The sequence below is a fragment of the Cimex lectularius genome, unplaced genomic scaffold, assembly GCF_000648675.2.
Source record: "Cimex lectularius strain Harlan isolate CLEC.00 unplaced genomic scaffold, Clec_2.1 scaffold115, whole genome shotgun sequence".
Lineage (NCBI taxonomy): Eukaryota > Metazoa > Arthropoda > Insecta > Hemiptera > Cimicidae > Cimex > Cimex lectularius.
This window is the reverse complement of record NW_019392707.1, coordinates 7,234-129,129: the sequence shown is the minus strand read 5'-3', so window position 1 is coordinate 129,129 and position 121,896 is coordinate 7,234. Positions and strand designations below refer to the sequence as shown.

The 121,896-nt window shown below is 35.2% G+C and overlaps 3 protein-coding genes, 1 long non-coding RNA gene and 1 other non-coding gene across 12 annotated transcripts; 1 reads left to right on the top strand and 4 right to left on the bottom strand.

Moving 5' to 3' along the window:
• Positions 1–627: 627 nt before the first annotated feature.
• Positions 628–42,529, bottom strand: LOC106666937 (cholinesterase 2). Of its 3 annotated transcripts, none has more exons than XM_014394490.2 (4): positions 41,950–42,529; positions 4,363–4,596; positions 4,059–4,171; positions 628–2,960 (listed from the first exon to the last, which is right to left on the bottom strand). In XM_014394490.2, exons 1-4 carry the CDS (start codon positions 42,104–42,106, stop codon positions 1,629–1,631), a joined length of 1,836 nt encoding a protein of 611 aa, XP_014249976.1. In that variant the 5' UTR covers positions 42,107–42,529; the 3' UTR covers positions 628–1,628. The 3 variants fall into 3 exon arrangements, with proteins under 3 accessions (XP_014249976.1, XP_024082046.1, XP_024082047.1); XM_024226278.1 differs by lacking the exon at positions 41,950–42,529 and adding an exon at positions 10,708–11,335; XM_024226279.1 differs by lacking the exon at positions 41,950–42,529 and adding an exon at positions 5,275–5,343.
• Trnae-uuc lies at positions 8,072–8,144 on the bottom strand. Its single transcript has one exon. It is a non-coding gene; the product is annotated as a tRNA-Glu (tRNA).
• Positions 42,530–43,914: 1,385 nt separating the features above from the next.
• Positions 43,915–62,041, top strand: LOC106666871. Of its 4 annotated transcripts, XR_002910154.1 has the most exons (5): positions 43,915–44,221; positions 44,291–44,496; positions 44,682–45,753; positions 61,393–61,647; positions 61,782–62,041. It is a non-coding gene; the product is annotated as an uncharacterized LOC106666871 (long non-coding RNA). The 4 variants fall into 4 exon arrangements; XR_002910155.1 differs by lacking the exon at positions 61,782–62,041 and having other exon boundaries at positions 45,495–45,753; positions 61,393–61,718; XR_002910153.1 differs by lacking the exon at positions 61,782–62,041 and having other exon boundaries at positions 61,393–61,718.
• LOC106666870 (myotubularin-related protein 14) lies at positions 57,966–91,356 on the bottom strand. 3 transcript variants are annotated; one of them, XM_014394365.2, is made up of 11 exons: positions 91,119–91,354; positions 82,104–82,160; positions 72,577–72,839; positions 72,128–72,367; positions 68,104–68,326; positions 67,637–67,962; positions 64,462–64,653; positions 64,049–64,393; positions 62,279–62,374; positions 62,022–62,111; positions 57,966–60,041 (listed from the first exon to the last, which is right to left on the bottom strand). In XM_014394365.2, the coding sequence occupies exons 1-11, from the start codon at positions 91,203–91,205 to the stop codon at positions 59,876–59,878; spliced, it is 2,085 nt and encodes a 694-aa protein (XP_014249851.1). In that variant the 5' UTR covers positions 91,206–91,354; the 3' UTR covers positions 57,966–59,875. The 3 variants fall into 3 exon arrangements, with proteins under 3 accessions (XP_014249851.1, XP_014249850.1, XP_014249852.1); XM_014394364.2 differs by having other exon boundaries at positions 64,462–64,656; positions 91,119–91,352; XM_014394366.2 differs by lacking the exon at positions 62,022–62,111 and having other exon boundaries at positions 64,462–64,656; positions 91,119–91,356.
• Positions 91,357–97,267: 5,911 nt separating this feature from the next.
• On the bottom strand, positions 97,268–107,763 carry LOC106666936 (mitotic checkpoint protein BUB3). The gene is made up of 8 exons (XM_014394489.2): positions 107,555–107,763; positions 103,499–103,797; positions 101,966–102,035; positions 99,355–99,506; positions 98,088–98,246; positions 97,879–98,024; positions 97,646–97,785; positions 97,268–97,566 (listed from the first exon to the last, which is right to left on the bottom strand). Exons 2-8 carry the CDS (start codon positions 103,706–103,708, stop codon positions 97,451–97,453), a joined length of 993 nt encoding a protein of 330 aa, XP_014249975.1. The 5' UTR covers positions 103,709–103,797; positions 107,555–107,763; the 3' UTR covers positions 97,268–97,450.
• Positions 107,764–121,896: the final 14,133 nt, after the last annotated feature.

Here is a 121,896-nt window from a genome sequence, read left to right as displayed (position 1 = left end):
GTTAATCACTGATGATGGCATAAGATGAAACTTATTTGAATGATGCCTAAACCCGTAAGAGAGTAGACAGATCCTGCAGAGTGATCAAGTGTTAACAGTTTAGCACTTACAAATGAGTAATAAAAGATTAGAGCAATAAAGGTTAAAGTTAAGAGAAGCATAAAGGCAATGAGGTGGTGAAATTGAACAATGCATCTGACCAAAATATTGGGAAAAAATGTAAAGTAACTTTTTATCAATTTTTCAAGTTGAATTTGATACACATATTCCCAAATTACTGTAATTAACAAAAAACAGTCATAAGTAATAAATACAATTTAAACATTGATATTACGTTTATACTTTCATCATAGTAACTTTATAATAGGAAAAAAAATTACATACATCTGTTTTGGATTTTTTTAAAACCATTTTCACTATTTTTTTTTTTTTGCTGATCATGAGACGAAGATGAAATTATTGATAAAATTTTAGCCCATTTCAATCATTTCACTGTGGGATTGTTTGTATGTAATATTAATTTAATTATTATTATTTTAAGTTTAATGAAATTATATAAGATGAAATAAGACAGTACAGTAAAACAAATAAGTTTATTTATTATATGATAAAATACAAAGTTCATTTTGATCAATAGAATTATTATTATACTATGTAAATTTATCGCTCTATAATGCAATAGACCAATTGAAAATATATTAGAAGTATTTAATTCCAATGTATTTCATTCATTTAATATAGGTACAGATTATCCTGAAACCCGACACTTCCACGACAAGAAAGAAAAAAATGTACAGCGTAAATAAGTTGACAGTTATGATTCACCTAAATCTGAAATCCCTGAAATGTTCGTGTTTAAATAGGAAATAAGTACAAATAGTTTAATAGGGTAGAAACGAGAATGTTTACAAAATATAGTATTAATCTCTAAACAAATTCTATATTTTGTTATTTAATTAATCAAAAAATGAAAGTGTACAGTGTATTTACCATTCTTTAATGCTTGTGACTTTGTTTTTACTTAGCTGTCAAAAGTTTTAAATTGTGTAAAAAATTTATTCAATGGGTCTAATGACAAGTGTAAAAAAGCATGTTTGCTTATTTAAATTTGTATTTATTTTAAACCAATTAAAGTTATGTTACTATTTTTTCTCCAAATTGACATTTTTTCAAACATTATTAAAAACAAATTTTTTCTTGTCGTGAGTGTGTATTGTATAGGATAGTTTGTACTAAGAAAATATATCAGAAATGAAATTTTAATACAATAATAGTAAAAGTGAGAATTGAGGACATTTGTCTTTATTTTAATACAGTTATAAAACATAAAATTTATCACTTTATTTTGAAGACCCTCTTTGAAGATGTTCTTTGGCAATTCCTCCCGTGGGTTCTGCATTAACTTTAACTGTACAAAAATTAATGCTAGCGGCAGTTAAAAACATTTTTGCTCCTATATACAACTTTTTTTTACATTTGTAGTAACGAAAATAGTTATTTTATATTTTATGTAACTTTGCCTTAATATTTATTCCTTAAGTATAAACAGGGACTTTTTTGTAATTTCTAGTTTTCAGATATATACAATACGCACAGTAACCATTTTACAAACAAAATTTAATTGCCATCTAAAACAGATGTAATACAATAAATATATTTCTATAATCAATCCTGTATAAATAAAAATTGAAAATGAAAAATGATATCACTGTTAATGGAAATGGCTCTAAACAATTTGCAGATGCGGTCATGTTACAGCAGTTATTAGCTGCTAGAACTATTTTAGGATAATACTCATTCCAAAATTTGAGAGATTTATAATCGAAACTGGAGGAATCACTCATGCTAAAATTCTTATCAATTAAAAAAATGCGAGGATTTTCTTTAGTGAAAGGATCCCATTGAATTGTTTTTTTACTTTGAACAGGAATAGAATATTTGGTAAAGTTGCCAAAGAGACCCATAACAATGTCTGATGTCTTTTTGTCGACAGTGTTCCAAATGACTTGAGGGGAAAGAGATGTCCAGTAGGGCATACCCCAAACAATAGGCAAATCATACTGATGCGGAACTGTAACCCAGTCTCTTACATCGGCTATTGGAGATGTTTTTAGCTTATAATCAAACCTGTATAAATATGTCGGACTGTATTTACTTACAAACATTCCAAATTCAAATGTGCTTGAGCCATATTTTTTATCTGTCGTAAAATCTATGTATTTCCTTCTGTAAATTGTTGGGTCTTCGGGGATCGAGGTAGGTGTATAATAAAATAAAATTGAATCTACTAGTAATTCTTCATTGAGCGTGCATGTTTCGTTATCAGTTACAGGTAGAGCATCGTCTATGACAGTTTGTCTAATTGTGTCATCAAACAGAGATTTTGATATATCTGCATTTATTGAATTCACATCTTCCATGTCTGTGTAACCGGCCATAAGGGGCACTCTATTGATGCGGCCGTCTTCGAGTAACTGTTTCGGATCTTCCTTTAAAAAAGGTTTTGTCACGTTTTTAAATAAGCCATCCACAATCGGGCCCCAATCATCAAATGCTAATGTCTTAGCAAAAAGAGTGGCCACTGGTGCATTTCTCAAACATGCCAGTAATTCAGCAGGCTCCTCTGAGCAATAGAACTCTTCCTTTAGGGAAAGAATCGCATTGGGATTGGGATTCTTTATCGCATTATGAATCATAAAGTTGCCGCTCATTGTTATCGCCCTGTGAAATTTTCCAGCGGATAGTTCGGATATGAGGTGAAGAGAAGTGCTTATGCTACCGGCGCTATGGCCCCAAAGTACTACATCAGTGGCAGAACCGTTGAAATGCTGTATGTGCTCTTGCACCCATTCCATCGCAGCGAGCTGGTCGAGAAGGCCGACATTTCCTGGAGCAGAATCATCCATCATTGAGAGAAAACCAAGAGCACCAAGCCTATAAGCTGGTGTGACAACAATCACCTATGAACAAATAAAATTATAAAAACACCTTGAAATTGTGAACATAAAATAGAGGCAAGTTTATTTTGTATGTAAGAAGATTGTTTTTGAAATAAATTGAGCTTTGACCATTTAAATTTCCAGTTTTCACACTTTTTTATTTTAAAAACAGAGAAGTTATCTTGTACATTAAAAAAATATCTTTATTTAAAACACTGAATGAAAATTTACATATAATTCACTAATTTCGTGGTCCGCTTCACCAATTAATATATTATAATTAATTAAGGTTTTTAGTTGAGATAAAAAGTCAATGGCACAAGCGGAAATTGAAAAATGGCAAAAAGGAGGGAAAATTCAAAAAAAGTGAGGTTGAGATGGGAAGTTGGTGTCCGAGTGGATCGAGGTCACGAAAGCTCAAGTGGTAGAGCAGCGGCGTATCAAGCCGAAGATCGTGGGTTCGAATCCCGCTCGTGCCATTGATTTTTTTATCTCAACTAAAAACCTTAATTAATTTACATATAATTGTTTGCTTTTTAATATACTTTTAATGTTTAGTGTTTTATTGTGTTGTTATATTTTAAAGTATAACATCTTTAAGTATGATTGTATAGACAATTTGTTAAAGGTGTTCGAAGGTTATTAATTATGAGATTGAACAAGCACCTAGTCTAAGCCTGACGATTTGTGTTATGTCCAAGTAAAACCGTCTATCTATCTACATTTTGAAATAAAAAAATTAACCCTATACTTAGTTTGATCTAACTATGGCTAGATTTATAAATTGCAGTGCAGCCTATGAGCAGATCAATCTGTAGTGTGATCATCTCTGATCACATCTCTACTAGTCTGCCTATTTTCACCGATTCCCTCCCCCCGTAATGTTTCAATATTTCACCATCTCAGCAGTACGTGTGTACATTACAGACAAAACCAACAAGAAGTGCTTTTTAAGATTTTGCCTTTTGTATGGGAATACTAGAAAGAAATCTTTGAAATCCCATGACCTACTGGAAAGAAATTAACTGCATTAAAACCTGTTACACCATTGAGACCCCAACAATTTTTGACACCTTAACAACTAGATTTCACATAGGTGGTCCTAGAATGACTAGATACCTTTTGCTTTATGGCAAGTGCTGTTGCATCCCAAAGATTAGGCGAGCCAACCATGAAATCTCCAGGGTGAAGCCAAATAGCAACTGGCCATCCAAACCCACGAGGCGTCTTACCTACAAATAATATCACGGTAAAGTACATAATAGTTAATATGCATATAATTTATTTACAATATGACATTAGCATTGAATACGAATATCAGGTTTCGTTGGAGAACATGCATATTAATTAAATTTATTTTAGTTGTATGTATAACAAAAAAAAATGCTTGTATGTTATTAATGAAATAATGAAAATACATTACCATCTGGAACATAGACATTAAGATAGAGGCAGTCTTCATTGAATTCCAGTGCTTTGCCTGGAAAAAGCCTTGTTGCTAGCTTGAGGACATCGTTGTTTTCAAAACTTTTTTTGTCTTGGAGGCAGGAAGGCATGTATTCTGTGGCATTTCTCACACCAGTCCATGATGGCCATGGATCTGTCTTGGGTGGTGCAAACCTTAGATCAACTAGAGGAGGATGGGCATATGGTATACCTATATTGAACAAAATGTTTAAAAAAACAATTAGTGTGAGCTTTTTTATAACTTACAGGATCATCTTCAATCATTTTGGTCTACCAAATGTGCTGGACAATCAAACTACAGGACATAATTTATGTAGAACATAAATATAGAATGTTTGTATTTTAACAATATTTGCATAATATTTTGTTGGTTTGTCTACTGTTTGATTTCCCATTATTCTTGGAATGTTTCTGTCACACCCTGTTTGGGCATTTTTTCATCTTCAGTGGATGTCTGTCTGTTGTCTGTTTCTCTCAAACTTTAAACAACAATTTCATCAAATGCATTACATTGCATTCTACAAACAAACTTTTCCACGACTTTTGAACTCAAATGTAATATTTTTAAGATTATTTAAAGTTGAACCAATTAATTAAACAAACATTTTTTTAAAATTAAATTATGTTTATTATGAAGAAATGTGTCTGTTTAAACTTATAATGTATATTTATATATCATTTCAAATATTATGGACTAAAATTTATATATCTGTTAATTTGCAGAAGTGTAAATGTGTTAATTAATAGGAAACAATTGGAATCCTCAATGTAAAGATTTATTGTAGTATTATTTGATTCAAAACACTGCGTTTGCATGTCTTTCTGGTTGGTTATGGTTGTAAATTTTGTATTAGTCAACATCACTCACCATAAAGAGTAAACTGTTCCAATGACTAACAGCATTATAAAATGTACAAAACCAAATAAAGCAAAATTGATAACTGACAAAAGTTAAGTTTGTTAAGTTAAGTGAAATGGAAAATATTTATGAGTTGATTTATGAAACATGCAAGGTCTGCTGTTTTAAATATTGTTTTGTTTTACTATTTGTACAAACATATGCATTATGTAATGAGATACAATATTTTTCATTTGCATATATCCTGAGGCAACCATTGTTGCTCGCCCTGCTTTCTGAATAGTTATTTTTGAACTATTCATAAGGAGGTCCCGGGGCCGACTCCGCTTCAATTGCCTTACTGGGTTGTAGTGATGGGTACTGTTGGACAGGGATGTGAGGATAGTTTTTCATGGAATGTGTAAAATTTTATTTACAAAGCGTATTTTAAGGTTGTTGTGGAGGGTGGTATTGAAAACTTAGTAGGGAGTGTTGACCATGATTCTGGGAACTTTGCGTTGGACAGACTGAATTTGTTGGATATTGATAGGTTTAACAGTGCCCAACAGTTCTAGAACATATGTCTAAATTGGTTTCAGCAATGTTTTGTAGTGTCAGTTTGTTTTTTGACAATATGTTAGATATCAATGAAGTAGTTTATAGGGAAGTCTGAAGCATCAGTTCAGTCTGTCTTTTTATTCATATCTGTTCTATGTCAAGCGTCCAAGATAGAATCCAAGGTAGAGTACACAGTCGGTTTTATGGATAGGAATGTTGTTGAGGAATATTGTGTGAGGAGTTTTGCTTCTGAGGGTAAACGTGACATGAGTGCATTTGTTTACATTAATTTTTATCCTCCAAAGTTTGCTCCATAAGGCTATTCGTTGGACATGTGCCTGGAGCTCCTCTGAGGCGACTGCAGGATCGAGATCAGAGGAAAGCACGGTTGTGTAGTCTGCAAAGGATGCAAGGAGGGTAGAGGCTGAAGTTGGGATGACTGAGGTGTAAAGGAGGTACAGGAGTGATCCTAGCACACTGCCCTGTAGCACGCCCGCTCCCAAAGGACAGTAGTCAAAAGTTAAGTTTAAAAAATTAAGTATTAAAATTTAAAAAATAAATGACGATATTTCTTGGGTTTCTTTTCGATAAGTAGACAACCATCAACCTCATTTTCTTTTTATCGGTAGCGATTTCGGAGGACATCGCCTCCCCTCATCAGTCTCGTTTTCTTGTGTTTCCAAAAAGAAAATGAAACTGATGAGGGGAGGCTGATGCCCCCGAAATCGATATCAATGAAAAGAAAATATGGTTGATGGTTGGCTAGTTCCTGAAAAGAAACGCAAGAAATATAAAATGTCAACAACTGGAAAAGAAGAGTAAAAAATATATCAATGACAAGTTGACTTTTTTTTAGTATATAGTCAATACTACATATTAAAACATAACCATGATTGCGTATTATAATATTTTTATAGCGCAAAGACATTAAAAAAACGTACACACGCACGAACGCACGCAGACCACCACCAGTAGCATTAAGCACGTACTCTAGTTATAAATTAAATAATAATTTCACGACACTATTTGATTAGTCATACAAAATTGCGCCATATTACCAAAGTGGTGTTACAAAGCAGTCGTTTTTAAATATTAAAGGGACTGTGCCTTTTATGCTACAATTGGTAGCAGATTTTTTTCTGAATTGTCGCGGCAAACTATTATGTGTGAAGAAATTATGGAACAGATCATAAGATCAGATCATTTTCTCGGTTCTTTTCCTCGCAGAACAATTAATTCCCTTTTAAATGTAAAACTGGCAGACGAGTAGTACCGCGTCCCGCCGAGTGCAATAACGGATCACGCGAACCGTTAAATGGAAATAGGGAAAGGGCGGATATAATCTCGAGAAAATTGCTTTTCCGCAAGGTCAGGTTTGGGAAGACCGTCTCTCCTGCTGATCGGTATACAATAAATTGAAAATTGCTATTTACGAGACTGCAACGGAGGTTGTTTCGTGAAGACCGCCTTCCATTACGTTAAAGTCTAAGTCACGCCAGATTTCACATTCTGACTTCAGAAAATGGCCGAATGAAACAACTGAGAACACCACAGACTTAACATTATTCATGATATTTACCATTCTCATATACTCTACTGCATGTTCAGTTTCAGAGGGATTAAATAACATTATTTTAACCAAACTTTATTGTAAATTGTATAATGGTCACATTCGACGCAAGATGAACAGTATTAACTTTAAACTAATTAATTAGGCATAAGCATAATGTTAACAAGGGAGACAGGATTGTTTTGGATAAGCGATGTGGAGTGAAAATGAACCCCCACTAGCTATGTACGTCATCAGTTTGCCTGTTGCTAATCGCTCTTGGGTTTGCCTATTCACTTTTGTTTTGTTTGTTTTTTGTCAACCGTTTTTCTTCTCATGCGTGGTAGCTATCTCTGTGTGAAGCACATTCTACTCACAATAATAAAGATGTAGCTACTGTGACATAAAACATGCCTAAACACAATTCTCAGATCATATAGTTAAACTTACGCTGGGGGGAAAAATCAAACTCAGGCATCATTCGGCCAGATTTAACTGACAATGAGATTCTGTTGTTTTTTGTTATTTATTTATACTTCCGCCAATTGCTGCGCTTAAGCAAATTGGATAATACCTCAGAGGACAAAACAAAATGAGTACAACAAAATATAAAAGATATAACATAAATAACAGAAAAGAGGAACTACTCAGTAGTGGTCACTACTACATATTATCATTAATAAAATTAATTAAGGTTTTTAGTTGAGATAAAAAAGTCAGTGTCACAAGCGGGATTCGAACCCACGATCTTCGGCTAGAAACGCCGCTGCTCTACCACTTGAGCTATCGTGACCTCGATCCACTCGGACATCAACTTCCTATCTCAACCCCACCTTATGAGTTTTCCCTCCTTTTTGCCATTTTTCAAATGTCGTGTAATCGGTTTGGATTCTCGACGACAATTGAAATGGCCACGGAGAGCTTTAGTGAAGTGTACTTCATATTAATTCTTTAAATTCACTAATTTCGTGGTCCGCTTGACCAATTAAATCATTACAATTAATTAAGGTTTTTAGTTGAGATGAAAAAAAGTTAATGGCACGAGCGGGATTCGAACCCACGATCTTCGGCTAGATATGCCGCTGCTCTACCACATGAGCTATCGTGACCTCGATCCACTCGGACACCAACTTCTCATCTCAACCCCACCTTTTGAATTTTCCCTTCTTTTTGCCATTTTTCAAAAGGTGGGGTTGAGATGAGAAGTTGGTGTCCGAGTGGATCGAGGTCACGATAGCTCAAGTGGTAGAGCAGCGGCGTATCTAGCCGAAGATCGTGGGTTCGAATCCCGCTCGTGCCATTAACTTTTTTTCATCTCAACTAAAAACCTTAATTAATTGTAATGATTTGATTGGTCAAGCGGACCACGAAATTAGTGAATTTAAGGAATTATCATTAATCACTTTCATTGTTACTCAGGAGGTCGCAAGGCCAGTGACTTGATAATTGTTTCTGAAACTTCTTGTAGCAGTTTTTTGCTACTTCAAGGACATGTTGGATATTAAGGTCATTGTGAATGTTAAGATTGGATACGTAGAAAGGAGCATTGACAATGATTCGAAGGATTTTAGATTGTAGGGATTGGATACGTTGGGGGTTGGAACATTAGTTGACTGAAATACTGTTATTAGAGGACAGGTTTTTACCTTTGAAATGCTAACCAACATCCAAAATTCTTTTGAATCTCTAGCCGAACCGATTTTATAAGCTACAAACTTATAATCTTCCTCTTTCTTTTCAGCACACTCTTTTATACCTATCTATTTTGGCAGGACACTGTCCGAGCAAAGGTTTTCCTCTCCATTGGAGGGACTTGTCATTTCAGTCCACTGTTATTCTTCTCCAGAGAGGACTTTAAAATTTATTTAAAAGGAAAGGTGTCGGTCCCGAAAACTAACGGACCAAATAATATATGTAGTAATAATCAATAAAATGTTTATCATTTAGGTATTAATCTGTAAAATTGTCCATTTAGCTTCAACCTTTTTAGGAATAGTTGGGTGGAGTCATCGCTTTGTCCCTCTCTCCTTATGGCCTAAGGTCAATCAATCAGTCAATCAGTGAACAACAATGCAGAATTACTAAAAATTGCAAACCAGGATTTTAATCATTCTACCTGCCGACTAAAGAAAAAATCAGACAAACCTACCACTGAAGACGGCCATACGCAGAAACGCGTCTGACATAGTAAATTAGCGACAATAGATATTCCAGGTTGTCGGAAACGACCGAATACAGGTTCATGCAACGTTCATTCAGCCAATGCAACTCCGACGATGATCTGCCAAACAGGACTTTAAGGGTAAATTCAGTAAAAATTTTACTTGTTACTTCACAAGTCCGTTTGCTTCAGTGAGCTGCCTTTTATTCTCTGTAGAAGGTGAAACATTCCAAAACTAGATAAAAAAGAGGGAAAGTTAAATTGCCGTCTTGAAAATCGAATGGCAATTTTATCTTTTAATTGTACGAGTTCAGGGGGTGAAATTTCTGCGTGAGGAAAATAGATTTGGGCAGCCGATGTGTGGGGGTTGCGGGATGTAATTTAAAGGCGGGAATCGTGATCGAAGCCACCCCTTCTGATCGTTAAGAGATTCTTTTTAGAACTTTCCTTGTTTCAACGAATATCGCGTGTAGCTTTAACGATCGGCCAAGTTTTTATCCCGCATTTTAAACAAAGAGGGAGGACTGGAGCGTGTCAATATTTCCAGCACCGCACTGCTCTGTCCCATGTCGCACACTTCTCTTAGTTAAAAAAAGAACACGTCTTGATGTATCATGTAAATAAAACCCGGCTGAAATTTACAGTTCAACTGTTTCAATATTTTGTCTCATGTTTTAACAAAATAAAGAAAGAACTAGTTGAAACAAAAGTTTGTGCAAAGTTTACTCAAGCAATTAATTGAACGAAATGGGATGAAGTGAATGATTCAACAAAAATTCCTCCTTTTCAGGGTAAATGAGAACTTGTCGTTAGTACTCTCTACTTTATCATTAATAGTTTAATTCTGAGATTAGCCCGTCCATTTTGCTTGTTTATTATCGGTTTCAGCTTCTCGCATTATTTTGTAACAACATAATGGGCGTGCATCTCTCTTTCAGTGTTCTTTAACTCTGTTGACATTTCTTCTTGGTTTGTTATGTTTATTAATTTTGTCTAATCTTCGGAGTTAAAGCGTTTTAATGAGCAAATGCTTTAACGAAACATTTATCGGTTTCAATCTCGACCACGGTTGCTTACTAGTTATATAACAAAAAAACATATGTTAATGATTTTCATGTTAACCGTTAAGTGATTCGCTTCGGTTAAAAATGTGCTTTTCCACATTGTTGAATATATTTACACTGATTGTACTCACAAATGTCACTTCACAATCACGCTGTTCACAACAGTTCAGGCGGATCTTCTGGGAAGGGCGAAGGCTCAACAAAACACGCGGTTGTCCTCAGGTCAAAAAGAACGATCCCGGTCAGAATGGTCACAACGGAACTCGAAGTTATGGAGTAACCAGTTGTCCCTCAGACCGACACGTGGCGTCCAGACGCCTGCCCACATCTTAATCAGCATTTCTTTAAAATAGTGTAAAACCTCTCATCTGCAAATATCTATGCGATAGTGTCCCCGTCACTCTGTTGGACTTAAACATTGTACAGTTTTGACAATAAAGTCTCTTCTTTTTTTGAGTCCTCTTCGAGCGATTAATGGCTCCCGGAATAGGGAGTAGCTTAAGTTTTGAAGTCGGGTCCATTTGTCCCGCAGTTGCGTCCATTTGACTCGGAACTTTCAGCGTGCACATCAGAGCTTTGATCGCAGTTCGAAGAAAACTCGTTAAAACGAGTCCGAAGAATTTCCTGCTGCGATCATTCGTCTCATCCCGGAGGAAACGTCCTGAAAATCGCTCAAGACAAAAGATAGAAGAACCAGCAATCTGGTGAAGAAGAACACTACCGTAGGAGTAAGTAGCCATCTTTCGCTTAAGCCTTCCAAATTAATCCTTCCTTCTAACAAGTCTCAAAAAATTCATTATAAAATAACAAATCAAGACTATGATCACATTCATTTCTTTGATAGAAACCCTTCGGAACTAGCCTTCTTTTGTAAAATTTTGAAACTGCATACAACCGTATTGTGTACAGAAACTATTATCGAAAGATATTACAACCAGAATGTTTTATTCATAAAAAACAAAAAGCATTTATAGCATTTCGCATGATATAAATCATTTACTTACTTTAATTAAACATTTGAAACAAAATTTCGCTGATTCAAGGTCATATGAAATTCTTAAAGAAGAGATAATGCAAACTAGACTCGATCCAAAAGAATCCCCGATAGAATTTGTTAACATAATTCCAGAATTACGAAATTTAGTTTACATTGGACCAACACCAGACGGACTAAATACAAACGTCTTGAAACAATTAATGACTAGGATAGATAAAGAAATTATATTTCACATTTTTAAATATTTACCTTCCCCATTAAGTAACCACATTATGATATGTAATCCAGAAACAATATATGAAGTTAGAAGCATAATATAAAACAAATGTTCTTTTGTATTATCAAACATCAACTACAATAAACAATAGTCTCACGTCCAACAGACATCATTTAACAAATTCCAATATCATAAACGACAACAACATCACTTTAACATTAACATTTAACGTTTAACCAGCGGGTTGATGCATTGGCAAAGGCGGCTGCTCTATCGGGAAACGACATCAAAGAGATCTCAGCCTGGGACATTGTATCGCATAATAGAGTCTTATTACGCAAGAAATGGCAAAGCGAGTACGTACAATCATCCAAAAGCAAAGGCATCTGGTACTCTGCCTCCCAACCAAACATCCAGCCTAAACCGTGGTTTTCAAACGTCAAAAGAAATAGAAAATTCTTTAGCCCTATATGTAGACTGAGGTTCAACCACAATAGACTCCCATCACACCTGCATAAGATAGGAATTACACAAACAAGCAAATGCTCGTGCGACGATACCGCAACGGCGGACGCAAACCATATCATACTGGGATGCCCACTGAAGACTACCGGAAGAGAACATATTTATAAAGCGCTCAAGAAATATAAAATCCCGCTCCCCACCTCAGTAATCTTAATTCTAAACTATACAAACTTTATTGAAGTACTAGATACCATATACAAATCCATCACCGATAACGACATAGATATTTAAGATATATAACGATCCTTGAGGCATGTTGGCGTCCGGGGGGGGGGACGATTCGGCTGGGGACCGTTGGGGGGACATCTCTGCGCTCTCAGGGCGCGTTATGCTCCGGACTGGGTGATGGTGTTGGACTTTTCCAAGGGTAGCTTTACCATGTAAGGTTTTTATCCACCACCATCGGGAGCAGTCTGTTATGTTGAGAATCTACCCGTTACAAATGGAGAGCCCAGGCCGGTCTCGGGCTGTAGATGGCTAGATGTACACTAGTTCAAGGCAAAAAAAAAAATCATTCGAAATTAACATTTGAAGATCAACCTAACTGCCAATAAAATAACAGACAATACTATAGAAAACCGAGTGATCCCAACGACCCAAATCATCCATTTAATAAAAACCGATCAGCGCATAAACATGATAGGCAAAACACAGTTTCTATGCGTTCCATAGGTATATCGCGAATGTCTGATTATTATCTCCCTACGAAGTGACTCATTGTGAGGAAACAAAACCGAATCATGCTGTTAAAGATAGACTGACTACATAAGAAAACACCATCGAAGTACTAACAGAAAAATTCGATCATTTTTTAGGACTAGGAAAAGAATCGAAAGGAAGCCCCTCCCCGAATATTAATTAAATTCTGTGAACCAATTATTACCAAATTTCACTGACGAACACGGACTGAAATGGTTAATAGGGGATCTTCTGAAAACTATATTATACCTACAGCAATACCCAAAGATACAATTTTATCAAATGACCCCTGCATAATTTCAACCCTCCCTGACAAAAAGAACGTTGAAATATCTCGCAATCTAAATTTGTACGAAATCTTTCAAACAGATGTAAAAGCAAAATTTTACCTCTTTCCTCTTTCGGACAAATATGACGTTTTGCTTGGGTATAGAACTATGCCAGATCTTATTTATAATTATTAATATTATTATAATAATATTATATTTATTAATTATACCAGTGAAACTTACATTCGAGCAACCCGAATTGAATAATAAATCAATTTATAAGTTAAATAAAAAATATATAAATAATAATAATAATATAAAAAACGAGGGAGCTTGCGATGTCAAATCCAGACATGTAATGGCCAGATGCCCCGAAATCTCAATACGCTCAGACTCGAGTGAAGTAAAGGAAGATATAGACTATTCTCACGATACAAAACTACAAAACAATGTAAAATACACCCCATTCTCTTAAAGAGACCTCGGATATTTTCCGAAAACCTTGTATCTGTTCAGATGAGGATGTTACTCGCACTGCTTCTCCTCACTCTAGCGACACGGGCGATCAGTAGAAATGTCTTGACGAATGGACCTGGGATTGTTGCTATTCAACTACGGCAAGCAAACATAATGCAGATATGTACTCCGACGATAAAGATAAACGCCATCCAAAGCAATTCTTTTCGTTTACAGCATAATGTTGAAAATCAAATGGCCATTAGCAAAAAATTAATTGACCAATTTAATCGTGACATTCAGACTGTAGAAAACAATAACCCTGGAGTAGTCATCTAGATATAAACAAGTGGGGGAGACAAATGCTGATGGGATTTGGGATGTGTAAACCCGGTCAATTTTACTTTTGTGAATAGAAAATATTTCAGGTACGGTGTCTACAAATGCTGAGACAATTGGTAGGGCTTTTTTGTGGAGCCAGTAGTTAGTGGTTAGAACTAACTCGGCCAGTGAGGCCAGTATCTTTGGAAGAATTACGCTTTCTGTTCTATGTAAAGTAATTATCCTATTAATGGCGAGATTCTTAATACGAATCTTTAGGGGAGGCTCGGCCGCGTCGGCGTATAGTGATATGCGAGAAAAGCTTTGAAGACAACCCAATATTCGTCTCAAACATTTATTAATGAAAATTTGGATCTTATTTATGTGGGTGTCTGCTGCTTGCCCGAAAAACACTGCTCCAAAATCTATCATTGATCTGATAGACGATCTAAAAAATAGAAGACCTGTGAAAAGATCTGCCCCTATTGTGAGCTTGTGAAACAACGGAGTATATTGAACAGCTTTTCTCCCTTTGCCAGAATTGAATGAATTTGGCCTGACCAGTTTAATTTGAGTCAAAGTTAAGACCAAGGAACTTAGCTTACGACTTAACTGGAAAACTATATCCGTCTATTTGAACTGTGTCAGAAGCCCATGCTTTCGCGTGAGTGGACATACGTACGATTTTTCCTGTGAGATGTCCAGGCCTTTTATATCTAGCCATTTCTTAAATTCGGGAATGAACTCGGCTAACTTATCTTTGCATTCCAGAATGTTTTCCCCTCTTGAATATAGACAAATGTCGTCTGCATACTGAACTATCCGGATGCTGGGTGGAACAATACCTGGTAAGTCCGCAACGTATACTCCGTACAAAAGGGAGCTGAGGATACCTCCCTGTGGGAGACCTTTGAAGGATTTGAATGAACCTTTCAGTGCCACATTCATGTTTATGGTGATTGATCTGTCCGAAATCACGGCCATTATATTTTGTACAAAGTCTTCTGGGAGGACTATCTCTTTAAGCCTTCTGCCTATCTCGAACAAATCCACGTTATCATATGCTCCGCCTACGTCCAAGAAGAAAGCTAGGACGCTTTCATTCACTGACAAGCTCATGTAAACGTCACTAATAAAGTATAATTGCGCGTCTGAAACCGACCTGTTCCTTCTGAAACCAAACTGCGTCTCTGGGAGCAGAAAATTTTTTTCCAAACACCATTCAAGACGAGCTTTGATCATTCTTTCGTAGGACTTTAACATACACGACAACAAAGAAATTTTTTAGGATTTATAATTGTCTTGAGGCTTACCCTGTTTTTTAATCAAAATGACCATTGTGTCTTTCCACGCATTAGGTACGGCTTTCTTTAACCACGATTCATTGAATATGCCTAGAAAGACTATCTTGGCAGATTTGTCTAATCTATAAATCATGGAATATTGAATTAGATCGAATCCTGGAGCTGTATTTTTCCTGTTTTTTAACGCTGCTTCCAACTCATTTATTGTGAATTGCGCCATCATAGTCGTGTTCCGACCCGGGTGTTTACGTTCATATGGGAGACGAGAGAGATGGGTCCAGGAGGACATAAACTATCTAGATGTAGATGTAGATGTAGATGTAATATTTCAGGGTATGGTATACTGCGCCCTTTGAGAGCTATTGTATCCCCCGTTCTCTGCCTAAAGCACATCGGTGAGTCCTATTTCATCAAGAAACTTGATTAATAGGCGCGGTTTTAATGGTTGAAGCTCTTCTATGGTCACATTGTACATCCCAAAACATTTCCTCCTGCGGGCTAATGTAGCTCCGCAGTTTGTTAGTAAGTGTGTTGGTGTCTCTTCTGCTTCCTTGCAGAATCTACATGTGCCATCTTGGATTGTTCCAATTTTCTTTAGGTGTCCATTTAATCTACAGTGTCCTGTTAGGAATGCTGTTAGGATTCGCAGTCTGTTCCTGCTTCCTTTGACACATTCTGTGATTTCTTTCTTGCCAAAATTGGTTAGAAGATTCTTGGATTGTCTAGTCCAATGAGTGAATTCCATTGTTCCTTCATTTTCATTTTGTCCTTCTGTCTGAGATATTCGTTAATAGTGCGGATTCCTATGCCCCAGAAGGGTTCGGGTCCTATCACCGGTGTGGCAGCCCCTTTCCTTGCAAGGGTATCCGCTTTCTCATTGCCTTCTACTCCCATGTGTCCTGGGACCCAGCAGAGGCTGACTTTATTCTGCATACCTAGTGTGTTTAATTTGTTTTTGCAGTTCAGCACCATCCTTGAACTAATGATACTTGAGCTTAGTGCTTTGATGACTGCTTGACTATCTGACATGATAGCTATATTCTTGTTTTTGTTAAAGTATCTATAAGTTCAGTCGTCCATTGACCGCAAACTACAGGTAGATTCTTTATAGCTTTAAGCTTATTCCAGATTGTCTTAATTGGAGTGTTTTTGTTTAAGGATGAGCAGAATTTTTTCCATGAAGCGAATTTGGCGTTTCTAATGACGCTGTTAGACTCTTTCTGGATATCCTTTAAGGCTTCATAGTTGTCGAAGGAGTGATTTGACTTATAGTCTTTATATGCTTTTTTTCCTTCTTTTTATTATAGCGTCGCAATCCGAGTTCCACCAGGTCTTGCATGAACTTTTTGAGTGTTTGTACCCTGGTTTTTTTAAAAGGTATGGTTTTCATACTGATTTTCGACATAATGTCTACGAATTGTTCGTAATTCAAGAGTGTGCCTTTGTTGAGCTTAATTTCTTTCTCCCACAAGTCACCATATTCTGCCCAGTTTGCCTTGTTCGTGTTCGATTTACCATGAGACTTAATGGGACAGCATCGGATTTTGTCTCGAAAAAAGGAGAAATAGATTGGTAGGTGATCAGAACCCATAGGGTCTTCAAGCACCATCCTACGACAGGAGAAATATCGGGTGACACCAAAGTTATATCAACGGCTCAATTCTTTTTTGACCTTGGAGACCCAATCCTTGTCATCCGTCATTGGCAAATATCACGCCATTATGTTCGATCGCTTCTAGAAAGTTTTCACCTTTTTTGTCAATCCAGTCCGACCCAAATGCAATACGATGTAAATTGAAATCACCAGCGACCAAGAAAGGTTTGGGGAGACTTTTGAAAAATTTGTTCCACTCACTCAACTGTTTGTTTTCCGAAGGGGGCACATAAACACAGACAACTGTGAGGGGAGTCAAATTGCTATGTATGATTCGGATACTGATTGCGAACTGATGAAGCTTGTTGCCTGTGAGATTGAAGTCCAGCTGAATTTCCTTTTTTATCAAGATACTGACACCACCATAGCCATCGCTTCTATCTTTTCTAAAAGTGATATCCTTCGAATTTACAAAATGAGGAAGGGGATAGCCATGACAAAAAGGCCAAATTAACCTGCTTTGCACGCATTAATACATCTAGGCTTCCTTTTTTGGTCTTGATCGAGCGTGAATTCCATTGCAAACGTTTTAAATTAATGGTGTCGGAATTGATCATAAAAGGTGTGAAGTATGAAAGGGTACAAAATCGAGTCTGTAAGTCCGTCAGACAAAAATTTAATTTTATTGACCTTCGTTATTTTACAATTGGGAAACCTGTAATTGTACATATATATACATATATCTACAAACAAACATATACGCATAATTACGAACATGTACATACATAGATACAAATACATATACATACTCATTTGTTACTTCTTTTTTTAAATTTATTTACTTAATTATTGATTCGTCCCTTTTGGAAAACGGGTAGGCTCATTACGCTACTTTGTATTATACTCTTTAAGTTTGTGGACGAAAAAATATCCCCTTTTTGCGAGTCTTTAATTAAGTTAATTACTCGTAAGACAAATGAGAGCAAAGTTTGAACTTCTCTCATCATCATTCTCTTTTGGACGACATGGGTTATGGGGAATTAGTCCTCCTGGGATATCTATAGTGCTGGAGTTAGAGGGCTGTACAGCCTTTTTTGTACATGAGCCATGTCTTCTCCAGGAGGAGAGGTCATTCTTCTCTTACGAGAAATATTATTTTTAATTCCCTAATTTCGTGGTCCGCTTGACTAATTAATATATTACAATTAATTAAGGTTTTTAGTTGAGATAAAAAAGTCAATGGCTCGAGCGGGATTCGAACCCACGTTCTTCGGCTTGATACGCCGCTGCACTACCACTTGAGCTATCGTGACCTCGATCCAATCGGACACCAACTTCCCATCTCAACCCCACCTTTTGAATTTTGAGATGGGAAGTTAGTGTCCGAGTGGATCATGATAGCTCAAGTGGTAGAGCAGCGGCGTATCAAGCCGAAGATCGTGGGTTCGACTCCCGCTCGTGCCATTGACTTTTTTATCTCGACTAAAAACCTTAATTAATATTAAAAATAAAACAGAACACGTAAATTAAATCAAACCCGAGACAACATAGAAATTTCCAAAGGAGAAATTCTTTACGAGACACACAGTTTGGAAAAGCAAAACCTAAATATAAAAAGGGAACTATTCTCACGATAGAAAACTAGACACAATTCAAAGAAAACAATGTAAAATACACCCCAGTCTCTTAAAGAGACCTCGGATATTTTCAGAAAACCCTTTATCTGTTTAGATGAGGATGTTACTCGCACTGCTTCTTCTCACTCTAGCGAAACGGGCCAGACCAGTACAATAACTGTCTTGACGAACGGACTTGGGATTGTTACTATTCAACTACCGCAAGCAAACATAGTAGCTTTATATATATATTATCTATAAGCATTATCTTTATATATAAACTATACATTTATACATGTATTGACTTGGACGTAATAAAAAACGAATTAGAATATACACGAGACCTAATAAATTACAAACTGAACAAATCAGACTCACTTTTGGCATTATATCAATACACAAAGAAGATATTCGACCATTAACAGTGAAACCAAAACAACTGGTCAAAACGAGGGCTTATTAATGGTTTAGGAAAAGCATTATCTTGGATTACCGGAAATATGGACTCCGACGGTAAAGTTATCCGCCATCCAAAGTATTTCTTTTCGTTTACAGCATAATGTTGAAAATCAGATGGCCATTAGCAAAAAATTAATTGACCAATTTAATCGTGTCATTCAGACTATAGGAAACAATAAAAGAACATAAAACTCATTAGCAAATCCTTTATTAAACCATTTAGAAATAAGCAAAATGTATAATGCTATATTTGTAAATCTTGTATTGTTAGAAACCAAAATTTTATTACATTTATTTTTTATTATTTATTAATTACATTTATACGTCCAGTCTTAGTACGGCCTGGCAATTAACCAAAGTACATTGCTCTCTTATGAAGAACGAACTTTATTATTTTATTTAGAAATCGTGAGATGCGGTCTGGTGTGAATGTAGGTTTCAGAAAAACATTTTCTTTATCGTGCCAACGTTTCGATCTTTATTGTTTATCTTTATTATCTCAAAGAAGCCGACGCCTTATACAAAAATGTCTTTTCTATACCGACATCCTTCCCCACCCCTTCAAAATCCAACGTATATAAACACAAAATAGCAAAATCTCACTGGCACTCTCGACACGACACGCAAGAATGGCACAATTACACAGAAGAAATACTTTGATTGAATATATAAAAAATATATTTTGCATTGTATAAATTCACTTTTCCACATCCAAAATGTAATTGTAATATGTAAACAATGTTTGTAAATCCCAGGCCCTGAAGATGATCTCAATAAAGATGGAAACGTTGGCACGATAAATAAAATGTTTTTCTGAAACCTACGTCACACCAGACCGCATCTCACGATTTCCAAATAAATATCGATTAACGGTCACTAATCACCACACATTTATTATTTTATTGACGTACCTTTACAAAGCTCCATCCTTGGCACATATTTAATATTATCTTATCCCATAAATAAAAAGGATCATGTAACAACAACATATACCCATCTTTAATCCTTAAAGTGAATGATGACCTATTTACTGCTACTTGCATATATATAAGTAATCAAAATTATTGTAGCAACAAATCAAAAATTAATAATAATTGTATTAAACGAATTATTGCAAATGAAAACCTTTTTGATTGTAAATATGTCTACACACCAAGCGTTTATCAAATATGTATCATTAATATACTTTTATTTAGCTTTTAAAACTAAAACAATTGTAATTTAAAAAAATGTGAATGATACAATATTCTTATTTAAGACTACTTTAATTAAATTAGACAAAAATGAAGTATTGTTAAATTTAAAAGAAAATGTACACCAATATTTAAAGAATGGAAAGTTATGTTTACATCACCCGCCATGTATAGAGTAGCGAAGGCTAATATATTTTTTGAAAACTTACGAAGCCTAAATGTAAAAATGCAACCATTGGAACTATTAGAAGATGTTCCCACGACATTTTCAACAATTTATGTTTATGTTGTAATACGTAATGGCATTCTGACAATACTCTTTTGTTTATTTTCGCCGACACCGTAAAGAAGACAAACTACTTTCACGAGAGGCACAACTAACTCATAAAGAAGAACCTCATCAAGAAGTGGCAACTAGTCAACACCTGCGTCTGCTTTTACAGAACTGCCTTTTTTTCTCGCGGGAGCTTCGAACTAGGGTCGGAGGAGTTATGGAGTAACCAGTTGCCCCTCAGACCGACACGGCAGCAAAGTCGAGGGGGTCCAGACGCCCCTATCTTAATCAGCATCATATCTAAAATAGTATAAAAACCCTTATCCCCAAATATCCAGGCCTTACTCGTGCGACAGCCTTCTCCCCGTCATTCTGTCGGCTTAAACTTAAACATTGTACAGTTTTGACAATAAAGTTTCGTTTTTTTATATGTATAATACGTATTTATATATAATAATATACACTGTATTTGGGTTGATTGCGGTTAAATTTAGAATATGATAGTTGGGAAACTGTTTATATGTTTCTTTCCCTTTCTCCCGAGACAATACTACCCCTTCTACCTCCCCTAAATATTTCCCTGCATCTTGCTGTGGCCGTCGAATATTATAAAAGAATCGTAGTATGAAAATAATCAAAATATAAAGAAAAAAAAACTCAAAAAATATATTAAGCCGCAGAGCTCAAATATTAAGAATATGAAAAAACAAAATGATGATAATATTAAAAAATTCTCTTCACTGAAATCTTAGAATGCAGGTATTGGGTTGTCAGGAAAATAATACTGGTTTTCATGTTTTCCATCAATTACCTTTCTGTATAACACACTGTTCACGTTTGATGTATTATGCTTTTGCACGAATGCCAACACTTTTTAATCCTCTTCCAAACAAAAATGTTTGTTTATCTCAGTAGCATTTCGTTGCTTATGAAAAATTCAGTCCTGACTGAGGATGTCAACGAGTGATTTTCGTGTAATTTCGTTTTACGAGTTTAAACTCGTTCGGAACGGTGCCCAAACGGCCAGAAACTAAAGTCGGGGGCGGTGGCAGTGTGAGTGAGAGCAGCAAGAGAGTTCAGATAGATTAAAAAACTTAAACATTCTAGTGGTCAAACTTTTATTTACGTAGGTGGTGTTCTCGGCGTATAGGTTTGTTTGCACTGCGTAAACTGCGGATTGTAAATTGCGAGATAGGTAGTGATTTATCTTCGCATACCGGCGTAGAAAGTAGTAGAAAGATTCATTAATTACAGAGCATTTCTAGCGAAAAGTTAATGTGGAGAACATGTCATCCCTGAGATGAGACCCACCGCAAACCCCGTGAATATTTCTAGGAGTAGGTTGAAATAAATGTTCAATGAAACTGGTCCATGAAGAACGTCTTGCTTGCTTGAAAACTTACCTAACTTTGGCCTTTAGACGTTTGTAAGTTGTTAAATTAATGTTATTTCGGGTTCGTTTAAAAATCCTTAAAGCTCGTTTTTGTTTTTTAGGGCTTGTGAGCAGTATTTGTTCAACCAAGGGACGAGGGGACTAGGAACTTTCCCTGTCGATTTTGAAATGCTTTTATTTGCTGCCGAAATTATTGCATCTGTGAAATTCTGAACTGCTTTATTTATATCAACGGGGGTGGAAATCTTGGGAAGTTTTAAATAATTCTGATACTTATTCCAATCTGCCTTGTTCGTTTGCCATTTCGGTTTTTTGGTTAGTCTTTGAGAAGTTTCCACTTTTTCGATAACGATGGACATGTGGTCGCTGTCATATAGGTTTTGAGATACTTGTCATTGAACATGTATCCAGATCAAGGGGCTACAAAATGCAAGGTCAATATTAGAATGTTAACAAGTGGAACTACATAAATATTTAAATCGTTTAATCATTTAAAAGAACTAGATATAAATCATTTCTAAGTTATTCCACTAAATTTCCCCCTGGTTATTTATGTGCATTGAAATCCCCACAGATTAAGAAAGGTGTGGGTAGTTGAGAAATTAAATTCGAAAATTAATGTTCTTCAAAGGGTTGGCCGGGAGGTAGGTAAATAGAGACAATTGCAAACTTAAAGGGAAAATCAAGCTGAATCGAAACAGCTTGCAATATTGTATTTAATGGAACAATCTTAAAACTTTTTTTTTCTATTTTTATTACAATCTGTAATTATTATTTACAATATGTAATTTGCGGATACATGAACTTATGTACAACTATTTACATTGACGGGAGAAAATAATCAATGTTATCCTCCCTCTTCACTATCGGACAGGGCTTGGGCAAGACTATTTGGATGGTGGGAGAGTTTTCTGTGAAATTTGGTAAATTTTTGGGGAATAAATTTTTGGATATAAGGAATTTGAAGGTCGTTGTGGAGGGTATCATTTGAGAAATAATAAGGAGCATTTACAATGGATCTGAGGACTTTAGGTTGAAAGGATTGGAGACGTTGGATATTGGAAAGTTTAGCGGTTCCCCACAGTTCTATTCCGTACGTCCAAATCGGTTGTAGTAGTGTTTTGTAAATTGTAAGTTTGTTTTTTGTCGATAGTTTAGACTGTCGTCCTATAAGTCTGTGCAGTAGACCATACCGTCTGTTTAGGTTTTGTCGTTTCAGTCGTGTATGTTAATTCCACGTTAGTCGTGAGTCTAGGTGGAACCCAAGGTAGCGAACGCAGTCGGATTTGGGGATAGGAACTTGTTGTAGTATATCGTGAGAGGAGGTTTGCTTCGGAGTGTAAATGTGACATGGACGCTCTTGCTTTCGTTTATCTTCATTTTCCATTGTCTACACCAATCTGCTATACATGAGATATATTCCTGCAGATCTTCCGAAGCAACCGCAGGATCGGAATTGGAGGATAGTACAGCTGTATCATCGGCGAAGGATGCAAGTAGGGTGGTAGGTTTAATGGGAATATCTGCAGTATAAAGGATGTAGAGGTCCGAGCACACTGCCCTGCGGTACTCCCGCAGCCAGAGAGCAGTATTCGGAGTAATCTGATCCTTGTCGGACCCGAAAGAACCGCTCTGTTAGATAAGAGCGGAGGATTAGGTAAAGAGTATTTGGAAGGACACGCTTTAATTTTTAATTTTTTAAATTTCCCTAACCATCCCTAAATGTTAAAACTAAGGGAGTTTTCTATGAAAATTGCAACACCACCTGATACTCTCAATGGGGATGAAAAAATTTTGTTTACAATTTCATAACCTGGATAGAATACGTTTTGGTTGTTTTTAAAATGTGTCTCTTGTTGACATAAAATTTTAGGTACTGTGTCTTTCAATAGAGTTTTTAAACTTTCTTTTCGACTTTGAAATCCGTTTAGGTTCCATTGTATAATATTGAAATGTTCTGTCATTTATTTGTAGAAGGTGTTTACTCCCTCTTTGCAGTGATGTAGACGATTTAGGAGTATTTGGAGTTGTTTCTAGTTTTGATATTTTTTCATTTAGTTATTGGCTTGTTTCTGGTGTTTCTTTGATTTTTCCTTCGCGGATGTTTTACTGGTTTTATTTTGTGTATTATTTCCGTTTTTTTACATATATACACGCATACGAGATGCTGCAGGGTGTGTACCCTTACAACTTAAGCATCTTTCAACACAACGAGTTAGGATGTTGTTTTTACCCACGTTTAGGACATAATTCTTCGATTGGGCAGCTAATTGTTGCATGTCAGAATTTATGATATCGTCTACCCTGTCTGGAATTGGGTGCATAACGTCTGACTTTTATCAAAACGTATCCAGCCTTAATAGATTTGGGTGGGTGTGAGGATGAAAATGTTAATATATGAGTTCTAGTTGGGATATTTTTCCTATCAATATTCGGTAGGCATCGGCTTCACTTTGGTTTTGTGGTCTCCTTTGCAAAAGTTGAGGGATTTTTGGGGTTCTACGATTACTGGGGAAGTGTAAACCGTATTCATTTTAAGGAAAAGTTGTAATTGTCATATACTACGATATTCTATTAGAATGGACCTATTTCGAGGTTTCTTTATCAATTTGGAGAACCAGCGTAAGAATTTATTATACGGGCAGATGTGCACACCCTACCAAAACGTGGCAAGGCGTCGGGTAGCGTCGAATGGCGTTACATCGGGTAAGTGTGTTCCCGGCTTAAGTGTCCGTGTGTCAACATCGCATGGCCTATTCTTAATCGGGGGAGGATATCCCTTCTTCTACAAGTCAGATCCTCCGAGGGCCATCCATCGACAGTGCTCTTGATATGTGAGAGCTCTCCATCCGCCCCTCTTTTCTCTAACGGGTGTTACACTGACAGGCAAAAAAAATCCACCCACTTGTAATATAACTTGATTTGTATATGTTTTTAAACATTAATCAAAGTTTCACGCTTTTTAACGTTTAATAATCGAGTCTTTGTATAAAAAAGTAAAAACAAGTAAATTGCTAAGGAAAAAAAAAGACGGATAGATAAAATTTGTTGTAGATTTTTAATTAGCATTTCAATATCGCGTATTTCCTCCTTTTGCATTACATCTCGAAGAAGCCTCAGCATACTTTCTACCAGTCTGGAAACGTCTCTTTGCTGGAGGGTACCCCATTCTTCACGAAGAGAATTTTCAAGATTGTGGAGTATATCAGGACGTGCTCGTATTCGTCTTTTGAGGTTATACAAATGTTCAATAGGATTCAAGTCTGGAGAACGGGCTGGACAGGCTAAGACCTTGATGTTATGCTGTTTAAGGTACGTTTGTACTAAATGAGCGACAAGTGGAGGGGCATTATCGTGCATTAGAATAGGATTGTCGCTGAATTCATCGAGGATAGGCAACGCCTGATGTTCAAAAATTTCATCCATACAACGTGTGGCCATCAAAGACCCTCCAAGAACGGCAACAACTCTGTGCGACTCTCCATTGAAATTCCCGCCTGAGCTACGTTGAAAAGGTTGGCTTTGGGAAAAATTACAGGCTTCATACCTTTCAATTCACCTTCTCTACAGTCTTTCACGCCCATCTGGAGATCGTACAGCAAATCTACATTCATCTGTAAAAAGTACAGCAGACCAATCGTCCAAAGACCAATGGCTGTGTTCTCGAGCAACTGGGAGCCGTGCAACTCTGTGAGTTCTGGTCAATTCTGGTCCTCTTACGGGGCGAAATGCCATCAGTCCATAGTGATTTAATCTTCTTCGAGCATTGCGTTCAGAAATTTGGACACCTCGAACTACCTGGAGCTGATGATCGCTTGAACAACTTTCTCAAAGTCAAAAAACGTTCATCTTGTTTTGTTTCGTAAGGAACTCCGATGGCAGTAGCCGCATACCTGATGGAACATCCATCATCAATAAGTGCCACACCACGCGCAACATCCTCAGTACTAAGTGGTATTTTTAAGTTTAAAAATTGAAATTAAGAAAAAAAAGATGAAAATAACATAATTGCTTCAGAATTGAAATGACTGAATAAACATTTTAAATTCCGTAAAAAGTAAACATTGAAAAATCCTTTATCCTTGTTTTAGATTAAGGATAAAGTGTGTTTACCTCTAATTGATATTCCCAATTTAAAACACATTATAAACCGATATTTATTGATAAAAACAATGAAACAAATTAAGGGCAGAATTTTCTTTTATCGAGACCATGAAAAATAAATCAATTGGGTAGAACTTTTTGGCAGTCAGTGTATTTAATGTCGTTCGCCTGAAACCTACCGGTGAGTTTCCTTATTTCCTCTTTTCTCGAATTGAGATAATTCCCCTTGACCAGGGTATGCGAATTTTCTCGTCTTTATTTAAATTTCATTCTAGATAGGCTTGCATGACCTAGGCGCTCGATCAAGGGGGAGCAAACTACCCTTCAATGAGGTTAAGTGGTTTCTCGAACGCTCGACCAAAGGGTCATAACCTCTTATATCTATACGTTTCACATTTTACACGCTTAAGTATTTAACGTTCTAATCGAAACTCGAAGAATCCGGCCCATCGATAAATATAGTATAAACAGTTCTAATTATCTTATCACTTAAACTGTCAAAAACACTTTTCTAACTACTAATGTGCCCACTAAATTTTGTACTGTCGTTTGCTGTTAATAATAAAGCCCTGAGCTATTTTAACATCCCCCGCCTCGTAACACTAACTGTGTCTCAACCTTACATTGCTATGTGCACATTCTGTCATAATGATAAATTGTCGTTGTTTTTTTTCCACCACTTTTAATTGCCAACAGTTCCAGTTGGTCAAGAGAATACCTTCATTTTTAAGGCAAAACAAAATTACAAAATTTAAAATCTCGCAGTTTTCAAAATGCCTTCCTTCTACATCGGGGATAAGCACAGGGTGTGGCAAGTCATGATCCACGTTGAAGGAACGTTGTTGTTATAGCTTTATTTTATTACCGTTGATCAAAGCTGAATATTATGCTTTTGTTACAAGAATTAGGCCTTAGCACTTTCGGCTATCATGCTTGCTAATACCTTCTTATTATATCAAAATTTAAAGAATTTATAACTTATCCTATCGTAACTAGGAACGTTGCCACTTTATACCAGACACTACTGCAGTCAGCTACCGAGAAAAAGGTGCATATTTATCATGAATAAATGGTTCTGAAGAAGTTGACACAGCATTCAATTCAGGATTGAGCAGACCTCTAAGTGGGACACCCTTCGGTCCAATGGAATGACTTTATAACTGAGGATTTCGATTCGGGATCGGGGTGAGTTATTGACAATTGGAAAACCTCTGAGTACTTTCGAGGATCCACAGGAAACTCATTGGCATTTTAAAGAATTTCCTCGATGTGTAAGAACTTGAATTACCACTTAGCCAATCTAACTGAAGAAAAAGAGGTAATACTTTAACATCTGGGGTATTACTATTACAGAGAAATAAAGGGGAAAATTGTTCGGAAAACACCTTGAAGTCGTCAATCACATCGCAAGGGAAAACAGCAGAGATTTACAGATGAGCCTTTCCTAAAAAAGTGTATTCATATATTCATTGTAGTCACAAGAAAATCTATCATTTAAGATAATTAAATCATAATCATCGCACATATCTAGGAAATTTTAACTTACTCGTTAATAACTGTGTCTTTTGACTGTCTATACCATCTACACTTATAATTTTTAATAAAAAGTAATTTTACTAATTTTTGAACACGAGATGTGAGATTAAAAAAGTCAGTGACACAGATTCAGACGAACTCCTTGGACAATATGTCACCATCCTTCAAGCGCAAACTACGGCTATTGAACACTGTGCCAGGGAGATTAAAAGGCAATTATCAATAGAAGAATCTACTCGGACAACCAGGCTACTCTGAAGGCAATCGGCGGTAAAGCCCAGAGTAGTTGGGGACTTAATCGGAGCCACATCAGACATTGGGGAAAATAACAAACCTACCCTTGTCTGGGTACCAGGGCACACAGGGCAGAAGGGCAACGAAGAGGCCGATAAATAAGCCGAGGAATGTTCGATGAGGATACCTATGGGCCCTGAACCTCAATGGCTGACTCCCAACTTCAGCATGAACTCCACATTCCGCTACCTCAATCTGCCCCCCTCCCAAACCTTTCATCCCTTCTGACGTCAAATATAAAAATCAAAATCTACCTCTTCATAAAGCTCGTGGATTTGACTTCGTACCCCTTAATCCTTTGAATACTTCCTACTAAAGCTATTGTTTTCCTAACCACCCTGTATAATGCAATTCTCCGTACCCACTCATTTCCCCCATAGAGGAAGTTTTCCATAGTTCACCCAATCCCTAAACCCAGCCAACCACACCATCTTCCGAATTCCTACCGCTGATCGGATAGTGCAAGTTGTGGGACACCGGGTATCAATCCGGATGTCTTGGGTATTTTACAACATGGGTATAAAAGTATAAACTTATCTCTCTTCAAAAAATAAATGGGTGGCTACTGTACGAACGCAGTGTCGAACTGCGTTAAGCCAGAAACACACTTACACGATGCTACACTATGCGACGCTACCCGACGCAAATCCAAACTCCGATTTTCCATAAGGTTGCATTACCCCCGTGCACATCTACCCGATGCTATGCCACGCTAACCTACCCGACGCTCTGCGATCCCCACTGTCCAGATTTTCGTCGGGTCGCATCGAGTACAGTCGAAGACAAAAGAACCGGACACTCATATTTTTATTCAAACTACATGTATTATTGTCGTTATATTAATTACAACATACTTATTTTAATATAAACCAAATTAACTGTGATTAAAAATTAATTAGTTTTTATTTAAAAAATTAATTTTAATGGTTTGGTAGAAAATTAATCAAAACACCGGAATACGATTTTTTGATATAATGAATTTAACTAACAATTTATTGTACTCGCTTCGGCGGTACATATACTAAAATTGGAACAATTTATTACACGGTTTTGCTCATAAAATTTAATTAACAATTTATTTCATAGTTTTGCTCGTAAAATTACACCATTTTGTAATGTCGGGTAGCATCAGAACAGGACACTCATATTTTTTGTAGTTTATTTCAAACTAAGTACATGTAATTTTGTCGTTATATTAATTACAACATGTTATTTTAATGTAAACCAAATTAAACGAGATAAAAAATGGATAAGTTTTTATAAACATTGTTTAATTATGATGGTTAGGAGTTACTTTATTTAAAACAATTAAGTTTAACAAACAATTTATTAGATGGTTGTGCTCATAAAATTTAACTAACAATTTATTACAAGGTTTTGCTCAAAATAGTGCATTAAGAACAAAAGATGCGTTGCGATTGTGATAGTGATTATTGTGATGAACGCTGTGGACTGTAAGCGACGTGTGCTAGCGTCGGATAGATGTGCACACCGCACCAAAACGTGGCAAGGCGTCGGGTAGCGTCGCATGGCGTAGCATCGGGTAAGTGTGTTCCTGGCTTTACAATCACAACGCAACGCGTGTAACGCAGTGACGTCATGACGTTTGTTCGCGTCGAGTCATCTCGCCTCAATATGCGCCTTGCCTTAGAACAATTTATTTACGCGAGTGAGTGCTAATACAACACACAATTGTATTATAATAACACACGAACAAAATTATATAATGTTAAGAATATTACGTTCATTTTGGGAAATGCACAAGTAATACATCTTTCATGCGATACGGCACTAAAATTCTTAAGAGGAAATTAGTTTACTGTAAGAACACGTTTATTCGATGTTCTTGGCGTTAGCTGCCTGCCCCTAATTTCTTTCTGCTTTCTGAAAATCAAAATCTTTGACCTTAATTTTTCTATTACACAGGTATATCGTGTAACCCGATTACTCGGAATAATCTCGTTCTTGTCCATGACACAAATTTTGTCGGTATGAAACTATTCGCTACCCCTTTTGTTTAATATTGATGTGAAAGAGTTCTGATAACGTTATTTTTTGTATTAAGTAATGTAATACGATATTTTACATTCTATCGATTCAAATGTGTACATGTGTGGAAGAATAACGGGGCCATTTCCCAAGCCGACTTGCATACAACTGGTTGATATGGATTTCTATCAGATATAAATTATAAATGAAAAAAAAATTAAAAGAACTTGAACTTTTCTTTATTTATTAAACTTATTCTTCCAAGGGACTTCGTCGCGTGCAATTTTATTCCACAGTTGGGAAATCATGACACGATGAAGATTTTATGATCATTTAAATTTCTCTTAACTTTTCTTAAAGTATTCATTATTCTTGACTAAATAAATAAATAAAGCTTTTCCTCCGGCCTTATTTAAATATATTTATTTTTGTCGGATAACTTATACTTTTACGCCAATGCGGGATAAATGAAATATGTAAAAATATTCATGTTATACAAATCGCTGTATTGTTAAACTTGTGCTCTAAAATTATTTTTAATTAGGTTTTTAATGTACTTGATCGTTTACCGTATACTTCTAAATTTCAGATATAAACAAAGCAAAATATGAATTTCAACTTCAACATGCGAAAACCTATATAGACGTAAAACCCCAGGAGTCAGAGGTAAAGGCACTTTTAAAGCTGTAGCTGTGTAGCTCTACAAACAGGGAGCTGCTTCTAAACCTCCATGGACAATACCGAAGCCTAGAGTTCTGCTGGATCTCGCCAAATTCCCGAAAGAAAATACTCCCCCTTATTTATATAGACAGGAATTTTCAAGAATAAGGGCCACTTTCCCAAGCCACACCCTTGCCTTCACCGACGGATCACACAGCGAAAACGGAACAGGCGCGGCATTCATGATCAACAAAAAAAGGTATATGTTTCCCTGCCAAATGTCTGCAATAATTATACTGCCGAACTAACGGCGATCGATAAATGCCTTAACATAGTATCGCCCATAGGCAACTCGTTGTTAGTCTGCACAGACTCACTATCGGCACTTACAGCAATGGAAAACCGATTCACTATGCAACCACTGGTCCAGGAGATATTGCTTTCTCTGGAACAATTGAGACTCTCTGGCATACAAGTAATTTTCGTGTGGATCCCAGGACACTGTGGTATAATGGGCAACGAACAGGCGGATATTGCTGCAAAACGGGCCGCCATTGATGGGATCCCACTTAAGTACACTCCTCACACAGATTTTATCTCCCACTTGAGAGAAAAGATATGGCAGAAGTGGCAGGAGGAATGGATAGCAGTGAGGGACAACAAGCTAAGGGATATTAAACCAAATGTTGGCCCTTGGGGCTCCTCAGTGCGTGACTCGCGGCTCGAAGAGACTGTGTTGACGAGACTTAGAATCGGGCATAGTAGACTTACCCACGGGTACCTTATGTGCAAAGAACCGGCGCCGGTATGCGATTGCGGCAGGGAATTGGTTACAGTAAAACACATCTTGACCAATTGCCTTAATTTTGAGCAACAAAGAATATCTCATAATCTTCCAAGCCAATTAGCGGAGATTCTTGGTGATGACCCCCCTGTGATCAATAGACTCTTTGACTTTCTGAGATCAACGCGTTTGATACAGAAAATATAAATAGAAGATGTACATTAGATATGCATATAGATGTATGGGTATATGGGCGCGCGCGCGTGCGAGTGCAAAAATCGCAAACATACTTTCGAAGGCAGAAATAATGAAAAAGTAGTTGTGAGGATCCGTCATGATCTAGGCGAAATATGATCCTATGAGATTGAACGCCTTAAAAAAAGTGTAGTGGTGTTGGCGGTGAGGGGGGTGGGAAGACTTCTGGGCGACAATGCTAGCCCCAGACATGGGGCCTATGTGGATGTAACACAGCCCATGCACATCGTCAATAGCAGGTACTGCAAGAAAGATAAAATATAAGTATTTATGTTGAATATCTAATCCTCGAGTGCTGCCCTCCTCCCTGTGACCCTCCGTGCAGCCTGGCTCCTCGGTCGGTCGGCTGCCTACCCCCACAGGCCTCACTCAGTACAGATTCAAGGCAAATATAACCCTGTTGCTGCCTTATAAATAAAAAAAACCTGTAGTTATACCTATTGAAAACATTGATTCCATTAAAACTAAGGGTATTATCAAAGATCGGCTGAATCCCACTAAGATGAAAGTTGGAGTTAAAAATATGGTAGGTCTTGTTGGACTTGTTAATGTACGATGTGCCAGAAGAAATCACTACAACTAATGCGGTTGAAATGATCAGAGAACAAAACTCCGAAATATTTGACTATAAAAGTCAAATAGAAGTAAAAATTTTGATGAAAAACAAACGGAAAGTTAGTAGAAGAAACCTCAATATACATACTGATCCGGAAACGAGAAAAAAATGATCGAAGCTACAGACTAAAGATCGTTTATCCCAGATGCCGAGTGGCAAACTGCATTTATGTCAGAAGATGTTACACTTGCAGCCATTTCCATGGTGAAACGACACCATGTTCAGAGAAAATAATATGCCCTTTCTGTACTGGAAAACATGACGTGAAACTACAAATATTAACTGTGTCGAATTCAAAGATAAAAATGTGTGGTGATTAGTGACCGTTAATCGATATTTAATTAAAAATCGTGAGATGCGGTCTGGTGTGATCTAGGTTTCAGAAAATCATTTTCTTTATCGTGCCAACGTTTCGATCTTTATTGAGATCATCTTCAGGGCCTGGGATTTACAAACATTGTTTACATATTACAATTACATTTTGGATGTGGAAAAGTGAATTTATACAATGCAAAATATATTTTTTATATATTCATCAAAGTATTTCTACTCACTCAAAGTGTCTTCTGTGTAATTGTGCCATTCTTGCGCGTCGTGTCGAGAGTGCCAGTGAGATTTTGCTATTTTGTGTTTATATACGTTGGATTTTGAAGGGGTGGGGAAGGATGTCGGTATAGAAAAGACATTTTTGTATAAGGCGTCGGCTTCTTTGAGGTGAAAAGAGCCGACGATGGGAAAAATTGTGTTGGTAATGGTTCGGTCAGATTATCCTTTCAGGATTATATAGAAAGGGATAAAATAGGAAAAGGAAAGCTAAATTGTTGGGAAATTAGACTATTTGAAAAATATTTGGTGTGTGGAATGTAATGTGATGATATAGGTATGTTATCTGTATTGAATTTGATTAATGATACTGGCGTTGCTGCGACTGAGTTTACATGTATCTGTTCTGTAATTGATGCTGTGTTTATCTCGGTTGATATTAGCCATTTCTAAGAAATTACGTTTATGTTTGTTTTGTTCTGTGTGTAATACTTCTGGATTTTTGAAGTCGAAATTGTGTTGGTGTTCAAGATGGCGAGTAGCGAGTGCTGGAGAATTTTGCTTAGGTTTTTGCAATCATAGTTACTACAAACATAAGTTGCTTTACTCTCTTGTCCAGATATTGGTAGGTAAGTAGCCGGACAGTTTAAACAGTTGATCTTGTAGATTACGTCAGATTTATTTGTTATTGGTGTGGGATCTTTAATTTTGGAAAAAAAGTGTTTGAATTGTTTTATAAATTTTGAAAGCTATTTTGAAGTTATCGGACGAGAGAAATGTGTTTAATTTGTGTGATAGGCCTTGAATAAATGGTATGGAAATGTATGCTGGTTTGTTTGTATTCGATAGACTTAATGTAGTATTATTAGTAATAGTGGATGGTGTTAGGGTTGAGTTGTAATTGTTGATTATCCTGTTAATTATGTGTTTAGGGTAGAGATTGTTATGGAAGATCTGTTTGTATATCTTTATGTGAAGTAACCCTTTGGACGTGTTTATTATTGTTTGAAGTAGATGGTGAAATGTAAAGTTCAGGAAGCGATCTGTGTTTCTTGGTTTTTGATACCAATCTGTGCTTAATGTGCCATCTGGTTGTTTTATTACGAGTGTATCTAAAAATAGTATTTTTTGTTGTTTTCGATTTCATGTGTAAATTGTAGGCGTGGGTGAAAGGTATTAAATGTATCTAATGTAGTTTGAATTTGATCTGTGGGAACTGCTGTCAATATATCATCTACGTATTTAGTGAGGAAGGGTAATGTGAAAGGAAGTTGTGGTATGACTGTATTTAGTAGATGTGTCATGATTATGTCTGCCAGTATCGGGCCTAGGTTGCTACCCATGGCTATACCAAATAGTTTTTTGTAAAATTGATTGTCGTGTGTAAAGTATCCGTTAACACAGCAGTGTCGGATCATTGTAATGAACGTGTTCTTTGATAGAGTTGTGTGTGGTGTTATGTTGGGCCATTTATCTTTAATAATGTTCAGAGTTGTGTCTATTGGGATGTTGGTAAACAGTGATGAAACATCTAGGGATATGAGAGAGTAGTGTGAGGGAATGTGGATATTATTAATTTTGTTAATGAAATGAAATGAATCATTTACATTATATGAGTTATCTGTGATGTTGTTGAGTATGTTGGTTAGGTATTTTGTCATGTTATATGTGGGTGAGTTTACAAATGAAATTATGGGTCTTAGAGGGTGTTCGGGTTTATGTGTTTTTACAGATCCATATAGGTTCGGGGGTATTGGTGAGTTGTTTCAAAGATAAAAGTAAAAATAAACAAAACTTATCTGAAAATAATCCCGCCTCGGATAAAATCTGTCTATATTACCTCGCCCTGTGATCGTGTCAAAACAGCAATTGATTATGGCCAATAATATCATTATAAATAATATAACGGAAATCGAAGATATTAAATGTTTTTAAATTAATTTACACCACTGTAAAGTGGCAATAGCAAAACTCGTTCACCTGATGGGAAACAGGAAGATAGATATAGCCATAATTCAGGAGCCTTATTTTAATAAACAAATATTATTCCGACAACTTGGAGAATCTACAAAGCAAGAAAAGGAAAAATAGGGCGGCAATTGTTGTTGCGAACCCTCATCTAGATGTTTTAATTCATCAACAGCAATCGAAAGAAGATCTAGTCAAAGTTGAAATGACTCAATGAACGAATTTTATGTTGCATATTTGATGAAAAAGAAAACATTAATGATATTTTGGAAAACTTGACAAAAGCCATGAAGTCAATTAAGAGTAAAAGGTTGGTCATTGGCGAGGATAGATATGAGAGATCTAGAACAAAATTTGACATAAAAACCAACTCGAGGGGAATAAAACGTGATCATTATTTGGCAGATAATAATATAATAATTGTTAACGAAGTTGATAAGATTCCTACTTTTGAGAATAAAAGAGGAAAGAGTTGATTTAGTTTATCGATCAATAATTTCGTACATAGATACAAGGAAAAATGAAGAAACAGAAAGCATGTCTGACCATCACATATTGTATTTTACAGTGAAGAACCTAACTTCGACTCAAAATTTCCCTACAAACGACATACCTCGGTATTTAACGAAACTAGTAAATTGGGATAAAATCAATAAAACCTTGCAAAATGAATTATGGACATACATAGATAAAAAATATGACCTTTTGCCAAATAGAGGAAACACACTAATAACATTAGATGATAACTACTAATGCATATCATCAAATAAAGGCGCAGAAATGTTTTTGATCATTCAGCTAATGATAGAGCAATAGCAAGCAAGAGAGGATTACAATGGGGAAAACAAAGAACGCCTTGCTGGACAATGGAGTTAACAGTAAAAAAAATTTAAGAACTTTAAGAAGAAAATGTCAAAGAACATATGGAAACCCTCAACAGCGAGAAATAAGACAAAACAAATCTTATCAAAGATAAGTAATCGCTCGAACAAGACTTGTTCAACAAAAGAAACTTTGTTATCAAACGATTAATTAAGGTTTTCAGTTGAGATAAAAAAGTCAATGGCACGAGCGGGTTTCGAACCCACGATCTTCGGCTAGATACGCCGCTGCTCTACCACTTGAGCTATCGTGACCTCGATCCACTCGGACACCAACTTCCCATCTCAACCCCACCTTTTGATTTTCCTTACTTTTTTATCTCAACTAAAAACCTTAATTAATTGTAATATATTAATTGGTCAAGCGTACCACGAAATTAGTGAATTTGTTATTAAAACTGTACAATGTTTAAGTTTAAGCCGACAGAATGACGGGGAGAAGGCTGTCGCACAAGTAAGGCCTGAATATTTGGGGATAAGGGTTTTTAAACTATTTTAAATATGATGCTGATTAAGATGATGGGCGGGCGTCTGGATCCGCTCGACTTTGCTGCCGTGTCGGTCTGAGGGGCAACTGGTTACTCCATAACTTCAATTTAGATACGGCCAGGATATAGAAAGAGCAGAAAAAAGAGTCCTGCAAAGCAATTTGTAACGCAACATATCGCACCAAACCATGGAATGAGATATACAAAGCGGGTGCGGAAAAGACAACACTTTTAAAAAAATGACGAAACCTGGACGGAAAGCATCAAAGAAACTATGGAAGTGATAATGAATAAAGGTGTTCCAAAGGATGACACTCCAGGCGACAATTATCATAAACAGATTAGGAAAGAAGTAAAAGGGAGATATCTGACGAAGGAGAAAGATTTACAGATTTCTAAATTATAAACGCAAATTCAGAGTTTGAAGAAAGAAAAGCAGCAGGATGAAATGGTCTAAGTAAAAGTATTTTAGAAATGTGTGGTATTTAGTGACTGTTAATTAATACTTATTGGTAGATCGTATTAACGATTTTAGAAAGATCAAATAATATTATTTCCAGAACTACAAGTACTTTGGTGAGCGAATATCTGACAAAATACATTCCCAAGAATATAGAAGCGGTCAAACATCACTCTACTACTAAAACCAGGAAAGGAAAATACGAAAGATGTTTCAAAATTTAGACCAATCAGCTTGTGACCGACTGGAGAAAACTGCTCGAAAAATTGAGGATAAATAAAATGATGTATTGGCTGAGAAAGGAAGATCAATTATCAAGCAAACAATATTGTTTTACACCCGGAATGGGGCTGAACACGAGTTAGTTGACATGAAAGGATTTTTTAGGAAGAAGTGGGGAAAAAAGGAACATATTCTAACGATATCTCTAGAGATATATCTCTAGTGATATCTAGATATCACGGGTGTTTTTGACTCAGAATGGTGACCAGCCATATCGCACCGTCTAATTGAGTATAATTGCCTTATAAATCTTTATAAATTGGCCAAAAGCTACGTCTGCAACCTAACGGTCGTACTAAAGAAGCCCGGCTTGGAAATGTTTATGAATAATTTTCGACGAAAAATGTGGCATGATCATATTGGGTATATTTGCGACAAATCTTCCCAGCTCATCAACAGCTTAAATCTATCTAGTTAAAGTCTATTGGGGACTTGTATACGATGCTCCTGGAAATTATAAAGGTGCTGTTTTGCCTATCCTAACAAATGCAGCACCAGCAAGGAGCGCGGTCCTCACCATGAAAAATAAAGTACAAAAACTAAGGAGCGTTCAATGAAAGATATTGATTAGAATAATAAAAGGATAAGGACCATTTCCTTTGAAGCGGCATGCGTTCTCGCAGGGAATCCAACCATTGACTTGGTGATTAAAGGAATGGAGGATATTTTTTCGACAACTTACGGAAAACCTGAAAAACGAAGCCCTTCTTACGACATTAAAAAAGTTATTCCATTAAAAGAAAGAACCTATCCTGAGATGATAATAAAAATACCCGACATTGATATAAGTGGTGAAGAATTGACCTAGCTGCTTATACAAATGATAGTAAATAAATGTTAGAGTAGAATGTGCTACGGTCATATACGAAAAAATAGCATAGAGAAAATGTATACAGCCCAAATCTATATGGCAGATTGGTGCTCAAATAATCAAGGTGAGCTAAACACAGTAAAAACAGTGCTAGAATAGATAAAATCTATAACAAATAAAAAAAAAAAAAAAAAAAAAAAAAAAAGAACAAACCGCTATAATACGAATAGATAGTCAGATAACGATTATGAAAATAAAAGATCACAAAAATCACGAAGAGATAGTAAAAAAGTAAGGAAATCTCTTAAGTTCCTGAACGATAGAGGACAAAAAGTATATCTGAAGTGGATCAAGGCACACGTGGGAGACAAAACAAATGAAGAAGTCGACAAACTAGAAAAAAAAGCAGCGCTTAGTGAAAGGTTGGAAACATCCTATTCAAAAGTGCCATATAGTTATGTTTTAATTTAAACAAAATCTTCATCGAAGAAAAACGGCAGGAAAACAAACTAAACTCTTCTTTCCAACATTTAACAGCACGTGCACATATCTTTGATGAATGATTTTAAACAGACCCAGGTCATGACCGGACATGGCTGCAAGAGAATACGAACGCACCAAGTTGGCGTTATAGACCGCCCAGCATGTCTGCAATAACCAGTAAGTCAAACACAGGATCACCTCATCTACCATTGTGAAAAACAAGAATAGGGTCAACATTAATAAAAGACGTTCTACTCCGAGGTAACCGATGGCCCAAAAATTAATCAACTTAATTCAATATAATTGTGCACAACATGTAATCACCATGTTAAATAACCTCCACTGCAGGGTTATTGTGGTGGAAAAAAAGGTACCAGTGTTTGAGAACAGGATGATCTTCGAGGACTTTATTAAAATGCTTCGATTTTAATTGAGCCACCTCACGCCAAGTTTTCAACTCTATGCTCATAGTGCGCATAACTGTATAGCTATCGTAAATAACATTTTTCCATTTTTCCAAAATTAAATACAAGAGAACGTGAACTCAATTGCGCCAGCCGTTCTAAAACTTTATAGTTCGACCATTGAAGATCGGTTTGCGAAGAAACCCACCACTCAAGATGTCACCTAAACCCGTCTGAAAGACCAAACCAGAGAGGATAAGCGGACCGGAATGTTGAGAAAGGAACAAACTAGAGATCTCACAGTTCTAAGAATAGAACCTCGAACGGCATGATCAACACCAACCTCTTACCTTTCAGACATTTTCACTGAAGAGGTTCTCTTTTTCGTTCAGACCATTTGAGGGATGGATTTTTCAAATCGTATTCGATCGCAGAGATTGATATTTTATGTTTTTCACTTACAATTACAGAAGTTGGTCGGACCTTATTGTTGATTGAACCTTGGCTTAATGTATAATACATATTATTATATAACATATAATAAATGGCTTAATGTATAATATAACGCGCACTCGTTAAACCTCTACTTCTGATGAAGTGAGAGGAATGAAATGGTAAAATTACAATGGATTCTCAGTGGAAAACTACACTTCAACTATTTCATTAAAATGTATAAGCATTAATTGCTCTACTCAATGCATTAACTTTACCAACACATTCTATGCCCCAAATGGAAGAAAAAACACCATATAAACCATGGTCCGATTCTCAACCCTTTTGCAGATATTCAACATTTTATGTTTTTTTTTTAAACTATCTACTGTTTTCGTCGTAAATCTATCTCTTGAATTATTTATTTTTGTGGAAAACAAAAAAAAAGCATTGAAAAGAGCGTAAAAATTCTTTTTATAAGGCACCCTTGTAGAAATTTCAGTTTAATTTTTGGTAAAAAGCAAAAACTAATTCTTTCAAAAACTGCTATAGTTAAAATTAGAAAAAAAATTAAATTTGCAACCTCGTTAGAAAATTCACTTAGCAAACTTCATAAAAACTTCTTCATTTAATAAGCCTTCTAGCAGTTTGCCCTTTCATTTAATTACATCGAACCAAAATGCAGAAATTTTACGATCAATGGAAAAGGGGGAGACGGTATGAACAGGGGGAATGGGCTTAACTTAATCCTGGGCAAAATTTATTTCTGAACTTTAACTTAATAAAAAAGCAAAAAAAGACAGAAAAACGAAACAAACAAAATACATAAAAAAAGAACAACAATACAGAAGTTCTAAAAACCAACTTTAACCTAATAAAAAGCACAAAAAAGAGAAAAATTCGCCGTAATTTGGTTGCTCAAGATGTTTATTGTGTCTCTTTTATGCGTTTCATTGATTTTTTGTCTTTTTTGTTGTGTGCTTTTACGAAATTTGCCAACCTCTTGCGTTAATTTTTCCAATGAGGTAGCAAATTTAAATTTTTTACAAATTTCAAATTTAGCAGTTTATGAAAGATTGTATTTGTTGTTTTACCAAAAATTAAATTAAAAGTTTTTTTTTTAAGTTAGAGTTGTAAAAAAAAGTTGAGGTGTGAAATTGACTGGTAAAGTTTGTCCCTGTATTTACAAGTATTTTACATACTGTTGAATTTGATGGCCATAAATAATTACATATATAATAGATTAGAAAAAAAATCACATTTGTTTAAAAAAACTAGAAGTCAAAAGAATTAATTTATCTTATTTTATCTTTTTGAAGAGATATCAGTGATCTTAGCATGTGAGATGGTACACATTCTTTATATAGGATGAGTTTAATTTCTGTTGCACCCCGTATTTTTTTTAAATTGGGGCACTGGGAAAAAAACCCGACAAACGTAAATTTTTATTTTTTGTTATTTCTCATGAACCAAAAAGTTTTCAAATAACTCGCTAGAATAGCGGGATATGAATAGAAGCTTAATTATTTTAAATGGCAAGATACGTCACCCAAGAACTATTTTAAGTATTTATCATTTTAATTGATATTAGATGAATTGCTTATGGTACTGCAAGAAAAATTTCGAAAAATTTTCTCAAATGACACCGATTAACAAGACGCTTTGGAAGCAGCTTATTAAAGCCACATTCAGCCTGGTACAAGTTTTGGTCCACAAATCCAAATTTAAATGAAATAAAGTTTGACAAACAAAACGTAAATAAAAATTGTTTTGGTGACGCTTTAGGCTTTTGAGTAATCCCGCCAAAAAATTATTACAATGTTTTAATCATTAGTTAAAAACTTATCTTAAATAACATAGTATTAAAGTGTAGTTTTTACAATGTTCGACGGTCAAGCGGTCATTCGTACTTAACCTATTCCTAATTTATTCCATGGTCAACTTGCAAACAAAGCAATAATAAACAATAAAATTATCAATATAAAAAAATATGAAAATCTGACTAAGACATAATACAATGTAGAGAACCTACAGAACTATTTTCACAGCCATGAAAAACTGTTCATCTAGCTGAGCCCAAATTCTATTTCGATTTAAAAACAATTACAAAAAAATCATTTGTGCCTGGACTATCATATTTACCTTTACTTATTAACAATTCGTATTTATGTCAAATAAAAGCCATTACTTTTTGTTAAACATGCAAAAATGGCTGGATGGTAGGCTAAAAAAAAAAAATAGAAAATATCCAAAGTGTGCGGTATAACAAGAGAGTAATATATTAATTACACGAAGGTCGATATATGTATATACTGTGATGTTGTATTCCGGATTTGAAGTGAGCTGTTGAAATTCATACCCGTTGATTACACGTTCTTCACACCTTTGAGCTTTAATTAGGAGGTTTGCGAAATCGACCAGACTTGTTGAACGTATATAAATAGACACGTTCCTCCTAGACGCTGATACCGTCTGGAATCAGTTTTGAAAAATTTCAATGTAGACGATTTATTACTTTTTATAAAGCCTGTGAGCGCCCACTGCCATAAATTAGTTTTAGTGAGCCGTTGGGAGACAAATCTGAGCTTTTTATTACTTGTTATACTTTTGGGGAGACCTTATGACGTGCTAAATTTGTTCTTTTACGCAAAACATTATTTCTGTGTTTACGGATGTCCATTACAAAAACACCTGTTTAACTTCGCGCATTAATAATTTAGCAAAAGAGTGAGAATATTTCACAAAGTATATATATGTGTACCAATGCGTAATGAGTAATTGTGTGTAAAACTGTTCTAGAGGCTAAAAAATAAAATATTAAAGCTTTGTTGTCATTGAAAGGTGCACTTTTTTGCAATGTGAAAATACATTCTTAAGATATACTGAAATTGAAAAGACGGTTTCTTGGCTGGGTGTTGTGGATTAAGCTTGGTAACAATCAACAAAAAGTAACAGAGAAAAATCATAATTTCTAAAACTTTATTTAAAAAAACAACTTCAGAATAGATGCAATCTTGCTAATAAGTGCCAAATAAACTTAGTATTCGGATGTTGACAATAACTGACCTAAGAAGGCAGCCGCCCTCAATGTTCTAGAAATAAACAGTTCTTTTCCGAGCAAAGTCCCTTGCCCTTTAATGTCGACGATTAGATTTCTTCCAGGCCTGGCGGCGTGGACGTGAAAAAGAAGAAACGAGAAGAAGTACAAGACGTGGAACTCCATCCTCCACTGTGGGTCGACCACTGGCCGACTACCCCCTCCACAAGACGAAGCGTGGCGAACCCCACTCGCGAGACCCCATTTAAGGGCAAAAGGCCGGACCAAGGCTGGACGTGTTGTTTCTCGCCAAGGCGATTTCCCTTAAACATAACACTTGTGCTTGCTTTTTTTCCAAATTCTTCTCATAACCCGGCCGAGACGTTTAAGGAGGCGGGTTAGATTCTCGCTGGAAGTCTGGAGAAGAACTGAGGACGTTAGTCAATACGGTGCAACCCTGTTCCCTCGCTGCCCCACATAATAGTTGTACAACTTGCACGCTATCCTCTCCTTCGGCTCCTTTAGAAACATTTCCATCTCTGAACCGGTCGGGCTTAACATGGAATTGTGAAGGCTTGCCACCAGCGCGAAACATAAAACGATATCAATCTTAACTTAAATATTGGCTATATCTTTAAAAAAAAAGAAGCGTGTCACACGCGAGTCGGGGGTTGCAAGAAGGTCAGAATTTCATGTCCGACCTTAACTCATATTGACTTTTTCTTCGAAAGAAACCAAAGCATTAATCATCCAGATATCAGCAAGATATAAGGTCCGGGACGAAAGGTAGCCCACCTTAATATTTTGGGCATATGTTAAATTTTATTGTTTTCGTTAATATTTTTAATCTTAAATAACTTTGCTATATGTTAAATGGATCTTGTTAATTATATGAAAGTAAAGCCCTGGAAATATAGCAAATATTAATGACTGTTTACATACTGTTAAATACTTAAAGGATATGAGTATGTATTTGTACTATGATGGACACAATATAGAAATTTTAGGTTTAATCAAAGTATTTGTATCACTCAAAGTGAACGTTTTCTGTATAGATATGTCACTTTTGTGTGTCCTTTTGAGAGTGTTAGTGAGATTTTAATGTTTTTTGTTTATACATGTTTAATTTTGAAGGAGTTGTGAAGGAAGTATGGATAGAGATTCATTTTTCTGTGAGGAGTCGGCTTCTTTGAGGTGAAAGGGACCGACAATGGAAAAAAGGGGTAATGGTTTGTCGTTTGGGTTTGGCTAGCCTATCAGGATTATTATAGACGGGATTATTAGGGAAAGGAGAGATAAATTGTTCCAGATTTAGACTATGTAGAATTGTATTATGTTTTGTGAGCTATGAGTATTTTATTGATATTGAATTTGATTCATGATATTAGCGTAGCTGCGGCTGAGTTTACATGTGTCTGTTTTACATTTCAATTTTTTTTTTTTTTTTCAGCCCCGAGCGCATACGAAATATTACAACACACATTCAATACGCATCCACACATATTTATTGCCTTCGTTCTATTTGGTAGATGGGGTACTCAATAGTCCTCCATCGACCTGCATAAAATAACAAACTAATCTAATGGGGGTCGATGGGATACTTTTATAAATATACTGCCGTCACCCAAGTCACGTACACAGCTCCCCATTCACTCTAATAACTACACTCACTCATACAAAACACGGAAACACAAAACGGCTATATACAATAAAAAATTACCAATTCCCCTAAAAAGGGGAACAGGGGACCCTCAAACTCGCTACTGTGTCGGAGACCCCTTTTAAATCTTGCGGCATGCCCAGTCGGACCCTATAGGGAGCCAAGGCAGGACACGCTTCAGTTATGTGGGACACATAAACTTTTTCCGCATAGGAGGCCCCAGGCAAGGGGTTGGCCCACGAACAAGGGCCATGAGTCAACCACGTATGACCTATTCTTAATCTGACAAGGACTATTCCTTGTTTCCGGTCCAGGCCTGGGGGGGGGGGTTATCTGCAGATCGTGCTCTTCTGGCAAGAGCCTCTCGGACGACCCCTCCCACTGACGCTGCCATCTTTTTTTATCATGTTTTCACTGCGTGCTTAGCGTCAGAGAGCCTGATCGCGATGGGCCGGTATAGGGGACGACTTTCGCCGCCTTGTCCGCACGTTCGTTACCCTCCAGGCCGTCGTGCCCCGGAATCCAGACAACAACCACCGTTTTTCAGAGAGGCTCCAGCTCCGCGTATCTCTTCCAAGAGCAGGACGAGAGGGTCTACAGAGAACCTGTCTCATATAGCCCAAACAGTGCTCAGTGAGTCGGTACGTACGAGGAAGGCTGAGCCCTCCTCAGTCTTTTGGATTGTTGAAACACTGATTTATTGTTTTCAGCGCTCATCATCAATTGGAAGAAATTGCGAACATGACAGTTGGTATTACTTACAAGAGTGAACCCGCCGATCCACCGCCAACGCGATGTTGCAATGAGAAGCTGGTTTTTGGTACCGTCATAAGCGAGTCATAACCGTCTTGGCCTTCTTTCAATTAATGTTCCTAAGCCGTTGCCGGCTTTTTACAATTGATTTCAGGTGGAGGAGGTATGTCTTTTCACTTTCGTTTCCTGTTCTTTTTGTTGATATTCTGTGATATTCCTGTGCCGAAGTAAAAAAATAAATAAATAATAAAATAAAATAATATAAAACGCTAGGCGGGCCAACCTTTCCTTCTCATTACTCGCCTTACAAATTTCTTACAGACTTTGAACCCATTTTTCATTTGTAAGGCTTTCCTGAGTGCTTCAAAGTTGGCAGTTGGTGCTTCAATTTCGTACAGCCAGGTCACTCGCACATCCTCATAAATGCCACAGCCGAAGAAGACGTGTTCAACGTCAAGGCTTTCGGACTCACAAGAGGCGAGTCTTTTTGTCCAAACCCATGCAATTTTTCAGCAAAATCCCCATGGCCGGTAAGCAGTTGCGACACAAAATGGTCAACTTCTAAGAAGTCTCACTTAACACGGTCCGCTAACATGGGGAAAATGCGGTATGTGTGTCTCCCTTTACTAGAGAGATCTCTGTTGCCATAGTTGGAGTGCCCATGGGTGACCGAAGTAACTGGCATTCCGGGTGTTCTGTCATTTTCTAAGTCCCACTTCGCAAGGATGTTTAGAGGCAATTGCCAGCAATCACATGCAACGCTTCTGTCGACACGGTTTTATATGCCCTCGTGACTGCAAGGAGGGCCACACGCTGCGCCCGTTCTAGTTGTCGCCAGTCCGCCTCTCTCAAACAGCTCACCCATGTTGGCGCCGCGTAGAGAAGGATGGACTAGCATAACGCGGAGTAGTATATTTGCCTATTTTCATAAGACGCACCTCAGGACGGACCACTACAGATTTGAAAAGAACAGTACGCTGGAGGACCTTCTGCGAAGCCGCTGTTGCGTTGGGACTGAATTAAGCTCCTTTCGCCATCATGTCACCAAGGTGTGACCTCTGACGGTGCTTTGATGTTAACACCATCTATCTGTATCACGGGTGGAGACCGCATGTTAAATTGACCCTTTAATAAGATCGTGTCTGTTTTTTCTGCCGCTAGCTCAAGCTTGACTGACCTGCACCAACTCTGTACACTGACAGCACCAACACCGCTCTAACTCGACGTTCCAGCTCAGCTTTGGTATTACCGGGTAAGTCAACCATCAGGTCATCCACATAGGCTATGGCACGGATGTTTTTGTGATCCAAGATCTTCAAGAGGTCATCGAACAGGACTCCCACTGGAACGGGCCAAGAATGATCCCCTGTGGTTCTCCCATCCGGACCTCCCTGAAGCAGCCCTCACTGTGATTCTCGAGGTGTGTGTATCTATCAGTTAGGTAGTTTTTTTAACAGGCTCATGATTTCTGGGCCACCACATCCTTTCGAAGACCTTACGGATGTCGAAAAGCAATCCCAAGGCGTACTTCTCAGGGATGCCGGCCACCACTTGGAGAGCGTACTGGATGGCATTGGTGGATCTGTCCGTTCTGCTGCCCAACTGCCAAGCGTGTTACAGGCTTTTAGTCTCATGTACATCAGCTTTTCCAAGGTCTTTCCCAACACCGATAGAAGGGAGATTAAACGATAGGATCCGGGAAGCTCAGGAGGACGTCCGGCTTTGGGGAATGCCACATGGTAGCCGTCTTCCATGTCGGCGGAAAGTAACTAAGTTTAAGGCAATCCGAGTAAATTTGCTGCAATTAATCTTTCGTTTCATCGATCGTGTCGATTAATACTTGTCGCTGCCTGGCGCAGTGTTACGCTTTAAGTTTTTAATGCCTGAGACAACTACTTCTATAGATCATGGCTTGGCGAAGGAAAGGGAAGCAGCAGCTGCAGTGTACTAAAGCGACCGCATTGAGTAGCCACCCATCTCAATCATCACGCTGGTAACTCCTTCAGCGCTTTCAGGTAGGGTCATTGCTTTTATACTTTTATTCAAAATGTAGACTACCGCAGTTGGGTTTTCAAATCCAGGTGTCATGGCTGTTCTGGTGGTTAATCCCATGGCCCTTTTGACGCCTCTCCTCCATGGTTCCTGGGCCATAACGATATCAATACTCCGGTCCTCAGCAAGCACATGTACTTCGTCGGACGTACTACTGAAGATCCATGAAAATTCAACTGGGCTACATTTATTTGTATGGGCGGTGCTATATGATTGATACGACTAGTTCTATGCATTGTGTATTTCTGTGTTTTTTTATTCTTGCTCTGTTGTGTCTAATGAGTCTAATGTGTCTTTTTGTGTATCTGTTACAAGTATGTTTATTGAGGGTGCTGCGTTTTCGTGTTTTTTGTGAGCAGATTCTGTAGTAGCCATTTCTATAACGGTTTAGTTGGTTCACATTGTAAATTTGTATTACCAACCTTTGTTCTTCTGCTCCGTAATCTGTTGTATGTTTTTGATGAATTAGTGCTCTCATGTGAGCTTCGCATTGTCGGGTGCCTGCATGGTGAGTATAATTTTTTCCCATCTTGTAGCAATTTATGCATTTTTTGTGGATTCCTTGCAGTCCCTTGTATTGTGTGAAGCTGCACATCTAGCACATACGGGTGCTTTTTTATTCAATTAGGGTGATATTCCTCCATCACCCTCCACCCATATTATATAATGTAGTGAGCGGCTCGAGTGAGCACGAGTGCGAAGGTGCTCCGAGTGAGCAGTGAACTTCTCAATTCTGAGCTCGTCAAGCCTTTGGCTAGGCTGTGTCAGGTTGCCCGGTGTAAGCGCCTACCACTTTCCGGTAACTCTGTGGGGGGAGGTTTAAAAATCCCTACCGTACTTATAGCTAACAATTCTCTATACCTATTACAACTCAATTCACAACTTAATTCTAAACAATTAACCAACACTACTTATAAATTAAATAAATACTTTTATATACAAATAGATACCCCAAGCTTCCCAACAAATCTCTTATTTCTGTGGGCTTAAATCTTGAGGTATTCAAGATTCGGCCGCACCCTCGAAATCCCCCCAACTGTTCTCTAACCCTCCCGCCAACTGATTGACAAATCTTGAACTTACAGTGCTGGAATGCCAGTGTAGTGGGAACGTACGATTATCGCGGCACCCGTTAGGTGTCACTACCTGCTCTGGGATGGTCTCGCCCTCCACTCTGCAGCGAATCAGAGCAGAGCCAGTGCGTATATAAGCAGGGGCACTGCCTTACTGGCTTCAGACTCGTCAGCCCTACGAGGACTCACCAATCACTAATCGACAACGACAGCAGATTCGTCGACCCGACTAGTTCTGGCTTATCACTAATGAAGCACCTACGACGATGGCATGGGTACTCTCAGCGTTAGCCTCAAACTCGCCTTCTCAACATAGCCGACTTGGCTACAGGCAAACCGCTCCACTCGGTCAACTGCTGCACCAGAGTTCCTCCAATCGATATAGAGTCATCCGACTCACGGCCCCGGACCTCAGCCAATGTTATTGCGTATTTTGTTTTTAATCTTAATCATTGTGATCTGGAGTGATATAATAACTAAACTCAAAACCGGCATCGGTCCTACTGACTGCTAGTCTACACCTGGTCGACTCCTACTTACTTCTGGCCTACTCATGCCCAACTCTTATCCTCTTCTCTACGCCGGCCTTCTTAATTTCTTGACTCTTTCGACTGTTCGACTTCTTCTCTCTTAGTTCTTTAGGGAAGTATTTAAGGCAATCAGTCGGGGAGAAGGTGGAGAACCCGTTAAGCTTAGGAAATACAGTAATGCTTCCTGGTGACCCGATTGCCCCTTTTTCTTCCCCAGGTTTTTGAGCTTTTCCTTAATACTAGAGGTTGAGTAATAAGACCACTTGTCAGCGCAACACCACCGAACAGTAAATATTTTCGTGGCGATTGCCCAGGATCGACCTATCATTCTCAATCGTAAACACCAGCTGTTATTATTTCGCCAGCTTTGTTTAGCTGGGTCTAGGATTTTCGTGAAAGACTAGGTCGGCTCCCAGGATTCTCAAGAACCGGAACAGGGGACCCAAATACCCGCTGCTGTTCTCAACAATTCTCAAATCGGGTGGCATTCCTGTGCGATCTCTGTACGGCGGAGCCAATTAGGTACCCTTCAATTAGGTAGGACACATCGAGCAACCTTTGTCTGCATGCCCAAAANTTTACGTTGTCGTTACGCTTATTCGGGCGATTATCACTTGTCCTGCGTTTTGTCATCGCGGATTGTCGAAAATTCGTCGGTAAGCTTCACCACGAGGTAAGGGTTTTCCACCCAGTTTTTCCTTTCATTAATTTCTACCCTTCCCTGTTCCCCCAGGATTCTTTGTGGATGAAGAAAAACAACGAACGGAGAGTGAGTTAATTTTCAATTTTTTAATTTTATTTGTCGTACATTTACAGTCCACAACATTGTCAGACCATCCCCCGTTAGGTCTTTTCCCTTTTTCCTCTGTTCCTAATCCTTTTAAAGTCTTACAGAGATTTCTTGTTTGGCCATCATGCGTATACCGGCCTGCGTATACCGAACTCACGGTTGCTCAAGTGGTAGAGCAGCGGCGTATTGAGCCGAAGGTCTTGGGTTCGAATCCCACTCGTTAGACTAACTTTTTCATTTCAACCAAGACTTTAGATAAAAAGTATAATTAATTGAAATAATTAAATTGGTCAATTATGACCGCTAAGCATGTCCCAGTTCCTTCTGACGAAACTCAGGGAATCGATTCTACTCTTCGTTTGGAGCAAAAAATGCCCAGGAGAAAATTTTCGGAAAGTTCTCTATTTTGAAGATATTCGTCAATTTAGGTTTTTTCAACTTTTCATTACCTTACCACATAAACACGCTTACAACGTCCAAAATGTTGAGTTTACAACAAATCCAATTACACCATTTGAAAGAACGCTAAATTTGCTGTAAGATATTTCTATTTGCAATAATCTGAATGACATAAAATGTTGGCCAATATCAGTTGGAACATGTCAAAATTACAAAATTTAAAATTTTGGTCATGATTGCACGTTCTACTGAGGTTACAAAAAAATACCTACAGCTTGTCAAATTTCACAAAAACTTCTTCATCTAATATGCTTTACGTTGCTATATCCTGGTTTTTAAATAACGTTGTAGTAGAGTTGAAAAATAACAATTGAATGTTCGAAAACGTGAGCTAAGGTAAATTCGAAGGGGGGAGGGGAGAAATAAATCAATTAGAGCTCGCTTTGTAAAATAAAAATGTAACGTGCATTCATGACCAAAATTTAAAATTTTGACATGTTCCAACTGATATTGGCCAACATTTTATGTCATTCAGATTATTGCAAATAGAAGTATCTTACAGCAAATTTGCCATTCTTTCAAATGGTGTAATTTGATTTGTTGTAGTCTCAACATTTTGGACGTTGTAAGCGTTTTTATGTGGTAAGGTAGTGAAAAGTTGAAAAAACCTAAATTGATGAATATCTTCAAAATAGAGAACTTTCCGAAAATTTTCTCCTGGGCATTTTTTGCTCCAAACGAAGAGTAGAATCGATTCCCTTTCGTTTCGTCAGAAGGAACTGGGACACCCTGTATGTATTAATACTAACACTATTTACAATTTAACAAATAAATATTAACAGGCTTAATGACTAGATTACCTGTTTAGTGCATTTAATTTACTTTATTTAGTTGGCCACTTTTTGTTTTCATTACTGAAAATACACAATTCTGGGTTGCAAAAATTTTATTTTTGTCAACACAGCATTTTTCAATGTGTCTATTATATCAGATTGCTCTTGCATGCTATTCAGCCATTGTTTTCTATATTCTGAGTAGACTGTGCATCTTAAAAATACATGCTCAGTTGTTTTTTCATATCCATGTGCACTCAGTTGTTTTTTCATATCCATGTGCACAAAGGTGAATTTTCTAAATTGTAGCTGCGAAGCTTTCTTGCAAAATGTCTATGGCTGTTAATAACTGAGACATATAGTGATGTATTTCTAAGTGTTTCAATTTCATGCGCTGCCTGATACATGGGAGTTTATTAAATGTGTACCTCTTCAATATGGGCCATGACAGGCCAATGCCTTGGTCACCAAGATGGGCACCATGCCCTGCTGGCCATGGGCTTGGCTCCACATACTGTGCCAATAGATGGTTGTTTGCGCATGTTGGCCTCCTTTGATGAGTTTAGTCAGACAGCTCCCAAAGCCAATGTTTTCCAACACCATTTCCAATGTGTGTAGAGGTTAGTGACCGTTAATCGATAGTTATTCAGATATCGTGAGATGCGGTCGGGTTTGATGTAGGTTTCAGAAAAACATTTTCTTTATCGTGCCAACGTTTTGATCTTTTATTGAGATCATCTTCAGGGCTCAATAAAAGATCGAAACGTTGGCACAATAAAGAAAATGTTTTTCTGAAACCTACATCACACCCGACCGCATCTCACGATATCTGAATAACCATTTCCAACCTTGACCAATATAGGCCATCCCCCCCCCTCTACACAGTGGTCCATGTGTTGGACCATTGTTGGGAACATAGTAAAGAGGGACCACCAGAGTGAGGTATTCACGCCACAATATCAACCACACACTCTCAATCATAACTCTCATCAGCTTCCGCTTACAAAAGTCTTGGGTGAGACAGAAAACAGCATCCACCCCAATCAAAGGTGTTATGCGACCCATGTCGAATTAATCATTCACAGCCAGAGTTATAGGCTGTCTCAAATGGAACCTCTCTGAACCAGGTGACCTCAGAGAGTAATTAGCCTTAGGCTAGGCACACACATGCAATTTTTAGTTGCATGAAAGGTTGATCCCGGGAGTGACTGCAAAGGGTTTGTATGAAAGTGCGCACACTTGCAACTAATATGCAATTGTAAATCCAATCAACTAAACAGTCTGTGTTTTGTCGGTAACTAAACGGTTTTGCAACTAAAATTGCTCAATTCCTTCGTGCTAAGAACACAGTTTAGTACTAGCCATGCAGGAGTAACAAAAATGATAAGAGTGGCAATGCTGCCAAAGGAATACCCTCTGGTTACACTGTCCTCAGAAAAACCCATCTAGAGGAAACTCTAATTGATAAAATTGCGAAAGGACAAGAAGCCAAACTGCAGTTTGAAGGAATACACTTCAGGCCAGGAATGAAGTTTATTGACTATCAGGATGGCAAAACTGTAGATTGGCTTAAAGAAATAACTCCTCGACTAAAGATAAATGAGTAAAAGAAACTGGTAGCAAAGGTCGGAGATGACATCCCAGGACCTCACTCAATAGTGGTTTGAAAACAAAACTGGGAGAGGAGAAGAAAACACTGGCACTTGTGAAAACAGAACAAAGGACCCTGCACCGAGGAATGGAAGGCACATTCAGACTAGGCGGAGGGGCCTGGGATTGTGATGATTCTGGGCATAGATGAAAGCAAAAATGATAATGAAAAGAGGATATATATTCAATTATGGTTTTGGAAGGATCTCTGTAAGAAGTTTGAAAAGGGGAGGAGGATATAAAACGGGAGAAATCCCCCCATCCATTCAAAAGGAGCTAACCTCTGCAGGCACACCACCATCTATGGAAGCTACCTCCATAGAAAATGCTGGGATGGACCAGGACTCTTGAAATCCAGAACCCACCTCACACCAAAACGTAAAAATGCTCAGTGTGGAGGAACTATTGGGCAAGGAGACACCTCCTCCAATGCCAAAAGAATAACAAAACATGGAAGACTTGAGGAAGGCCCAGGTAAACAACCATCATGCTAAAGTTGCCTTGGAAGTGAGAGCTAGGATGTTTACCTAAGGGCAGTTCTCATCCAGGAACCCTGACAGTAGAAAGGACAAATAAGAGGTTTTTCCTGCAAAGACGGTAAGCGTGTATGGGATTCCAGAAAACCCCTGTACATGTATACTAATTACCTCTGTCTTGCAGAATTCATGTTCTCCATCACAATATGCATAACAATAGATGCAAAAAAACTAGAGACAATGGTAGCATCGTCATATTTTCCAGGAGAGGAAGACTACCCTCCCCCAGAATAACTGTGAAAACTGGCTGACTACTGCAGCAGAAAGAGCCTCCCTTACTCATAGGATGTGAAGCCAACACACACACACACACTATGATGTTTGGGTAAGCATTAACAACAGCAAAAGAGGTGAGACTTAGAATTTTGGTTGAAGGAAAAATTGGAAATCTTTAACATAGTATCAACTCCCACTTTTGTCACCACAGTGAGACAAGAAGTGCTGGATATTACCATTTGTAGCTATGTCCTACACAATGTTATCAAGAATTGGAGGGTTTCTAATGAAGAATCAATGCCAGACCACAGAATAATAAGGTTTCACATTAAATCAGATAGGAAAAAACTTATACCACATAGAAACCCACGAAACACTGACTGAGCAAGGTTAGCTGGGATAGTCCAACTCCTAACTTATTAGTTAAGTCCTAGTCCAACCATGCAACAAAGAAGAAACCTAAAATGAACTTGCACTTGCAGTTACAGAACTTGTAGAATCTATAATTGATATATATGAGTCAAGTTGCCCTGATAAAGTATTCAAAAGGAAACAAGAACCACTCCGGTGGAATAAGGAACTGAGTGGGGTAAGGGCCGAAACTAGGTAAGCTTTTTCTATTGAGCAAAAATAACAAGCAACTGGGGAGAGTGTAAGAGGATTCTTACCTCATAAAATCACACCATTTGCAGAGCAAAGGGAGAAAGCTTTGGAAAGGTCGGTGGAGAAATTTCCTCAACATCAACAACGGCTAGAGTATAAAAAGTACTAGCAAAGGACAAAGTAGATATTAACACTGCCCTGACAAAAGTAGATGGAAGTAGAAGAAGCAAAAAACGATGCTACTTCTAAGCACACATTTCTCAGTCAGCACCTACAACTTATCCCTGGAAAGTGTCAGAACCCATAAACCAACAAAAGAAGATTAGAAGAAAGCAGCTAAAATATCACAGAGAAAAAGATCCTTGGAGAATCAATACTTTCAGCCCATATTATCTGCCAGAAATAAACATCATCCCTGTTTCCATCCAAAAAAGGAGCAGAAATAAGAACTCTAACACTGGTGCACATATGTAGAAGCAGCCTAGCATTAAGTTACATACCATAGACATGGAGGAGAGCAAGAGCAGTGTTTAAACGAAAGATAGGGAAGAAAGTTACACTACCCAAATCCTACAGACCAGTCACGTTTCTTTACTAAACAAAGCAGAATAACTGATAGATAACAATATTAGAATAACAGTGTTGACAGACAAACCATTTCATTACTGTCAATGTGCATAAAGAGCAGGACAATCAACAAAAACTGCCTTGTACCAGCTAACCAGTGACCGAAGGAGACACTGGAAGCCAAATAAATAGCAATCTGCACATTCCTCGACATGGAAGGAGCTTTTGATAATGTATCTCATGCATCTTGAGAAAAAACATGCAGATCATACCATATCTTGATGGATTGGAGAAATGTTAAGAACCAGGAAAGCTTAGACAAACATAGAAGACTATTCAAGTTAATACAACCAAAGAACACCTGCATGGGGAGTACTTTCACTCCTGTGGAGCCTAAAAGTTGAAGAACTGCTTGAGATTCTGGATCTCAAAGGGATAAAATGCCAGGGTTTTGCAGATTTAGTCCTGACTGCCAGGTGAAAATTAAAAAAAACACTGTGACATCATCCAAGATGGTCTAAAATTCACATGAAATTGAGTAAAACAGATAGATTGGGGATTAACCCTGAACCAAATTCTCGGAACCCATGCGTGAATAAATCAGTATCTTCCAGGCTGAAATCCATGACATTGAGACATGTATCCAGTTCAAACTGAACAAAGGTTACAAAAACAAGAATATACTTTCATGTCAGATAGCCAAGCAGCCATCAAAGGATAAGTTTAAACATCATGCTCAACAGCTCAAACATGGTGACAGGACATGAACAATTAGAGAGAAATGATAGAGTGGGTGCTCTTCTGAGGAAGGGGCTGCTATACTGCTAAAGGGTCCCTAACCTTTCTGTGGCATAGGGATCGACACTATGAGTATCTTAGACAAAATGAAAATGAGGAAACAGTGGAATTCACCCAATGCCCATAAATAATCCAAGAACCTGCTAGCAAGTTTGGGAAGGAAAGAAACACCAGAATGTATCAAAGGAAGCAGGAAAAACTTTGAACCCTGACAGGATTCTTAACAGGACACTGCAAACTGAATGGGCATCTGAAGATTGGTATAATCCAACACAGCACATACAGAAAAGAAACAGAGGAGATACCAACCCACCTGCTAACAAACTGTGGTGCCATAATTGCCTGCAAGAGGAAATGTTTTGGGACATACAACATAACGTGGAAGAAATTCAACCCTGAAACTGGGCCTACTAATCAAATCTCTTAACAAACTATGACTGGTATGTTATAGGTATAAAATGGGGGATACAGTAGCTCTCAAAGGTCACAGCATATAACTCCCTCCTAAAATTACATCTTACTTATATGACAACATAGATCAGTTCTACATTGCCATTTCTAATCACTTAACCACAAATAACTGTCAACTGTAAGGACCTTAACCTCTGGTATTAGCTCTTTATGCCAGCATCTTTGCAAATTATTTGTATAATACAACACTATATAACAATAAAATACACTTCATACCGAAATCAATCCATTAAAAAATTTATGAAAATATTACAATTAAACCCACCATGGACAGCTTTCAACTACAGCTTAAGTGATTCTGCGTCTAATATTATTCTCACCAAATATTGTTTATCTCAATTTATTTAATAAAGTTAGATAACTTAGAAGTATACTTATAAGTAGTTAACTTAGAAAGTAGTAACTAATAACACAAATACTTGCAAATCTTTAATATACTTCTTCAACTTTGTTTTGCAATTTGTTTACACAAGTTAATAGATAAACAGTGTTTTCTCTACATTAGTGTTTTGAGCTGTTTAAAGGCACAACTTGAAATGGAGATATAAGAAATTGATTTCAGTATGCATTCAAATTTTCACATATGAAACCAATATTTAAACAATTTGATATTTATAATAGATCAGAAAATTATATTCAATTTGTTAGGACTTGTATTATATCACTATTATTATCATTGAAATTACAACCCACCAACAAAATAAAATATTTAAATGGTATTAAATATTACATATTTTAAAACAATCTATTTAACTTAGTAATAAATATAAACAACTTTGGCTCATCCGATTAAATTTTACAGGAAAATTAAACCTATAATGGAGTGTATATAATATTAAGTACAATTGTTGGGAAGTTATGTTCAATATTTTTACCACTGTAATAATGACTATGATACTAGATAAAAAAATAAATAAATAATAAAATTAAGAGACTCTCACGACTGTACAGTATTCATTTACACAGCTTCAATGAAAGATAATGGTGATATTATAATCATTAAAAATAAGATTCATAAAATAAAAAGTGGCGATGCTAGTGGTGTCATTATATTGTTCATGTTTATCATGATAAAAATGTATCAAAACTGGTCATAACATAGATTTGAACACATTAATGTGGAGGAAATTGCAACATTGGACTGTGTGACACACTTTTAATAAAGAAAATCTCCATAACTGGTTGAATTCACTTCCTCCATATTCAATGTGCTATGTTGCACTTTAAATCACAAATCATTTTTAACTATATTAACAACAATGAAATTGAAGGTACACATAAATAAGATTTAATAGAATAAATTAAAGCACGTTTAGTAATTAATAAATATCTGTACTTATCCTGTCCTAATAAGAAGAAATACCAACCTCCAATTTTTTTTACTTTTTTTACCATTGTATTTTTAGGTACATTTCCTATTAAAAAAATATGATGAAATAAATGTAAATCGGTCCAGATATATTAAAAATTTCAGCTTAAAATATCGAAGTATTGTCTATAGCTTAAAAAGTTTTGGAGAAAATACTAGCCAAAAAACCGTATTTCCGAAATTTTACCGTTCTTAACAGAAAGTGCTTGTATTACTAGATAAAATTAATACATATGCCACTTATGTTATTTTCCACCAAAACTTGTTTCATGCACAAAACGGATCAGTTAGTTGGAAGATGCATCGTACTGAACAAAGGAAATGGAAATTCAGTAGTATTAATTTAAACATATGACCCATTATGCATTAATTTACTATTGCATTGCGAGAAATTATAATAAAAAAACATATGTTTGTAAAAAAACAATTTTTCAGTTTTGTTCTTTTACGTAAATAATTATCAGAAATCATTGCCAGTTAAATTTAACACAACATTTTTTTATTCAAAGAACACACAATAAGAGCAAATCAATAAATAAGTTATAAATTATAATAAAAAAAGCTTTAAGGATTATTTAAAAAAAGAGAAGTTAAGAGTCTTAGGCCAAAACTTTTGAAACATACGTCAACTTAACTGAGGCCATTCAGCAAGAAAAATTTCAAAGCTCAATTCGTCAAAACTATCAAATACAGAGATCTGGCATTTCTTCTTAGCAGGACAGCATTTTAATAAAAAGTAAATAACTTTTCAGAAAAAAAAAAATTTTAAATTGTTGGTCAGTATAAATGAAAAATATTACATAAAATTACAGTGTGTCATTTAATAAGATAGGGCATGTTTGGTGAATTATTAATTTAAGTGTTTTAATAATATATTACAGGTGGTAATAAGATATGTTAACTTTTCCTTTATTATACAATGGAAATTGTTTCTTAAAGAATAATAAAACCTGCCTTTTATATGTGGCATCAAAAATGAAATTGATTGCACAAATGTAACATTTTATTTGTGTGTCAAATGACCAATTTGGGAAGACTATCAATTGGATAAAGCATCCACTAATCTATGTTATTATTATATTATATTTAGAGTGAATTATTTGTTATTTCAAGTGGTTAGTAGTTTGCTTCCAGTTGTTTTTGGATCTATAGTAAGCACGGGTACTCCGGACCTCCCCACTAATCTATGTTATTTCAATTTCTCTTAGAATACATATTACAATAAATCTTACTTTGTGAAATTTTTTAATTAACTGTCAGCAATATTATGAAACTGAAGGAAACTTAACAAAACCTTTATATTATGAAACATTGTTATGTGGCGTTCAATGAGAATAGGCAGACAGGGATGACAAGCTGCGTACAAAAACCATTATACCTCATTAGTGGAGAAGTAATATAAAAAGCAAATGTCAATTTTAACAAAATATATCTTTTGAACATGATCTAATAAAAACTTTAGTAAATAAATAATATATAAATAACCAATTTGAAAACATGGTATAAACATAACATTTAATACAATTAATCAATCGGCTTGTTAATTTACCTACAATTCAATAGCTGAGAAAATGGATTCAAAACTGAATGATGTGTATATGCTGAGTTGTCCATATTTGTTGGTTAGATTTTGAAGTTTTGCTAGAAATTCATATATAATTAGCTAAAATGAATAACATTTCTGCATAATTAACGCTTTTTGAATGTATCAAAAAATCTTTTAAAGTAAGTAAGTTGAAAAGTAGTTAAACAAAACCAGCAAATTTATTGAAAACTCAACAACATTATAAAGGCTACATATTGAGTATGACATATTTGAACAATTCAAGTGGCCCACCACCACCACCACCACTTTGCTTAAGTTATCCTTATTTGATTAACCCATTGAAACACATAATTCTTCTTTTTCTCACAACTTGTGCTGAAGTGTATAATATGATGAAGAAAAACTATGGTTACACCTTGGCTCTTGAAAGTAAGCTGTTCAATGTAGTAACCGACCGTTACTTCACTAATAATAAACAGCCTTTATCAAAAGTTTGAAAACATTTTACAAAACATTGTTGAAATAATTACAAACACATTGATGTTGACTCGTGTAATTAAGTACTACAAAACAAAAGGTGTAATCAAATTGGCCATATTCTACCAAAATTTCAGTAGCGAAATAATCCATCCACCTTGTCTCGGGCATTACAAGGTTAAAGATCTTTTAATTTAAGCTTTTTATTGTAGAAGTTAAAATGAGGTAATTATCACTATGAAAGCGTAATCAATTTTTGTTCATTTAAAAACACAACTAACATGTGTTGTAACATAGTACCTTTTCTGTTGTTTTCCAAATTAAATGTTACGATAAACAGCTTTTTTGATGTCCCACGAATTTAGAATGAAACAAATTATTTAAGTGTAAGTTGTTGGAAATTACGTATATATGTTGTTAATAATTAATGTGTCAAGTTCAACATTATGAACACTATGCTTTTACAATTTAATCAGTCATAAGTATTCCAGTCAACAATATTAAAATGATTAACAGTGGCCCACCAGATGATTTAAATTTTGCAAAGCACCACATATAGGTATTGGACCCTTAGTCAACAAATTTAGGATGGGTTTTATGAATTTTTTTTAGTTCTTAAGTCTTCTACAGTTAACTGATAAAGATGGGCACACTTCACTTAAAAATGTTCACTCAAATACTAAAAAATAACACTGTTACACACATTCAACATTAATCTACACTGATATAAGTACATCCACACATATAGTACATGTATTTAAAATAAAAGTTATTGATGCACTTAACATTTTGTGCAAATAAATATTGTAAATTTAAAGATTTATATTACCAATAATTACAAAAAATATAACACTAACGCATGTATATGTGAATGTGTGTACATGTATACATTACATATATAAACATGCACACTCATACACATGTTACATATACACATCTTAGTTATAAATACATATTGGCTATATTGGCAGTGTTAGGCATTCACTCATTATCATGTATATTAACATTTCGAAGATATGAAAATATTCTGAGTTTTTTTTGACTAGGATTCTGAATGTTTGTGAGCCTTTTTTGCCTTGTTATTTGCAATGTCTTACATAGGCCTCCCTTTAGGATATGTACTACACATTTTAACTATACATTTTAACATAAAACATAATTTTTTTACAGAGCCGACATGTCACATTGGTGTGAATACATTGTTTACTGTTAAATTTTGGGCATTTTTCATTTTTAAAACTTAATTTTCATTACTTAATGTTTTTAAACCACTGAATTTTAAAAAAAAAAGTTCCAGATATATTTTCCAAGATGAAAAACCTTTCGTTCAATAATTTTGATTATCTCTTATTGCTTTAAATAACTTCATCCTAAATTAAAAATTTAACAATTTAAAGAATTTTTAAATGTTTATTTTTATACAAAACTACTAAAACCATACTCGAGGAATAAGAATAAAGAAGACTATCTTTAAATAAAGCACTCGCATATCACTGCAGTAAATACATGCAACGTATAAAAAATAAAATTTTCATTATTACTCTTATAATTAATAGTTCATTCAATTATTATTATCTACTCAATTGTCTTTTACAATTTTAAAGTTTGAGGTTGTCTAAAACAAGGTAAGTGTCAGACTGATGTCCTTTGGGTGGAGATAATGCCGACTCTTTCTGCAAAGTTCCCCAACAGATTTCCAAGGCCCCGGACTCTAGAACCGTCTTTGAGCTTGATTCCTACTGTACAGCAATAACTCTTGTAGAACAAGGAACGGATTTTTCTCAGGCGTTCTCGTCTCCTAAAACATTCAAGAATCATTTGTTAACTATGACTGTCTACAGGTTGTCAAATTTAGAAAACCTTAGCCACTTTTTGAATTTCCCTTTAGAAGTATATTTTCTTAAACAATCCCTCATTATAATATTCAATTATCAAATGTAAATGGCCCTAAATTTCCCTGATAAGTTTCAAAAAGGGAATATCTTTTATATTTTACTTAGAAAGAATTATTTATTAACAGTAATTAAGTATTATTTTTAAAAAATCTATGCCCATCCCTGTTTTTATAATAACAAATAAATCTTATTGATTTTTTTTATAAACGTTTGGGTAGCTGTTTAATTCCATAAAGCATCCATGTATAAACACCAACAATTTAACAAAACATCGAATTGAGTTCCAACTATTGACTATGCAATTTTGCTTAAGTACTGTGAAAACTCAGCAATATCCAGTGGCACATAACGGTTGGCGGACATACAACAAAAATAATGGTTTATTATCAATTTTGTTTTGTTTCCTTTAAATTAAGAGACAATTAGTTAGGCTAAATATATTTTTTAAAATCAGGGGTGTTCTGCTGATATGCTGAAAAATATTAGGGAGAGAAAAAACTACTCAGTTTAGAGCTGGAATACAAATCAACAAATTTACTGAATACAATAATTACAAGTAAATTAACGATTAATGACTCAATGCAATTGCAAGACCTGATTGCAAATAAAATATTAAGTAGTTTGGTTATACCTGCCATTCAGGTCTACCTATCCTTGCTGTTTGGTCTACCAAAAGTATTTCACAATTTTGCCATCTTTTACATGTTGACTGTCAGACCTGTATCGATACTGCTTCTGAATTGATTATCTGGTTTAAAATAACAACAGCCAAGTCGATGCCTGCACCGAGAAAAAAAAGGGGATGTCAACACGCAGTCAACAACTGCAGTCAGCGTGAGTTTGGCTTATAAAATAATGGCTAAAGATGGCAAAATACTGAAAAGCATCAGACAGATTGAATCACAGGGATAGGCAGGCCAGGATAGTAGGAAATTACCAAATTACTGGATCGTAACGTTGCGGGTGTCAACAAGAAGTCTCACAAAACATTAAATGTTGAAATAGAAATTTTTTTGCAAAGTATACATAAAACATTTACCACTTATTAAAGTACCCAATTTTTTCTTTATGATCAAGAAAAACCAATCCATAAATGCTTTAGTGTGTGAAGGTTAGTGCATGTTTTTTAGCTTCTAAATATAAAACCATTTGTGTCTTAAATTTCTGCCAAGCACTTGAGAGTTCATATTCTGTTTCCCAGATTTTATTTAATTTATTGTTTAAAAAGGTTTTATATTATTTTTTACTTTTTAGGAATCCTTTTGCATATCCTTATTAATTTGGAAATATAAGTACTACAGTGGGCTTTTCTTCACTTCTCGGGCAATTGTATCATATGAATAAAAAATTTTAAAAAAAGCCATCAGTGCAGTAAAGGTAAAAAAAAATTAGGACTGACAGTTGTTACTACAGCCCCAAACGTCCTGAAGAGCCAGGACTTTGCCTACAACCTTGGTATAATGTATTATACCACAAATACATTACCAAATCAGAAAAACAAACCATAGTGTAATTGTCATATTTGTATATAATTGTGATTTTATTGTAATTCAATATATTATACATATTTTTATGAAAATACTTGATATTATTTTATCATGTTTTTTATTATTTAATTTGTCATTATTTATCCCTTTCTATAGCCGTATACACAATGGACTTGACACATTAAGGGAAAAAAGACAATGCAAACCCGCAATATTTTTATATGCCTCTTTTCCAATATGCCACACAAATCATTAAATTTTGGTGTTGAAAAGCCAAAAACATATAACCTAAGGCAATTCTGAACATTCTGCCAGAAAATAGGGAAAAATCTCAGTAATATTGAAAACAGAAGAAAAACATTCCGGTCACCGGGAAAATGAGAAATAGTAACTTACAACAATGCAGCATCGGTATTTCTGCCATACATAAAGCACTCATCCTCAATAACTGTCGTAGTTGAGTCTCCGAGCAATTGGCTATCACTTCTGGGAAATTTATGAACATTTAGAATATGAAAACAAGTGCTTCATATAAAAGCAATGTCAACTACGAAAACTCAACAATGAAAAACATTTTCAATTGTGAACATAGAACAGAAATATGCATAAATATTTAAAAATAAATCAAGTTTTTAAAAATTACAAATGCTTACAAAGGAGTTCTGGAGTTATTAGAACTAAGATGAGATCCACATGTTGAATTGGAGCCAGAACCACGTAGGCTGCCTGTTCCAGAAATAAATTGCCAACTAAAAACAAAAACACGAAAAATGTAAGCTTAAAAATATTTAAATGTATTTAAATAGCATTTACTACAGATGTTAATAAATGGATTTATATAATGCTAAAATGTTTTTAATTTGCACTCAACTAATCATTTTCCAGGTTTTTATAAAGCATTAACATAAAATAAAAGCTACAAAAGGGGGAATAAGAATAGGCCACACAGTTAGCACACTGACACCTACTTTAGATCAAAGCCTGCAAAAAAAAGGTCGCAAAAAAAAGAAAGGCAGCCCTATAGACAGCAAGTAAGCATACCATCCAATAAGAATTGTTTTTGAACACAACAGTAGGTATCTGGGTCTGTTGTTAACATACTTTGACAAAAATATTAACCTCCTATTGCACTAACAATTATTGGCCTAACTAGTCTTGCGAATGGAAGCAAGAATATTTTTACACCACTTGAATAAAGATATATGTACACATTTCTTTATTATTCCATAGTATTTTCAATTTTATCCATTTCTTCAGTAGGCTAGTGTGTGTGTGTGTTATTAGTTCGTGCATAGTGGTGGGAGGGAGGGATGGAGCAAGACAGCGAGAGAGAAAGAGGAGAATGAGAGTGAGAGTCCTGGAATTTAATGTAAGTGGCATGACTTAGATTAGTAGGGGGACTTCAAGTGAACCTGAGTACAAATTGGTTATAAATCCAACAGAACACTTTTGTACAATTCACTAATTTCATGGTCTACTTGACCAATAATATATTACAATTAATTAAGGTTTTTAGTTGAGATAAAAGAGTCAGTGGCACGAGCGGGATTCGAACCCACAATCTTCGGCTAGATACGCCGCTGCTCTACCACTTGAGCTATCGTGACCTCGATCCACTCGTACACTAACTTCCCATCTGAACCCCACCTTTTGAATTTTCCCAACTTTTTTATCTCAACTAAAAGCCTTAATTAATTGTAATATATTAATTGGTCAAGTGGACCACGAAATTAGTGAATTTATGATTGAAAATGAAGTATACTTCACTAAAGCTTTCCGTGGCCATTTCATTTGTTGTCGAGAATCCAATCCGATTACACGACATTTGAAAAATGGCAAAAAGGAGGGAAAATTCAAAAGGTGCGATTGAGATGGGAAGTTGGTGTCCGAGTGGATCGNTCTTTTATCTCAACTAAAAACTTAATCTTTTGTACAATATTGTTTCATTCAAACACACATTCTATTCAACTAAGAAGCAAAAAAAAAGTTAAAAAATTTTCCACAACCACTGTCTTACTAAGATCTCTACAATGGCCAATATTGGCTAATCTTAATAATTTAATCATTTGCTAAATGAATAATTTATCTAAATAAATAAATTTGTCTTTAGAAAGGATTGGTACTTGTTGACAAAAAGTATATGTGTGAGAGAGAGAGAAAAAGATAATAATATAAAAGAGATACACAAATAAAATCCTGTCTGTAAAAAAATGTAAACATTAAGAAAATAGAATGTGTTAATTGTGAACTTGACATTTATCGATAACAACTTATAAACATTAAGATGATATTGCAAACAATTTACTTGGTTTATTGAAAATATCTGTTTCAATGTTCATTGGTTAAATTTCAACAATGATCAAAACAATACACACTAACCTGAATTTTTTTTTTAATTGCTTGTATTTTGTTGACACACCTACCTCCCAGTACTTAATGAGCTAGTGGATTCACTTCGCTGTCTCACATTGTTCAGAGGGCGAGTAGGTACAGCTACAGGACTAGTCCTTGTTGGATTTATCTTTCCAATATTTATATCACTAATCTTACTGGTATTGCTATTTGGGTCTGCCGATAGTGTTTCGCTATTATTTTTAACCTCAGGTACTGGAGGATACTGCTTTTCTCCCAAACCATTTTCTACCCCATTTGCATTATTACTGCTAGTTTGATTGGCTTGTGGAGGAACGGCGAGAAAACAGTTCCCTTGATTTAAGTCTTGTTTCCCTGCTTGCTTACAACTAATACTATCACAGCTGTTGATACTACTGAAATAGTTAGGAAGAAAAAATATATTATTAAATAAAGATCCAATTTTCGTGAATAATTGATATACCATTGATCTTCAGCTTGGAAGAACACTGGAGGTGTTTCTTGACTTTTACTACTTATTGAACTCCATGATGAATTTAAACTCATGTTTGAACCTTGTGAACAAACTGGGGCTTCTGCATCTAACAGAATCCCTTCTAGTTGCAGGTCTGAATCAGTTCTTAGAACAGTGTTGTTCCTCTGTTTACTGTTTGTTCTACTAAAAGTTAAAACAAAAAAAGTATAATAAATATACATAAAAAAAGAAAAAAAAATATGTTAACACCCTGACAAAAAGAAGAAATCAAAACAGCATCATACAAAATTCTTAACACTATTAACAATGTGAACATGTCACATCATCATACAATGTAAATGGTGGTATATGTAAATGAACGTTTCATATTATTTACCATAGTTAATATTATTACTATAGTTATACATAGTTGTATAACTATGGAAAATAATGAATATTAAAAAAAATTAACATGTCGACTACGGATGTGTCACACACAGATACGTCCTAATGACTTTGTGAGATGAATACATCACAAGCACTTTTAGCTTTAAAGTGATGCCCTAACATGTGTTAGTTATTTCCTTCCCTTTTTGTACCTGTCTTCAAGACTCTATTCTTAATCACTTAATAAATATTATTATAATATATTAAATAGATATTGGGTTAAATTTTTGCTTTAAAAAACCCAAGTTTATGCTCTGTGTATTAGGTACCTATTAAAAATACTATAAGTACTATACAATTCATTGTAAGGTTTGTATTATTAAACCTACAATTACAAAATAAACATAAAATTAAAATAGGTAAGATTAAAGCAATATAGCCAACATATTTAAAAGTTAATGTGCAAAACAATAGCAAACCACACTACACTGCTCTCTTCCAAATCTGAACTTCGGTAATCTGAATATTCCAGCAATAAAAAAATCAAGAAGTCAGAATTTTAGAGGAAAAAATGAAAAATTATTTGGAGAGGGGGAGGTAGAGTGAATGAGGAAGAAAAAAAGAGAGGTGAGTGAAAGAGAGAATGAATGGAGTTAATTGCACTAAATCAGAGTGTCCATTTAATGTTTTGGAAATTATTTAAATTTTATTCTATGCTTTTTTTAAAATCCTTAATAACATTAATTCATCAATATTATTAGTCAACATTTTTCGTTCAAATGATATGGACTTATGTTTGTTTGTAGAACAAGGCTCACTGTACCAGTGGTTATTTTGATCGCATAAATGTAGAAATTTTTCTTTTTTATGTTTAAACATTAAATATTAAAGTTTTTTTTATTATGGAATAATAATAATAATAAAATGTTGTTTATTTATCGTGAGATGCGGTCTGGTGTGATGTAGGTTTCAGAAAAACATTTTCTTTATCGTGCCAATCGATTCAATCTTTATTGAGATCTTCAGGGCCTGGGATTTACAAACATTGGTTACACTTAACAAATACATTTAGGATGTGAAAAATTGAATTTATACAATGCAAAATATATTTTATATATTCAATAAAAGTATTTCTACTCACTCAAAGTGTTTGTCGTCTGTGTAATTGTGCCATTCTTGCGTGTCGTGTCGAGAGTGCCAGTGAGATTTTGCTATTTTGTGTTTATATAAATTGGATTTGGAAAGGGTGGAGAAGGATGTCGGTATAGAAAAGACATTTTTGTATAAGGTGTCCGTTTTTTTTAGGTGAAAAGAGCCGATGAAGGGAAAAAATGTGTTGGTAATGGTTTGGCCAGATTATCCTTTCAGGATTATAGAGAAAGGGATAAATAGGAAAAGGAAAGCTAAATTGTTGGGAAAGTAGACTATGTGAAAAATATTTGATGTGTGGAATGTAATGTGATGTTATAGGTATGTTATCTGTATTGAATTTGATTAATGATATTGGCGTAGCTACGACTGAGTTTACATGCGTCTGTTCTGTAATTGATGCTGTGTTTATCATTGTTGATGTAAACCATTCCTAAAAAGTTACATTTGTGTTTGTTTTGTTCTGTGTGTAATACTTCTGGATTTTTGAAGTCGAAATTGTGTTGGTGTTCAAGATGGTGGGTAGCGAGTGCCATAGGATTTTGCTTGAGTTTTTTGCAATCATAGATATGTTGCTTTACTCTCTTGTCCAGATATTGGGATGTAAGACCGATGTAAGTTGCCGGACAGTTTAAACAATTGATCTTGTAGATTACGTCAGATTTATTTGTTATTGGTGTGGGATCTTTAATTTTGGAAAAAAGTGTTTGAATTGTTTTATAATTTTTGAAAGCTATTTTGAAGTTATCGGACGAGAGATATGTGTTTAATTTGTGTGATAGGCCTTGGATAAATGGTATGGAAATGTATGCTGGTTTGTTTGTATTTGATAGATTTAATGTAGTATTATTAGTAATAATGGATGGTGTTAGTGTTGAGTTGTAATTGTTGATTATTCTGTTAATTATGTGTTTAGGGTAGAGATTGTTATGGAGGATCTGTTTGTATATCTTTATGTTTTTGTGGTGGAAGGATTCATGGCTTTTTCTGAAACCTAAATCACACCAGACCGCATCTTATGATTTCTAAATAAATATCGATAAATATCGAACGGTCACTAATCACCACACATAAAATGTTGTGTTTATATTGTTTCTTTCTTTATATGTATCAATTTTTTTAACACCACCTGTAACCCAATTACCCCCTACAGCAATTAGTGCAGATTAGAGAGACAGCACTATACTTTAAAAAAATTACATCAACCAGCATTACCTATATTACAGGTGTATACACAATAATAATGCAATATGTGCTTTTTCTTTCTCAGTTACCAGCGAATCAGTTTTCATATTGATATTTTCGATTAATATATTTTATTTTTTAGAATTGAAAATAGACGCTTTGAAATGAAAATACTTTATTTTTACTGCACTGTAATTTAATTGTTTGTTTGCACTATTTCTATAACACCACCATCTTATCTTCGCAATATTGAGCGAATGAGTTTTAAATACAAATCCCTGAACATTTGCAAAATTAAATTTTTTTTTTTTTTTTGGGGGGGGGGCATTTTGGCATTTCTTAACTTTTTGCGAGGATTACGTTTCAGAAAAACAAATGTTGAATTAGGCAGTACATACTTAATCACCCAGATTATTTTTTTACATCTACATGTTCAGTATAAATAAGTATCTTAAACATTTACCTGACAACACTAAATTCGTCACCCATCATATGCTTCAGAAAATAAAAGCAGAAAAAAAATATATCTTCTCCTTTACTTATGCGATCAACAAGATTGTGGCCAAAGAACATCCAGTCGTAGGCAATAGTGAAATACAAAATCTGTTTTGCTGTTAGGGTCTGATGAATGGCACCATCGGCCCATAATGAAAGCCTCAGTAAAGAGACAAATAAAGGTGTTCGATCCCAACCACTAATGCAATGTATCAGTACTCCTTGTGGTTGGTCAACGAGATATCGTATAACAAGCTGCATATAGTTTTGAGTCAGCGTAACTAAATCCCAAAGCTATAAAATAAAAATTTTAATCCTTAAGTACTCATGAAAAAAATTGTTTAATGTTAACACTGATATGAGTTTTATATATATTTGTACAAATACAAAATATACTATAGAAACTTTAATTGGTTTATATTTTCAATTACCAACCTTGTAATTTTCCCAATCGATTTTTAACTGTGAAGAAATATTGTCATCAGGAATTCCTATGGACGCATCAACGTGCGTCTGTGCCCAATTAAATACCAGACCACCAGCAACATAATCATTATTGCGGTACTCCTTGAAAAATTCACAGCCAGGGTAAGGCAGAGAGATGATGGTAAAATCTGAGTATCTATTCTCCTTGTCAACTTTTTCCGATGAAGTCACACTACAAAACAAACATTATTCAGTTTTATAATTGTTACACACTAAAAGCATTTAACTACACTAAATATTGATAATGGTGGACAAAACAACATTTACGGAAGCAATTATTTGTCTTGCTTTTGGTATTACTTAAGGTAAGAACAATGCTTACTATGAAAGCTTCTTATATGAACAGAACAAATATTTCAACTCATATGTGCATTTATAAGTCCAAATTTAATATAAAATAATGTTATAATTGGATTTAAACTGTATGTTGAAGATATAACAACTAGAGTTTGAGAAATAATAAATTACTTTCTAAATGGAAAATTTCAAAGATGAATTCGCTTCGGATAAAAAAATTCTATTGTTTTAAATTAAATTTGATCTAATACCCAAAAAGATATAATAATAATAAAAACAGAACATCTTAGGGCAATTTTATTTGAAATTGTATGATTTTTTATCAGATGATTGTGTAGTGAATCAGCATGTGTGCACAGAAACAAACAAATAATTGTTTAAATTATCAAAAGATTATTTTAACAAATAGACAGCTTTATTCCTACTAAGCATAATAAGGCTGGTTATAAAGGGGTATCCACAGGACCACTGCATGAGATACCCAACTAGGTACCAAAATTGCACTAAGAAAGGATTTTTTGAAATTCCATCCCTAAGGGGATCATATGGACAATTTTTTACCATATACAGACAGGTGAACTGAAGAACGAAGAATTTGAGAAATGAGACATTTTATTAGAAAGCCATACTAGATAGGTCTTGAGAGTCCTATGTAGACGATATATATATTTGGATTTGACAAAAGATTAAAATTAGAGCTTTTCATATTTTCCAAACAACTTGGACTCTTAACACTATTATACCATTATTTTAAGAGCCAAAAGACGCAAGCTAATATCTACTGACAGGTTACAATGACAGAGAAGCTAGTAAAAACATAACAACTCTAAAAATAAAATAACTAGCATTGGATGACAATTTATGCACAGAAGAAGAAACGCAGGCCAAAAACAGACTTGCTCCACATGATTACATTTATACAAATTGTTGAGTACACAATTTTGAAGTGTTTTTTGTTGTTGTTTGAAATCAAAGAGAAGGAACTATATGATAAAAGAACGTCTTTTCTTTTCTTTTTAATGGTTTATTGCGCAAGAAAAATACACAAACATTTAATAGCATCATGTCACACTAATTACCGTTATTATAAGATATGGGTACATGCAATAAAAATAATTTAGAAACAGTATGTGCGATAATTATTTTGTAATTTACAATCTTACAAATTATAAGACAGTTAAAGACAATTCTGGGCAAATTATTACATTGTGTTATTCTAAAAAATAAATACTGCAACCAAAAGAAATATAAAGGTTTTTTTTCTCCTAAGTGTGTTCATTTCTTTTTGTGCTGTATATAAATTTTGTTCAGGTGCTGAAGTGGCTCTGCATGCATCTTTTTTCCCCTCTTTTCTTCAGAATTTTCCATTTTTCCTAGCAGGACTTTTTTTAGATTTGTGATTTGAGAATAACAGTTCCTCTGTGTTATTACTTCTATTTTTCCACTGTCAAAGATATCCTCTCTTTTCTATGGTTTACATATTTTCATGTTTAACCTATGGATTTCATTCTAATGAAGAATTGCACATTTTATTCGCTCTTCTCAATTTAACTGTTGTCCATCCATTTTGTGTAATGTCTCTAAAATCTTGGTCACCCTAGCTTTTTTTTGCATTTTCTTTTATATATAGCAAGTGCTACAGCAAAAAGAATCCATTTGTCTCTGTAATGGAATAATCAAGAGGGAATATATTATACACTGAATCTTCAAGTGTCTTTAACTACTGATAGTTTGTGGCCATCTGAAATTGCAAAAAAAATTATAATATGAATCACATAATCAGTGAAAGGTAAAATGTAAAAACTAATCTTACCTTTTAATAGTAATTCGTTCTTCTTTCTTCCAGTATGTTGTAAATCAATTATAAACACGCTAAAAAAATGAAAAAACAAAATCACTAGCCAGCACTACTGCATCCATCATTAAGAAAAACTTCGATTACCTATCAGTCTATGAAATTGTTTTTAAGAGAATTAAAAATCCCAAAATATTAAATCATTTTTACAATAGTTCACAAATATGCAGTTTTAGGGAACATCCAGCCATCAACAAACTTACTGTGCAAATAACTTACTCAAAAGTGAATAATACAACTCATTAGTATTTCCTATGACAAACAAATAAAAACTTTTTTAATGAATTTGTTACAAGACATTTTTTATTAACATTCATGATAACCCAAAGCCTGCGAAAAGTATACAACCGCCAGAAAAGTCTAAGAAGTTGGAAGACAATCTTAATTTACATGTCAATACCAAGAGAAAGGTTACCTTTAAATCTCTAATCTTAATACATATTAAACATAACACAATGACAGATTAACCAGAACAATTAAATTTCTTATTCATTAATACAGGTGGGGCATGCTACACCTGTAATAATTCTTGAAATTAAATTTAACTAACCATGTACACAACAGCTTACACACACAAACACAAACAAACATACACACAGAGTAAAGTTCAGGTTATTGATAAACAAAAATGTAAAGGTGTATATATCAACATTTGAAACATTAATCATTTATTAAAAATTATTTACACAACTCCCATACAATATTGATATTAGAAATATCATCGGAGGGTGCCTCAGAATTTAGGCAAGATTTGAATTTTGCCCCATTTGTACTGTAAAGTGTTGCCAACGGAAAAAAAGACAGGGTGACAGCTGACAGTTCATGGTTATTAAAAAATGGAGTGCTTATGAAAGAAAAATGAAAATGAGAAAATCAGGCGGTCAGGCAATAACTGTCAATGGTGCTTAATACCGTGATATAATATTCAGTTTTTTGTGGCTAAATTGCAATATATGGATGTGGAAATTCGTAGTTTCAAAAAGACAGTGCCACATGCCATACAGTCCATGAAACATCAATTACTACAGAGTCTATTCCTGTTCGTGTACTATTCCGTTTTGGTGATCAGAATTGGCCGCCCAGATTATATGATTTAACACTGACGTGCTTTCTCTTTGGGGTTTTTATGAACTCTAAGGTTTATGTCAACAAGCCCACGATCACCCTTGTCTTGAAAGTCTTGAAATAGGGCGTGTTAGCCCCGGTTACCTCGAGGACGTGGACTTTTCCATGATATCTAGATGTTTGGTTTTTATCCACGTCCTCCAATGGGGTGAACACTGAAAACCCTAAAGCTAAAAGATAAAAGAAGATAAAGAAGTAAAGGGATTTCTCTCCCCTTCCACTCTTGCTGGCTGCGGGCTGTCGGGTTGGGTTCCGGGGCTTGGTTTTCCCTCCAGCTGGGCTTGACGGGTGTACTCATTTCTCTGAGGCATGGGTGATACGAAATCGTAACCCCCCCCCCCCAAAAAAAAAAAAATATAATTCAACCACATTTATGCAAAACAGTCTGGAAGATTAAAAAAAATGCATATGTGCCAGCAAAGCCTGGAGGCAATTTACCCAGATATGCTATTCCATACATAACCCTGAACTGTATACTTTATGAATCAATAAAAAATTTACATTTTTTAATTGTAAACCTGTCTTATCTATCAAAATTTTAAAAAAAATTATCAGTAAAAATGGAGTTCTCTGGTTTGGCATTCCATCAAAATATTTAAAAGTTCTAGTAAAACGCTGAAATTTATTCTCTGCCTTACTACTGATTATGAAAGATTTAAGCAAACCTGTATGCGAAACAACATGCTTTGCACTTACTTGACACCAAACTTGACTTTCTTTTTCTCCACCATAAAATCAATTATTGCCCCAACATTCAGGGTTTTAAGAAGTTTGATATCTTGATTTCTCACTCGATCACAGAGTTGCCAATCTTTTGAATATTTTCCTTCTTCCTCAGATTCGTTGGAATCTTCTTGCCCTGTATCTTCACTACAAAATAGGTAGTCCAAGCCAGAACGACCATATATTTCAGGACCTCCAGAGAGTGTAGCCGACCTAGTAAAGTTACAAACTTAGTTATACATTTTATAAAGTCTTTAACTGATAAATTTCACCGAAATGTATGTTCATAAATAAATGCTTATACGAACAACCCCTGTAAATATGAAAGCAACAGTAAAAAATTATATATTGTTTAATGATTCTAAAATTATCCAGTATTATGTAAATTCTGACATGATATCACAAAAGAATGGTTTACATACCTACATATATTCTTTCCTTTATAGAGGATGACAGGAAGAGGGAACCTTGCTCGACACCTTGCAAACCGTGCTTTTCCAAATAATTCTTTGAGCTTTGCAGCGTCGTACACGCTTTCATAAATAGTCCCATTACTTTTCACTTTTTTAGACGAAGATCTGTTGGTTAACTCTGGCTCATTATTTTCATTAGCTTTTTCATATTCCATAATAATAATTTTGCTGGGATAATGGGCACTTAATTCCCCATTTGTATTATTAATTTCCTAAAACAATAACAAAAAATTCTTTAATAAAGACATAATAGCGGCACTTAATATTCTCCAATTGCTTGCATCGATGATAATAATAATAAACAAATCCAATTAAAATATTCATACAATATAAAACATTGATTAGTCCAACTTACAGACCCTTATCACATCAGCGCATTTTTTATTTATTTACCTTGTTTTTATGTCTTGTTTTAAGTTAATATAGAAAATATGGATTTATGTCTTCCATGGAGAAAGAGAGAGAGAGAAGAGAGGATAGAGGGAGAGAGAGATGAGATTAGAGAGAAATGAGAGAGGAGAGAGAGGAGAGAGATGAGAGAGGAGAGAGATGAAAGAGAAGAGAGATGGAGAGAGCGAGGGAGAGGAGAGATGAGAGAGAGGGGAGAGAGGAGAGATGAGAGAGAGGGGAGAGATGAGAGAAAGAGGAGAGATGGAGAGAGCGAGGGAGAGGAGAGATGAGAGAGAGGGGAGAGATGAGAGAAAGAGGAGAGATGAGAGAGAGAGGAGAGATGAGAGAGATGGATAGAACGAGGAGAGGGAGAGAGCGAGGAGAGGGGAGGGGAGGAGAGAGATGACAGGAGGGGAGGGATGGAGAGTAGACAGAAGGAGAGAGAGAGAGAGAGAGGGAGGGAGGGAGGAAGAGAGAAGAGGGTGGGAGGGGAGAAATGAGGGAGGGAGGGAGAGAGAGTGGAGTGGAGGAATGAACGAGTGGAGGATGTGGAAGAGGGGTTGAGGGAGTGGGAGGGTGAGAAGGGAATGAGGAAGTTAGAAGGGGAGATGGGAATGACGGACGGAGAGGAGGGAGTGAGAGGGAAGGAGCGAGAGAGTGAAGGGAAGTGTGAGGAAAAGGGGAGAGGGGAGGATGAGAAAGAGGGGAGGTAGGGGGAGAGGGAAGTGAGGGAGGGAGAGAGAGTGTGTGAGAGAGAGCGTGAGAGAGAGAGAGAACTGACGTAATTCAGTTACCTTAACGCGAAAAGGATAATTGAAAAGGTAGTACGTGTTATAATATAAAATTATCTAAACGTGATTTTTGAAAGATTTTTTCCCCCACAAAAATATAGTTCAACAGCTACGAATAGATTTATAACGAAAACCGAGAAGGTTGCAAAAAAAAAAGTTTTAACTTTAACTTAGTTGTAACTTTTTTCGCACTCTGGAGGTGTGAAAGTTAGTAGCATGAGTAGCCTGACACCTTTATATGCAGGGTGGTCAGCCCGTTGTTTAAAAAAAAATATATATATATATATCTGGGACAGTACATCTAAAATGGAGTAGAATGCTGTAAACCACATGGTTTTATCTTAATCCGTTCAAAAGTTAAGATTTTTTAGTGTTTCTTAACACGGATTGAGAAAAAACTATGAGGGTTAAGGCATTTTACACCACCTTAGAGACTCGTCCAAATTTAGAGTTGTGGCTGACTTGTAAAATTAATTAAGATTTTGTTGTGGTTGTGTACATAACAAACGGAAGTGTGTTAAAATAAATGTTGATAATACACTCTCTGATTTATTGAATTCTAGAACCCTACTAGGAATAAGTATCTTACGCCAACTACTCTTTTATTTCTAAGAAAAAAAACAAGCGAATATAGAGATGGTTCGGCAGTCGCTCGCTTACAGTAGTTTTGAAAAAATTTAAACATTCTGAAATAGACTTTACTAAATACACAAAATATTAATCGAAATAGTTGAAGAAATATGAGGTTATAAAAAACAATTGAAAATTATCACGTAAGCAAAAGAAATCATAGAGGTCTGGACGAAACATTTAGTAGAAGAAATAACCTACACTATTGGCCAAATTTGAAAAACTCCATACAAACCTTCATCAATACTTTTGAAACTTGACTATTAGAAGATATAACTACCTTAAAATTAACTTCACTAATTTCGTGGACCGCTTGACCAATTAATATATTACAATTATTTAAGGTTTTTAGTTGAGATAAAAAGTCAATGGCACGAGCGGGATTCGAACCCACGATGGCTACTTATATGGCTACTTAGAAGCAGAGCACACCCCTTTTGAAATGGAAACAGAAAACCGGCTAATAAACAATTACATTGAAAACCATACGGAAAGAACCAAACTGTTGTACATCAAAACCCAAGACTCCACAAATAAAAATAAAGAAAAGACACTGGAACGGATAACTGCTAATAGGGAGGAACCACCCGACATATTGGAAAAGGTCTATATACACAATAAACAAAAACAAAACCAATATACAAACATGAAAAAATTGAAGAAATCAACAAAACACTAAAAACTGCTAAATTAAGACCTACACATTTTAACACAAGGAGGAAAATACACATTTCAAACATTAAACGCCCACGAAAAATTAATTATAACTTGAACCGTTCCAGGACCGTCGCGATCTTCGTCACGAGTTGCCACATCCTCAGATACCGACATAAGACATATAACCAACAACTCGGGATTAATACCGATTAACTACCGTTATCGATGGCCAATTTATTCCTAAAGGTGTAAGCTCCGAATACGAAGAAGAAAACCAGCGACAAGTAGAAAATTGGAGGAAAAATTTATCCGGGCAGCCAAGCTACATCATTCCCTCTTAAGTAGTATAAATAAATTACTGCCATTAATATTAAATGATCCCAGATCTATTTTCAATTTCTTGTGTGTATGTATCCTCTTTTTACTCATTGTAAATCGTTAACTTAGGAAATTCTTTTTGTTTTAGTAGAAAATAGCCATAGATCCGTAAACTCCTCACTGTATAATGGCGCACAAAAAAATATATAAACTTTAGATCTTTGGGTGATTCGTTATTTAGGTTTCATGTGTCGCCACAACAAATCCTCAAATTAAAAACAAAGTACTTACTCCGTGCACAATAAAAAAAGGAATTATCCGGGAGTACTTCGTCAAACAAATTCAGTATACAAAAATATTATGGGATACAATGGAAATAGAAAAATTTCATGTTATTTCTGAGCGATTCGATCATAAAATATCTGAGTTTATTTGGGCACTAAATTTAAAATATAAATTCCAGGAAGTAAGTAAAATAGAATTGATTCTGACCAATAGAGCGGCTACTCCACAATAATTTTAAATTTTTAATTATAATGTAATTTTTTCCTTTGGACAGTGAATTAGATTCATCCAATCAACCAAGAAAAGGATACCGAAAATTCGTGTCGTTTGGCCTGGAAACTGATCTTGACTGGAAACGGAACTTTCCCGAACCGACTGATCGAAACCGAGAAAGAAAATACGTCCGCGGATACGACAGACCCGTTGTTGTCGTTGGAATATGAATCGAGACTTCGCAAAAAAAACTAAATTTTTTTAAAGAGAGAAGATACCCCAGTCATTACGTAAATAACATGAATGACGATTTCAAATCAGACCAGAAAGAACCAAGACATTTTGAACCCCGACATAAAAATAATTGCAGTGGGCATTTTTAGGCAATAAACAAATACTATGGCGACTTTTATCAACAATGACTTTCAGAAACATAGCGATTTGATTTTATATCCGAAGCAAAATAAGTACTTCTTTGGTTTCAATAAAAATTTTGTATATCCTCCAAATATCGTTACCAATATGAACTGTTTGAACCAATCGTATCAAAATTTGTAAGAACAGTTACAATCGAAATTCCCAGATGTATTAAGAGACCAAAAAAGGAAAAGCCAGCGCTTTTCAAATTCGATTAAAATTAATAGATTCTAGTCCAGCACGTTGTCGTCCATATTTTTTAAACCCGGCTCAAAAAAGGCGGCCCAAGAAATAACAGAAGACTTAAACAATCAAAACATAATTTTCGAAAAAGTTTCAAATTATTGCAGCCCGTGTTTTCTAGTTAAAAAGGGGCAAAAAAGTAAATATCGCCTTGTCATAGATTTTAGGGAAATAAATAAAAAATTAAAATATTTTGTGTACCCATTTCCTCCTCTTAAATCTGCCATGGACAAGTTAACGGGTTAATAATTATTATTCAAGCTCTGGATCTAACAAAATCGTTTCATCAATTGCAGTTATCGCCAGAATCCCGATTTCTTACCGCATTCACCGATGGTGAAAAAATATGTCAATTCAATCGCGTACCTTTGGTTTGAATATTGGTTCCCAAGCAATTAGCATTTTAATGACTGAATTATTCCATGATCTTGATTTTGTTTGGTTTTATATTGATGACCCGATAATATTCTCAACGGATTGGGAAAGTCATATTGTACATTTACAAATTGTATTTGATCATTTAAGTAAAAATGGACTCGCAGCAAACCGCAAAAAAATGCGAGTCGGGACTAAACAATTAAATTTTATGGGGCATATTATTTCATTCAATAGAATTCGTATAAACTCAGAACGAGTAGAAGTGTTATGTAAAATGGTAAGGCCAAAGAAGCCTTAGACAAATAGTATCATATCTAGGTTCTATTAATTATTTTAAGCAATATATTATATAACAGATTGAGTATGGCGCAAATGTCATAAAATAGCCTTTTAAAAAAAATAAAGAAACTAAGTGCGGAACCTATTTTGAAGATACCGGACTTCGGACCTGGAACAGAGTTTGCTGACGCATCTGATATTGCAATATCTGGAATTCTTTTTCAAGAAGAAAATGAACATAATTATCCCGATTATTTTCTTTTTAAGACTTATAACAAGCACCAACTTAACGACTCAACAATTGAAAAAGAATGTCTAAGCATAGCTTATAATGTAGAATATTTTTCCAGTTATCTAAGTCACAAAAATGGCTTTTCAATAGACCCGGGGAAGTTAAAGGCAAATTGTCAACAGGGATTAATTTTTTGAAAGGATATGATTTCCATATAATTCATATTAAAGGTGATAAAAATGTAGTAGCAGATCTTTTCACACGAGCATCTATTCAACGACAAATTATTACTGAAAATTTTGAAAGAAAACTTGAGTAACACATAGGCTATTGTTTAACAAATCTGATTCGGTTTCCGGAACTGTTCGAAAGTTTAATAGAATGGCAGCATAAAGATGAAATTTCCTCTACTTCCAACTTTAAAGGGAGAACCAGTTCCAAACGATACAATTAACGCGCGTAATGGACTTTGACCCAATAACATGCGTATTCGGAGGACATGTAGGGGATTACGAAGACCTTACAAAAAATTATTAAGCATTTCATCTACCCTTGTTTTAAAAAGGACAACGTTGTAAATTATGCGCAGAGTATTTATGCAGTCCCAAATAGAAACTCAGCTCATTGGAGAAAATCTATGTCGACCTTTGCAATTACCAAAAACCATTAGATTATATAGGAGTCGACCTCTTTACGACCTGTGCACCGGACCAGTGCTTCTCCATTTTTTAAATCTGGAGCTGCTGGTTATTCTTGAGGTTTTTACCAGACCCCAAAGCTTTTTCAAGAGCTCCCGTGTGTGTCCTTCAGGCCTGGCTTTTCCTTTCCCAGAAAAGAGGACGTGTTCCGCTATTTCTTCTTCTATATCTGCACAGGCTGTTTTTGCCACTCCGAGTATATACATATATATGCCTCCGGAGTCTGCAGTGTCCAGTTAGCAGTCCAACTAGTATTCTAGTCCTGGCACGTACTGGATTTAGTAGTTCTGCTGTTAGTTTCTGCGTTGGTCCTTTGGTCCAATTTTTCGCATACCTGTCTTAGGCTATATTCCCATTGAGAGGAGGGCTTATTTTTAATCCATTGTCTAATGATCCGCGTTTTTGACAGTTTGGTAAGTCATTAAAGGATTCAGGGCCAATAAGTGTCCTCAGTGAACTTCCCTTGGCCAATTTAGCGGCCTCTTCGTTGCCCCTCTGTGCTGTGTGCCCTGGTAGGTAGACAAGGGTAATTTTGTTATTTTCAAACATTTATTTGTTTAACATTTGTTTAAAGGGAAATTCTTATTTTTTCGCGGCAGTCGATAGTTTTGCCAAATTTGTTTGGGCCAGAAACCGTTTTGTAAGTTTTACGGAATTTTATTTCGCCCAGCATGGAATCACTCGATTTATTATATCAGATAAATTTTCGTTCTACTCACTACCGAAACTTTTTGTTCAAATTTGGCATCACGTATGTGATGATGAAAGATATGTTGCTAATTTAAAAAATGCCAAACGGGTGAACTGCTCGATTAACCTTGATTCTTGGGATGATTATGTAGTCTGGATTACCACATATCTAAACAATTGTATTAATGAATCTACCTATCTCCTGCAGAAACATTTTTGGATCGTAATTTAAATACGCCTTTATAAAAAAATGGGAAAGTTGAGACCAAAGATGAAAAGATAAACAAACTAAAAGAATTTGGGAATGAGCTATAAAAAATTAAAAAGGGCACACGAGACATGCATTTTATTACAACTTTATTTTATTACAAAAACAGGAAGTTAAGGGTAAATTTACAGTCAGTAATTGGGTCACGTTAAAAGCGTATCACATCTCAAAAAAGGCGCAAAATATTAACCTGAAATTACAAAATAAATACCAAGGCCTGTTTTTAGTCAAAAACATAATAAATCAGGTCTGTTTTGTGTTAGAAGATATAAATGAACCCCAAAAAATAAGAAAGGCACACATAACGCAACTTAAAGTATATAGTCAACTTATTGTAAATTAAGCTATATTTTAATCCTTAAATGTTTATTGCAATTACACAAAACAGTCTCTTTAAAGTTTTATTAGGTTTGTAATTTCAAAATAGGTATAAAAAATAAATAAATCCATCAAAAGGTTACGCTCATTTTGATTCCAGTAGGTTTATAAGTTATGTTTTTAAAAAAATCTATTTCATTTTCATTTATGAAAGTAAGTACAAAATAACGCTCTTAAAAGTTCATTTCATATTGATAGTTATAAAAAAGGTTTATTTTAATTTTAGAATTGTAAAAAATTAATAAAAAATAAAAATGATAATGATAACAAAAATAAACAAAAAACAAACAAGAAAGTAACAAAGTTGACAATTCAAATTCAAAATAATAAAAGCTAATATCAGAAGCTACAAAACAGGAGTTTTTCTTAAACTTCTTCTATAAACCAATGTTTATACCAGGTCTGCCTCTCATGCCTCCAAATGCTATCCTTTTCATCAAAACTACTACCTCGATGAACTGACGACATACCATTCCAAATGATAGCAAGAATTCAGTCCTAACGAACTGAACTACAATTGAAAAATAAGATTGGACTTCAGCTACATCCTTTGTGCTGTTCGACCAGGAAAGATGCGTGTTCCCGAACTACCTCGCACCATAGCAGAAAATGATTCATGGCATTTATCAATAAAAAAAGAAGAACCAGGCACAGAATTTTGGACTTTTGGGATTTATGACCAGACCTTAATAGTTCTGGGTCCACAATATCATGAGGTCTCATCTTGTGAAACCCACGGAGATACACCATCCATCCAGAAAGTGTTTGAACTTGCATGTCTTCAGAGGAGCCCATTCAGCAGTTAGACTTCGACCAACATTAGCTATCCGGGGTCAAATGTACGGTGGGGAGAATCTTGTAAACAAACTTGTTTTTCCCAGGCCTTTAAGGGTGAGAAATTTTGTCACATTTCAATTTAGTTCGCACTGATAAACAAAAAAGATCCCCTCTATTAGGGTAAAAAAGAGAATCCAGCCCATCTTGTGCGAGATCCTAAAAAAAGAAGGCTGAAAAAGCAATAGTGCACAGCGGATTGACTATAATTAAATAGTGTATACCCATCCTTGTTCCAAATGGTCTGGCAAAGGATTTGTAGTTTTTTTTTTTTTTAATTTAATTTAATTTACAAAGGAAATTCAATTTTGTGTAGTTAATAAACTGTTTTGAAACTTGGATTAATTTGTATTATAAAAAGGCATCTGATCGGTTTGTATTCAGGACCTATCAACTCCTCTGGGGCTCGGTTTACTAATAATCAGGATTCAGAATTGATTCCAAATCATTCTTGTTGAATTAAGAAGCAAGCGTAACAAATGTACAATAACTTTCTTGAAACAAAAAGAAATATTTATAGCAAACAATTCAAAAAATGTAATCCAGATGCTCAGTAAATGTAATATAGACAAATGTAATTATGGGTAATTATGTTAATCATTATAATATAAAGAAGGTTACAAAACATATCTGAGACGTTGATGAATTTTTTATAATTTGTAAACTGTAGTTGATTTAGACCTTCATGGAAACTTTAACTTGAGGAGGGAGGTGTTACATCAAATTGGTCTCTGTACACGTGCCAGTTGAAATTATTCCTAGAACACGTGTACACCATCTTATCTGTTTAAATAGACAAAATGTTTCTGGAATACTCATTTACAGAATGCAACAAATATTAATTGAATCTGCCTTTATATGTGGTTCACATTGATAATAACCTACAGTTATGTCCACACTAAACTGTTTTTAATCAATGCTCAACAAAATAATGTAAAGTGTAAGTAATAATTTACACGTATGATTCGTAATAAACTAAATGTTATGATATAAGCAAAATATGGTGAGATTTAGAATTCTTTTTACACTATATATAAGAAAAAAATTTAATGAGTACAATTTTGTATTTCTAAATAATGCCCCATTGTTTTGAGTCAGAATCACATATAATTCTTTCCAAATGTGCTGGTTTTCTTTTTGATTTCTTTTATTGGCCATTTCAATGTTTTCAAATCCAACATTTATGAGACCGGGATATAATATTTAATTAATGTAATTTTTAATTAACTAAATGTAAATGTGTAAAAACTGATTATAGCAATAAAATAAGTTTTATATTAAAAACACATGTGATAATAAAAATCCTAACTTTACAGGTCAATGGTTTTTTAAATTGTATCTTCTGAATGAAGACTCAAGCATTGTTATGACTTGAAATCTAATTTTATCAGTAAAATTGTAAAAAATCAGTAATCAGTAAAAAAATCTTTCTCTAAACTTAAAAATTAACTTTCAACATTTTACATATATCAGAAATATACAAGTTAATAATAATCCACATGATGGTCAACATAAAAATATGAAATGCACACAATTCATTAAAAAAAGGGTTTTATTACTACTGTAATTTGTTTCATGATGAATGCATAGCCAACTAAGGTAAATTCAGGTTTATTAATGCATCCATCATTGTGGAACAACATTAAATTACACAATGAAATCATGCAAGCTCCTTACGATAAATATGGTAGAAGCATGAAAATCGGCTACAAGTACAGAACTAACAGATTCAACTTAAAGCCTATTTCATATAACATACATAAAACAATACATACTACATGGCTATAATCCAAGGACACCAGGTCTATGCATCTTTGCAATATTTTGTTGGTCTGAAAATAGAAAACAAAATCGATTAATCAAACAATTTGTTTACACAGTTTAATTGCAATGTAATGACTAAAATACTATTGAGTTGAAAGTTTAACAATAGTATTTAAATTTCGTAAATAACATTGAAAGGATAAATGGCAATAAGTAGCCTTGTATGGCAATGAACAGCTACATTATTACAAAGGTAAAAATTTGAATTTCCATATATTGTATATGGATGTAGAGGGCCCGATCTTATTATATAAATCAAACCAAATGTTCGCCAATTTTTTAAATATTTTGTAAGTTGTAAAGTATAAAGATTAAAATATCAAGATAGATTTGACATATTATTTTAATTAAATTTCCCTTTATCCTTCGTGATTTGCGTATTTGGACGGTTTTATAATATTAATGGTAAAAAATATTAACCCTAACCCCTCATGTGGTCGAATCAAAAATGAAAGGAATATTTATTATAATGCTATTTATAACCATTCATTTTTGTGCCAACCATATGAGTGGTTCGGCTGTTATGTAATTTTTTATTAACTAAAGAGAATTTCATTAAGGTGCAATAAATAAATAAAAATGCGCAAAGATGGAAGGTAGAGGAGGGAGTTATGGAGTAGGAAGAAGGAGAGGCAGAGGAAAGAAATACGGAGGGGAAGATAGAGAGGTAGAGGAAGAAGATATGGAGGAGGAAGATGGAGAGGTAGAGGAGGGAGATATGAAGGGGGAAGAGGGAAAGGTGAGGAGAGAGAGATATGGAGGGGAAGATGGAGATGTAGAGGAGGGAGATATGGAGGGGAAGATAGAGAGGTAGAGGAAGAAGATATGGAGGAGGAAGATGGAGTAGAGGAGGGAGATATGAAGGGGGAAGAGGGAAAGGTGAGGAGAGAGAGATATGGAGGGGAAGATGGAGATGTAGAGGAGGGAGATATGGAGGAGGAAGATGGAAAGGTAGAAGGGAGAGATATGGAGGGAAAGATGGAGAGGTAGATGAGGGAGATATGGAGGAGGAAGATGGAGAGATAGAGGAGAGAAATATGGATGGGAAGTTGAAGATGTAGAGGAGGGAGATATGAAGGGGGAAGATGGAAAGGTAGAGGAGAGAGATATGGAGGGGAAAGATGGAGAGGTAGATGAGGGAGATATAGAGGAGGAAGAAGGAGAGGTAGAGGAGAGAAATATGGATGGGAAGATGGAAAGGTAGAGGAGAGAGATATGGAGGGGGAAGATGGAGAGGTACAGGTGGGATAGGTAGGAAAATGAGAGGGTGGAAGAGGGGGAGAGAGAAAAATTGTGATAGAGGAATGGAAAAGCAAAGTGAAAATAATACACACACCAGCTGCCATGGCTGGCCAAATGCCAAAATGGATCTGTCAGACCAAAACAGCGATAAAAAGACCAAAATGATCGGAAAAGAAAAACTTCCAAACTACAAGTTCCCGAAGACCGGAGGAAATCTAATAATNTTAATTGTTTGTTTATATGATAATAAAACAGGCCCTGAAGATGACAGTATAAAACTGTCGAAAGCTCGGCGAAAACCGTAAGGAAGTTTTCTCTGTTTTGACCTCTTCCGAAGATCCTCTGAAAAGACTTCTTGTATCCAGCAGGTCGATAATCTAGTTCATCGTTACAAGTTCATATTGTATAAAAATTATTATTTTCATGGTTGAATTTCTAACAGATTTATAAACAGACTTGGTATTAATGATGAAATTGTGAAAAGATTAATTTAAAAGTACCTGCCAATACACTCAAAAGCAAAATAAATAGATAAACCGGACACTCATATTTTGTTGTATTTCAAACTATATGTATTTTTATTGTTATCGCCGTAAAACACCGTAAAATCAAGTAGTGACACATTAAAATTAAACTAACAATTTATTTCCTAACTTTGCTCTTAACAACGTGCATTACCTCCTCTGGCATCGCGGAGGGCCCTAAAGAGTCTCCTAAGCATCGAGTAAATAAACGATTGGATTTCATCTTGTGCAGCAAAATACCGTTCTTCGACAAGAGTGATTGGAAGCTGTTCAACTCTTGTTCGAGGTGGCGAACGATGTCCAACCCGTCTCTTTATCACGTCCCAGAAATGGTCTAAAGCTTCATGTCAGAAAAAAGTGCTGGCCAATGCATTGTGGTAATCCCTACATCCTCCAAAGAATGGGGCGACAACTCGAGCAACATGCGGTCGAGCATTAACACTAAGTTGTCCCCAATAATGGAATGGTACCACAGCTCCCAGAAGAACTTCCTCAATGTACCCTAGTGCAGTCGAATATCCGTTCTGTATGATAATCAGTTTGGTACGGGCATGGACGTTGATTCCACCCCATATCATAACTTACTCTGAAAAGGCTTCGACTCACGCATGGCACATGAAGCAGAGTTCTCCATACGTCCTGGTCATCTGATCCACTGCACTCATCTGTGAAGAGAACGGCCCACATTGTTTGACTGTCCAAGTGAAATGCTGATTTGCGAACAGTTGCCTGTCTACTCAATGCCTCTCCAATAATCGAGAACCTGATGCGGGACGTCTAGAGACTAGGCTATTCTCACGAAGCCTTCTGATGAATGTTTTAGAGCTCGCTATTTGTGACTGTTTGGAATTGACTACCTCTCAAGGAAGCCGTTAAATGATAGTTCCGTAGTGCAGTAAGAGCAGTAAACGATCATCTCTAGCGGTTATACATCGCAGTCAACCACTACCTTCTCTTCGATCGAGACTTCCGGTAGCTCTAAACAGGTGTAGACCATCGAGGATGGTAGAGCGCATCACACCCAGGACATGGGCTACGTAACGGACGCCTACGTCCATCGTTTGCCATAGCAATTGCCCGTGCGAGATCTCGATTTAAAACCATGCTTTAAGGAAAAAAAATTATTCAAATTTATTGTTTCATCAAAGAAAACAATTTGCAAAGGATTGATAACACTCTATAAAGGTAAACAACAAGTTATTAATGTTACGTTTATGTTTTAATACAAATATTATGTAATCTTTCTACCTAGTTATTATGGAAAATAAACACAAGTGTCCGGTTTTTTTTAAATCTTATCGTGCGTATAAGGTGTGTGTGTGTGTAAGGGTTTAATTTTAATGCTTAAAAGTTAATGCTATTCTTTTTAAATTCAAGAAAGATTTAAGTACAGTTTTATTTTTAGTCCAGTGTCCATGTGTCGTACAATTGGTCATTTGCATTTCAAGACCTGTAAAAAGAATAATATCCTTCCTTGGCTTCCAGCCCACTTTTTTTGGCATATATTAGTCTTCCGATCAGAATATAGAACCTAACACCTCAAGTATGCTTAAATTTACAATTCAAATGTAATCTCTCGTAAGGGCATTTTTAACATCATTAATGTAATGTCGTAAAATTGGGGCAGACTTGTGCAATATATCTATCATCAGTCGTTTAAATTACCGAAAATATAATACAATCGTTGGCCTTATAGGATGATATCAATATATAAACACGACAAATAATAATATACCAGTATAGAGGATGATAATAATAAAACAATAATAACAATTAAAACAATAATAAAAAAATACATCCATTTTTTGAGAGGGGGGAGGATAACTCCATGAAAGGGACAAACCATTGCATTTAAGACTATTAACTATGTTCATTTACATGTTGTAAATAAGTCATTTTGTCTATCTATTATAATTTTTTTTATAAACACCCGCCTTTTATTTCTTTTGTTTGGAAATAATTTAAAAAAATAGGGCTGGTCTTTACATAATTTTTTTTTTACATAGAATGAGAATCTGAAGTCAAACATTTTCTTCAACGTGCGGTACGTCCCCAGGGCTCTGCATTTCTTTTTTTTTTTCAAATGGGAAAGTAACATTTTGAACACGGAATTAAATTCTACGTCCTTTTTTGAGATTTTACTTCGAGCATTTTTCTTGTATAGTTTGTCGTTTAAGAAGTTACTAAGGTTCAAAAAAAGTTCAAATTCAAATCTCAATCGTCATTCATTTACCTCCTCGTAACTTTAAGTTAATTACTAATGACTAATTCAATTACCTTCTAATAACTTTATTAAATTAATCCTAGTAAATTAAATTTCAAAAATGGGCACCACCGATCTCCATGCAAAGCAAAATCCTATTGTGGATTTCATTTCGCACCTCGCTGACCACTAGTTTTCCTATCTATTTTGAAGAGAAACGGACATGTAAAAAATCTTTCTTGTGCAGTGAGGTTGCGCTCCAACTTGGTTGAAAATAATATCTCCTTCCTCAAATTCTTCCCCAATTTCTTCCACCGTAGCGTCAACGGCAAATAATTTCTTCAAGGAGGTCAAGGTAATTTTCTCCTCTTAAATTGCCATCGATGAATAAAGATCCTACGATATGGTTCCCTAAGACCCTGCCGAATCGTTTAGTTTTTCATGTATTGGGTGTGCGATTCCCTCATTCCTCGAGGATTAGAATTATCCCAATATTCAATTCATCATTTCTTTAAAATAAGTTGCCTCATCACTAAAACAAATTCTCCTTATCAGGCAAAGTTCAACTGTAATTCGGTTGTCCAAAATTTCACAAATTTGAAGGAGTCTATCTACGTCATCTTCATTAAGTTCTTGGTGCAGTTGAATTTTGTAGAATGAAATTTATTTTTCATATATTTTATTATTTCCGAATATTTATTAGGACCGAACTCTCGAAATGCCTACTGATTTGCTGGCATAATTGGGTAAAAGTTTCGACGAAGTCGAAAAGAACGTCCTGTACAACCTCTTCTGAAAGTCTATTACTTCCTTTAATAGAAAAGACGTCAGTAATTAATATCTACCGTGTTTAAAAATTAAGTCAGAAGTTGCTTTTTGTGAATTTTTGTTGTAAAAACGTACCTGTTCTCTTTTTATCAATGACTGTTCCGGTTTGTTCAAATTTGTTGACTAGTTGCCTGATATGACACCTAACAACGGGACGATCCGGATGATTGGTGTTAAAAACGCGTTCAGCTTTGTGAAAAAAAATGGTTGGCTCCATGAAGATAAATTAATTCTAACCTATCATCCAAAGGTATAGACTACCTCGGCATATTATTATATATATACTTTTTTTTTCAACGGAAACAATTAACATTTGAAAAAATCAAATTAGCACTTCTCTTTTACATTAGTTGAAGACGAACTGAACCAAAACAAATTATCTCCTTAATCATTATGGAATAAATTAATTAATAATTAATTCCTTACAATCAATCAACTCAGAGAAATTATTCAATTTTTACTCACAAACCAAAGAACTGACTCATCACAATTGCCGATATTGGGATATATCTGAACTTCGAATCCCATAATAGGATGTTGCTGTATGGAGATCGGTGGTGACCATTTTGAAATTTTAATTTACAAGGTTAACTTAATAAAGTTACTAGTAGGTAATTGAATTGGACATTAGCAAGTAACTTAAAGTTACGAGGAGGTAAATGAATGACGATTGAGATCAATAAAATTTGAACTTTTTTTTAACTTAACTCTTAAACGACAAACTGTACCAGGAAAGTGCCCGAAGTAAAATTTTCTTTAAAAAGTCGTAGAATTTAATTCCGTATTGAAAATGATACCTTCCCATTGGAAAAAAAATGTGGCTGAGCCAAGGGAACATATCGTACGTTGAAAACAAATTTTGTCTTCAGACTGAGATCCTACGTAAAAATTATGTAAAGACCAGTCCAATGTTTTATTATTATTATTTTCAAACAAAACAAATAAAATAGGGGTAGTTTATAAATAATCACACCGTATACAAGTAGTCACTACTGTACAAAAAAAAAGAATATATAAATAAACAACTGGCCATCTGTGGCCGAAATGTGAAATCTTTTATTTTAAAGTATGCCAGCATTTTGTTTGAAATGTTTTAAAGAAAATTACGCATATAACTTAAAGTTCCTATGAAAAAAGATAAACTCGAGACAAAAATTCGTGTCAACTTCTCCTAACCTTTTAAACTGCTCAAAAATGAATTGGGACATTGCCAATTTTGTAGTGTTTACTTTCCCCAGCATTTTTATTTTATTTTTATTATAAATTGCATTAAAATTTATAAGAAATTAGTTTTTTACTGAAGGAAAATTAAATTAATAGATTTTGAAAAATAACAAAATAAAAGGTTTTAATTCCATAATTTTGTTTATTGGGCACAATAATTTCTTTTTAGACAATTAATACCGTATATACTGTCCTCTGTTAGCTAAAACGTCTGTGCACCTGTTAGACATACTGTTAATAAGGTTGTCGCTAATTTCATAAGGAATTTCACTCCATAGATGTTGCAACGCTGCACTCAGTTGTTTCAGGTCAACTGGCTGCGGATGGTGATCGAAAAGCCTTCTCTCCAACGCATCCCACATTACTTAATGGGATTGATGTCTGGAGACCATAGGGGAAGGGGCAGATGAGAAATTCCTGAAGAACAACTCTGCTTCAATGAGGTATGAAGGATGTATTTCTCGGTAATTTCTTGGTCATAACGGACTGCGGTGAGGTTGCCATCAACAATATGGAGTCCAGTTCGACATTCAGAGTAAATCTCAGCCAGACCATTACTCCGCCAAATATACTGAAAGGAGCATGAACTGGGGCATTGTACGCAACTTCTGTTCTCGGTAGACTCTTCGGCGCCTGCTATCACTGTACAGACAGAAACGCGACTCATCAGTAAACATAACAGCATTCCAATTGGTGTTCTTTCCTAGGCGCTCACTGCACCATAGTCTCCTAAGTTGCTGGTGGCGGGCTGTTGCTGCAGGTCGTCTTGCAGCAATGACAATACTTCTGTTCTCCCTTAGCATCGTAATGAGCTGAGATCCACTACCAGGTAGCCTATTGGCACTTAAAGTTTCTCGGAATCGGGCTAAAGCCCAGGGGACCACGCTCTGAGAAGCGCCCCTGCGATATCCTCTTGCCGGTGACCTCGATCACTCATTCTCACATTAATATTGTTAACTTCTGGTTCAAGATGATGTTTTTCCATGGTTAAAGAGAATACAACTGGATTAAAAATGGAGAAATGACGAGAAAAGGTTTTTGTTTACACAAGGAGTAATTACAATTAATTCGCCGTCGCTCGATTTCAATCGCACGGCATTATTTAAAAAAAAGAAAAAAGAAAAAAAAAAAAAAAAAAAAAAAAAAAAAAAAAGCACCGTCTATTTGATTTGAAAAGGCAAACTGAAATGATATTCTTTCATAAATATGAACATTAATTAAATATAAGCATTAATTAGTACTAACTGATCCATAGTGTCACAAGAGGGATTCGAACCTCCGACCTTCGGCTCAATACCTTGGCCGCTGCTCTAAGCACTATCGTGACTTCGATCCACTCGGACACCAACTCCTCATCTCAATCTACATACTTTCGATTTTCAAATGTGTAATCAGCATTCGATTCTGAGCTACTTTTGAAGTGGCCACGAGGAGATGTTAGCGTTATTTTAATCAATTACAATTTGAAACTAAAAAATTGGTTGAAAGAAAAAGCAAGTGTCAGGAAAAAAGATGGCAAAACGAGGGAAAATTCCAAAGGTTGTAGGTTGAGATGAGGAGATGGTGTCAGACTGGTTCGGTCAACATTGATCGGAAGGTCGTGGGTTCGAATCCCGCTCGTGACACTCGCATTTTCACCTCAACCAAGACCTTAGATTAAAATTATAATTAATTAAAATAATTAATTACCACCTTGAATTTATAATTACACACAAACTAAGCAAGGGATTATTTGTAAACATTGAGTTTGATGAATCGAGAAATGAGAAAGATCAAGGCTGGAAAAGGAATTAATCTCTTAAGGAATTATTATTTCAAAGTTCAAAAATAGTTTTAACTTACAAATTGAAATTAATTTAGAAATGGAGAAAAATGAAATGATTGAGTTTATATTTTTTCACAGGGCTGTTTTTTCCTACACTTAATACAAAATAGTGGTTTTTATTGTTAATCTTTGCACAATGAGATTATTAATTTAAAATTTAATTTGTTGTGTTTTAGTGGCACTTTTTTCGCTTGAACAATGTTGGATGAGTTGGCTGGTTGGTGATATGCTGCACCTGTTGCTGTTATGCAGCTACTAGTTTAAGCATCACTGAAATAGTTTCCTCCTCCCTTTTTTTAATTATCATTGTTATTAATTGATAATAGACATAATTCACACGTTTGTTAATTTGTGATTAAACGTGAGATATTAAATTTGATCTATTATTATCAGCAAGACCGTGCCCTCAACTGGATAAGAATCAGTCAAAACCCTGGGAAGGTTCCTGCTACATACGGATAACAGAGTGACATTTGTATTAAGCGTTATTTTATATTGTAAAATACAAAAAACTAAAACTTTTTTAACAATACTTTCAACCCTTTATTGTTGGCGAAAAATGACCTATAACAGCCGGGGAATGTACGCAGGTGCACGACGCCTCGTATGGACGCACAGACGCATTCCGTCTGCATACCGAATACCACGTAGAATGTGAAGAAAGTCGAACTTAGGACTTTTTGACCTGAGCCGCTTAAGCTATTTTTTTTTTTTTTTAGGGCGAAGCTCGCGTGCTTGATTGGTAGGGTAAAAGTGGAAAACGGTAGCCTCTTGCACGTTATCAGGAAGATAAATCTAATCTGCGGCAACGTGGATTTGTTATTATCGAACTCGTGTGGGCCACGGAAAACGCCTCGAGATCTCGATTTAACAGTTTCCGAAAATTCGGAACGGCCGAGGGTGTCGGGCATTTCTTAAAACGGGAGATAAATTTAAATGCGCAGTTGACTTTCCAGCGGTACGGGAAATCCGACCGGCCGAGGGTGTGCGAATCGTCGCGAAAGACCGTCTGCGGATACGGACAAAATCGTAGAAGGATTTTTTAAAAAAAGGAAAAAGAACTTGCGTTCAGGATTTAAAGGTTAATACCGACTGTCGGGAGAAAATACTTATATCCCACCTTAGCATCAGAGTCTTTAGCCCTGAACGTGTTCCTCGAAAAGTAGTTGAGTAGTTTTTGTATGTCTTTGTTCCTGATGTCAGCCATAACAGATCATCCGATGAACTCGAAAATAAAATTGAAGTTTGAAATCAACAAAAACGAATACATCTCACGCAACATCCGAAGAGAGACTGACGACTGTTTTTCTTTTAGACAAGCGAGAAGGTGAGAAACTCGGCCGATAGACGAACGCTGAAAACATTTACGAAACCCCATCGGCAACGTTTCTACAATATTGACGTCATTGAAATACACTGAATTCATCACGATAGTCTTTCAAGTCAAAATATTTATTTATTCATTTTAAAGGTACAAATACGGCCTTAAGCCTCATTACATGTTGTTGTACTAAATCGTTGAAATAAATTTAGTTTTATAAACATAGCAATAATAATAATAAAAACATAATAAAATATACAAAGATGTAGATGTATCATTCAGGGTGTATTGTATACTGGACCCTTTAAGAGCTATTGAATCCCGTTTTGTACTTATAGCAAACCAGTCCTAGTTCATCAAAAAACTTGATTAGTAGGCCCGGTATCAGTGTCCAAATTTCTTCTATGGTTACGATGTACAACCCAAAAAACTTCCTCCTTCGGGCTAATGAGACAGCACAGTTTGTTAATTGGCGTCTCCTCTGCTTCTTTGCAGAATCTGCACTTGACTTGTTGGATTATACCAAAGATGAATATTCACTCTGCAGAGTCCTGTTAAGAATCTTGTCTAGTCCGCAGTGGCGTAACCAATGGGGATGTAAAAGGGGAATTAACCCCCCCCCTCCTTGAGCCAAGTGAAAATGTTATGTGCTATATGTATTATGTCTTAGCTTAGCCTTAATTAAGTGAAGAGGCTTATATTTCAGAATTAATAATAATATACTTTTATTGTAAAAAAAAGAAAAGTATAAATATTACATAATATATAACTTAAAGTAAATTTACGGCATGGAGGGTCCGTCTGCCGGAGGTCGACTGGGGGTCACAGAGTTATAGGCGACGAAAGTAAAAAATTCAATCGAAATTTTTGCCATTTTTGCGTTTTCTCCCGCACAACAACCAGCTCGGTTTGTTTAACTTCACCGCTGATAGGACCCGAACCCTTCTGTGGCATAGGATACCAACCCCACACTATCAAAGAGTACATCAGACAGAAGGACAAAAAAGAGAATGAAGGAACAATGGAATTCATTCATTGGACACAGGAAATCTAAGAATCTCCTAACAAATTTCAGAAGAAAAGAAATTACAGAATGTGTCAAAGGAAGCAGGAATAAACTGCGAATCCTAACAGGATTATTAACACTGCAAACTAAATGGACACTTAAAGAAGATTGGAATAATCCAAGACGGCACATGCAGATTCTGCAAAGAGACAGAGGAGACACCAATACACCTACTAACAAACTGTGGTGCTACACTTGCCCGCAGGAGGAATTGCTTTGGGATATACAATGTGACCATAGAAGAGATTCAACCATTGAAACCAGACGTATTAATCAAGTTCCTTGATGAAATAGGACTCACCGGTGTGCTTTAGGCATTTAACGGGGGATACAATAGCTCTTAAAGGGCTCAGTATATTACACCCCGACTATTAAATCTACATCTTGTTTAACTTCACTCCCTCCTAGCTACGCTCCTCATTATTGGATTTTCACATTTTTGGTACCGATTTAAGTTGGATTCTTCCTGTAACTTTTAAGCTCAGTTTGGCTCAATTCCAAGCAGTATTTTAAATGTTATTGTAATTTGAAAAAATCCCATTTTTAATCAGGATTTTTTCTCAAATACAGTACTTTCAAACCTAATTTCTTTTGTTTAAAAGATCAAATTAATTAATTTTTTATAATAAAATGAAACCGTAGGTGTTTCTTAAGTTTTTGTTACAAATATGCCAAGATTTCTTTTGAATTAACAGAAAAATTACGGTTAAAACAAGTCTTTAAAATTGTGTATATTATAAATAAATATGGTGTGGCTATCATACGTCGTTTTCCGTTGTTACCAAAAAGTAGAGTGAAGTAACACAAGAAAATAATTAAATAGCTTAAATAAAATTTCAAATTAGGCAGTTAAATAGTAAACCATTATTTTATGTTCATTATTTTCAGTGGTCTAGGAAAAAATGGCCCAAATCTAATTTAATTTAACGCCAGCTGTTAATAAGAAACAAAATCAATTGATTAATTTTTTATCCTATTGCGATATGTTTATCATGTTACTTTTGTATAAAATAAATAATAATATATACCCATGGTTTTCAAATTATTCTATAATTTTAAGTAGCAAATTTTTAGCACTGCTCAATTGATTCCGCAAAAGAAAGAAAGCTACCTCTCACTCCTTACTGCTGTGAGGGTGTTTTTTTGTTCATTTATGTTTTGTGCTAAAAATTACATTGCAGACCATGATTTTTTTCGAGATTAGACAGGTCCTTCTGGTGCTTTTCTGATTTCTTCTTATTCGATCTCTCGATGTGATAACCTCTAAGTTGGTGATTAATTTTTTATATTCGTTAATGTTGGTGACTAAAAATATTTACATTGTAGACTATGACGAAAAAACATTTTGGAAATATGTTCCTTTTTGAAATTAAAGTATTGAAACTTTTAAATCAAGCTATTTTTTCCCTTTGAAGGAGAAAGTATTGTGTTGGGCCGAAAAACGATGTGTAGAGTTTTCTCTCAAATGGCATGTTTTTAGGTCTTCTGTGGCTTAAAAAAATCGAAACTTTATCTTGCACACCCAATTTGTTTAGTTTAGTTTTGTAATTCAGCATTATATTTGAGCTAATGATGTTTGAATTTAGTCATTTGATGGTGCTTGGCTATCTGATATGATAGCTATATTCTTGTTTTTGTACCCGCTGTTCAGATTAAACTGTGTGCATCTGTCAATTGCATGGACTTCAGCCTGGAAGATACTGGTCTATTCACCCATAGGTTCTGAGTATTTGGTTGCAGGTCCGAAGACTCCTGCCCCCATATTTTCTTGCGTTCTAGATTCACCAGTGATGCCATTCTTAACAGAGGGGTTTCTCCCTCTTTCCCATTCTTTTTTGGTAGTTAAATTTGTTTGGAGTTGTTGAACTCAAACATTCTGTACACATCATCTCTTGGAGCCATTTGCATCGGATGTTTCTTCTTTGGCTGTTAATATATCTCCATTTAAGTTTTAGCCTAGCGCCAACCTGATATCTTGAGTACCAATACACAAAGAAATTTTGGGTAACAAAAAGGCAGACAAATTGGCAAGACCATGGGCCCTGAACCTACACTAGAGGTGACAAAAACAAACATCGAATCCTCCATCTCAGAATGGACCCAAAAAAGACAAAAGGAGAAGTGCTAAACACTGTGAGCTTATGTTAAAAGAACCCTCACAAAAACCGGAAAACTAATTGCTACAGTTAGAGAAGTTTAAACTCTCTACCTAAAAGAGCTGCAGGGCTTGGGTGCCATAAAACTACCACTTCCTTGATCACCACTGACATACGCACATTTAAACTGGAACTTTTCACAATTAGTTGGGCATCTAAACTCTCAGGGGTGATATGAACAAATACTAGTCACTGGCATCTGAGAAAACGTGTACATAACATGTGTATATTCAACAATGACCTCATTTGTAGGCTATGCAATGAGGAATTAGAAACAGCCACTCATGTCATCTTTGAATTTGAAGCAACCGCTTAATGAAGACATAACCTGCAATACTAAAGAAAACCCAGGATAGGAATTGACATTATTAAATAAAGAATAAGATGAGAGTGAGGAAGAAATGTGAATTTTTCACAAGACACAAGCAACCCAAGAAACTCCTATACATATTTATTGATTCTTACATTTCATCTGTTAGTTTCTTATTTTTTCAGATGATCTTAAAATTTATCATGAACTTTCATATGCTCAGGACATAATTCTATTACAAAAGCGTTTCTTCTGGCAGAGTGCTCAGACCAATCTTGCACGTCATCTTGGCCTCAGATATCACAGCTACACCTTCCTCTCTCCTAGCTTCTTTTGCTGATGGCAAAGCTGTGCTATCCTTTGGCGCCTTAAGATAAATGGAAGCAAATGCGGTCATATTATTTTTACTCTCCAAAACAAAACCCATCATACAATATTCATCAATAATACTCTAAAGAGTTTGTTGCTACACGACACCTGAGATTCAAGTCTAAAGTACTTTTAAAAAGGGCATCTGGTGGATCTTAATTATACTTCGTTGCAAAATAGTAGACTCTTTGCCCTTTAACAGATGCATCATTGAAAAATATTTGCTGGACATTAATTAACACCCAGCTAAAGTAAAGAATAGAAAATTTCCGTTAAATTCACAAAACTGGAAAATGTGTTGTTTCTCCTGTCAGATTTGGAAAGTTTCTATCTCTGCTTTGCCCATCTTCTTTATATGATAGTTAAGAGGGTAGTAGCTGTTATACATAGTTAGGCATATTTTACTCCAATCCTGCCTGCTGATAGAGGAATTACTTTCTCTCCCTTTTCAAAAGATTTATAAATATCTTAACTTGCATCATAACTGGTTCCATCGGTGAGAGGGTTGCCCATATTTGGCTGGATGGGCAGCTGTTTGTTCATTCCTTCTATACTTTTATGTCTTGGAACACACTTTAAAGTAATCTTGTTTTGTTTTCCTAGATCAATTAGGCATTACACAAATTGCCTGACTGAAGATTGTTAAGATTACTCAAAGGAGTATTGCTAGGGTATGATTAATTTCTTTTAACCCTGTACCATCCATATTAGGGCTCCTTCATTAAACATTTGGCTGCTTCCCTTTCGAAGATCACTTGGAAAGTTGAGATTTCCTCTCATTTTGTCAGAAACCATCATATTTACTTTAATTCTCGCCAAAATTTGGTGATGGTTTCTATTTAGATCTGAGTGTATTTTCCTGTATTTCAGGAGTCTGTTGGCACTCTCCAAAGCCACATTTTGTACTTATATTTGCTAAAGTGGGAGAGATTGGGTGCGGTTTTCATCATTTTTGTGGGGCAACACGTATACATTGTTCTTGTTATATAGTCACTAGTCTTTGTAAATAATTAGAATTTGTTTTGTGCCCACTTTTTTCATTGTTTCAGGACATCATATATGGCTCCACATCACCAGACTTATGGTGCATTCCCCATTTTTTGCTGTTTAATCCCAATACTTAGTAGCGCCAAATTTAATAATTACAACAACAAAATAAACATTTGAAGCCTACGTATGTGTCCAGCATGCAGAGAAAGGTAACTCGATCCCACCTAATTGAAGGGTGCAATTCCTTCGCTCTACACAGAGAGCACACAGGAATGGCACCCGATCTGAGAATTGTGCTTGAGCAAGGTGGCAAGTATTTGAGTCCCCTGTCCCGGTTTTTGGAGAAAATGGAGTTGTTGAATTGTATGTAGTAATAATAGTTGTGTATATCCAGTTTGTGTTGACAGTGAATGTATTTATTAGTATGAATGTGTGATGTAAAAAGGTCAATGGTGGAATATAGAGCACCCATTGACCCTCAAGTAGGTCAGTTGTAAAATATGTATAAAGGTTGTGTTGAGAGTGAATGTATTAATTAGTGTGAATGTGTGACGTGAGAGGGTTGATGGAGGAACATCGAGTACCCCATCAATCCTCAATTAGGTTAGTTGTATAATATGTGTAAAGGGTGATGGAGGAATACCGAGTACGTCATCACCCTAATTGAATTATTTAAGAATGAAAAGAACTGCATGCGTTGGATGCTGAATTGACTTGGCTGTTGATAGGAACCCCCCCGATAAGACTGAGGTCTGCCCCCGGATGGCAACATCCAGGGTGGGTGATTTTTGAGTCTGCTGGTGGTTTACTGTAAATAGCAAATGCTGCAATGGCTGGTGGACTACGAAAAGCCAATACAAATCCAAATAAAAAAACAATCCAATTAAAATATATATCTTCCAGAGAGAAATGGCGATATGGCCATTGTGGTGAACATTTTAATTATTTGCTGTGAGAATGCCTCAAAAGAAGATATATGTATATAATCATAATATATATAATTATACATAAAACAAAAACAATGTATAATAAAAACCAAAGGTAATAAAACAAAATGTGATTTATATAGATAATAATTAAAAATATTGTAGCTTATTGAAAACATAGAGGTAAAAATAAATATTCTCCCTATTTGTCTCACCACACTTGTATAAAGTACTAGTTTTAGGGTTGAAACTTTTGTTAAACAATGTATAACATTGATATGAAAATGCTGTATGATGGCATTGTAATAAGCATTTCATTTTGGTTTAGTTTCTTGGTCTGTCACATATCTTATGTACACACTACTTTCAGGTATTGGGTCCGGATCTGTTTCTTGATACATGTACGAGCAAGCAATAGCCAAAACTCCTCCTGAAATTGAGACAAAAATAATTTAAAAGGATATAATTTAAAGAGAAATGAGTAACCATATTTAGAATAAACAGAATACCATCTTGGCTGAAACTAAGTGAGGTTATTGAAGTAGGATATCGATGGAACTGGCACAATCTTTTCTTGTTAAATCCATCCCAAATATTTACATAACCATCCGAACCACCAGTTGCAAATGTATTATAACCTTGGTGGAATCTTAAAAGAACAAAAGTAATGAAAAAAATGAATTTCACATCTTTCACATGTAATGAAACAAATAAAAAGGAGAATAATTCATTTAGCAATTACGTTATTGTGTTGACAGGATATATTTTTTCTACACCTCCTTCTTTAATCCTATGGCATTTGAAAGCATATTTTTTTCTTTGAATCTCTGGCCTCGCATCGAGATATTCTACAGCTACTCTTCCTTCTATGCTGCTCAACACATAACCCTTTCAATATAGAAGAAAAATTAGAAAATTAATAAATTACAAATGTATAAATAGTGTATATACCTGTTTATTAGGAAAACAACGAATGCACCTTGTCTGATATTTCAAACTAGATTCCCTACGCTGAAGCACATAACCCATGTTACGCATATCCCATACATAGACTTTTCTGTCAGCCGTTCCTACGACAAATTTTTCCCCACACAATCCGATAGTGTAGACCTATTGGTTTTAGGAAATTAATTACTAAAAAATGTATGATTACCATTAAAAATTTATTATTACAATTTAAGCATTAAAACTATAGATTTTAAACTAAAAAAATAATTAATTAAGGTTTTTAGTTGAGATGAAAAAAAGTTAATGGCACGAGAGGGATTCGAACCCACGACCTTTGGCTAGATACGCCGCTGCTCTACCACCTGAGCTATCGTGACCTCGATCCACTCGGACATCAACTCCCCATCTTAACCCCACCTTATGAGTTTTCCCTCCTTTTGCCATTTTTCAAATGTCGTGTAATCGGTTTGGATTCTCGACGACAATTGAAATGGCGACGGAGAGCTTTAGTGAAGTGTACTTTATTTTTAAATCATTAATTCACTACTTTCGTGGTCCGCTTGACCAATCAATACATGACAATTAATTAGGGTTTTTAGTTGAGATGAAAAATGGGTTCGAATCCCTCTCGTGCCATTAACTTTTTTTCATCTCAACCAAAAACCCTAATTAATTGTCATGTATTAATTGGTCAAGCGGACCACGAAAGTAGTGAATTAAAAAAATAAATTAAAAAATTATAATAATAAAAACTATTAGCTTAAAGAAAAAGTAGTTTTAGATTAGATTGTTTCATGGTTACAAAATTTAATTGTGTGTGACACATGGAACAGCAGGTACATAAGATAAAAATGAAAAACTCAGGTTTATCAACTGTCAGAATAAGCGGAACAGTTGATCAAGGACAAATGTCGTGGATAAACCAAATGAACTTGAAAATGAATCAGCCTTTGTAGCACAATGTCAACATCAGCCTGTTGGGCTACCTATACTTGCTGACTGCTTAGGGATGGTTAAGGAACCAACCCAACCTGACTGTGTCTGTTGAAATTACACAACCAACCATTGAAGAACGAAAAATGGCAGAATGCTTCATGAACAAACAAAAAATGGTGTTATTAGACCGATCACGGAGATGATTGATTGATATTGAGATCATCCAAATTCATTACCTTACACACCTCAAAACACTATCACATAAAATATATTATCCTGAATTTTAATTTTATTTTACTCCAAAAGTAGATATTTATTATTTTAGGAAATATACCTTATCTGGTTGAAGAAAACTGCCTATGCAACGACCACTTCTTGTATCCCACATTTTTACTTGTGCATCCCACCCACCTGATAAAATACAACTGTGTTCAGCAGAGCATTCTACCACTTTTATAGCGTTGCTGTGAGACCCAACAATTGTATCTGAAAACAACTTTGCATTAGATCTGCTTTAATAGAATATTAAAGCTATGTACATATTATACAGTTGATTCTCGGTAATTCAAACCTAAATAACTCGAATTCCCTGGTAACTCAAATTTTTGCAAATCCCCCACGCTTTTGTTTTGCCCACATTCTTACCGTCTATAAGCCGAACGTTTCAAAAAGGAAAACCTTGATTAGACAAATTTTCTTTGTAAGCCCACTCAACCAGCCCCATTTCTTTACCCGAAGAGCAATCATCCCCTACTTTCTTAACAGACCAACACCACACAGTGCGCAGTACAGTTCATGCTTATTGGTCAGTTTTTCCCCCCCAGTTCATTCTTTTTTAGGTTTTGTTCATTTGTGTACAAAAAAGTCTGTGAAACATTATTGCGTGAAGGAGAAACTCAAAATTATTAGGGCGTTGGATGAAGGCATTAGGAAAAAGAGCAACGTTGCCAAAGAAATTTGGCATACCGCTTAATACGTTACCCACAATTTTAAAACATAGCGATAAATATAACTCGAATAATAACTCAATAACTCGAATTTTTTAATTTCCCCCTGGGATTCGAGTTATCAAGAGTCGACTGTAATTAAAATATCTATTATGTACATATACTAAACTTATTCAATCAAATAGATTCTGCATTTTACAATAATTGCATACAACTACAGCTCAAAGAACCTAATTTGCTAAACACATTGAAAGACACACAAATATTTTTTTCATCCGTACTTCATTTTTAGTTTTTCATCCGTACTTCATTTTTAGTTTTTCATCCGTACTTCGTAAGAGTTTGCAAAAACCAAATTTTCAAAACTAAAATAATTTGTTTCCATTTTTTTAATATACAATTACAATACAACCTTTCTTACATATCAGGTATTTTTATGTCTTCAAAATTTCTCTTAAACCTAAATTTTCTGACTGAATAATTCATTATTTATATAATATAAGGTGTACCGGAAAGATCTGTCCGCTCCGGTTATAGTTTCAACAAGTATGTACATATTCATTTGTTGTTTGTTGAAATTTGAAAATAACAATAAATTTCAAATTTCAATTTGTTGTTTGTAGCACTGAATGAATACATACTGACCTAGCAAATGAATTAAACAAAGATGATTCATGTTAGTATTCAGTGAGACGCGATTGTGTACCCCCATGGCTACTGTTTTATTTTGTACCACTGTATTTTGTCGAATTCCAACAAGGAAGAATAGTTTCTGATAGAACATGGAGAAAATGGTTCGAAAAATTTCAAATAGGTGATTTTGACCATTCTGATAAGCCACGCTCTGGGCGATCATCCTTGATCGACAATTCTTTGAAGGCCATGTTAGTGCAAAATCATTTTTTGACAACATTGTAGATTGCAGAAAAGCTTGACTCAGCTCAACAAACCAATTCAGACCATATTCAGAAACTAGGATTGGTGCCACATGAGTTAAGTGAGAAGAATTTGAATGCTCAAGTCTTCATTGGCATATCTCTGATAGCTCGGAACAAAATTGAACCCTTCTTGGAACGGAAAAAAACTGAGGATGAAAAGTGAATTACCGGATTACTTATGAAAACATCATAAGGAAAAGGGCATATTGTGAATCCGGAAAACTTGCCCCTTCACCTCTAAACCAAAGTTGAGCCTGAATAAGAGAATGTTGTGTAAATGGTGGGACATTTGAGGACCAATACATTATGAGCTGTTGAAACCGAACAAAAAGCTAAATTCAGAGAGGTACTGCCAGCAATTAGATAATGTAAAAACAGCCCTCCAAGAAAAGAAGCCAGCGATGTTCAATAGGAAGACATCATACTGCTTTGGGGACTCGTCAGAAACTCAAAGGGATAGGCTGGAAAATTCTGTTGCATCCACCATACTCCCCAGACCTAGCACCCTCTCATTAGCACTTGTTTCTGTCCAATAAAGTTTATATACGGCATGAAAAATTTATTTTTGTTTTATTCTAAAAATGGACAGAACTTTCTGGTAGATTTTTGTTAATTACTATGTATTTACTTATTTTTAATTATTGACTGCAAAAATATTGTTGAGCAAGTTGATCCCAGTCCACACAGGTAGTTGGGCGTTAAGCCCTCCTGCATGAAATATTAATTGTATTTATGTATTTTGTAATTTACGTTTATGTATGTTTTTATTTAATTGTTAACATTTTACCGCAAAATAACAAAGATTAAAATAAATGAATACATTTCATTATTCTATTCTAGCAAATTTGGTATTGAATGCAACAATGCTTTCCATATAAATTTGTACAACAAAAAATGCATATGAACATTACTTTGCAAAATCCATTCATATTTATGATTCATTATTTAATTAACAATTAATTAACACTAAATTCCCAATTTTTATAAAATACTTTAAATAAAAACAAAGATGTAAAATGCTATTATATTAATTTTAAATTTTATTATGAATTATTATTACCTTTGCCTGCATTAAAATCAAACATCTTTAAAGTGTTATCTAATCCTCCACTAAAAGAATGAGCTGAATCCTAAAAAACAAAAAATATATATATAAAACAATTATAATTGTTGTAAATGCTTATTAATACCTTTTATATTTCTGAGAACGACAAGCAATTGTGTTTAAAAATTTTACCATAACAAATATAATTATAGTTATTTTTCACAGAATAAGCCGAAAGATGGGCACAGTCAAAGTCAATAGGTGGCCCCCAAAGAATCTATTTTCATAAAAGAGAGAATCATTCTAACTCAACTCAGAAGGCCATAGACCAGTTACTTTTAAGCAAAGCCAGTGCATATGTCTGGCATGTATTCCATGGTTGAGAGCCAGTAGAGATACTTGCTGATGTGAGAAATGTGCTCAAGCATAACAGCAAATCTTTGGGTCCCATGTTTCACTTTTTGTAGGATTTTTTTAGGCTTGCAAGAGCAGAGGTCATATCAAACCACAGGGTTCTAGTATTTTTTAAGAAACAAGCCCATCTGTAAGTATTGCTTAAACAAGCCCTTGCAGTGACGAAACGCCATGTCAACAATACCTACTGTTGTGGCCACTGGCTCTCAGTTTTACTTATTATTTCTATAATAATTATTATTATAAATAAATTGTTACTAATAAATGTTTCTTGAGTTGATTATAAGGAGATTTTACTTATTAATGTGAGTGTGTAGTGTGAGATGGCTGATGTGTAAGAGGTGACAGAGAAATATCAACTTCACAATCACCATACATGAGTGAATGGTATTCTCACTCGGTGCACCAAGTGGGCAAAATTTGTTTATGGTGAATGGTGGGGAGTACTTGAGAGTCCATTTGCCCAGGTACACTTTCAGTATACTATTTGGATTTTCAATTTTCATTGTTTTTATCAGCTTTCGCTACAAATCAGTTTTTTGTTGATTTCCACTTGCCACACTTTGTACACCATTGCGCAAAGTTTAAAATAAAAATATTAATAATTTAATATCACATAACATAGGAAATCTTATATTTGGGCAAATAATTAAAAATTTCAAAAAGAATGAATATATAAAATTCAAGGTTTTTAAGAAAAAAAGGGGGAAAATAAGTTGGTGCATAAAGTGCATAAACATATTTTAATCAACAAGACACACGGACTCAAGGGTTAAGAATGAGTGAGAGTGCGAGTGTGATTAAGGTTTAAAAACGGCATGTGTGGGCTGGAATGACTAGTTGTCAACGCCCCTTGGGGCCTAACTTTGTTGGGAAGGACTGCTGTGATCTGACCCTGGGCTGCTAACAGCACTAGAGTACGTGATTATCGAGTTTGATATGAGCAGTCTAATTTTTAATAAGCCTAATTATGACAGAACATTTGGATATCCATTTTGTATAAAATTCTTTTAAGAAATAAATATTATATATTCAAGACTTTGGTATTAAAGCCAGAAATAGATTTTTGAAAATCACTTACTTTTCTTTCTAGTTCCTATTCTAGGTGATTAAAATGTTATAAATTGCACTAACCTGAAAACAGGCATCCAAAACAGGTTTTCGGTTATGATCATACTTTAAACGGGATGTATTGCTGTGCACATCATACAATGAAACAGACCCATCCCAAGATGATATAAGAACAAACTGTGATGACGAAGGACTGAATTTGACAGCTGATATAGTCTCTTCTGTTGAATAATTCAACCGAAACTCTCCTCGGGATGGCTCTCCCGCCGGCATCTTTGTTATTGATGATTACTGGTTAGTTTATAAAAAAATTCAACATGAGCTGTGAAGAGATCTCTTTACTGGGATTAGTAGAGATCAGCCTGAAAAAAAAAAAATACAATAAAATAAATAAAAATGATTAAAAACTACAAGTTGGTACAATCATCCCCGAGTTCCTCACTGAAGAGGCGCAATGCTGAATTGCATTTGATTAACTAAAATTGCCCTGTGCCACTATAACATGGTACATGTTTTTGTATTGTATGTATTTTCCTTGAGGACAGATCTTAGATGTGTAATTTAAACTGTTCTTGTTTAAATTGATTAAATAAAACCTTTTTTTAATTGACTCAATTGTGGTAGCAATTGTACAGCCAGAACAAATTTGTACGTAATATCAGCTTTAAAGATATATAGCAGGACTCTGTTGGCCAGAATGAAAGTTGATGAGCGTTTGGCCATGCATTGATTGTACGAGATCATCTTGTTCTTCCAATTCTTTTGTTCTAACAAATAAAATTTTTTTATGTATTTATTTTGATGTCAGTTTTTGTCCTCGTTTAGACCAACATAATATAAACGGTTACTTTTAATGTCTTAATTGTGGTAATAGCATGAAAATTTTTTAACAAAACTGTACATAATAACTCCTTTGCATGTTATAGAAGAAAAGCTTGCTAGTTATTGAAACATTTCTATGTACGTGATTATCTTTGTCTGCCTGATCATTTGTCATTACTTAGTTAAAATAGAACCATGAAAAAACTACAGAAAATGAGTATGATGAGGATTCCTCAAAGTCCCCCAAAAAACAATTTAAACAGGAGGAGTGGCCCACCAGAAACTTAGCCAAAAGGGTAAAAACTTTGAAATTAATCAAGGTAAAAAAAAAATTGAAAGGGAGGAAAAAATGTAAATCTAAAACAAATTAAAGTGGATCTTTCCAACACACTTTGCCATGTAACAAAACAATTTTATTAAAAAGAAACAAACTTCCAAAATATAAATCAAAAGTTAGTCAATTTGCATATTGATCAATAGATATTTGCTATATAAAACTGAATACAACTCTGCTTAAAGACAATACAGTTCACATTTTACTTTACTTTTATTACTTTATATTTTTACCATAATTGGGACAGTGAAAAAATAACTTATTTTGTATAGTGTCTCACAAGAGTAAGCGGAAATTGCGCTTTTTTCTTTAAAATATCATGTTTCAATATTAGAGCTACCTGATTTTTTTATTACAAGTTATTTTTAAAATAGAACCTTACTACAAGCTAAACTTCTGAAAATTATTTTTAAAACAATTAGGATTAATAAATTAGTTCAGAAAATGTGGATCCAATTATGAATATCAGTTTGTTTATTTATTTTTGTTTAGTTTTCTCATATTTATCACAACAATCCCAGTCTATGTCTTGTTTATTGACTGTACTATTAGTTTAAAAAAAGTACAACGTTTTTTCAATGGAAAAGCATCTCCACATTATTTTTCTGTTTTCAAAAAAAAAATCTGCATAGGGTATTTTTTTATACAGAGTCGGCCTGTTTTTGTCTTAAGATTAAGATTGATTCATTGTCCATCATTTTGTACAATGTTTTAAATGCTACAATATATTGATATATTTATATTTTGTTTTATTTTTTAATGTGTTACTTTTTTTTTGAAGTTTGGACCAAGGAAGATGGCTTTGCTAGGTCTTTGCATGATTGAGTTGTGTGGTGTGTACATATGTCACGTTTTGATTTGAATGTATCGCCATGCCCCTCCACACACATCTGAAATCTGACAGTAAAAGGAGTAGGGGCTAGGAAAGGGCTATTTTTTCAGTCAAAAAAACATTTCCCTTTCTGNTTTATTTTGGTTTGAATATTTGAATGGAACATATTTAAAAAAGGTGCCTGATCAATAAATTAAATTATTGTAGTCAGGTCCGATCATAAAAACCTCTGGGACCTTGTTTTCGGTTCTCCGAATTCAGGGTTGGGCCCAAAACAGAAGAGACACGCTTATACATATATTTGTCTTAATTTTTGTTAAATTGTTAATTTAAAAAAATAACTGAAGATTATATTAAACTATGTATATATTTAAATGTTTGATCTAATACAAAATTTTGAATTTGTTATTTTATTGTACACTTTAAATTTACTATTTTGTGTGTTTGTATAATTAGTTAAGAAGTTAGATTAATTAAATCAAATTGAAACAGTTTATAATTGATTTTTCTTATCATTTTGTTAATTAATTTTCCATAGATACATTAAATTTACATTTGCAGGTATATAGGTTTGAAAATAGTTTATTTAACAATATAGTTGCTCTGTAAGTTGGTGAATTTTCGCTAATATATTTTTTTATCATCAGTGTAATTTGATTCTACGTACAATTCCTCTTGTAACACATTTGTTCTGAAGTAATTTATTTTTTCCTTTGTATAATTAAAAAAAAAAAAAAAATTGAGAGAAGAAATGTGCAACAAGCCATCCTGCCAACATAGTTGGTGAGAAATGTGTGGTGATTAGTGACCGTTAGTCGATTATTATTTGGAAATCGTGAGATGCGGTCCGGTGTGATGTAGGTTTCAGAAAAACATATTCTTTATCGTGCCAACGTTTCGATCTTTATTGAGATCATCTTCAGGGCCTGGGATTTACAAACATTGTTTAAATTTAACAAATACATGTAGGATGTGAAAAAAAGTAAATTTATACAATGCAAAAAAATATTTTTTATATTCAATCAAAGTATTTCTACTCACAACAAACACTTTGAGTGAGTAGAAATACTTTGATTGAATATAAAAAATATTTTTTTGCATTGTATAAATTCACTTTTTTCCGCATCCTACATGTATTTGCTAAATTTAAGCAATATTTGTAAATCCCAGGCCCTGAAGATGATCTCAATAAAGATCGAAACGTTGGCACGATAAAGAAAATGTTTTTCTGAAACTTATATCACACCAGACCGCATCTCACGATTTCTGAATAATCATGGTTGGTAAGGAGGGCAGCTAGCCTTCGCCACGGTGTTCGAGGAATACCCAGGCAAAGAGCTAACAGCCAATCAGGACAGGACCATCCATGCTGAGGTTTGGAGCTGTAAAAACTCCAAAGGACCTCAGTTCAGGAATGGGTATGTTGAAAAACTGGCCGTCCTGATAACCTGTGAGAACCAAAGTGCCAAAAAATGGCTCATGGCAACGATAACTCCCAACCACCTGAGAGAAGGGGCAAACCCACAGAGAAGTGTGTTCATTCCCTTCATGTCCGAGTACCTACTTAAATCTTATTCTGCTTTCCCAGAGTTATTTGGCAATTTAGGCCAGTTTTCAGACAAATTTGGAGTTGATTAGTGCCTTTATGGCTGTCGATTAGATCCACATTTACTTTTCCATAACTAATGTATTAATTCTAACTGTTTTAAAAATAATTTTCATAAATTAAGATTGTAATAACGTCCTATTTTATTTTAAATATAACATGTAATAAAAAAAATTTTAGGTAGGTCTAATATGTATGTACATTGTCAATATTTAGACAATAGTTAAACTATATATATATGATCCAGTAAGACCATTGTACTTACAAATGTTAGTCAATTTGCATACTTATAAGTAGATACTTGTACAAAACTATATGCAATCCCGCCTAAGGGAAAGTCAGTTCACATTTACTTGTGTATATTCTTACCACAATTCAGACAATAAGAAATACATTATTTTTGTAGATGATCTAAACAAGGACGGTTTCTATTTCACACATAAATCCAAAAACTGTCGCCATGGAATATACATACAAGAATTGCCGCGCGAATTTTACTCAAAATAAAAATAAAAATTTACACACCTGGACCAAGCAGTGGAACTTCTGTCAAGGAGATAAAACGGCCAAAATCGAACTTGAAAATGCAAAAATATTCTGGGTTTAACGTACACCGGTATGAAAAACTGAAATGCGATTCCGCAAAGAAGAGAATCGAACCGTTAAGAAACGGTTGAGGTCGGAGGCTGGGAGGTTGCAAACCAGCAGTCAGTTTAGACTTTAGAGAAGACCAACTTGGCGCCCAAGAAAGTGAACTAATCTGTGATAAAATATTCCTTCATTCTTACCCATAGCAAAACACCTTTTACTGTAATTATCAGATGAAAAATAAATAAAAATTATTTTTTTCTAATTATTTAATAAAAATTGCTATAATATATATGCCCTTGTCAAAATATCGGATGATATACGCCTAGGCATTGATGGTAGATGTTAGATGTATCATTCGGCGTGTATAGTATACTGATACTGCGCCCTTAAAGAGCTATTGTCCCCGTTCTGTACTTATAGCATACCAGTCCTATTTTATCAAATAACTTGATTACTAAGCCAGGTCATAGGGGCTGATGTTCTACGGTTACGTTTTACGTCCCAAAACACTTCCTCCTGCGGGCAAGTGTGGCACCACAGTTAGGCGGGTGTGTGGGTGTCTCCTCTGTTTCTTTGCAGAATCTGCACGTGCCGTGTTGAATTATACCAATCTTATTCAGTTGCCTATTCAGTCTGCAGTGTCCTGTTAAGAATCATTCAAAGTTTTTTCTGCTCCTTTGATACATTCTATCGTTTTTTTTCCTATAAAATTTCCCAGAAAGTTCTTTGATTGTGTGTCCAACGAGTGAACTCCACTGTTTCCTCATTTTCATTTTGTCCTCTTGTGTATGATAGGTATTCATCCCTATGGCACAGAAAGGCTCGGTCCTATATAGCAGTCCTTGCAATCGATCCCCCCCTCGTCACCCTCTACACCAACATGTCCTGGGACCCAGCAGAGGGTGTCTTTATTTTGCATACCCAAACTGTTTAGTTTAGTTTTGCAATTCATGTCGTTAAGCTAATGATGTTTGGCGTTAGTAAGGCTAGTTGGTTACTGACATGATAGTTGTTGTTTTTGTACCCTTTGTTCATGGTGTGACCCTTATTTGGATACCGGGACATAAAGGACACCATGGCAATGAAAAGGCGGATGGCCTAGCCAAAGAAGGTTCTAATACTGCGTTTGTCGGGCCACAACCGGTATTACCTCACTCTATGAGCACAGCGAAAAAGAGTATCAATAACTGGGGCATGAAACAATTCCTTAGGGAGTGGAATTTATCCCCCGGACGCAGGCAATCGAAAGAGTTTGTTAAGGCGATCAAACCAGCAGAATCGAAATGACTATCTCTATCTCAAGGAAGGGAATTAGGAGGCTGATAGGTATTCTGACGGGCCACTGCCCACTGAGAAGACCCTCTTCGTAATGGGTATCCTACCAGATCCCTTTTGCCGCTTCTGCGAAATAAAAGAAGAAACGGCAAGGCACTACCTCGCAGAGTGTGATAGGTATGCTAGGTCTAGATTTGAAATCTTTGAAGGAGAGGACATCACCAAATCACTCCCCGAGATAAAATGGTCCAAAATCTTGGGGTTTGTGAACAAGTCCAAGAGGTTTATGCAGGACACGTGAGCCGACCAAGTCCCGGACCTTTTAGGGATGGGGTACGAGTCTACCCAGGCATTTAACCCCTCAGGTCTTGGTCGCCCATCCTGCATAATATATATACCCTTTGTTCAATTTGAACTGGGTACATCTCTCAATTGCGTGGTCTTCAGCCTGGAAGATACTGGTGTATTTTCCCATGCATTCTGAGTATTTGATTCCAGGTCTGAATATTCCTGCCCCCCCGTACCTTATTGTGTTCTAGACAATTGAGAGATATTGTTGCTGGTGATCTTCAACGCTCTATCATTGAACTCATCCTGTTCCTTTTATATTTTAACAAAATAACTCTCCCTAAGAATGTAAAAATGGCTGTTTATGCTGAAGATATTGCTCTCCATTCCTCTTCTTGTAGAATAGGCACAATATCAAATAGATTAGAGAATGTAATGCGCTGCATAGGAAATTTCTGGATTGTTGGAAAAAGAAAATTAATCACAATCAAACAGAGACAATAAGTTTCAGTGTAAACCATTGCTTTATAAAAAGATCAAATTTGAAGGTGTAACTGTTTCTTGGTCTGAGTCGGTCAATATCTTGAGGTGATACTGGATCATAAACTCACTTTCACTCCCCGTGTTAGTAATAAAGTGAGCAAAGGCAAAGCAGCTATCTGTATACTTTTCCCTCTGCTTTGTCGCTTGCCAATAGAAATTTTCTATACAAGATGGTGGTCAGGCCAATGCTTCTGTATGCTTGCAGGTTGTTGTGTCTGTTTTGTTGTGTCAAACAAGTTTCTGAGGCTTGTGACAGACTAGCCCCAATATGCACACATATCAGAACTGCGCAATGAAAAACGTGTAGATGGTGTTGGAATACATCAGAGATGCAACTATTAATTTTTTTAAGCAATGCGAAGCACATACCTGCTGCCAAATAGGCAATTATTGTTTGGACGACGGGTACGTGCACAGGAATATAAAGAATGCCCTCCTATAGCTTGGCCATGACAGCTGGGGTTTTTAATGTAATGCCCCCCCCTGATAGAAAATATATATAATAAAAATGTTGTTATAATTTAACCAGCTGGAGGTAAGTGTTACTAAACAGAAACTCCACTAAGCCACTGTTTATAGTGTATATATCTGTAAATAAAATTCTTGTTTTGTTCTGTGTTCTAGATCCATCAGTGTACCAGCAGATGGGGCCATTCTTGACAGAGGGGGTTTCTCCCTCTTTCCCAATGATGATAATAAGTGTACTATTATTTTTCTATTAATTAATCTGTAAGGTATTGGTTGAGATAAAAAAGTCAGTGTCACAAGCGGGATTCAAACCCACGACCTTCGGCTAAATATGCCGCTGCTCTACCACTTGAGCTATCGTGACTTCAATCCACTCGAACACTAACTTCCCATCTTAACCCCACCTTTTGAATTTTCCCTCCTTTTTGCCATTTTTCAACTTTTTTATCTGAACCAATACCTTAAATACAGATTAATTAATTGAAAGATATTATTTGGTCAAGCAGACCACAAAAACTAGTGAATGTACTATTATTGTTCTACTTGATTTTTCCAATGCATTTGGCTCCATAAATCATAATTTACTTAGTACCTACTTAGTTTATATGAATTTTTTAAATTATTCATAAAACAAATTTAAATTTAAATTATTATTTTAGTATTTAGCGAGAACTCTCTAGTACTTGCCATTGGATAAATAAAAACAGAAAAAATTTGCTTCTGTCATCAGTTTGCACTTTAGCCATGATTTGTGGTTGAATCATTTGTTGAATCAAAAACACCTTATTTTTATATTTACTCATATTTCTTATTATTTATTAGTTAAAACATGTTTTCACTTTTGTAAACCTAAAATGAAAAACAGTCATTTTCTACTACTGTAATTTTTACTATACTAATTTTCTACTTCTGCAATTCATATCGAGAGACGTGTTTGTGGAAACCCTTCAACCTGACGATGAGCCAAAGGGCTCGAAATCCGGATTGTTGCAAAACAACTTAATGTGAGTAGGAACCATCTTTTTTAAAAAGGAGTGAACTCCACACTCACCCCTTCATTTATAATTTCTACTGATGCATCTTTTTGGTTTTTACGCTACTGCTTCTAATCTCATCTCCTCCTTTTTGTCTGACAAAACTCCGAGAGTTAAGGCTTCAAATTCTCTCTCAATTTCAGCTGGTGTACACCAAGGCTCTATTTTTGGAACTTTACTTTTTTCCTTTAACTTTAAATGTTCTTCCATTAATTCTTAAATTCTGCCAATTTCACCTTTATTCCGATGAAAGCTTTACATTCCATGTTCTCCAAGAAACATCTCTGAAACTGTTTAACTGTAATCTTCATTTAGTCAATCAATGGTCAAGAAATAATGGCATTCTTTTAAACCCTAACAAATCACAGTCCTTATTAATTTTAAATAAACCTATTAATATAGATTGCCTATCCCCTCCTCATATCAACAACTCCCCTATTAATTTTTGTCCTAAAGTTGAAAATCTCACGTTATTTTTAACTCCAAGTTTACACAACATGACCATGTGAACTCTATTCAAGCAAAGGTTTACTCAAGTCGCCATTCTCTTCAACGCCTTAGCGTTTACAATCTACATAAAACTAGAGTTCTCCTTATTAAATCCTTAATAATTCCTTCATTCTCCTTACTGTAGCACTTTGTTTTCACGTTCCTTATACTATCAATCTGCTCATTGCCTTCAAATGTCATTCTTGCATTAGATACTGTATGATCTTAAATCAAGAGATCATATTTCTTCCCATACTAACGTCTTCAGCAGCTTTAATATTCTAAGTACTTATAAACTTAAATATAGCCATTTAAAATTAAATCAAATAAATGACCTCAATATCTATTCATTTTCCCCACATTCCTTATCCAAATGCACCGATAATATCACAAGCCATCAACACTCCTCTAAAACTCCTTCAGAATTGCATCTCTATGTTCTGCTTCTTCGCTGGCTTGTTTCGCGGACCATGGAATCTGAGATTTTAAAAACAACATGAATCATCTCCTTTTCTTCCCTCTTCCTTTTCTTTTTCTTTTCCTTTTACCTTTTTTCTGTTTCTTCTTTTATTTTGTAATATGGTTTCATCATTCAATTATAAATAATTAATATTTTAAAGAATATATTATTGTCAATATATTATTTAGTGACCATTAATTAATGATTATGTAAAGATCGTGAGATGCGGACTGGTGTGATCTCCTTCCTCCTTCCCCACTCTTTCAAAATCACAAAAACTTAAAATTTCACTAACACTCTCAACATGACACACAACAGTGGCACGACAACACAGAATACACACACTGAGTGAGTACTAATATTTTGATTAAACCCAAAAGTTCTATATTGTGTACATTATTATGTAAATTCATATTAATATCTTATACGTATTTGTATAATTTAAACAATGTTTTTTTAAATCCCAGGCTTTGAACATGATCTCAATAAAGGTCAAATGTTGGCACGACAATGAAAATGTTTTTCTAACCTACATCACACCAAACTGAATCTCACGATCTTTAAATAATTGTCATTCTTGTTTTGTATATTTTATTATGTTTTATTATTATTATTGATATTACTATTATTTTATTATGTTTATAAAACTAAATTGACTTTTAATATGTACATGTAAGAGGTCCTATTTGTCCCTTTAAAATAATGAATAAAAGCCCATTGCCTTTTCTACAGTTACTGCACTTAACAATAAAGCAACTAAATTAAACTACCTAGGTAGAGTACACACATACTTACACAATTGTCGAGGATAAAATATTCACAAAAATTTAAAATGTATTGCCTCAGACATGCAGCTTTGATTACTTGAAAACAACATGTTATAAATCTGACAACGTTTAATATTTATAGATGCTTAGAAATATTCAATTGAAATATTAAGCAAAAATCATTGAATTTGGAACTGCTATGGGGAGGGGTTGTAATGATGTCAACTCCCATTGAAATCCCGCAGTAATAACTAACTAGAAATACTTTGATTGAATATAAAAAATATATTTTGCATTGTATAAATTCACATTTTCCACATCCTACATGTATTTGTTAAATTTAAACCATGTTTGTAAATCCCAGGCGATTTTTGAATAATCAAGTAATAACTAAGTTTTATTTTGCTTGAATCTTGAAATACTACACTCGAGCTTCTATTCTTGTACAAACTGCTTAACAACATGATATACTCCCCTGATTTACTTCAACTAATAAATTTGCAATCACCACTAACCGAACCCCATCCTGCACACTCTACTCTTTCAATCATCACCAATTACCTGAGTATTGACATTTTTAATGACTATTTCGACTGGCTCAGAAATTCCATAAAACCTATCCTCTAGTCCCTACCTTCATAACCTTTCCTTCATTATTTAATTTTTTTCTAGATTTTATACATCTACTTTTCTATCTATTGTAAATTTTTTATTATATTATATTATTGTAAATGTTAGTTTACAGTGTACACTGTTACTTTTTTACATTTTGTACATTAAAAAAAGGTTATGGATGTTTGTTAAATTAATAAATCAGTGTGATAATTCAACCGATTTGGAAGTACAGTAAAGAACTGTGGAGAACTGCTAAGGAGGTTCTCAAGGAGGAGAAAGTCAGACAGGATTTTTCTATACAAGCTATTAAACAATTTGATCTCATGCCCTAAACTGATTTCCTTTACAAAATTTAACATTCCTAAATACAACAGTTATTGTACCTGGTTTTACATCCCTTCTTAATTACCAGTTCCACTCTCCCAGCAACAGGATTAAATGAATAGACATTGATAAATTTCATGCTAATTTATGTTTAAAAAATATTATAAAATCTGTATTTTTATTTTATGATATTCCATAGCCCCAAGTTTCAGGAACGGGCCCTAATAAGATACATAGATGGATCAAAAAATGAACAGGGAGTAGGCGTAGAGATTAAAGGACCGAACTACACCCTAGCAAAGCCGCTTGGACTAACCCCAACAATTTCACAAGCGGAGGTCAACGCAATACAACTCTGTGCACAGGAGTTAGTAAAGGAAAATATGAAAGGCGTGCGTGTACACAAACAAATAAACTAAAATTAATTGTTTAATTAAATTTCCGTCATTCCTTCTCAATTCCTTTATATTTATTTATATACATCTGTTATTTAATTAAATTTTATCATTTCTCCTCACTTCCTTTATATTCGTTTATATATTTCTGTTGTTTAATTAAATTTTATCATTCCTTATCACTTCCTTTATATTTACTTGTATACTTCTGTTGATTAATTGTTTAATTCAATTTTATCATTCCTTCTCACTTCCTTTATATTTGTTTATATACTTCTGTTGTTTAATTAAATTTTATCATTCCTTCTCACTGCCTTTACATTTTTTTATATACTTCTGTTGTTTAATTAAATTTTATCATTTCTCCTCACTTATTTTATATTTGTTTATGTACTTCTGTTGTTTAATTGTTTATTTCAATTTTATCATTCCTCCTTACTTGTTTTATATTTTTACACATATGTGCATTTTGTCACAATATTTATTTTATTTCTGCGTTGTTATGTTGAATATGTCCATATTTTTAATTATTGTTATATGTATATTATTATTTATGTCTCAATTATTCATTATTACTTATATGTATATAACTTGAACTCTTATAGAATTTGTAGCTGGGTATATTTACCCATATAAATAAATATGTACTGCTCTGATGAAGGTCAATTTGACCTGTAACAGATTGCTTGGCAAAATTATTTAAGATATTTTTACAAATAATTTAAGAAGGCGAAATGTTAAAAAATGACGATTAATAGTTGGGTCGAATGTGAAAATGAAGTAGTGCGGAACACGGGATTTAATAGGGCGTTGGTTTATAGTTAGTTGGGTGCCTAGTGGCCGGTCGCCTGGCGGGGAGCGAAGGATGCGCGTGGTTTCGCTGCGCACACCGGGGTAGCCGGCCTCGGCGGAGGGGGTGGCTGGAAAGCCGGCGAAAAACCACCCCGAGGACCGATCCAGTGCTTACTCGGTCCTCCTTCCGTAGACGTCCGGCTTCCCTCCGGATCCGGTCTTTGGTTTTGTTTTTTGTTTTCTTACCAAATGTCAGTTTGTGCCTACACCTAGAGTTGGAAACCGATAGATCCTGGATATGCCATCGTAGTGAGTACACAGGTTAAATATATTTGTTTAAAACATTTTTCTTCATTCCTTGTCGATTCAAGTTAAGGGGTTGCGATTTCTTTTTTCACCTCGCGAGGGAGTCCAAACGTTTTCCTGCCGAATCCTCGCTATGAAAGTGTCATCGCAGGTTGAAATGTATGTGGAGCTAATCGAGACAAAATAAATAAAAAATAAAATAAATTAATTCTTAGCTAGGGTATTGTCTATGTCTGTAATGATTCATTAGTTCCCTGTTTTAAAATAGTTTTTCGTGTAGTTGTCATATTTTCAAATGTAAAAGATTTTACTGAACGAAACGTCGCGGGGACACAAGCTTGATTATAATCTTCTACGAAGAAAGGAAGAAATTTTTTCACCCCTTTGCACATCACAACTCTCCAAACGAAGGAAAACAACAATCGTGTTTATCGTCTAAGTTGTAAACAACGTCCTGTGTGAATTATATATTTATATTTAAATATCGAACCCCCGAAAAGTAGGATTTTGACATCTCGACCGTTTAAATACTCAAAAAAGGGGCGTCGATCGGATCGTCACATTCAGGGATTAAAACCATTTCCTCACGATTCTCAATCCTTTCGTCACAGTCAACCGTACCATACTTTTATATTTCTACCCTGTTTGTACCTTCACAGACAACTTGGAAAAATAATCATTTAGAGGGAGGGCTGAAGGGTTGATGCTGGTGTTCACTAAAACATGAGATTCTTTCGTAATTTCGAGGTCCCTTGTCACATAAACGCCACACTTACGATTGTTCGCAACATATCTCTTCACGATGTAACTATACGATACGCACAAATCGTGAATTTATTTATTTCCACTGTAATCACAGTGCCACGCTTGGAGGAGATGATTGCGGATTGGAAGAAGACATTGTTAATACTATCACCGGCCGTGTCGTTTAATCGGACGTACAAAGTGCAGACAAGCCACCGAACATCATTAGCTATTGAACGGTTAACAACGAGATACAGTGTCATACAGAAGGTACAGTCAAAACAAACAAAATCCTCGGGAGTGACGAAACGATTGATGTTGACCAAAACTGGCATGTGACGAAACGATTTAGAAATTAATCTTTTCAACAAAAAAAAAATTGGCGAACCTATAAACACCGCAAAAATGTGCCATTATGTTGCCTGCTTTGTCCAATTGATTTGTGCGGATTGAAAACCGGCCCCTAAGCTTTGTAAGGATTAGGCTTAAAAGTCAAGGACTTTAATCCCTTACCCCTTTGATAGTTTAAACCCAAATTTCTGCACCCTTTTCAACAATTGTTTACCGAAAAGTTTCCATTTTGTTTGAACATCGATTGTCAGGTCAAAACGATGTAATTGTATATTTTGTACATTTTTTAATTCTTCTCAATACAAACAAACCCAGTGACAAGAGAGTAATACACTACTAACTGTTGTGTTTGCTCGTTTCTCTAATGTTAAATTAGAACTACAGATTGCCAAACTATCACTTCTTATATTTGGTTCACTTTACGTTTTTTGTATAAACCTTGTTTGTCTTTCGGTAATGATCAATAAGGATATATAAAGATCGATCTTTATCACTACTGCATGCTCATATGTTTTTCTTTGCTTGGTACCCGACTTCTTGTCCGCCTCTGCTTATGTTTGGCTCACCGTCTTTTATAGATTTCTTCGTATGGCCTGTCACCTGATTACCTCTACGTCTGAGTCTACTTTTGTTCTTTTGTCATCATTATCGGTTTTATTATTAGAAACAATTCTCTCCAATTATCCTGGTTGGATTGTACATTTTTATAGATGTATGATTGTTTGGGCGATGTACATTTGTCTGGTTGACCTCCCCAGCTTTCTGACAAAATTGAACCGTCAACATCTGTCGCTTTCGGTCTCATTTAAAAAAAAGTACACACACACACACACACACACACACAAAAGGCATTTTCGTTTAACATCTTTAAACAACGTTTTCAATCTTGAGCAACGTATAGGCACATCGTTTATTTATTTGTTGAGGTCGTGTAACTGATTAGACATAAAATTTAATACATTTATCATACCTTTCTCTGGTACCATGTTCAGTTTAGATTTTCCCAACACAATCTTACCTTGTAATAATCGATCAGTTTTGCCGATTTTGTATTCTGATTGTGGAGCAAAATAACCGAATTAAATAAACTCTGTTTTTCCTATTTATTAGTCATCAAGAATATATTGCAATACATCTATTAAATCTGTGTTAACGTAAATTTGTTTAAAATCAAAACCTAAACAAGACCGTACTTCAGCTGTCAGCCTATTGCGCTGCCTTAAAAAAATGTCTAAGGTTTAAAGTTAAAGCTTAATGTTTCAATAGTTATTCGGAGATGCGGTCTGGTGTGACGTAGTTTTAGAAAAACATTTTTTCTATCCTGCCAACGTTTCGATCTTTATTGAGATCATCTTCAGGGCCAGGGATTTATACAATCTAAAATTTTCTAGCAACGTATAAATTCATTTTTTTAATTTAATTTTTTTTTTAGCATTGTATAAATTCATTTGTTTCTTTAATCTACAATTTCTAGCATTGCATAAATTCATTTTTTCCACATCCTACATTTATTTGTAAAATTTAAACAATGTTTATAAATCCCAGGCCCTGATGATATCAATAAAGATCGAAGCGTTGGCACGATAAAGAAAATGTTTTTCTAAAACCTACGTCACACCAGACCGCATCTCACGATCTCCGAATAATCATTGACTAACGGACACTAAACACCACACATGTTTTAATAGTGTCAAATCTCACCTCTTAAAACATCTATATTTTTCTGGATTATAAAAACTTCGTATGATTTTCAACTTTTTAACAAACAAAAAAAAGTTGAAAAAGCTTACGAAGTTTTTATAATCCAGATTCTCATTCATATCCAACAAACAGAACAAGAAATATCTATATTTTTCATTCACGTCGTCGTTTGGTGTATCGGGCCTGCACAACCGAGCGTCGCTCGCATTATAAAGTTTATTTTTATTTTAATTTATTTTTTTATCAATAATAAAAATAAATTATAATAAATATAAATAATTTATGAAAACGTGAGCCAGTCTGGGATGGGGGCCGCCTGCGCCCTGTTTCATAATGAAATACAAACTAATAATATTAGTGCAATAGCTTGTAATTTGTACAATTTTCTTTCATAATAAAAAAGTACAAATATACAGCGTACAATTTGTAAAGGCGAAAGTAGAAGAAAAATAGTTTAAAATAAAAGAATTCCGTTTCATAAACAATTACTAATAATACAAATATTTGTAAACTACCAGAGACTTTATTTGTACTATTAATAATACAAGTGACAGGTCTCCTATAACATCAAATATTAGTGCAAACATCCCAAGGGTGGATTATTCGTAGATTTCTTTACAATGCTAGAGGATTTATTTTTCAATATTGAAGACGAATAAATTACCAACTGTGGCTCGACAAAATTTTACTAGACGTAGAAAACTCTACAGAACATGGATCAATTTTTATTTATTTATTTAATTTTATTTTTGTAAGGTGGTTTGGGGTGGTTGATATAGAATTTTGACAATTCTTTCCTCCACTGCTACCTAAGTAGATCCATCGTTGAACCCCTACAAATTATAACGCCTTGGAAAATGCGTTTTTTCTTATAATACTAAGCACTTCCTTTGGTGTGAGAATGTGCTACCGAACTGGAACTGGCTGTACCGTAACCGGGCTAATGCTTCCCAGTCATAAAAGATTTGTGCCGATGTCTCTGGTTCCTCCTGACAGAGTTGGCATGTTTCCGTCTCTGCTTTAGATGTTAGTTAAGAGAGCAGTGGCCAGTACAGATGCCTAAAATTTTCCTTAAATCTCTGCCTGAGTTTCTTCGCCTTTCGTTTTGAGAGATTTATAAATCTTTTAGCTCCTCATACCTGCCGCGTTTGTCTAGTGTTTGAGTTTTCTTTCTCAATCCATTTTTCCAGTTCCGACTTAAGTACACTTTCCGATGCACCTAGCTGTTGTCCTGGCCCCATGGGTGAGAGGGCTGCCTCTTTTTGGGTAATTTGTAAGTCGGTTCATTTCCTTCTATGCCTTCATATCAGGGAACCCACTTTAAGGTAATCGTGTTAGTTTTCCCATAGTCATTAGGCGATTTAGGCACTCCCAGACAAGTTTGGGGTAGAAAGCAAACGAATCAAGTGCTTTTTATTGCTGCTGGTTATCTGAGAATATGTAAATCTGTGCACCTTTCATATTTAACTTTATTAACTCCTGTAAACCGAGTTGTATTGCATTGACCTCAGCTTGGAAAATTGTTGGGGTTAGTCCAAGGGGCTTTGCTAGGGTGTAGTTCGGCCCTTTAATTCCCACATTTACTCCCTGTTCCATCTTCGATCCATCTCTGAACCATATTAGGGTCCCTTCTTGAAACTTGGGGCCCTCGTTTTTTCCAGGAGAATTTCTTCTTTGGCTTTACGAGTATTTTTAAATTTGAAGAATGGTTCAGAATGTCATCGTACAACTCGAGTCACTATTGATGGAGATATGACCACATTTGGAAAAACCCCAAAATAGGGGCGCACTTTCCGCAAAACAAACACTGCATTGCACTGGCTGGGACATGCATGTTAATAAGTAGTGCTACCGTTTGTAGGCGTGTAAAACGTGTAGAGAATGCAGTCAATACGCGGTTATTTCACAGCAAGAAAACGTCACCACAGTTATAAATATATTTTCAATATGTCCCATTTTCCTCCAAAAATACGCACTTCTCTTTCTATGTTCAGAAAAATTATCGCGGCTATGGAAAGTGGTTTAAAAAAAAGGATGTCGCCAAAAACTCTTAACATTCCGCCTTCTATGCTGTCAAAAATTCCGAAGAACAAAAAGAGAATTTCACATATTAAATTGAAAAAAATCGAAAGAGGGACAGAGACTGTGAGTTCCCTCTTCTTGAGGATTCTTTGATTAAGTGGCTCAGACAATTTAGAGGAGTGGAAAATTTACCTGTTGTGGGTGCTTTATTAAAAGCCAAAGCATTAAAATTTGCTACTAAATTGGGTATTGCGGGATTTCTCGCAAGTGAAGGATGGCTCACAAATTTCAAACGAATGACGGACTGATTGACATTACGCACCTTGCAATGCTTTTAATACGAATGAGACCGGTCGTTTCTTTTAATGCCTTCCTGGCCGGACCTTAAGATTTTAAGACGAGAAGTGTCAGGGGGGAAGACAGCAAAGAAAGAATTACCTTTCTGCTTACTTCAAACTTGGATGATACAGAAAAACCAAAACTTTTCTGTAAAGCTAGGAATCCTAGGAATAATGGTAATAGGCCAAATAGAAATAAGGAGTTTTGGAAGTAAATAGATCTAGGTGATTTGTCAGTGGCCAGGGCTCGCAGAAGCAAGATCAGTGATCTGTTGATCGGCGCCCCGTGTCCAATCCGATTCGTTCTCGGGAGCCAACCACTCTCTCCTTAACACTTCACACTTTACAGTTTAGCTTGAAAGAGGAAAAGACAACACATCACCACGAACTTTTTGAACTCGGAACTTTTTGACATCGAAAGGGTCGAAATAATATATTTTTGAGTTCATAAAGTTTTTACGTTTTGTAGGCGTACCTTGTTTTACCATTAACTAACGTATATTTCTTTTTTTTTGCTTGGTTTCCTGGCTGTCTCCGCTTTATTTAGCTCATTGTTTTTCTGTTTTAATGGTGTGAGGATTTCATTTGCTTTGACTGGTTATATATTAAAAATGTCTAAAAAACCTACGTTCAATTACTGACAATTAATTAATTTCAATTAATCGACCCCAATAATTGGTCGTTTACCGCCACCTTTCACCTTCTGTGGACAATAATTGTTATCATTATTAATTATTTCGCCTTTTCGAAAATTTACCTTTATTAAGATCCGACTTGTTTGAATTAGAATCTGTTTTTTTTTGTTTTTAATTTTTTAAATTATTTTTTTACGCTGAAAAAAATATGGTGTAGTGGGGTTTTAAATTAGCCAGAAATGACAAAGTTATGGCAAAAAGTTCGAAAAAACGCATGTCGTTTGTTTCTTTGTTAATTCCAATAATTTGCTTCTTCACTAAAGTAAACATTAATTGCCTTTATTGCTTACATTCTGTCATTGTTTGTCAAACTCGCATTACGATAGTAAATCTTAATTCCTGGAAGTAAATAAATTTTATAATAGTACCTATTCGTTAAATTCAGTATTACGTTCAAAATGAACCCCGGGGAGCACCTTTTTTCGATCAACAGGGGGTTGAAATGTAAGATTGCACTATTAACGGTGGTAGTATTACTCGTCGTGCAGTCGAGTTGTACTCCCAGAAATTTCCTGATCGACTGATCGATTTATTCGTGTTGTTGGCAATATGAGGAGATACGGATCAGTTGCTGTTCCATCAGCAAGAAACCGGGAGCGTAATTTTGACGAGGAGTTGAATATTTTACCGTATGCTCGCGAAAATCCGAATTACTCTCCCCGAAATGTT

Coding starts and splice junctions, on each gene's coding strand:
- LOC106666936 (XM_014394489.2), bottom strand. CDS start 103,708: ATGCCGGCGGGAGAGCCATCCCGAGGAGAGTTTCGGTTGAATTATTCA. Junction 102,036..103,498: donor TTTTGGATGCCTGTTTTCAG/GTTAGTGCAATT, acceptor TTTGTTTTTTAG/GATTCAGCTCATTCTTTTAG. Junction 97,567..97,645: donor ACTTAGTTTCAGCCAAGATG/GTATTCTGTTTA, acceptor TCTCAATTTCAG/GAGGAGTTTTGGCTATTGCT.
- LOC106666937 (XM_014394490.2), bottom strand. CDS start 42,106: ATGGAGTTCCACGTCTTGTACTTCTTCTCGTTTCTTCTTTTTCACGTC. Junction 4,597..41,949: donor GAGGGCGGCTGCCTTCTTAG/GTCAGTTATTGT, acceptor TGTTCAATATAG/GTATACCATATGCCCATCCT. Junction 2,961..4,058: donor CACTTGCCATAAAGCAAAAG/GTATCTAGTCAT, acceptor ATTTGTTCATAG/GTGATTGTTGTCACACCAGC.
- LOC106666870 (XM_014394364.2), bottom strand. CDS start 91,205: ATGGCTGACATCAGGAACAAAGACATACAAAAACTACTCAACTACTTT. Junction 72,840..82,103: donor CCTTGGATTATAGCCATGTA/GTATGTATTGTT, acceptor TTATTGTTTTAG/GAAATTAATAATACAAATGG. Junction 64,657..67,636: donor GACGAATTTAGTGTTGTCAG/GTAAATGTTTAA, acceptor TTTAACTTTTAG/TAGAACAAACAGTAAACAGA.